Source organism: Micromys minutus, assembly GCF_963924665.1.
Source record: "Micromys minutus genome assembly, chromosome: 1".
Classification (NCBI taxonomy): domain Eukaryota; kingdom Metazoa; phylum Chordata; class Mammalia; order Rodentia; family Muridae; genus Micromys; species Micromys minutus.
The window spans coordinates 77,237,114-77,381,292 of record NC_137969.1 but is presented as its reverse complement, the minus strand read 5'-3'; the positions used below and the strand labels follow the sequence as shown (position 1 = coordinate 77,381,292).

Genomic DNA, 144,179 nt, shown 5'->3' with positions numbered 1-144,179 from the left:
TGATAAAATGTGTGGAATTGTTTCCATATTCTTGTATGTGTTGAGGGCTGTTTTGTGTCTGATTATATGATCAGTTTTGAAGAAGATGCCATGAGGTGTTGTGAAAAAGCTGTGTTCTTTTGTTGTAGGATAAAATGTTCTATAGATATCTATTAAATCCATTTGGTTCATAACTTCTGTTAGTTTCTCTCTGTCTGTTTCTATTTTCATTATCTGCCCATTGATGAGAGTGGGATGTTATTATTGTGTGAGGTGCAATGTACTCTTTGAGCTTTAGTAAAGTTTCTTTTATGAATGTGGGTGCCTTTGCATTTAGAGCATAGATGTTCAAATTGAGAGTTCATTTGGTAGATTTTTCCTTTGATGAGTGAAATAGTTTGCATATGCTTGGCCTAAGGAGTGGCACTATTAGAAGGTGTGGCCTTATTGGAGGAAGTGTGTCACTCTGGGGGTGAGCTTGGAGACCTTCCTCTAACTGCCTAAAGAGGCTTAGTCTGTTCCTGGCTTCCTTTGGATGAAGGTGTAGAACTCTCAGCTCCTCCTGCACCATGCCTGCCTGGATTCTGCCATGTTCTTGCCTTGATGGTAATGGACTGAACCACTGAACCTGTAAGCCAGCCCCAATTAAATGTTGTCATTTATAAGACTTGTCTTGGTCACGGTGTCCACAGCAATAAAACTCAAACTAAGACAATGAGTATGATTTGTCCTTCCTTATATTTTTTGATAACTTTTGGTTAAAAGTCGATTTTATTTGATATTAGAATGAAATCATTTGCTTGGAAATGTTTTTTCAGCCTTCTACTCTGTGGTAGAGTAGGTCTTTGTCACTGAGGTGTATTTTCTGTATGCTTCAAAATGCTGGGTATTGTTTACATATTCAGTATGTTAGTCTGTGTCTTTTTATTGGGTAATTGAGCCCATTAATGTTAAGAGATATTAAGAACCAGTGATTGTTGCTTCCTGTTACTTTTGTTATGAGAGGTGGAATTATTGTTTGGCTATCTTCTTTTGGGTTTTTTTTGAAAGATTACTTTCTTATTTTTTAGGGTGTAGTTTCCCTCCTTCTGTTGGAGTTTTACATCTATTATCATTTGTAGGGCTAGACTAGTAGAAAAAAGTTTGTAAATTTGATTTTGTCATGGAATATCTTGGATTCTCCATCTATAGTAATTGAGAGTTTTGCTGGGTATAGTCACCTGGCCTAGCATTTGTGTTCTGTTAATGTCTGTATGGCATCTGCCCAGGACCTTCTGCCTTTTAGAATTTCTGTTGAGAAGTCTGGTGTACTTTTGATAGGTCTGCCTTCATAGATTACTTGACCTTTTCTCCTTATTGTTTTTAATATTCTTTCTTTGTTTCTGCATTTGGTGTTTTGACTATTATGTGACTGGAAGAATTTTTTTTCTGGTTCAATCTATTTGGAATTCTGTAGGCTTCTTGTATCTTTGTGAGTATCTCTTTCTTTAGGTTAGAGAAGTTCTATATTTTCGTTGAAGATATTTACTGGCACTTTGAGTTGGAAATATTCACTCTTACATATCTATTATCCTTAGGTTTGGTCTTCTCCTTGTGTCCTGGATTTCCTGGATGTTTCAGGTCAGAGGTTTTTACATTTTGCATTTTCTTTGACTTTTCTGTCAATGTTTCTATGGTGTCTTCTGCACCTGAGAATCTCTCTTCTATCTCTTATATTCTGTTGGTTATGCTTGCATCTGTGACTCTTGGTCTCTTTCCTAGGTTTTCTATATCCCGGTTTCTCTCCCTTTGTGATTTTCTTATCGCTTCTATTTCCATTTTTAGACCCTGAATGGTTTTGCTCAAATGCTTCACCTGTTTGGTTATGTTTTCCTATATTTCTTTTAAAAATTTATGTGCTTCCTCTTTAAGGGCTTCTGTTTGTTTTTCCTGTGTTCTCTTGTATTTCTTTAAGGGAGTTATTTATTTTCATACTAACGTTCTTTATCATCATCATGACATGTGGTTTTACATCAGAATCTTGCTTTTCCAGTGTGCTGGGTATCCAGGACTTGCTGTGGTGGGAGAACTGGGTTCTGATAATGCCAAGTAGCCTTGGTTTCTGTTGCTTATGTCGTTGTGCTTGCTTCTCACCAACTGGTTATCTCTAGTTAGCTGGTCTTGCTGCCTCTGACTGGAATTTGTCCCTCCTGTGAGCCCGTGAGCCTGTGATCTTAGGTATGTCAGCATTCCTGGGAAACTATCTCTCTTCTGACTGTATTTGGATCCAGAGCGCTGTGGTACAAGGTTATCTCCAGGGCACAGATGAAATAGAAAGGATCCTGTCTCCTGATGCTTCACGGTTCCCGTGCCCTGTGGGCTCCTTGTGGATTTCTCTTAGGTCAGCTGTTAGAGCAATATTGGTGGTCTCACCTATGACAGTACTCATGGGAGACCAGCTCTCTCCAGACAGGTTTTGGGAATGAAGAGCTGTGACACAGGGTTATCTCTGGGGCACAGATAAAAATCAAAAGGCACAATCAATTTTTTAAAAAATGTTAAATAATGCTATTTACAATAATAGCATCTAGAAACAAAAACTTCTCACAAATAATTGAAAAAATGATATGTAAACCTTCTTCACTACAAAGTATCATGAAAAAAATTGAAATATACCTAAAGAAATGGCACCATCCTGAGCATATCAAAACATTATTTATTATCTTTACCCTGCCATATTGATCATGGCCTAAGACAATCACAAACAAATTATATCAGGAGTGTGAGGATTGGGAAGAATGGTTCACTGGATAAAGTGTAAGGCCTACAAAGTCCAGATCTCAGATACCCAAGATAAATATAAATACAGTGAACATTTCAGTGGCTGGGGAAACTAGGCTAAATCAGAATGCTTGAGGAAGATTCCAAACTTCAGCTTTGACTTCTACACACATGTCTACAAATGAGTACCTGAACTTGCACACACATACCCATTACATGCAAACACACACACATACATGCATGTGTACACCCACACACACCACAAAAACATACATAAACATTAGAGCAAGGCTTCCATGTGCTACTAACATAACTATGCGATATGTAATGTTAAACAGTCTTAAAACTAACAGTCAACAATGTGAGATGATTCACTATGACTACAAACATAATGATAGTGTTTCAGTGACACAGTCAGATAATTTTTATTACTAAGATTATTCAATTTCAAATGAATGTTCGAATATTTAGTCAATGTGTCAAAAATGAACCTGTATCTCTCCATCATACACACACGAAAAGTTAATGCAATACAGATTATAGGCCAGATGGAAAAGCTGAAACCGGAAAGGTTTAAGAGGAAAATATAGGGGAGTGTCTTTGTGATACTTGTAGAAAAATAGTGCTTATTATTAGAGTGGGGGGGGGGGAAATACATAAAAATAAAAAAATCTTGAATTTATCAAATTTGTAAAGCTTTACTTTCAAGAAAGATACTAAGCAAATGAAATTCCAGTCAGTAAATAATAATATCATATGTATATGTATGGGCATATATATATATATATTCAATAAATCACATAATGTACAAAAGGCCACAAATAACTCAATGATAACAATGAGACAAGTCAACACATAATGAACAATAGTTAGCAAACAGAGACATATAAATAGCTCACTAACACTGGCAGTGACCAGGAAAACATACTAAAATTACAATGAATCATGGTTCTCATATAAGAGCTTTTTAAAAAACAAAAACAACATAACCATCAAGGAAAAGGAAGATACTACCTAGATGTCTAGTACATTGTTATTTGGAATACAAAGTTTCTTAAGAATATACTTAGTAATTTCTTAAATGTTAAAAAAAAATGTGTCTATTGTGTAACACATTCATTTATTCTTTGATGTTTAACCAAGAAAAAATGAACATATGTTTCTATAAAAATCCTTACTACCAATTCCATCACTAATAACCATAAGTCGTTATGGTATGTCCAAAAGAATACTATTCAGCATTCTACAGTGATGAGAACAAGGATGGCCAGGGCTAAGTAGAGAGGCCTTATCCCCAGATTTTCAAAATAATTAAAAATAAAAGCAAGAACTGATAATAACCTACAGAACAACAGAACCAATAAAATGTATGTGTAGAGAATCACTCTCACTTGCCCTCTATCTAGCTGGGTATTTAGCTATCTAGTTTTATCTATAATACATATATTTGAAATTCTCAGATATATGCTATCTGTGTATAAATATATTTTCAACATACATGTAGATGTACTATCTAAATACATACATGTGCACACTACATGTATATTGCTTACATACATAAACAAACAGACAGATAGAGATGAGGAGCCCAACAGTCTAGAGATAGGATCTAGCCAAAGATACATGTCTAGTCTGAAGACTGGCAGAATTTCCACTTGCTTAGATTAAACTCAAGATTTATTCTAGTCAGACTTTTCATTGATTGTTGCAGGCACATTATGAAAATCAGTATGTTTTCAGGGTGCACCAATTTAAGTGATAATCTCATCTGAAAGTACCTTGAAGAAAACCCTCAGAATAACATCTTGCCAGCTCTCTGAGCACAGTGGCCAGAGAAGTTTGTGTAAAATGAAGCTCTGCATGATTACAAGAGGAACGGGACCATGCACCATGAATTACTAGGTTGTTCTGGCTACTGCTTGAACACAGACCTGAGTGGCAGATGCAGTTTCAGAGACTCTGATAAGGAAATACTGCATTAACTCAAATGAGCAAGAAAGGGAATGGGGCTGCCCATCAGCGGAGAGGGAGTGGGAAGTCACCAATCTCTAGGTGAATTCCAAAGACAAAGGCTAGGATGACTTGAAAGATTATATGGAAGTATAGAAGGGAAGAGAAGCCTGTGTGTCAAGCTACTGCCAGAGCATAGTTTTCCTCAGCCTGCACGAATAGCTATTGGCAGGACAGGACTTCAAACAAACATGGAGATGTGAGGAACCAAATACACCAGAGGTATTGTGGTCGTTATCTTGATAATTCTAGAGTTCAAAGGAAGAATGTGAGTAAAAACCTAGAAGTTGTCAGCAAATTCAAGGAATTTAATGACCCAAGATGAGGTGAAATTAAAGGACTGACTTTATAGAAAATATCCAATTATCCTGAGCACTCCAAAATTAAGAATTTTCCAGATGTGAGAAACTAGCTTAATGTATTTATTGGGAACTGCGTGTGTGTGTGTGTGTGTGTGTGTGTGTGTGTGTGTACATGCACTGGTGAATGTGTACACGTTTATACATATGCCATGGTATCCATATGGAGGCTGGAAGGTAACCTACAGAAACTATTGGCTCTCTCCTTCCACTGTGTGGGTTTTGCAGAGTCAGCTTGGTAGCAAGCTACTCTATTTTCTGAACCACCTTGCTAGCCTCAAAAATTAAATTTTGAATAAAATGAAAACATACTGGAAATTCATTTTAGTAATATAAGACTTTATGACTATATTAATAGATTAAAAGTTTAATGCTATAGTTACAGAGGGATAACAGTAAATTCTAAAAAAATATTTTATATATATATGTGTGTGTGTGTAGAGAAATAGTTATTGTAGCATACAAATAAAAGTTTATGACAACATATCTATATATAAATGTTTAAGCATATTAGTGTATATGTCAAATTTTTCATGTGATTGATCATTTAAAATAATTTTTATGGCTGATGATATAGCTTAGTTTGGAGGGTGCTTACCTACAGTGCAAGATCCTGAATTGGATCCCTAGCACTACACAAACTAGGCATGGTGATGCATATTTGTAATCCTACCACTTGAGAGGTGACCAAAAGAATCAGATGTTCAAGGTCATCTGTGACTACACTGTTAAGTTCAAAGTCAGCCCCAGCCCCATAAAATTCTATTTCCAAAATCATTTGTAATAATATAACAGCTAAAATATTGATAGTGTTTTCTTTTAATATTGTTGGAAGCAAAGAATTTGAGATTTTATTATATATGCAACAAACATTTTATCCAGTGATTCATCTCCCCAATAGAGTCCGTTGTAGCCCATTGAAATCAAACTCACTATGTAACCGAAAATTACTTTGGCCTCTGTTCCCTTTTCCTAACTCCTAGCATATTGGTAACATAGGTGTATGCTTACCACTTCCAACTTTCATCTCTTACTCTATTAAAAACGTCTGAAGCATACCTTTTCAGTCTGAATTTGAGCTCAGAGCAGACCTTGGGCACTGGTTCCTCACCCATCGCCACAACACCCAGAGGAAGCCCATCACCCAGGTCCTCTAACACACCCAGAATCACAGGTGAGAAGGACACACATGTGTCCCAATACCCAGAGTAACTAGGTCCCCCGGGATCCAGGGACGCAGGAACAAATACCCAGTCAGTGGCACAAGTCACATCTGGTCTGAACTTGAACCCTGAGCAGTTAATGGGAGTTAATACTGCACCCAGCCCCACAACACCTAGAGGAAGCCTGTCACCCAGGTGCTCTAACAGAATCACAGGAACACAGAATCACAGGAACACAGGTGTACTAACAGGCTGAGGATCAGAGAGGAAGCTCCACTCCCAGGAAATCGGACAAACTCGGGAGCACTGGAGCTCTGACACAATCAAGGATATCAGGAACTTGGTCACACTAAGACTCCAGTATCTAAGAGGTAGCTTGACTCCTAGGAGCTCTGACACACTCAGGATCCAAGAATCACAGGATTTCACAGACACCTGAACTCTGAGGAGTTCTGACACAATCAGAATCTCAAGAAGGACAGGCTCCCTTCAGAGAGCTAGGGTAGATAACCAGGTGGTGAGAGGCAAGCACAAGAACATTAGCAACAAAAACCAAGGCTACCCACTGCAGCTAGTCCTAGATAACCCATCACACCTGAAAAGCAAGATCAGATTTAAAATCACATCTCATGATGATAATAGAAGACTTTAGAAAGGACATGAATATTTAAAATATGGAAAATATTGACACGCTTTGGCCTCAGATGCTACCTGTAGCTGGCTGGCAGTTGTACATGCTCCAGAGTCTTTATTACCTGCCGCTGCAGTGTCCTTTGCATGGGTTCCACTAAGCTCTTCTGAGCTGCTTGCTCTCCACACAAGCCATCACCATAATCCACCATCATGGTGAAACTTGCAAGGGCAAGCAAAGTCCAAGAAAATGGCTCTTCCCCCAAAGGAGGTAGAAGAAGATAGTGAGGATGAAGAAATGTCAGAAGGTGAAGATGACAGCAGTGGAGAACAAGAGGTTGTTATCCCTCTGGACAAAAAAAAAAAAAAAAAAGACAAAATGCTACAACTCCAGCAAAGAAGGTGGTTGTCTCACAAACAAAATAGGCTGCAGTTTCTACACCAGCTAAAAGAGCAGCAGTTACCCCAGGCAAATAGGCAGCAGCCACACCAGCCAAGAAAGCTGTGACACCAGCAAAAGTAACTCCAACACCTGATAAGAAGGGAGCCTCACAAGCAAAGGCATTGGTACCAACTCCTGGTAACAAGGAAGTTGTCACTCCAGCCAAGGGGGCTAAGAATGCCAAGAAGGAAGACAGTGATGAGGATGAAGACGAGGAAGATAAAGATGAATTTAGCAGCCCCTGCTGCTCCTGCCTCAGAGGATGAGGATGAGGAAGATGGTGATGATGATGAAGATGATGATGAGGAGGAGGAAAAGGATGATGATTCTGAGGAAGAAGCTATGGAGATCACACCAGCAAATGGAAAGAAAGCTCCTGCAAAAGTTGTGCCTGTGAAAGCCACAAGTATGGCTGAAGAGGATGATGATGGGGGGATGAAGATGATGAAGATGATGATGATGAAGAGGAGGAGGAAGAAGATGAGGAGGAAAAAGAGGAGGAAGAGGAAGAACCTGTTAAAACAGCACGTGGAAATCAGAAGAAAGAGATGACCAAGCAGAAAGAACCAACCACCTTGGATATTCAGAGCTTTTGGGCTAATATCCACTTTTCAGTGAGTGCATACCATGTGTGCTCTTTTTCGATTGGCTTACCTCACACAGGATGCTATTTCTTTTTTCTTTTTCAATTTTATTGTAATTCCTCTGTGTTTACATTTCAAATGTATACCCTCCCCCCTCACCTCTCTCCTCCCCCTCCACTTGCTTCCATGAAGGTGCTCCCTCTCCCAATCAGCCTCTCCACCTCAGTGCCTTGGCTGTTGATGATGTCATTCTTCCCCTGAGGGCACAAATCTTTCAGCTCCTCAGTCCTTTCTCTAGCTCTTTAATTGGGGGTGCTGTGTTCAGTCTGATGGTTAGCTGCAAGCATCCTCATCTGTATTTATATAACTCTGGCAGATCCTCTGAGGAGACATCGTATCTGGTTCCAGCGAGTAAACACTTCTTGGCATCAGCAATAGTGCTTGGGTTTGGTGGCTGCATATGGGGTGGATCCCCAGGTGAGGTGGCTTCTGGGTGATCTTTTCTTCAATCTCTGTACCTCTATTTGACGTTGCATTTTCTCCCATAATATTTTTGTTCTCTTTTCTAAGAAGGACTGAGGCATCCCCATTTTGGCCTTCCTTCTTTTGAGCTTCATAATGTCTATGAATTGTTTTTTGGGTATTGGGTATCCAGAGCTTTTTGGGGCTAGTATCTGCTTATCAGTGAGTGCATACCATGTGTGTTCTTTTGTGAATGAGTTACTTCACTCAGGATGATAGTCTCTAGTTCCATCTATTTGCCTATGAATTTCATGAAGTCATTGTTTCTAATAGCTGAGTAGTACTCCATTGTGTAAACGTATCACACTTTCTGTATCCATTCATCTGTTGATGAACATCTGGGTTCTTTCTAGCTTCTGGCTATTATAAATAAGGCTGCTATGAACATGGTGAAGTATGTGTCCTTATTATATGTTACAGCATCTTTGTGGTATATGCTCAGAAGTGGAATAACTGGGTCGTCAGGTAGTATTATGTCCAGTTTTCTGAGGAACTGCCAGGCTTATTTCCAGAGTGATTTTACCAGTTTACAACCCCACCAACAGTGGAGGATGGTTCCTCTTTCTCCACATCCTCACCAGCATCTGCTGTCATCTGAGTTTTTGATCTTAGACATTCTGAATGGTGTGAGATGGAATGTCAGGGTTGTTTTGATTTGTATTTCCCTGATGACTAAGGTTGTCGAACATTTCTTTAGGTGCTTCTCAGCCATTCTATGTTCCTCAATTAAGAATTCTTTGTTTAGCTCTGTACCTATTTTTAATAAGATTGTTTGAGTCTAACTTTTTGAGTTATTTGTATATATTGGACCTCTATCAGATGTGGGATTGGTATAGATCTTTGGCTGCCATGTTGTTTTCTTGACAGTGTCCTTAGCCTTACAGAAACTTTGCAAGCTTATTAAGTTTCATTTATTGATTCTTGCTCTTAGAGCACAAGCCATTGGTGTTCTGTTCAGGAAATTTTTCACTGTGCCTATGTGTTCTAAGGTTTTCCCCACTTTCTCTTCTAATAGTTTCAGTGTACCTGGTTTAATGTGGAGATCTTTGATTCACATGCACTTGAGCTTTGTACAAGGAGATAAGAAAGGGTCTATTTTCATTCTTCTGCATGCTGAGTGCCAGTTGGACCAACACCATTTGTTGAATAAGCTGTCCTTTATCCATTGGATGTTTACAGCTCCTTTGTCAAAAATCAGGTGACCATCTATGTGAGAGCTAATTTCTGGATTTTCTATTCAATTCCAGTACCAGTACCATGTGGTTTTTAACACAATTGCTTTGTAATATAGCTTGAGGTCAGGGATGGTTATTCCTGCAGAAGTTTTCTTGTTGTTGAGATTTCGATATTCTAGGATTTTATAATCAATTATTTAATAAAAAAGAAAATATATAATCCCAATACCTCAGTTCTGCATAGAAAACAGTATTATTACAATTAAATGTTTGAAAACTGACTTTTTAAATAGTGAATATTTAAGAATGATTATTACAGCTGTAAGTCATAAGTATTTCAAATGTTTTCCAAAGTAGCTGTATTTGGGATATTTCAATATAACATAGTGGTAGTTTTTATTTAAAACAAAGCTCAAATTTAATATATAGATGGCATCCAAAGGCGAGGGAACAAATCAGAAAAAGAAGATTCAAGTGTACTTATTTTTTTTAAAAAGGTGTTTATAAAAAATGAATTGTAAATAACAGTATAAAGCTGCTGAATATTGACACTAGTTTTTGCATTTGTGTCAGAGTTACATAAACAAAAGAAACCACCAGAGGGCTTGAGACATATTAGTCTAGCTAGGGAACAAACATAATTTACACATTATGCATAACAAGGTGCCAAAACAAAGAAAAATTAAAAGCATCAACAATGTTTTCACAATAAGAGCATCAAAGTCACATCTAAAATGAGTTCACTGGGGGAACAAATGTAGAAAAGTGAAGGAAATTTAAAATACACACATTTAGAAATTATTGAGTTACATGGGACTCGTGGTGATACAGTTTTCATGTGCTGAGTTTGGACATTATTCAATAGGCAATGAAAGCTCACCAAGAGATTTAAATAAAGGCATGATGATCAAGTCTCTGTTGTAAAAAGAAGGGTTTGTCAGCATATGGAAGACTAACCATGGACCACGTAGGTGGTGATCATAAATGTTGAAGTTGGCTGTAGTTCACTAGCAGAAACTGTTTCTCTTACATTCTGGTTTCACACCTGCTGTTTCCTGGCATTTTTCATTAATATGGGCTCAGAGTAACCACCACTACCCAGTCAAAGAAATTTTTCTTTTTACTGAACTATAAAATCTTGAGGGTAATTACTAAGACATTTTCATGTGCCTTCAAATTTCTAGTTCTTGAAACATAAAATACTTTCAATGAAGGTTGGCTGGCTGGATGGGTGGATGGATGGGTGGGTGAGTGGATTAACAGATGGGTAGTATTTAAGAGATAGAACCATCTTGATAGATGAATCAATTTTACAAGTCATGTGTCAAAGCAAAAGGAATCAAACATTTTTTTCATGGCTCTGGAGGAGACAAGCAAGCAAGGGCCCCAGAGAACACTTTCAACAAGTTTAAGCAGCACATGATAAGTTCCAATATATGCTTCATTACAAGCAGGAAACAACACATTACAAAGTGTTCAATTAAATATAATCAAATTCAGGAACAGAGATTAAAGAAGTTGTCCTGAGGACAGGTTGGGCTTTGAATTAGCGATGACAGGATGGTTGGGTAGAGGTAGTGGAGAAAATGTGTTCCAAAGGACAGAAAGAGCTTGGGGAGATGAACAAATGTTCTCATATCTCATGGGGGTCTTGGGATCTGAAGAATCTTTAGTGAAGAGTGACTACTTGTGAGATTGACATAGTCACAGGATCAGGGGCACATTCTGGAGTACTGCTTTGTACTTGTCCATCTCCATCCTGAGTCAGCTGTGGAGACTGTGTTAGTCCTACCAGGATGGAACATCTTCTCCATGAATAGCAAGATTTACCAAGTACCCTTAATCCAAAGGACAGACTCCACTGGAATCGGGGTTATATGGGAGAAAACCTCAACAAGAAGAGTATTCTAGCAGTGTTTAGTGAGAGTATCGAGTGTTTGGTTGGTGGGAGTTTTAAGAATACAAAAAGGCAACGTGGTTATGAAGGAATTGGGAGTAAATAATTGGCAAAGGATGACAAGTGTACTAGAACATTCTTTGGATTCACTTTGATGAGACAGGAGAAGGACATATATTGAGGAAAGAATCCAGTGACAATGTAACATATTCATAGTTCCTGAGTTATAATAATTCCTACCCTGATGAGGAAATAAGAAGACCAAAGACTATTGGCTTGCACAGGAAGAAATGGGTAAGATGGTGCATGGAGCAAGCTTTGGGTTTTATGCCTTGAATGATTTCCACACTTTCTTGGGCATATCCTTAGTTATCTGGTGTTTGGCTCTAAATTAGTCGTTTAAGGCAGTAGGAGTAATAGGCTGGTGTACAGAGTTTGATAAGGGAAATGACCAGAACATAAGCTATGAGCAGTTAAGTTTGTTATTAATGATGCTCTCAGGAAGCTGATTGCTACATCTAATCATCAGCTAATTGTGGGGACAAAAGTATTTCAAGATCTCAGAGAACTCAAAGATCGTAATACACAGGAAAAAGGGATAATTGCCATATCACATGCTGTCTATAAGTGTGTATGATAAAAGAATAAGAAAAAGTGGAAGGTTAAGTCAGTCTGATCCAGGTCTTAAACATCTGATTAAGCTGTTTATATTCAATATGTGTGTGTATGTGTATATATATATATATATATATATATATATATATATATATATATATATATATATATAGTGTCTTTAAATAGCTTATATGTGTCTTTATGCATCTGTAGCAATATAAACAGTATAGATAAAGGTACTAGGGTTTTTGCCACATACACCACAACCCTTGCTTTTTCCATCTTATGCTAAAGGCCACAGCACCACCAGGCCAGTTTTGGATGTTATATTACTGGGTGAACTGTAGCTCAAAGTACTACACTTTCAGAAATTTATGAAGTTTTCTAGGCCTAATTATATTACAGTGGATATGGTAATTTACCAATTCATGCTTTCCTCATGGGTTGAAATAATAAATCTGCCTCCAAAGCTGGAGTTATTATATTGAGGTATCAGTTTTCTGACTTTCAGGTTCTGGCCTAGTAACTTAATTTTGAACGTATATTTAAAACAGACACGGTTTTAAATCACATTCCATTAATGGGCTCTGTTTTAAATAAGTTTCTTAATATAAGTAATACTACTTTGTGCTTGATTTGTTCAAAAGCTATTTAAAACCTCTTGAACCTCAAACGTGTGACTGCTTCAATGTCACTCCCATTTATGGCAATATATGTAAAGGGGCTGAAGCATTTCAACTTATTTTTTCCCTTTCCCCCCTTAATTCCCCAAAGAGACGTAATTGTGCTTCTTTAACACAAACTGACAATTTTTTATACAAGATTATTTAACTTTGTTAAAAAGTTACGTAAAGCAATCAAACATGAGCATTAATTAGAATCATATGTGAGGCACGGTGCATTCTAGAAATAAACGCAAAGCAGGACTCCAGTAAATATAAGGCCCTGTTCGCTGGCCTGGTTGTGTGCACATGAAATCAGAGAGCACAGGAGGGTTCCATAGGCATTCATGCCTAGGTGTGTCTGCATGTGAGGTGACAGGGCGGCTTCCACTGTGTTCCCAGCAACCTAGAGAAGCCGTCTCTTGTACACATGCCAGGGTATTAACACTCTACATTTCCAAGAGCCTCTGTTCACACCAGCTCCAGTGTAAACACCATGAAAGGAGACTGGAGACATTTTAAAAAAAAATCACATAAGCAACATGGCAAAAGAGTTCCAAACGCCATCAAAATGGCACGTGTTTCGAAACAACTGCCCATTTGTTCTGAAAGTGTCCACGGAGCAGGAGGGTAAATGAGACTCAGTACCTGTTAGGTTTATAGGCAAATAACCATTATCTACAGTGTGTAGGTGAGTGAAGGGTAATTTTACGCAAACTTCGATAAGTAAACTTGAGGAGTGTAAACTAAGGCTTCACAGTATGAGCAGGAAGTGAGGAAAGAGAGGAAAAAGAGAAAATGGGATTTTCTGGGTGGCATATCACCAGCGTGGGAATCCACTGACCAGAAAAGCCTGGAATGGGATTTTCTAAAGGAAATGGCTTGAAGTAGAATTTCTGAGGCTGTGCAGTGGGTCTGACTCCTGATAACAGCTCTGCTCCCCCAAATGGAATTACTAGTAGGTCATCTATAGGGAAGTATGAAAACGTACATCATAATTTTTACATTCAGATCACAGGCTATAAATTCAATGGGGGTTTTAATGAAGTAAACTTAAGAAAAGAATGAATTCAGCTCAGTTAGTCATAACCAAGAACTTCAACTAAAGCACCTTAGGATTGCTTTAGGAACTTGTGTCTCAGAGAATAGCTAACTCCTAATCGTAAAAGATGTTTCAAAAACAGGTCGTTTGACTTTGACCAAGTTTAAAGTACCTTTAAATCCTAAAGATTATAAATTTGAAAATTAGAACAACATTTTTCAGGTTTAAAATTCAATGTTTTGTTTACATTTTATTTACTTTGGGTGTGTGTGAAGGTATATGCGTGGGTGCACATGCCCTGGCACACATGTGGTGTTCAGATGATAACTCGCAGGAATTTGTTCTCTGCTTCCACCATGGGGAGCCTGGGGGTCAAACTCAGGGCGACAGTCTTGGCAGCAAGCTCCTTTACCTGCTGAGCCATCTTGCCAGCCCTCATATTTTGTTTATTTTTTACCCCATGTGGTTTTCTGAAAGGTATTGAAAGGTGTAAAAGAAAATACTTAAAGAACTACATAAAATGCCTCTATGGTTTTGTTAAATTTAAGGCATCAATTTAATTCTAACAGGAAATATTTTGATGAGGAAGGTGTCACAGAATTTGACATGAGTAGCTTTGGTTTGAAAACCGAATGTACTTGAAAATTAGAAAAGAGTTTTCTTACAGCAGGATAGGATATATTGTAGTGAAATGTGAAGTTGATTTTGCTCTTAATTTTTTTTTTTTTTTTAGTTAAAAGTTTCAGTGACTTTACATTACAGAGTAGAGCACAATATTGATGGGTTTGTAGAGCCTTGAAATCAGAAATGACTAGTGTCTATATGAACTCTGGAGAAGAAGAACTGAAGGAGAAAAAAGAGAGAGTGGACTGAGGGATGGCATAACAGATGTATCTGGGTCAGACATGGCTAGATGCAGCCACACATGTTTGTTTTAGGTACTAGTTAGGAGATCTTGCGAGTCTGTATACACACACGCGCACACACACACACACACACACACATTTAAAGACAAAATTAACTACATGATAAACCCACAGACAATATCATAGTAAATGAGGAAATTCTAAAATTATTTCTGAGGGGAAACCCAAGAATGTCTTCTTTCATCATTTCAATTCGAGATAATAATAGAAGATGTATCCAGGGCAATTCGGTAAGAAAAATAACTAAACTATCCAATCACAAAAGATGTCAAATATATTGTCAAAGTGTTCTTGATTGCAGATTATGATCTTATATGTAGAAAACCCTAAAGACATCACGTAATAAAACAAAAAAATTTAAAAGCTTGTATTAAAATAAAAATTTTAAACCAAGGTTGTCTCATTTAGGGGAAGACATTCTGGTTTGGGGTTCATTCATCAAGAACAGCTGTTTGCTGCCTCAGTTTCCCCAGTCAATTTCTGCTGAATGTTTGTAATTAATGATATTACCTCTGCTGAGTTCTCCCAACCAAGCAACTCGAGAAGTTTCTGCTGAATAGTGTAGCACTGATTTAACGGTATCTGTTCTCTGCTATTTCTACAATCTATTCCTTGCTATTTATTCTTTCACCTCTACTACATATTCGATCAACTGATTCAAACCCAGAAATATGGATATCAAAATTAATCTGCGGAATATATAAAATAAAAATACTTGATAGAATGTGACTGGCCTATGTGATAGGACAAAATCCTTTGACGTGTAACAATGGATCAAATTGGGGGGGTGGTTATTATGTTAAGAAAAATAAAGAACAGAGAAGCAAATGTGTTCGCACTCATTCGTGGAAGCTTAAAGAAAACTTCATCAGTACTGGAAGTAAACTCAAATCCACTGCAGTAAGGAGGGGAGGGGGGAAGAATGGGAAGAATAACAAGAGGGTAGACAGTGGATATTAGATAGAGCTAGACGGAATAGGTTCTAACCTTCCACAGCACCGTGGATACCTGGTGTCTAAAACTATCAATTACATGTTCAAAAATCATTAGAGAGAAAGTATTTGCAAGTTCCCAGTACATGGAACGAAGGCTATCTGACGATATAATCATTGTACACTGCATGTGTGTATTGAGCTACAAAGCTAGAAACTATAAAAGTACAAATGTCATAAAATAAAATTTAAAAACAATCTATTCTAGTACACAAGCGTGACTAAATAAGAGAAAAAATCAAGAGAAAAAAATCATGTAAATGAAAGAAAAAGGTTAAAACATGAAAGGAAAAGTGATAATTAAGGAAGACAAAGTTTACACGTTGGAAACGGTCTTTTCGATCTGCAGTCATTGCTATATGTTCCGCCTATCACAGGAGAGGGGAGTAATTAAAGAGGAGGGGGGGAGAGGAAAGAAAGGAGGAAGGGAGGGAAAGTGGAAATGAGTGGGGGGAAAGAAAGGAAGGGAAAGAAAATAAAGTTAAAGTCTTAAAGTCAAATTATAGATGACAAGGTTTTGGCTCCTTGGTTAAGCTGTGATTATATTACTCAATGGAAAATAATTTATGTCAATCCAGGAAATATAGATTCGTTTTCACCCAACTCCAATGCTATTTCCGACTGCCAGTTAATCCGAACTAACTGGAATGAGTTGACAGTTCTTGCTCTGTACTTAATGACACAGAAGTTATGTCACAAACATTCATGCCATGGCAGTAACTTTTCTACCGGAAGTGATGAGGGAACCTCCTTGGTTACCCTGGACATTTCACGTCGTTCCAGGGGAAGTGTCTGGCAGTTCTCGTGTACTTTCTGCATTAAATTCTTTCGAACCCTGCTACTCAAGCTTCAGAGGAAACACCGGATGCTCATGCGGCCACGGCTTAAATTGTGCCCAGGTGGTCAGATGATCTTGGACTGCTTCTTTACCTATTAGGTTAGCTCTGAAGTGTGCTGGAAATATGAAATGTGCCCTAAAAATATGTCATAAACTTGGAGTCAAATATCTAGCTCAAATTATATTTGTGAGAAATTGTGGAATCAGAAGCCATGGAGTGACAGTGACAGACGGTGTGCCATCTTTCATGAGGATTTCATGATTAATAGGTTTTTAAAATTCAGTAGAATAGTCAAGGGGAAAACCACATGAAACAGTTGTAGATTATGGAAATGATGGTTTATGTAGCAGAACTGCTGAATGCTTGCCCCCTAGCTGTTGAGGTCTCTAATTCTTATATAACCTCAGTTCTTTAGAGAGTGTCCTGTGCCCTCTACAGCCTCTCAAGACCTAAACAATGTTCTCCAAATCCTCCTTAGCTTTTATGGAACTGCATTTTAGTTCCATGTAGAATTTATAGCTATGAATTTTATCCATTTTTTCTTTGTACTTATGCTGCATTTAAATGATCTCTCTCGAGTCAGAAACTATGCCTTTCCATAGGTAGACTTGCCTATACAAGTCTAAAGAAATGCCTGCTTATACATTTTAGAAAAATTAATAAATCAGTTGGTAACAGCCAAAGTTCAGATCCTCTATCCCTTCATTTTTCTAAGTACATTTCTCCAAAAGGATACACATGAGAGTAACCGTATCTATACTCTTATAACTTCTACTTGACCATACAAATCTGCATATATTAAGTTGCAAAGAAAAGTGTCTGTGACTAAATGCATATCATTCATATATATATATATATATATATATATATATATATATACATATATATATATATATATATATATATATATATATATATAAGACATACATTTATCTGTGTATCAAGCATCATACGGTTGGCATAACACATAGCTATTAAATTGTTATTCATTATTCACACTATAAGAGAAAATCACAGATTCAAGATTCGTTATTATGGGCCACTTCTCTCCTTATTCTGACACTTGGAGTCACCCAGTGATGTCATAATTGTTTGCTATGTCATACTGGTTGTCAATAGGGGTTGCCACCATCAAGAATAAGATGCATTTTAAAGACTCCTTTTAACTGAAATCTCCTTTGTATTAAGATGTGTATCATAAGCTCAAATTAATTTGAAAAGTGAGAAGATGACTGCACTAATATCTGGTGGTTGTGGACTCTTTGGACCACAGTGGCCATTTGATGATGTCCCAAAGGCAGTCACAAGGTAAGAAAGAACTATACAAAGATTACTGAAGCAAATCAGGATGGACATTTTAAAATAGTTTATTTGAACTTTTTAAATCTTTAAATTTTTATTTTATTTATTCACTTTACATCTCTATTCCCCCTCAATCCCCATTCCCTTCTCCTCTGAGCAGGTGGGGGCCCCCATGGGTATTTTCCCACCCTGGCACATCAAGTTTTTGTAGGGCTAGGTACATCCTCTTTCACTGAGGCCAAACAAGGCAGCTCAATCGGAAGAACCTATCCCTCAGGCAGACAATAGCTTTTGGAATGGCCCCCACTCCAGTTGTTGGGGCACTTACAGAGATCAAGCTGCACCTCTGCTACTAATGCAGAGGGGACTAGGTCCTGCCCCTGTATGCTTTTTGGTTGGTGGTTCAGTCTAGGAGAGCCTCCAGGGTTAGTTGACTCTGTTGGTCTTTCTGTGGAGTCCCTATGCACTTTACGGCCCCAATCATTTCCCAACCTCTTCCATAGAGCCCCCAAGCTCCATCCACTGTTTGGCTGTGGGTCTCTGCATCTGTCTGAGTCAACTGCTGGGTGGAGTTCTCTCGAAGGACAGCCATGCAGACTCCTGTCTGAAAGCATAACAGAATATCATTAGTAGTGTGAGAGGAGTTCCTACATTTCTTGTAAAAATGCTACATTTTGGGTAGAAAGGTTTGTGGGTAGATTGGAGTCCCTACCTGCTCCACAGGGTTCCTGCCTGGTTTCAGGAGGTGGTCTCTTCAGGTTTCATATACCCAGTGCTGTAAGTCACAGCTAAGGTCAACCTCAGTGATATTTGGGTGCTTCCCTTATCCCAGGCCCCTGGCACATCCATCCCCCACTTTTCACCCCCACCAGTTGCAGATTTCCATTCTTTCTTGTGGCCATCTGGCCATCTCTCCTGTCCCTTTTCACACCTGATCCTGACCCCACCCCTATCTTCCTACCTATCTCCCCTCTCACCCAGTTCCCTCCCTCTGCCTGCCTCCTATAACTATTTCATTCAGCCTTCTAAGTGAGAATCAAGCAATCTGACTTAAGCCATCCTTCTTGTTTAGCTTCTTGGATCTGTGGAGTGTAGCAAGAACATCCTGTTTCTTACAGCTAATATTCACTTATAAGTGAATACATGCCACACATGTCTTTTGGGTTCCAACAATCTGACTGCAAAATTCATGATGTCTTTGTCTTTAATAAATGAATAATATTCCATTATGTAGATGAACCACATTTCTTTATTCATTCTTCAGTTGAGGTTGTTTCCAGTTTCTGACTATTAGTAAAACTGCTGTGAACATAGCTGAGCAAGTGTCTTTGTGGGATGGTGGTGCATATTCCAGGTATATGCCAGGAGTGGTGTAGCTAAGTCTTGAGGTGGAACTATTCCCTGTTATCTAAGAAACTGCCGAATTGATTTCCAACACAGTTGTACAAGTTTGCACTCCCATCAGCAATGGAAGACTGTTTCCCTTGCTCCACATCCTCGACAGCATGTACTATCACTTGGGATTTTTACCATAGCTGTTTCTGACCTGTGTAAGATAGAACTTCAGAGTTTTTCTGATTTGCATCTCCCTGACGACAAAGGACTTAAAACATTTCTTCAAGTGTTTCTCAGCCATTTGAGATTCCTGTTAAGAACTCTATGTTTGCCTCTGTGCCCCATTTTTAATTGGGTTATTTGGTGGTGTCTAACTTCTTGAGTTCTTTATAAATTTTGCATATTAGTCCTCTGTTAGACTGTAGGTAAAGATTCTTTCCCAATAAAAAATAGGCTGCCATTTTGTCCTATTGACAGTGTCCTTTGCCTTACAGAAGACTGAGTTTTATGAGGTCCCATTTATCAGTTGTTGATCTTAGAGTCTGAGCCTTTGGTGTTCTGTTCAGGAACTTATCTTCAGTACCTTGTGAATAAGCTCTAGGCTATTCCCCAGTTGATATTCTATTAGATTTGGTGTATCTGGGTTTATGTTGTGGTCTTTGATACACTTGGACTTGAGTTTTGTGGAGGGTAATAGATATGGATATACTTGTATTCTTCTACATGCAAACATTCAGCTAGACCAACACCATTTGTTGAAGATACTTTCTTTTTTCCATTGTATGGTTTTGTAAAAAGTCAGGTTTCTGTGGGAGTGTGGGTTTATTTTAGGGTCTTTGATTCAATTCCATTGATCAAATGGACTCTTCATACACCCATACCATGCTGTTTTTACTACTATTCCTCTGTAGCGTAGTCTGAGGTCAGGGATGGTGATGGTACTTCCTTTTATTGTTCAGGACTGTTTTAGCTAGCTTGGATATTTTGGGTTTTTTTTTTTTTTATATGAAACTGAGACCTGCTCTGTGTTGGAATTTTAATGGGAATTGCATTGAATCTGAAAACTGCTTTTGGTAAGATGTCCATTTTCACTATGTTAATTCTACTGACCCATGAACACTGGAAATTCTTCCATCTTCTGATATCTTCTTCAATTTCTTTCTTCAGTGACTTGAAGTGCTGATCATAAAGGTCTTTCAATTGCTCAGATAGAATATTCATGTCTATTGTAAAAGGGCTTGTTTCCCCAAATTCTTTCTCAGCTCATTTATCATTTTAAAAGGAGAGCTGCTTGTTTATTTTTAGTTAATTTTGAATCCAGTCACATTGGTGGAGGTGGTTATCAGCTGTAGGAGTTCTCTGGTAAAATTTTGGGCATAACTTGTGTATATTAACATATCATCTGAAAACAACAATACTTTGACATCTTCCTTTAAAATTGTATTTCTTTGATTTCCTCTAGTTGTCTTATTCCTCAGGATGGAACTTCAAGTACTATATTAAATAGATAGGGAGAGAGTGGGAAGCCTTGTCTTGTTCCTGATTTTAGTGGAATTTCTTAAAGTTCTTTCATTTAGCTTTGTATTACCTATTGCTTGCTATATTTATTATTTCACAGTATGTGCCTTGTATTTCTGATCTCTCTAAGACTTTTATCATGAAGGGGTATTAGATTTTGTCAAAGGCTTTTTCAATATCTAATAAGAAGATCATGTGGGTTTTTTTTTTCCAGTTTGTTTATATGGTGGATTACATTGATGGATTTTTATATATTGAACCATCCCTGCATCCCTGGGATAAAGCCTACTTGATCTTGACGGATGATGTCTTTGATATATTTCTAGATTTTGTTTGCAAATATCTTGAGTATTTGTACATCAATGTTCATAAGGGAAATTGGTCTAAAATTCTTTATCCTGGTTGAGTGTTTGTGTGGTTTAGATATGAAGTTGACTGTGGCTTCATTAAACGAGTTTGGCAGTGTTCCTTCTGTTTGTATTTTGTGGAATGGTTTGAGGGTATTAGATCTTTGAAAAGTCTGGTAGAATTCTCTACTAAAACCATCTGGCCCTGGGCTTTTTTTGTTTGTTTGTTTGTTTTGTTTTGTTGTTGGAAAATTTTTAATGACTGCTTCTATTTCTTTGGGAGTTATAGGGCTGCTTAAATAGTTTACTTGATCTCAATTTAAATTTGATAAGTGATATGTGTCTGAAAAAGCATCTACTCTTAAATATTTTTTTCTTTTTCTTTTTTTGTAGAATACAGGCTTTTGATGTAAGACCTAAAGGATTTCTTTAATTCTTTGAATTTCCAAGAAATTCTTTGAATTTCCTCAGTGTCATTCTATCTCCCTTTTCATTTCTGATTTTGAGTACTGTTTATTTGAATACTGTTTCCCCATCTTTTTCATTAGTTTGAGTAAGGGTTGCCTATCAAAGAACCAGCTCTTGGTTTTCTTGATGTCTTGTATTGTTTATTTATAACTGGTTGATTTCAGTTATGGCTGATAATTTCCTGCCTTTTATGCTATTTCAGTGTGCTTGCTTCCTTTTTTTCCCAGAGCTTTCAGGTGTACTTTTAAATTGCTGATATGGAAACTCTCTAATTTATTTATAGAGGCACTTAGTGCTATGAAGGAAGTTTTCTCTTAACACTGCTTTCATTGTGTCCCATGACTTTAGGTATGTCATGCTTTCATTTTCATTGAGTCTTTAAATTTTCTTTTAATTCTTCCATGACCCCAGTGATCACTGATTAAAGAGTTGTTAAATTTCCATGTGTGCATAGGCTTTCTGGTGTTTCTGTTGCTGTGGATGTCCGGCTTTAATCCATGGTGGTCTGAAAAAATACAAGGCATCATTTCAATTTTTGTATATCAGTTGAGGCTCGCTTTGTGACCAATGAGACAATAAATTTTTAGGAAAGCCCCATGAGGTTCTGAGAAGGTATATTCTTTTGTGTTTGTGTGAAATTTTCTATAGATGTCTGCTAGGTCCATTTGACTCATGTCTGTTAGTTTCATTACTTCTCTGTCTAGTTTTTGTCTGGAGGACCTGTCAGTTGGTGAGAGTTGGGTGTTGAAGCCTCCCACTAATAATGTGTGGGGTTTGGTGTGAAATTTAAGTTTTAGAAATGTTTCTTTTCTAATGTGGGTGTTTGGGAACATAGATGTTCAGAATTGAGAGAGATTATCTTAGCTGACTTTTCCTTTTATGACTACTAAGTGTCCTTCCCTATCTCTTTTGATTAATTTTGGTTAAAAATCTATTTTATAGACATTAGATATGGCTTTTCCAGCTTGCTTCTTGGGTTCATTTGCTTGGAAATTTTTTCCCAGCCCTTTACGCTGAGGTAATGCTTGTTATTACTGCTGAGGTGTGTTTCTTGTATCTAACAGAATGTTGAATGCTGCTTTCACATCCATTCTCTTAGCCTGTGCCTTTGTATTGGGGAATTGAGTCCATTGATACTAAGATATTATATTATGACCAGTAATTGTATTTTTAAAGAAATTTTAAGAATGTCGTGAGCTACTTTGTGGTTGCTTGGAATGAGCCATCTCTCCAGCCCTGACCAGTAATTGTTAATTCCTGTTATTTTTATGTTGATAGTGGTGGTGATGGTGGTGGTGGTGGTGGGGTGTGTGTGTGTGTGTGTGTGTGTGTGTGTGTGTGTGTGTGTGTGCTTCTCTTGCTTTTGCTGGTACAGAATTACTTACTTCCTGTTTTCTTGGATGTAGTTATCCTCCTGAATTTGGAGTTTTCCTTCTAGTATTTTCTATAGGGCTGAATTTGTGGATAGATATTGTTTAAACTTAGGTTTGTCTTTAAATATTTTGTTTTATCCATCTATGATTATTTAGAGTTCTGCTGGATATAGTAGTCTAGTCTGGCATCTGTGGTTTTATAGAGATTACAAGATATTTGTCAGGCCCTTCTAGTTTTTAGAGTCTCTGTGGAGAAGTTGGGTGTAATTCTGATAGGTCTGCCTGTATATGTTACATGGCCTTTTTCCCTTGCTGCTTTAATATTCTTTCTTTGTTCTGTAAATTATGTGGTTTGCTTATTTATTATATGGTGGTAATTTTTTTGGTCCAACCTAATTTGTGTTCTATCGGTATCTTATATCTTTATAGGCATCTCTTTCTATAGGTTGGGAGAGTTTTCTTCTATGATTTTGTTGAAAATATTTTTTTGTCTTTGGAGCTGGGACTCTTTATCTTCTTCTATTCCTATTATTCTTAGGTTAAATCTTTTCATGGTATCCCATATTTCCTGGATGTTTTGTGTCAGGAACTTTTTAGATTTAACATTTTCTTTGACTGGTATATCAATTTCTTCTAGCATATCTTCTATACCTGAGGGTCTTTCTTCCAGCTCTTGTTTTCTGTTGCCAATGCTTGTCATTGTGCCCGTTCTCTTCCCGTGGTTTTCCATCTCCAGAATTCCCTGTTTGTGTTTTTGTTTGTTTCATTTTTGTTGTTTTTACTTATTGCTCCTATTTCCATTTTCAGGTCTTGAACAGTTTTACTTGTTTTCTTTATATATTTAATTGTGTTGCCCTGTATTTTTAAAGACATTTATTCATAACCTCTTTAAAGGCCTCTATCATCTTTAAACAATTGGATTTCAGCTCACTTTCTTGTGCTTCAGTTGTTTCAGGATATCCAGGGTTTTCTGTAGTAGGGTTGCTGTGCTCTGAAGATGCCATATTGCCCTGGCTTTTGTTGATTGTGTTCTTTTGAGGGTGTTTGGCCATGTGGATGACTTTGGTCTCTGTATGTTCCTGTTGTAGTAGGTATTGGGAGGATGCTTAACCTGGATGGCCCTGGGGTGGCAGGCCTCTGATGGGTATCTCTTTCTTTAACTTGCCTGGGATTTCTGTCTTTGATCAACTCAGACATGTTTGCTTGTCCTTATTCTGTCCGTTACTTTTTTTTCTAAACATCACATAAAATGCTTAGAGATCCTTGTATGTCGTTCCTTTGTTTTCTTTTTATTGGCTATTTTATTTATTTGCATTTCAAATGTTGTCCCCCTTCCTGGTATCTCTTCTGCAACCCCCCATCCCATGTCCCCCCTTTGCCTCTATAAAGGTGCTTCTCCACCCACCAACCCACTCCTGCCTCACCACTTTAGCATCTTCCATGCTGGGGCGTCAAGCCTCCGTAGGACCAAGGGCCTCCCCTCCCATTGATGCCAGATAAGGCAGTCCTCTGCTACATGTGTAGCTGAAGCCATGTATTCCTCCATATATACTCTTTGTTTGGTAGTTTAGTCTCTGGAAGTTCTGGAGGGTCCGGATATAAATGTATTATAGAGTGTTATGGTAAGCCAAAAAGATGTTCTTATTACTTCCCCAGAAGCTTGTAAATGTGCTACCTTATGAGACAATAACATATTAGGTTTAAATTAAAGACCCTCCTTGACATGGAGAGGTTGTCCTAAAGTTTCCAGATCATCCATATATGATTTTTAAATGTATAACATATTTCCTGGCTATGGGAGATAAATACAATGAAACATGGATCAACAGGAGAGTAAGATGAGAAAGATCTGAGGTAAATCGCCAGCTGTGGAGACAGAAAAGGCCATGATAGAAGAATATAAATGGACTTTTGAAGATAGTAAAGGAGAAGATGTGGGCAGACATGAAGAACAGTCAGAAGTAAATCAGGAACAAGTCTTTTGATCCCATCCTGGCTTTAGCCTAGTAGGACTCATTTGATACTTATGGCCAACAGAACTGTAACCTAATAAATGTGTGTTTCAAACTGCAATGTTCAGAGTGCTTAACTTCTAAACTGTATGGGTATAAACTTGTATCAGTGCAGAGCATATTTTATCATGGGCTGTACTTCCATGACTACGAATGTTGAATCATCATGTGCTAATAGTGTTTTTCATTTGTAAAACAATTTTTTTCTTAAGTTTTATAATTGAGTCCTTTTAAAATTGTAATACAGATAATTGATCTTATTTATTTATGAAAAATTCTTTCCAACATGAAAAACCTTTTCATTTTTAACATATTTTTTCAAAAGAGAGTCAAATTTATACTTTCCTTTTGCAATTAGTTTATTCAGTAGTGACAAGATCTTTCAAAATGCTATGTTGGGGATCATATGGGAAGCAATAATGGGGCATACTGCCCTCAAGGGTATTGAAGGAAAAGAATACAGAATGTTATTCACATCCAAAAATAGACTCAGAATACATTGGATTAGATGACATTTTGGAAATGATTTTGTAAGAATGATGGTACTTTATTTTTATAGTCATGTAAATTACATAACTTATGAATTTAAAAATCTCATAGAACTATAGACCAAGAAGAGTTTATATTATTGCAAGTAAATTATCTGAATTTAAAAAATTTGTCTGTAATTTTTAGCCGTCATTTTGTCTTCACATTCTTGTTGTACAGATAACTCTGGTTAATTAAGTTGTTTGCATTGTCTAAAAGTGCCTCAGGTCCTGTTTTTAAGTTGATTTTTTACAGTTCACAACACATTTGATCATTCTTGAATAATCTTCATTGTATACATTGTATACAAAACTCAGGTTTTCTCTGAGACACAAAACAGAGAGCAGAATAAGTGACAAGTATCTGTTCAACATTAGAGATCATCAGACATGTTAGTCTCACATAATTATTCTACTGTTCAATCAGCTGAAAATGTGGATCAAAAAATCTCTAGGCCTTCTCATCCTCACCAGATAGTTATTTTTGCTCCTTGGCTACTGGGTAAGTGGAAAACCTTTACCTCATTCTTTTCTTCTCCCTCCCTCCTGCCCTCCCTCTTCTTTCTTTACTTTGTATTCCTATTTCCTTCTTTGTCCACTTTCCTGGTAGGTTATACTTTCTTCCTTGAACAGCAGAGGACCAGAGAATAGCCTGAATAGTAGCCATTTCTTAGTTTGTATTTGAGTAAATGGCTTAAGATATTTTGACCCATCTTCTTGATTTCTTTGATGTCTGTTGATATGTAGAAGCTAATTTTTCAATGTTCAAAGCACTTAATTTTTATTTTTAGCTGCTTCACCATTCTGTAATTAAATTGTTTCCGGCACTGGATTTTCACTGGGATATCCGCTGCCCCACTGCTCGATACCAGTATATGAAAAGAACAACAAAAACGCAGTGGCAGGTTTCACTTATTTACATATCCAGTTTCACTAGCTTGTTGCTGTGATGAAACACTGACCAAAGCCAATTGGAAGAGGGAAGGGTTGATTTGGCTCTATAGTTGCCGTTCATTATTAAGGGAAGCCTTGACAGGAACTCAAGAACTAGAACTGAAGCATGGGCTATGGAGGAATACTGCTTATTGTCTTGCTTCCAAGTACATATTCAGCTACCTAACTCTCCCTCCCTCCCTCACTCCCTCTCTGTGTGTGTATATACAGACAAACACATATAGACACACACAATATATGTGTTTGTGTGCGTACATGTGCGTGTGTGTGTGTGTGTGTGTGTGTGTGTGTGTGTTTATGGTGCATTGTTTAGTTAGGTTTCTTTTAAGATAGGTTCCACGGTTTTTTTTAACCCTTGGCTGGTCTGGAACTAGCTATGCAGACTAGGCTAGCCTCAAACTCACAGAGATCCTCCAGCTTCTGCAGGAATATTATGTTCATTTGAATGTGTATTATATTTTGTCCTTTTAATTTTAGGTATATAAAGGCTCTATATTAAAAAGATATTTTTAATTAGTGTGTGTGTGTGTGTGTGTGTGTGTGTGTATGTGTCTGGACACATGTGTAAGTCAGAGGACAATTTTTGCAAATGTAAGTTCCTCTCCTCCCATGGTGTGATGCCATAGAACTTATATTATCAGACCAGGAGGCAGGCTTTGCTACCCAATGAGCCATCTTGCCAGCCTTCACAGTCTTTAAAGCAGTGCTTCTCAACCTTCCTAACACTTTTAATGACCCTTTAATACCTTCCTTATGCCATGGTGACCTCCAACCCTAAAATTATTTCACTGCTACTTCATAACTGTAATCTTGCTACTGTTATGAATCTTGATGAATCTGTGTTTTCTGATGGCTTTAGGAGACCCCCATGAAAGGGTCTTTTAACACACAGAGAGGTCATGACCCTCAACTGAGAACCACTGCTTTAGAGTAGTATGCTGTGCTTTTATTATTGTTACAGATGTTGTAAGCGATAATTCGTACACATTTGCCTTGGTTTAAAAAGAAAAAAATTGAAAAAGAAAGTCAAGTTGGGAAGAAATGCACATGTGAACTGCTTAGACTGATCATCAGCCTGTGGCTGGAGAAAAGTTGAATATCATGACAACCTTACAGATAAGACAGAATTTTGTGACCGTTCATTAAGAAGACTTTGATAAACAAGGAGAACTTAAAGTTTTGCTCCGAATTTCTTTCTTGATAGATTGAAAGAATAGTTGCAACTTTAACAGAAATAAATTTAATTGGTGGGAATGGGTAGGTGCATAAAACATCTTTTTAATGCCTCTCTGCGTGCCATTTTATGGATAAAGATCAATCACTATTAAATCATTTGTAGGAGTGGCTAACAATGTGGTACTAGAAGACAGTGAAGGAGAGGCTGAAGGATTAGCTATCTCAGAGCAGTCTTCTTGCTACTGCTATAAAGAAGCGAGCTCTCTCTTCCTCCCTCTCTCTCTCCCCCTCTCTTCCTCTCCCTCCCTCCCACCCCCAACTTGTGAACAATTACTTGTTTTGAAAGAAACAATCAGGAATCTTAAGTTAAAGTTAATTAATTGACCATTTAAAAGTGCAGAAGTTGGCTTGTTATAATGGAAGGGAGTGTTTTCTATTTTATGATTTTAATTGCCACTTTCCAAGTTTGCTCTAGTCCTGTCCATTCCAAGTCTCACACTACTTCCACCACCTAGAATTCATGGTAACCAATGCAGAACCTTTTTTATGTTCCAAAATAGAAGCTCCACGGTAGAGGTTGTTGTTAAAGGTTAGCCTGATGACATCATTAGTTAGCTAAAGAGTTCACTGGTTACATTGTCTCATTTCAAGCTAAGGACTTTAAATTCCAGGTTTGCACATTGCAATGCTTCTTCCTTTCCCATCCTCCAGGGGGCAGTGACCAGGAATATGCCTCTTAACCACAGGCTCACAGATCAGCACCAAACCCGTTCCTGGGAACGTCAGATTTGTCTCAGTAGCCAGGGCCTCAAACTGAGTCTGCGCAGACTGTAGCTGTCGCGTAAGCGCATGCGCCTTGCGGAGAGTCCGGCCCTGACGGCTCTGGGCGGGTCTTGGGCTGCTCCAGTGCTTTAGGGCCCAGGAGCTGTGGGAGGAGCCAGCGGCCTCACCGTGGTAACCGCTGTGCCGCTGCCGCCGCCCAGCCTTGCAGGCCTCGGGACTGTCACCGCCTCTGCTTTGAGGGTACTTTGGCCCGGTCCCCGGAAGTAGCCCTTCCAGATTCTCAGACACTCCCATTCTCCCCACGCTGCTGCTGCCGCCGCCATGCAAGGCGAGGACGCCAGATACCTCAAAAGGTGACGACCGGGGCTCCGCCCTGAGCAGGTCCTCAGGTGTTTCCCCCTTCTGACCATAGGCTGTCCTGGGGCAAAGCTGGTTGTGAGAAGGGGTGGGGAGCAGGGAAGGCAAGAAAGAGAAGAAAATGCTGGGGTGGAATAAAGGGTGGACTCTGCGGGGGCGCGAGGTCCTTAATTCACTTTGGCTTGGGGGACATCCTGACAGTATCTGATGATGTCCTTGCTACATTCTTCTATAACCGCATTGGGAGGCAGGTTGGGCAAGGCAAATCCCATATTTCCTGGGTTTGGTTTTTTGTTTTGTTTTTGTTTTTGTTTTGTTTTCTTTTATTCCTGCCCCACTCCCCTGGATTTCACAATAGATAAATCCCAGGGGAGTTTGAAAATGAATTGTGTCACATCACCGATTTGTGTTCAGTTTGAGATTCATAAATCATGGCGGGGGGTGGAATAAAGGCAGACGTGGTGGTTTTTGCTTTATGCAGGGCTGGATTGAGATGTTGTGTCAGCTGTTCTTGGCCTATTTCACCCACTTGATGGTCACATCCACTGTATAATTTCTTTAGGAAGTTCATTATTATTAAGACCTTGGCATGGAAAAGCCTATTTAAAAAATACGTATGATATCAGCTACAACAAAGAAAAAGTAAATTTTATGAGATTCCTTAACTTCTATCAAAAACAAGATCACCCATGGTTAAAAAAAAATATCTCTCACTGGACCAAGTATGAGCAAGCAGTGAATAAATGAAAGAAAATGCTAATTTGAAGTCTCTATTTTTGGCTAAAGCTCTGTTGCTAATCCACTGCACAAAGCACATAATTTTTTTTGGAACATAATTACTTCATATGAAAATCAGAGACATTACTTTCAGGGGTTCATAAGGACAAAATATGAAAATACTTTTGAAAGAGAAAACATGCCTGTTAGGTGGTGACATTATTTTAAGTCCTAATAAAATTTGTTGAGAGTATTTTTCCTATACTTGAGAGGGTTCTAGCCATCACAGAAATATCTCACAAGTGTTAGTGGACTCTTAAACATAGTCAAACAATTGTAAGATAAATCAACTATACTGCCTTTACAAGACAAGGGAAGATAGTGCTTTGTCTTTTTCACTTTATATCCTTAATGAAAATGGCAAATGAGAAGACATTCAATAGAGATTTGGAATATGTAATCAAATATACAGTCAGCGCTCATTTCCAGCATCATTTTGTGAACAACATATACACATGTACATTTTTCCCCCACAGACTTTGTTTTGACAAATACAATAAATTTCCTAATTTCAACTTTAAGCCTAAGGTTGTTTTAAAGAAAGTGATGCTATTAATAGCATTTGCTGATTTCCATATAATATGATTGTGTCAGATGTGGTTTTACTTAGGATTATTGGACTAGTGGGCACCCTCTCTCAAAACCACATCATCTAGAAAACAATAAGTACAACTGATCAAGTCACTGTGTTGTCCTAGAATCTGGAAAAAAGGTTGCAAAAACATTGTTCAATTTTGTCTAATTGTGACAAAAGTTTGCGTTGCCTTCACATTATATATATGCATACACACATACATGAGATTTCTATATATGACATACAGATGTAATGGGAAAGGCAGGGATTTGATGGATATGGTATGTGTGATGCTTTGTTCAAATTTTTCACAGTGTATAATTATGTTCCACTTCTGCTGTGCTGTACTATACTATGTTAACACTTTTTCCCTTTTTTTGTAACTGAATAATGTATATTCATTGCACAGATATATTACAAAATGTTCAAGCCCAAGTGTTGATAGATATTCGGGGGGGATTGTGCCTATTGCCCATTAGGAATAATGTTACTGTCATCATGACAAGACTTTGTTGAACACTTCTCTTCAGCCATTAACTGTATACATAAACATGGGATTGCAGGCACATGATGTAATTCCATGTTGGACTCACTAAAGAGCCAGCAAGGGGCTTTCCTCAGGGTCTGTACCTCATGTGCACCCTTGTGTATGAGGGACTTTCCTCAGGGTCTGTGCCTCATGTGCACCCTTGTGTATGAGGGGCTTTCCTCAGGGTCTGTGCCTCATGTGCACCCTTGTGTATGCAGACTCCAGTTCTTCCCACACTTTGCCAATGCCTATTATTTTCTCTTTGTGTTTCATGAGTTTGCTCTGTAATTGTAGCTATTCTAGGGGCTGGAAAGTGCTGTCTTGTTCGGCTTTGATTTTCAGTTCCTAATATTACCAAGAAAATTGAGTTCTTTTATCCTCCTTAGTCATTTGTCTTTTTTTTTAAGGTAAAAGTTGTTATTGAAATATAATATAGTGTGTGTGTGTGTGTGTGTGTGTGTGTGTGTGTGTGTGTGTGTGTGTGTGTCATTATTTATAATGCAATTTTCAAACATTTGTCCCAGTCTTTGGTTGTCTTTTTACTGTGTTGAGTATGTCAGTACTGTCAACAATTTTGATTTGTTGAAATCTAATTTATTAATACTTACTGTGGCTTTTGAAAACATATTTAAGAAACCATTGCTAAATTCAAGGTCATGAAGCTTCCCCTTATGTCTTATAGTTTTAGCTCTTACATGCTGATATTTTCTCCACTGGAGTTAATTATTGTATATGGTGGTTAAGAATATCTAATCTTCTGAGCATCCTTTGTCAGATTGTTTTTCTCTCCATTGTTACCTGGAGCATCCTTGTTGAATTAACTGACTGTAACTATCAGTCTTCCCCCCAACCCCCACCCCTGCACTGTCAGACCTCCTCAACAGATCTATTAATATGCAGATCTTCTTGAGCTAGTAACTTTGTGCTTCCGTAGGGAGTGTTTACATTGAGACATGAGGTGTGAGTCCTACAACATGGCTGCTATTTTTCAAGATTGCCTTTGTTATTTAGGGTCTTCGTTTTCACGTAACATTTAATATCATCTTTAACTTCTCCGGGCTGTCCGGGCTTTGATAGGGGTTCTGCTGACTCATGAGTCATCTGGGGAAAATATTACTATCTGAATACGTTATCCAATCCTTGAGCATAGGATGACTTTCTCTTTTTTAGCTTATATGTAGAAACCAGGTGAAATTTCTGGATGCCCTGTGAGATTTAACCTTTCTGAACATTTCTGCAGGAAAGTTAAAGGGGGGAATATTGATGTGCACCCATCAGAAAAAGCTCTCATTGTTCAGTATGAAGTGGAAGCTACCATTCTGGGAGAAATGGGGGATCCAATGTTGGGAGAGCGAAAAGAATGCCAAAAAATGTAAGTTTCCTTCCTTTTGTATACATTATGGAAATAGTTTTTATATAACCTGTATATAAATGATAAATAGTATTTTAATCTTCATAGATAATAAATGCTTATAAAATCCTTCTGGACTACTTCATCTTATTCAAGGAAAGATTGCATTCAATCATATAAATATGGAATATATTCTAGAGAAAGTAAAGGTTTTATAATGTTAAGTGAAATTAATTACAAAAGATAGGTTTGTGTGGGACTTCTTGCTTAATTTAGAAATTTGGAATCTTGGAAAATCCTGTATTCTTTCTTCCATAGAATTCCTGGGAGTGGTGTAATGTTCAGAAGTTTCCAAAGAGGCACAGATTTTGAATTAGCTCCTGGAAGCTTCCTAGTCCTCTGAATAATGCCAGCATATGACAAGCTCTTTTTTAACTGCTTTTAGATCCAGAGTCCTGCTCACTTCCTTTTATGGTTTTGAGGGAGTCCCTCAGGAACTATTTTTTTTTTCCATTCTTTTGAAGTTTTGTTTATAATTATTCAACCTTCCTTCTGTAACTTTATGCTAGCAGAGAAGATTTGATATCACTTAGTGTTCTCTCTCAACCCTCTTCCAGCACATTTTTACACATGTGAAAGACTGGTTCTTAAACGGTCTGGGAACATTGCTTCCCATAGAGGTATTGTAGGTTGTCATTGTAAGATGGTCCCATAGGCAGTAAGGTGGGATACTAAGCTAGGATGCTGTAGTTGAAAAGCCCTGGCTTGCTGCACCCTATGAAGAGAAAGAAGTTGCTTGGTGGCTCAGTTCATTGTCCTCATTGGTTTTCTGTTGGCATCAGGAGACTTACATTAATGACTCGTATTAAAGATAAATGAGTTCTCCAAACTATACAAGTCTAGAAAACTATGTGCATGCTCACACTGTAGTCCAGCTAGCTCACACTGTTTTTGTTTTGGTTTTTTTTTTTTTTTTTTTATGTTTTCTCTTGTTTGTCATTGATTACCTGAAGTTATATGGATGAAGTGCTAATGAACATCTCTTGAGATTTTATTTTATCTTTAACTTTAGAGTCTCATGACCTACACTTCAGGAAAGGAGTATTTTAGTACTAAGGGATATACTCCCTAGCAAAAGGTGTATCACACTTACTAACAAAAGCTGTTTCATACTCACTAGAAAAACACTCATTAGAAAAAGGTGTATCATTTACTAGCAAAAGTTGTGTCACACTCACTAGCAAAAGGTATGTACCAAAAGACACTACCAAAAGAAAAATGTGTTTTGTTAACTCAAGAGGTTTTGTTGCTGGTGAAGAAGATAAATCTATATAAATTGAGATAGATGTGGCATAAACTGTCAGTCATGACATTGGAGAAGTCAGTGATGTCCTAGAACCAAAAATGTGGCATATCAGCCTTTTGCATTGCTCAGAGAGATGGTATAAGCCATTCTCAAAAGTTCAACTTTATGAAGATTTCATTTTGAGAAGCTGATTGTTATGGTATAGAAATCTTGCAGGTGATAGTTTGTTAGTGTTTAATAGATGTTGAGTGCTTAACAAAAAGTACACATGCTGATTAAAAGCAGTACAGTAGCCACAAATTATTTGAGTTTATATAGACTAAACTGGGTTGCTAATATATAGGGTGATAAAAAGTAGATCTAGAAGAGATTGCAAATCATTCTCATAGCAGCAGATACTGGTAAGATTGTATTGACATGAATTTTTCAGTCATAGCTTGTAATAATAAAATGGATGCCATACCATAAGATAACATACATTTTATATTATCTGAACACAGGCTCATGTAATATCTAGTAACTGTGTTTTTAGATACTTGCATACATAAAAGACTACATGCATATATTTATAGAAACTTTCACCAAAATAGCCAACAATTGAAAGCAACCAAACTATTATTTCATAGTGAGTGGACCAACTGTGACACCTCCATAATTATTAAGTACAAAAAGACCCGGAGGAACCCTACATGCATATTGTTAACCAAAAGAAGTCAATCTGGGAAATATACTTACTCTACATTCCAAATGTCTGACATTATAGAGGAGTTAGATTGCCATGGTCAGGGAGAGGACATTTCAGAGAAATAAGGCGTTTGTGCATGACACTATAAGACATTTCTAAACACTCAGAGACAAAGAGTGAACACTAAATAACTATGGCCCTCAGTTAATAATTGAAGTATGAGTATTAGCTCCTAGCTAATACTAGGGCTCAGTTTTTGTGTTCTGTGAGTTTTGATAAAGATAATAACTATGCCACACAGACACCAAGTGGTAATCATAGAAGTGCACAGTGGAAACTGGGAGAAAGGTGAGCATGTAATCTGTACTTTGTAAAGACCTTTTCTAGGAAACTAATGCACCCCAAAAGCCTAATAGAAATGTAAAGCTATGTTTAGTGAGTTTGCTTTGTTTTGTTGGATAGTCTCATTGCATAGCCCACACTGACCTTGATTTTGAGGTCATGGTTCTGCTTCAGTACCACTTCCAAGTTCTAGAACTGAGTTTTCCTATCATGCCTAGCTATTGATACAGCTCTCCCGTGCATCTTCTTGATTTATTGAGAAAGATGCATTTTCAGGATTCCTTGTTAAAATTAAATATAGAGCTTTTAGGGGTTATTTCAATGGACCATCCTTGCTATATCTGCCTTACAATGTTCAGCTAGAACTGTCCAAAATAAAGTTAGTTATTTTAAACACTTAAAAGTTATCAACAACAAAACCAAGTAGATTTAAGACAAAATAAGATAAAGAATGTCATTCTAGCTAATCTAAACTGGGAAGAATATCTAAGTCTTGCTACTGGACTGAATTCAGAAGTCATCTGTGTCTAAATACTGGCTTCCCAGATGCTGAGTTCAGAGTATTTCTGTAGATTCTCTTCCATGTCTCTCTGTAGTAGCTTGCTATCTTTCTATAAAATAACAAAAATAACTTATCTTCACAAAGAAGTAATTTTATACAGTGAGTCTTTGGTCATTTTCTCCTTCTGAATATAAGTCTTGCATTAAAGGACTTGATGATCCTGATTTTATATTTTCCTAGTTCTCTTCCATGCCATGAATCCCTGAAAACAGGACATTGTGTTTTTCGGCACCATCTTTTTTTCATAGACTCATAGTAACTATCCTGGACCAAGTATCAAAGGAAGCAAGTCCGGAATACCTCAGAGTATGTCTGGCATGTGCCAGGTCCTGGGTTCCAGTCCCAGGACTGCATGTAAAGAAAAACTTGGAAACGCTGTTATATTTAGGCATAAATTATATCATTTGTGGCAGTATGTATTTCATATTCAGTAATAAGATTTTTATGTCAGAAGCACTGCCTCAAACAGGACTTCTAAATAGCATGTCCAGAAAGTCTAAGAGATTTATATTGCTTTCAATTTATATAAGCCTAACTATATATAAATCTTAATTTTAATAAGATTCTTTGGCCAGGTATAGAGTCTGTATATAATTTACAGATCACCTTAGAGCAGTATTATTGAATCTGTCATGTACTTCTATAATTCCGAACTGGAACTTGGTATGTGCTTGCAGCATCCGTCTGAAGAGTCTCAATGCTAACACAGACATAACTTCTCTGGCCCGGAAAGTGGTTGAAGAATGTAAACTCATCCATCCCTCAAAGCTAAATGAGGTAGAACAGCTTTTGTATTATCTACAGAACCGCCGGGACTCATTGTCAGGAAAAGGTAAGGGAAGGAGGCTGGAATTTTAAATGCAATACCAAAGGCAAGTGTTTGTCATTGTCAAAATATTATATTTATTTTATATGTAATACAGCTTAATACAGTACAGTATAGTATGAAAGTACATAGTTATGAAAGCTGTATTCAGTGTGGTGGTGAGTTCTTATCAGTGTTAGGATGAACAGACATATGTATTTGCTTCCCTACATTGGAGGTTTTATGCTTCTGCACACAGTGGTCAGTCTGCTTCACTGGATGTGTTGGAATAAGGGGGTAAATCCACCATAACTACTGTAGATTAATAAAAGGCATATTTAGGGTAGAAAATATCTTCTCTGTTCTAATTAGCCTTATATTTTCTAAATTTTCTATTTATGCATATCTATAATTTGAGTTGAATTATGTATTTTAAGCATTACTATGTACATGATAAATATCACATGCTTTCCATGGCCCTAGGATATTACGCTCACGCCTTTTGCTTAGGGAAGTGTAGCGTTCATCATTATCTTTGTTCTTGTCATTTTCTGTCCTCATTTCTCACAAAAAGAACTGGGTTGTTAATGTTTCACAACTCAGAAAATAAAAAAGATAGTTTCAAATAAAAATGGAAACACATGTGCAAATGGATTATTGAATGCTTAGTGATTAGAATGTACTATATGAAAAATATAAAAACGTACTCATTATATATGGATAAAATAACAAGTCAGTATTATTCCCTTTCTGCACATTAATAGTTGGAGATACATGTTTTACTGTATTATTGAAACTATATCTAAATGATTTAGTTTTTTTGTAACTTTTTATTCTTTATAATTTAGAGGCAGAAGCCTCACCATAAAAACAAGGAAAGAGGACTGTAGCAAATTTTGACACTATTATTCATCCCCTTGAATGATAGTTCTCTTTGCTCATTAAACTACTTTTATAATATATTATCTGAGACAGACAGAATTTATCTGTCACAGACACTGCCTCTTCAAGAATAAGGACTAATCTTGTTTAATTCATTATTTGTTTATATCTCCTTGGGACACCAGGCTTCCCTAACATTTTTATTGTCAAGAGCATGTTTCTCATTTCTTATTGCTCATACTTCATAGCAGTATTTCTTTTTATTAGCATGCAGTAATTGCATGTAGTAGTTGTATGTATTAATTGTGTACAGCCAGGGTTTGTATTAGGACCGTTTGAATGTAACGCTCACTTATCTCTAATATCCTATCATAATCCCTTGCCCATCCCCTTTTCCTTACCAAGCAGTCTCCAGTAAGGATCAAATCTCTTACATGTATATTTATTTGTAACTATCCATCTTTTGATACTTTTCTAATTTATTTATCTTAATGTAGGCATGTTTTTGTTTAGAATATGAAAATATGCCTTTAGCTGAATAGATGAATAACAAATGTAGTACCTCTGAATGCCTCTTTGGGAATGAATGAGGATTAAGTTGATGTAAATATCAAATATTTATCTTTTAATTTATATTCTTTATTTCACTTTTCAGACAAAATCATTCACTCGTATTTATTTCAGCTTATAATTTTGGCTATTTCTTAATATTCGTGGTTAACTTTAGTTTTTATATTATTTGGTTTTTTTTTTAGTCATACCATGTTTTTTAATCTTGCTGATGTATCTGATTGCATCATTAGAACAAATTAGAACAAATAGCTGAATTTTATATGGAAATATTTTATTTTATGCATTGAGAAAAATTTCTTCAAATATGTAGTTTTATATCCCCAGCTTAGGCAGTATTAAACTCAAGTACTTAAAATAAAGAGTCACTCTGAAACCCTTAAAACCTAATTCTCAGGATTTTAAAAATCTTTTTACAGAAAAAAAAGAAAAATCAAGCAAGCCTAAAGACCCACCTCCTTTTGAAGGGATGGAGGTAAGACCTGTGAATTCTCCTCTATTGAATGAAAGACCTTCAGCTTTTACTGTCAGCAATGCATATAGCCTTGTCCTTCACGTGTGGAATTTGAAGTGACTCAGTTTAGAGATACTGAAAAATCAATTCGTAATTGATAAAACAAAAATTGGCAGTAGTGCTTTACAACACATAATTTTAATTTTATTAAAATAAGTGGCAAAGTATTCTGAATATTTTGAAGTAAGTTTCAAAATATTTAATCTTTTATAGTAGGTTCAAATTACATGAAAATACATTGAGAGACAAATTGTAGAGTTTATATATGTTCCATTTTATTTTGCTTATAGTTTTATATCAGCATTCTAGTATACCAAGGCATAAAAATTTTTATTTACATCTCCATCACAGCCCTCTCCCTCCCCTCTTCCCAGTCTCATCCTTACAAACTCTTTCCACTATTGCCCCTTCCTCTTCTTCTCAGAGAAGGCAAGCCCCACATGTGTACCACTCCACCCTGGGGCATTAGTCTCAGCAGGACTAGGCACATCCTCTCCCACTGAGGTCAAGGTATGGAGAAAAGGGGGTCCTAAGACAGGAAACAGAGACCAAGAGAGCCTCCAGGTCCATTCACTTGTTAGGGGACCCACATGAAGACCAAGTTGCATATTTTCTACAAATGTGTAAGGCATCTAGGTCCAGCTCCTGCATGCTCCCTGGTAGGTGGCCCAGGTTCTGTGAGTCCCCAGGGTCCCAGATTACTTAACTCTGGGTCTTTTTGTGGTGTTCTTGACCCCCACAGACTTGCTCACTTCTGTCTCCCACTCTTCCATAAGAGCTCCACCTAGGTCTCTGCATCTGCCTCTATCAGCTGAAACCTCTCAGGAGACAATTAATGCAAAGTTCCTGTCTACAAGCATAGTAGAGTATCATGAACAGTGTCAAGGATTGGCCCTCTCACATGGGATGGGTCTCAAGTTGGGGCAGTCATTGGTTGGCCCTTCCCTCAGTCTGCTCAATCTTAATTTCCCCACATCTTGTAGGCAAGACAATTTTGAAGGTTTTGTGGGGAGATTAATGTCTCCCTAAATTTTCTAGCTACAAAAAGATAGCTATTATCTGTTCTTTGCTTGTTGCTATGATACGTAATATATTGATCACAAAATACCATCCATCCGACAGTGATTCTGTCCGTGAGAGCTGCTGAGTGCTTCCTACCTGTGTTTCAGATTGATGAAGTAGCCAACATTAATGACATGGATGAGTACATTGAGCTCTTGTATGAAGACATTCCAGACAAGGTTCGGGGTTCTGCCTTGATTCTACAGCTTGCTCGAAATCCTGATAACCTGGAAGAGCTGTTATTAAATGGTGATTTCTCTTTCTAAATATTAAAAGTAGAGAGATCATGTAAAACAAACCTACTCTTGAAGTTTGTACTGAGATCTTAAATATTTTATGCGTGCAAATGCACATATATATGTTTTTCATGTCTTAAATATTTAATTTTGCATTTTAATTTTCTCTTTTTATGTATTATGGATGTTTTTAGTCTATTATTTATCTTCCTCTCCTTCTCTCTTTACATGGTAGGTCTATTTTTTCAATCTTTTCTTTTCACCCTGCTTGTGTATTTGAATCATAAGACTCTGTTAGAACTAGCTTATTATGACTGGATCACCATAGGTTCTTTAATCCGTTTCTGTTTGTTGGTGTGTTTAGTCTGTTTAACATTGGTGTAATGCTTATAAGGTAGTCTTTCTCATTTTGTATTTGCTATGAATGACAAAACTTTTAACATGTTTTTGGTTAAGAACTGTTTTATCATAATTGTTAACCATTTTTTACTCTATGTTTTCTTCCATCATCGTTTTCTTTTTCTGTGCTAAGTATTTTCTAGTTTACTATTTGAAGCTAATTTTCTATAAATACGGTTTCCTGAGTTATCTTAGTGATGCCTTGACATTACTTTGACAGTTTCAAACAATCTTGTCCAAATTAATGCCTACCTAATTTTATCAGCAAACAAAAATTTTTTCTAATACACCATTTGGCTCTTTTCCCCTCCTCACTCCTTTGTACTGTAATACCAATGACATTTCTTGCATATGTATAGAGTATGTGCATATCTATGTGTGTGTTCACAAGTGCATGGGCACACATGTTCATAGAAGTATGCATTCTCATATGTGTGTGTAGAGGCCAGTTTTGCGTGGTCAGTGTCTGCCTTATATTTGTCTTTCAGTTGGACCAGAGCTGAAGATAGGATTAGTCCAGCTAGTCCGCTTGTCCCATGACCTACCTTCTAAGCCCTGGAATTATATAGGCAGGTTACTGAGGGAGTCCTTACAGGGGTCTGTGGAGAGGTGAGAGTGAAAACTCTGTTCAGGTTGGTTTCATCAACCTGGATCAAATGTGGGGAATCTGACACTAGGCTGTTTATTGTCAGCATATTAAAAACACAGCACAATTTGGGAAAAAGTTTCCAGGCAACACTCATTCCCATTCGGGGTGCACAGAAAAGCTTAGATGTGACTGCATAGAAACCCTTTACAAAGTACTTGTGAGCATGAGGGCGGGTTCTAGAGCTAGAAGGCCTAGAATCTAGTGTGGTCTCTTGAGTAAAATAGCATAGAGTTCAGCCATATATGTGACACCTCCAAAGGATGGGTCCCATTAGGTGGGAGCTAGAGACTGGTCTAAGAAGGGAATCGTCTGGGATAAGCAAGCATTCTAGGTGAGTCTGTTGCTGCAGAGAGCCAAAAGTCACCAATCGTTAACAATATCCACTGCCAGCTTTCTGGGTGGAAATCCCTTTGAGGAGAGACCTGTGTTTAGCATCCTGGTTCCCTGGTACTCTGTGGGTATAAGGAATTTTGTGCCCCCATCAGATGACAGGAATTCTCTTGCAGTTTCCATGTGTCATTTTTCCATCCTCATGTCTACATGCTTTCTGAGGTGAATCTGCTTATCTTCCTGATGATGCCGTGTGGACACACATCTGTGTTTCTCTTCAGAATTAGTCTGACCATGACCATGGTCAGTTTAAGTGTTGATGTCATTCAGGGGTGTACTTGGAACGTGTTCACTTGATCTTCATCAAGCATGGCATTTTAGCTATTATTTCATTGCACACTTGCATGTTTCTGGGGCTTCAGCATGTATATGCTGGGGTGTTTGTTCTCTAGAGATCTCAGGGTCTGCTCATTTAACTGCCTTCTCCTTTTCCTTCAGACTAATCTAAAACGTTTGTATTAGCTTTTCCTGTGTCATGTCTGCTGCTGAGATTCCCAGTGAATTTGTATTTTAGCTTTTGTACCCTTCATTACAGGATTTCTGCTTGTCTTTTTTTTTTTTTTTTTTTTTTTTTTTTTTTTTTTTTTTGATAATTGCTGTCTCCTTGATAAACTATCATTCTCATTTTCCCGCATACCTGCCTTCAAATAAGTAGAAATGGTTCACTTCAATTTTTACATTCATGGTGTCTGCTTGGGTCTGGGACAGGTTTTCACAACCCAGCTAGATTCCTGCACATCTCAAGGATGCCCCTGTTTTCACCCCTGGGAGCAGGTTAAGGATGTGTGAGGTGCCTGCTGGCATGTTTGGGGGCTGGGATCTGAACTCATGATTTCACAGTAAATGATCCTCACTGCCACCCCACCTCACCAGCCCTTCCTTTAATTTCTAAATGTAATCATAACTGAATTAAATTCCTTGTCTCAGTAGCTCGGTGTCTGTACTTTTCATGGACAGTCTCTATTGATGACTTTATTACCTGAACACGGGCCATTTTCATGGGTATTTCTTCCTAGGATAGTTGTTTCGTTGAAACTTTGGAAGTCATATTCCTGCCACCCTGAGGCTTTTTATTGACGCATTTGTCTGCTGAGTTCTGTGGATTAACTGTGCAGTTGGTATCCCTTCCCCTAGAGAGTCACTGACATATGTGCTCCGTTAGCTCATTTTAGTCAGCAGTGACTAGGCAAAGACTACAAAAGCCCGATGATAGTGTCTCCCTGCCCTTGCTGAAGGCCTCTCTGTGTGTTAGGTGTTGACGCATTTCATACTTCAGACTTTACCCCTAACAATTGTTTCAAATTCAGCCAGAATTGATGGATTAATGGCTTTCTAGGTCTTTTTATAGTAGGCATACAACTGTGTGCCTTTGTGTGGCTTTATAGACTTAAGAAGAATATGTTTGACCCCTTTAAAGCTCCTGAAAATACCTGATTTTTAGCTTTTCTTTTAAAAATGAATAGCCTTTTTGTTAATCATGCTAATAAACTCTTAAGCATCTCTGGCATTATGATGCTACCACAGTGCTTTCCTCCAAATGCCCTGAGTAAAATCAAACTCCAGGACAAGTGATGGTGACTGACATTCTCTGCACCCCATGCCCCCAGCTTTCAGTAAGCAACCTGTGGTGTGGAACCTAGGAGAAGCTTCAGACTGTGTCCTCCTTAGCTCTTGCCTCCTCCTGCACCATGCCTGCCTGCATGCTGCCATGTTCCTGCCTTGATGATAACGGACTGAACCTCTGAACCTGTAAGCCAGCCCCAATGAAATGTTGTACTATGGACATGGTGTCTATTCACAGCAGTAAAACACTAACTAAGACAGAAGTGGGTACAGAGATGTAAATTGAAGTTTCTCCATGTTCTTCAGTCCTTCATTCCCATGTAGTTAGTGATCAGAACCCAGATATCTAATTTGTTATCAGAACCTGACCTTACCTGGGTATCCAAATTTCTCTTGTTACTGTTCCCATGTGCCTGCTATTCCTTCATGGACAGATGCTGTTTCTTCTTCAGGAGACTGTCTCCTGTCCAGGTACACTTCTACACAGTGGTGGGGATGCTGTTTTCTTCTTTTCCATTGCTCTACTTGATGATGCCTGTACCAGTGCAATACTGTTGGTGTCTGTTCTGTAGTTTTATTTGTGCTGTATAGAATTAAATCCAAGGCCAGCACCCATGTGAATACCTGAGGGAGTGTGTATCCCACTTTTCACCCCAGTACAGACATGTAATCCTCGCAGCAAGGTACTGGCGGCGACATTTAGGGACCTCTGAGTTCAGTTGAGACACACTGTGGCAATGAGTAAGGTGGCAAACACTTGAGAAGGACACCTAGAATCCGCTTCTGGCTTCTGTGTGTGTGCACACCCATGTGCAAACATAGGGACCACAGACACATCTTCATTCAAACAATCTTAAAATTTTTGTAACAACTTGTAAAATCTCCAGATATTCACCTTCTAACAAAGATACTCATATACTTACAAAAGCTTATCTTCTGAAATTTCTATTTTTATGTCTTTTGGTATGTAGCATAAAAATATTACTTTTCTTCACATAAATTTATTTACCTTTATAGAGTTAAGTTGGCTAAACTGCTCATTTATATTCTGTGTATATTCTAGTCTTTGTCCTAATAGAGTAACTCAGAGGTTAAAAAAAAAGAAAGCAAAGTAATACAGTAGTAAGATTCCAAGCATAAACAAGTCAGGAAATGGGACAGCCTCAGACGACTTTACTGTCGCATTTATCTGATTCACAGCTGATTTCTTACTGCATACACATGTATGTCAGGTGTTTCGAATTAAAGTTATTCTTCTAAATTAGCTTTCTGTATTGGAAAGAAACATCCGACTTCTGTTCCAGTTCCAGCTTGGCTTTGTTACTTATTCATAAGTAGACATTTAAAACCAACCTCCCTTTATATCAAAGGAGAGATAAATGATCATATCCGTATGTTTCCTTCTCCTTAGAAACTGCCCTGGGTGCGCTAGCGAGAGTCCTGAGAGAAGACTGGAAACAAAGCGTTGAGTTAGCTACAAACATCATTTATATCTTCTTCTGCTTCTCCAGGTAAGTATGGATCCTAAGGACCTCTGTTGCTGTCTGCCCATGTGTGTGTTGGTTCTCTCAGTCTTTGTCTGCGCTCTGCGTCTTATTGCTGGCTTTTTACCCTGTTGTTCTTCCCTGTCCTGCACACACATTCATACACACTCCATTTGGCTTCCGGTTATGTCTCTGGAGGAAGATGATCTCAATTTGAATGTAATGTCTGCTGTTTAGTCGCTGTGTGCTCTTGGTAATTTTACTTAACCTCTCTGGGCCTCAGTTCCTTCCTATATAAAATTGTCATTGTAATAGCCATGTTTTCTTCAGTAGGACATACTTCTGTATTTCAATTTTATCAATTTGGTACCTACTTTGTAGATACAGTGTAATAGTTTGATTAAACATAACAATATATAAATGATTAAATCAAGGTGATTGGCATTTCCAACTCTTTGAACACTTACCATTTCTTTGTATTGTGCATGTTTGAATTCTTCTCTTCCAGCTCTTTCTAAAATATATTAAGTTGTGGACTGTAGTTACCATACTGTGCTATAAAATTAGACCTTATTCTTCCTGTCTTATTGTATGTTCTCTTGGTGCTCACCGTCCGCCATTCCTTTATTCTCCTCACCCTCTACAAGTCTCTAGTCTGCTCTCTGTACATGAAGTCAGCTCTTTCCTTCCAGATATCTGAACAAGGGCGTATGACATTTGCTTTCCTTTATTTGACTTATTTCACTTAACATAATACCCTCTAGTTCTAGTCATGTTTCTAATAAATTATGAAGTTTATTGTCTTAGTGGTTAAATATATTTTATTTACATGTATATGTTCTTTAATAAGGATATTATTGAGATTTTAATGAAATTATTTTAGCTAATTAAATCTGAATAAACCAGCATTAGCAAAGTAATTTTATTAAATAAATACTTGAATAAATTAATTATCTAGCAAACATATATCTAATAAATAAAATGAATGCTTAGTATTATTACAGTATTAGTTTTGTTAGACAATATTCCAAAATGTATTATAAAGCTATTTTAGTTGCTAATGTGGTAATTAATCATAAAAACATGCTTATAATTTTATTTAAAGTAAGGGTAGCATGTTAACACATATTTAAAATAATCTTATAATTTCAAATTTTTATCTAAATTTATTTAAATTTAAATTTTAATTTATTTTAAAAATTATTATACTGTGATTATATTCATCCATTGAAATGTATGTCAGGCTTATGTTTTATATGGTTTATATCAGTTTAGGCCAAAACCATGATTTCTCTTACATGAACAAAATGCACTCTTTTTAATGTATATTAAAATCTCTTCTTTGAAGCTTTTCTCATTTTCATGGGCTCATTACTCACTATAAAATTGGAGCGCTGTGTATGAATATCATTGATCATGAGTTAAAAAGACACGAGCTTTGGCAAGAAGAACTTTCTAAGAAGAAGAAAGCTGATATCCTTTAGGTGCCATTTGACCTAATAATTCCAGTGCTTGGGTGCTTTGGATAGTAGGGTGGGGAATATAGCTCTAGTTGCAGCCAGGCTTGGTAGCACACACTTTTAACCCCAGTACTCCAGTGGCAAAGGTAAGTGGGTCTCTCTGGGTCAGGGCCCAGCTGAGTCTACATAGTAAGGTCCAGGTCACCCAGAGTTACACAGTGAAGCTGTGACTTAATAATGACAACAATTTGCATATAAAACTAATAGCACTGTTCTCAAAGTAGTCTTTGGTAGGTTTTCTTCACTTCAGTTCATGCTGTGATCCTTAACCTGATTTTACTTGATGAAGACCTTGAAAATCAAACCTTGAGAAAGGATTATGACAAAACCTTTAAAAAATACCAGGGACTTGTGGTGAAGCAAGAACAGCTATTGAGAGGTATGGCTCCTGATCACTTCCTGTAACCTGATACTCAGAACTAATGTAAAATTATTTTAGCTTTCAAAATATTTTTTAGTTAATAAAGATCTGTTGAATAATAGTAATAGACTTGCCATCACTTAAGATGCAGAGACTTAAGATTTAATTAGAATGGCATGGATCCTTTCAGTGAGTACTAGAATCCTGGCTTATAGTCACTATGGATTTGGGGTTATTTCATTGCTTATTTGATGACCTTTGTACATGGAAATGTTTACACATGGATATGTTTTTATTCCCTGATAACTCTTAGCTTTTCTAACTACACTGAATTGTTCAAGTTTGCTGTTAGGTTTGGCATTGCTAGGAACCAAAAGTCAAGGACTGCACTGCTAGGCAGGCATCCCACTGCTGAACCCTGTCTCCCAGCCACTTTTAAAGATCTGAAGTTGTATAGCTAAGTTCAGTCTATTGGAAAAGAAGCCAGCTACCTTTTCAATATTTAATGCTTGAAAAGACTAGAATATAGTAACTTTTACCTGGGTTAGCATATAAGCCAAAATACATTAGATCTTTAAAAATAATTGTTTTGTTGGAATTTTCAAACACTAAGGCTTTTTTCACATGTAAACCAGTAAGCTCCATTCCTAACCAGAATGTTTATTTATGCAAATGTTTTAAGTTCTGTTCACCCAGTTTTATTGAGAGATTGGTATATCTTAGTTTATGCGAGTAGTTACTGGACTGTGGCATACTCACGGTAGACGCAGACCGTTCCGTAGCTGCCTTGTATCTTTGTTGTCCTTCGTTTTCTCTTCTCCATCCTTCCCTAGTAATTTACAGGAATAGGTGGAATTATTCAGTAACTTGTTGGTCAGAATAAGGACACATCCATGCTGCTGAATTTATCAGTATTTTTCTTTTCATTATTTGTATCTGGTAACTTTTTGTATTCTCTTCTGGATTCTTTCTAGCTTTTGGCAGTTGCTTTGCTGTGCTGCTTTGAGTATCCATCTGTGGGCTTTGTATGGGCAGATATCATTTCATATTTATATCAGAGATGGCACAGTGAGCAATATTGCTGTATAAAAGACTATCACTACACAGACGTGTTCTCTCTGTAGCCCTCCTATCCAATGCACCCACAGTTAGTGTACAAAAATCCCGTTATTTTACTGAAAAAGATCGATAGGAGCTAGGTGGTGGCACACATCTTTAATCCTAGTACTCAGGAGGCAGTCTCTGAGTTTAAAGCCAGCTAGGTTCTAGGACAGCCAGAGATACACAGAAAAGTCCTGTCTTTTAAACAAAAGAAAGAAAGAAAAGAAAAACGACTGATATGATCAATATTATTAATTTTAGTTAGCTTATAATTTTATATATTTAGGGTTTTGATTTGAACTAGTTGAACCCAGCCCACTAGTTGGGTTGAGAGTCCCTTCATATGTTAATCTGCGTTTCTTTTGTTGAAATCTCCTTTCACATATTTTATTAGAATTATTTTGAGAGTAATAGGAAGTGATTAAAGTGGGCAAGTAGCTAGGTGTCAGGTTTGGGCGGGTTGGCTTCTGAATGCCAGAGGAGTTCACAAGTTAGCCGGCTGCTGAATGCGGGACGAACCGAGCGGTGAACATGGAAATAAGGATATCAGAGGTCTTCAGTGAAAGTCTTGGATTGTATTTTCATTAGTGACAGGAAAAAATGATTACCCTTCAAAGTTTTGACATACTTACTTTGACCACAATCCAAGGCTCAGGAGATGGAATGGAAACAGAGGAGCCCCCTAAGTCTGTTGAAGTCACCCACGGAGTCCAACCCATAAATCAACATGTCCTTTCAAGTCCACGTAAGACAGTCCCCTCAGACAGCCCAGGTGTTATTCAGCGGGGGAAGATTCTTAATGAAAAAACAGAGGAGGTTGAAGCTGTCAGTATATTTGTTCCCAAAGCTGCCATCTCTTGTGACATTCCCACCAAGAACACAAAGGTTTAGTCCCTAGGATATCACAGAGAAGAACTCTACCATCAATCAGAGGTGGTCACAGACCCAAGGACAGAACTCTCAGAGGTAAAGAAAGTTTTGGAAAAACTCAAGAATTCTGAAAGGAGGCTACTTCAGGACAAAGAAGACCTTTCCAATCTGCTCCGAGTACAAACAGATAAATCGTGAGCTAAAAAAGTTGCTGGTGGCTTCTGTTGGGGATGACCCACAGTATCACTTTGAATATCTCCCCCGGGAGAAGAACCAGCTCATCTTAGAAAACAAAGCACTATGTCGGAACACAGCACAACTTTCTAAACAGCTGGAATGGATGTCAATACAGTGCAATGTGTGAAGAAGTAAATTTCTTGCAATCAGGGTAATGGCAGATGAATTAACAAACTTCAGGGTAGTTTTACAGCATCAGAACTGAGATACTCAGAGCGTTATACAGGATCACCTGAGTGAATTAGAACAGTTTCGTCAGGAAATGATCTCTACCCAGAAATTTTTGGAAGAACTCTTGGTCTCCTTACAGTGGGGGAGAGAGCAGACATATTCCCCTAACACAGCCCCACAGCACAGCAGACCTAGCACTCATAAACCACAGGCTGGCAGAAGCAAGACATGCTCATCTGTTGGAAAATGTTGACATTAGCCATCTCCAGCATCAGTAGAATTATACAGTACCCCAGCTGAGAAAATGGCTGAAAAGGTTCTGCGGATCCAGTTGCCTGTTCAGAAAGCTCTCCGGACAACCCATTTGCTGACTCTTCACCAGCCACATTACTCACTACAAAGAAAAATATTGGACGTTTCCATCCCTATACCAGATATGAAAATATAACTTTCAATTGCTGCAATCACTGCCAGGGAGAGCTTATTGCTCTTTAGTGTGTGGTCTATGGGAGGCTTGCTTAGTACCCCACAGTCACTGTTTGGGAGCCTGGATTATTAGGATGCTAGAAATAAAATCAGCTCATCTTTATATAATACATACCCATGAAGCTATTCCATGTACTGGATTCCAGATTATTTTTCTTAACAACTATCTCAGGGTAAGAAAGTGAAGCTATATAGATATACTTAAAGTACAAAATACTTCCCAGTACATAGTATTTATACTAAAATCTAAGAGGATTTTATAGCTTTCTTCTAGGCCCTATATTATTATTGTGTTACATATTTTATTATATAAACTATAAACAGGTTTCATTTTGTTCATAAAAGAGAAAACAGTCAAATTTTAGCCATGCGCTGTAAAGGGATGTGGCCATGTCCACCCCTTTATAGAGCAAGTCTTCTAGTGGAATAGCTGGGGTACAGGAAAAAGGGATTTGCAGTCCCTTTATGGTCACATTGTGGGTAAACAAGAGGCCTTTAGAAACACGGGGATAAAGGGTTAATCTTTCTAAACAAATATATTAGGAAAATAAAAAAGTATTTTGGATCTACAACAAATACTTCAACTAAAGTGTTCCATGCTGTTTGGTTTTTACAAGGCTCCGTCTTCTGCATTGTTGCAGTTGACAAAGGAAACAGTCATAATTACCAACTCATATTGGGTGTTCAGCAAAACAGGAGCACCTAGTTTGCTAATGATGAAAAAAGATCTAGAGAAAAATGTAATCTGTCAGTTTACATGTTATTAAATATATTGTTGAATATTTTATCCATAAGATGCTCATTTATTTGCCTTTAAATATTCATAAAAATCTGTTATCAAAAATATACCTAATTTTACAAATTAGTTGGAGCAGTGCCTATAAGAGAAATCTTCAAAAGACAAATCTTGTCTAACCAAAGTGTACTTCAGTGTCAAAACCTGCTATTTTTGTCTGACTCATCTGAACCATTTTTATAGCTTTAAATGGCAATAAAGATCCTATTTCTTTCTTTAAAAGGATTATTTTGTATGTATACATGTGTATGTATATGTATTATATTTTTGTGTGTGGTATGATTTATATAACCTTTACAAAATACATGACTCATTCACAAAGACTTCCACTCTGGTATATCTTTTCACTCACAACTAATGTCTTTTGAGGATCAGAATTTCTAGTTTTTATGAATTATATTTGGCCTTTTATGGATCATTGTTTTGGCACTGTATCTAAAATATATTCCCTAACTGGAGTTCAGTGAGTTGTGCTGTGTTTTATTCTAAGTTCTGTCATTCCAGGGTTTGTGGTAAAATCAGTGGTATATTTTGAATACAGTTGAATGGGTCAGTTTTTTATTTTTTATATGAATATGTTGCTATTTATGCACCATTTATTTCAAAGACAGAATTAGTTTCTGACTTTGCTAAAAAGTCACTTCTCCATGTATGTGCATGTCTGTTTGGCACTGTCTTTGTCCCCCATTTGTGTATGTTTGCTAATAGACTGTGTTCTGATAATAGAAAAGTTTATATAAATTATTTTAAGTGTAAAAGAGGGGGGAGAGAGACAGAGAGAGAGGCGGGGGGCGTGGCTGACTTAATGTGGTCACATGGGGAAGAGGATCAATCAAACAAATACAGAGAAACCCTCCAGTATGTCTTTGGAATTCTAAAGTGAAATCAAAGTTCAAATAGAGGGTCAAGGAGACGCACATCTAAGTAGTCCTGGCCAAGATATGGTCCCACCCACTGTTGACCCATGTTCAGGTTTCTTTGTCAGAAGCTAGACTTGTGTTGACTCTTAACAGTTTACTTATAAGACTATGAAAACACAACTATCGAGTAATACACAACAGTTAGCTAGAAGGTTTTACAAAAACAGCAATAAAAATAAAACTATTTGGAAAAACAAGTAACTGGCTTGCAAATACCTAATGCTTCTCAATCTTTAAAAGGCTTACATAGTATGAGTTGTCTCATTTTCTCATACAAGACCTCCCTTGTAGTCTCAGAATTAGCTCAGGCTATTTATCCCAGCCCATAGCTACAGGAAGCAGGGCATGTTTTGGCCTGCTGTGCTGCTAGCTCAGGGTAGCTTCTGGCTGGCTAAAGCCAGTGTTAGTCTCTCCTTTAGGCTTAGCTGGTTGCTGCAAATGCGTTGTGCTGAGCAATAGCCGTTGGCTACTTTGCATGTGGGAACTTTACATGCTCTTTATCTGTTAATTTTGTATAGCATGTAAACTTTAGATACACAAGTGGACTTGTTTCCAGTCAGATGCATTGTGCATCAGATACACTAACATCAGTTTAAAATAGTTGCTTTCAGAGCAGTCATTTAAAGCCTGCAACACCAGCTGATCAGTTTTTGAATTTTTATTAGATCTTAATTTGCTCTGTTTGTGGAAGCTGAGGTCATTTGTCCAAGAGTTTGGTTCCCTCTGACTGCAACCCACATATATTCATGTTTTTTATTTATAATTTTATTTAGTTAAGATTAATTTTCATTTCACTTTTTTTAACTTGTAGGTTATTTACACAGCAGTCATTTTGTTCCAGATAAATGGGTTTCCAGAGATTTTAGTGACATTGATATTTCCTCTTGTGTGTCTAATTTCAGATGATTTATGATTTTGTCTTCATGTTCACTAACCTCTTCTCTTAGTTCGGGCAGTGTGTTTATATTCCATTTCATTGCTAAGAACTTTTAGGCTTTTTTATTTTTATTTTTTGTCTCCCACATGTCTCCCCAACTTCTCCCATTTTGGGTTTGTATTTCTTGTGCCTTTAAATGGCCCGATAATCTTTAATTGTCTGCCAGATGGTATGAAGCGTACATCATTCCTTATTCATATAAATGCTCTTTTATTGTGGGATGCTGGAGAGATGGCTCAACAATTTTCAGTGCTTGTTGCTCTTCCAGACGCCTGGGCTTCATTTCCAGCACACATCAGGGAGATCACATCTACCTCTAAGTCCAGTTTTGAGCCATCCAGTGCTCTTTTCTAGCCTCCAGGAGCACTGCATACATGTGAGCATACAGACAAGCAGGCACACACTGAAGCATAAAAACGAGTTGAGTACTCAGTTAATTAATAAATTGATAAATTTAATTAATAATTAAGCTTTCTCATTTTTTTCTTTTCTTTTCTTTTCTTTTTTTTTAATCTCCTGATGCTAACAGTTTATTACAGAATCCTGTGGCTTTTTTCCTTAGAGTGGCAAAGAGTTACAGACAGAATTGCCAAAGATAAATAGAGTTTGGCCTTGCCACTGACTCCATACCTCCCTCTGCCTCCCTCAAAAAGCTAATGTGGTGGCAGGCCCTCAGCAAGTGGTACTGTTAAACTTCTCAGTTCTTCCAGGGACTAACAGAAAATGAATTTGAATATGAGAAATAGATGCTTTTGTGCCTCATATTCAAATTCATATCTCAAATTAGCCCTAGTGATTACCATGTCTCACAGCCGTCACTGGAGACAGAACTTTTGTGTAATGATATCTTTCCTTATTTTTTAATGTGTAAAATTATTTAATCTTTATTGTTTGCTGACTTACATATCACTAAATGTCATTTAACGATTATTATGCTCTAAGCTCATGGAGAATGGGAACCATCATATGTATTTTTTGTGGTCTCGGCTTCATAAGAATATAATGTGACATGGAACACATGTGACATGGAAGCAGAAATGAAGGTTGGGGGAGGAAAGGAACAACCAGGGTTTGGGATGGAGCAGAGGGAAGAGGAACAGCATAGACATGGGACATGTGAAAATGTACAGTGAGGTTTATATATTGTGCACTAACTAAACTATATAACTATAAGCTATAGGTGGAGGAGTAGGATTCTCTCTGTGTGATATATCTGTCTCATTTGATAAAGCTTGAATGTTTTAATTATGTTAAAATTTTTAAATAATATGGAACCTTTTAGAACTGTGTTTATGACCTTGGTACATAGAACCGATCTGTAATCTTTGATTCCATATACCATTCATTGATCTCTGGTGTATTTCCGTTTCCCAGTGGCCCTCTATCTGCTCCTGAATCTTGCGGAGGACACACGCACGGAGCTGAAGATGAGGAACAAGAACATCGTCCACATGCTGGTGAAGGCCCTTGATCGGGACAACTTTGAGCTGCTCATTCTGGTCGTGTCGTTCTTGAAGAAGCTCAGTATTTTTATGGAGAATAAAAATGACATGGTAATGACAAAGCATCTTCAAATAGTCCACATTAGTCATTTTAAAGTTAAGATATTGTGATAAAACCTTTTCTACCCACTATTAAGGTAATTGTGAATACTTTATAACAGTAACAGCTTTATTAGGAATTATATAGCTGATATCATTAGTAGTCTAGATAATTGAAGCATTCTGAGTAAAATTATTTTCTAATATGCTATAGAATATATATATATACATATATATACATATATATATAATATCCTTAAGAAAATAGCTTATATTTTCAGGTTCATTTGGTGTGACTTAAACTATTTTAGCTCTTACATTTCTGACTTTTGTGTATTCACTAAATGCTTATAATTATGATCATCCTGAAGTGGTAAATATGGCAGAATGTTCTAGACATTAATATTACATTTACATTTAACTTCCAGTGATGTCACAGAATTGGAAGATAGAAAACAGTTTATCTCATCCAAGATCACTTTTATTGGGAAAGAAAAAAATGGGGCTCAGCAAAGTTAATTACTCATCCAGAGATATAAGAAGTGTTTAATTTTGTGAGTCGTCAGATCTTCACTTTAGACATATGTGCTTCAAGTTTACATGGGAGAAATGCTATTATAAGTGACAGCATCTTTCGAAATTAGTCCTTTGAGAACTCAGCTAGACTGTACATGCATGACACATTTAATCTATGCTGAGATAGCAAAGGATCACAGACACCAAGTACTGTGCTAAAATGTATCTCTAAACTCAGCTTCATAGGTTTGGGGTTTTTTGCTCCTGAGAAGGAAAACTTAATTTTTATTTTTATTGTTGCTGTTCAGTTGGGAGTCTTTTGAAATGACGTGTCATTTAGTGTAGTCTGTCTTCAACCGTAAGTGGCAATGTTGGTCTTTAGCTACTTATCTTTTGCCTCCATCCCCAAGTGCTAGGATCATAGGTGCAAACCCTTTAACTCTATTTTCTTGTTGCTTTCAAGCAAGACTAACAGAAATTTTTATAATGATTTTATTGATAATTTCATATCTTTATATGGTGTTTTGATCAAATTCAATTCCTGCCCTGCTCTCCGCCATATTCCACTTTCCTTTCTGAATTCATGACCTCTTTTATTTTTTACTTTATGTAACCTAGTGAGTCTCTTTATGCGCCTGTATGTGCATGGCATAGGGTAATTTACTAGAGAATGGGTGAGCTCTCAGGGCTATGTCCCTAAGAAACTGAATCTTTCTCCACAACAGCCTCAATGCCAAAAGACTCTCAGCTAGGAATGGGACATAACATTACTCTCACCTCTTCCATGTATATCTACTTATTATAGAATAGAGATAGAATAATATATATTATATATATTATATATTATATATATATATATATATAATATATATATTATATATATTATATTATATATTAATAGAGATAATATATATTATATTAATAGAGATACATTAACCTGGCATCTCATTTATGTACTATAAGAGTGTGTTATATTAGCATGTGATTTTTAAGAGCAACTGTAAAAAAGATGGACTTTATATGGGCTTGCTTATTTTTTACTAATGACTTAATTTTAATAAATATATTTTTTAGATGCAAAGCTTTTATTAGTTATAGGTTTTCATGTATTTTATTCTTCTCTGTAGCTTGTCTTTTTCATTCTTCCATAAAGAGCTAAGGTTATAATTTGGTGAAGTCCAGCTTATAAAAAAAAAATGCCTTTAGCATGTTGTGGTCTAGTGTCGTATTGAAGCATTCTTCATTTAACTCAAAAAAGCTTCCTTCAAGAAGTTTTGTAGAGTTTCATTGTTGTTTTAGTCTGGTCATTTTATTTTGTGTTAAGTTCGAATATGGTATGAAGTACAGATCAAGTACACATAGAGGGACCCATGGTTTCAGCAACATATGTAGCAGAGGATGGTGTTATCAGGCATCAAGGAGAGGAGAGGTACTTGGCCCTGTGAAGGCTCAATAAGCCAGTGTAGGGGAATGCCAGGGCAGGGAAATGGGAGGGAGTGGGTGGGTGGGGAAACACTCTCATAGAGGCAGAGGGAAGGGGATGGGATGGGGGAATTCCAGAGGAGAAACCAGAAAGGGGATAACATTTGAAATGTAAGTAAAGAAAATATCCAATTAAAAATAAAAACCTCTGACCCAGAATTTTTGTCTAAAAGAACCTCAGGGACAAAAATGGAGAAAAGCCTGAGGAAAAGGAAATCCAGTGACTAACCCAAATTAGGATCCATTTCAAGGGGAGGCTTCAAGGCCTGACAAATTACTGATGCTATGGTGTAATTACACAGAGAAGCCTGTCATGGCTGCCCTCCGAGAGGCACAGCAAGCAGCTGACTGAGCGGATGCAGATACTTACATCCCCAATGGAATAAGCTGGAGACCCCTGTGGTTGAATTACAGAAAGGCTGGAAGAAGTTGTGGAGGAGGGAGACCCCATAGGAAGACCAACATTCTCAACTAATCTGGACCCCAGAGATTTCTCAAACACTGAGCCACCAACCAGGGAACACACACCAGCTGCTATGAGGCCCCAGACACGCATACAGCAAAGGACTGCTCTAGCTTCAGTGAGAAAAGAGGCAACTAAACCTCCAAAGAACTAAGGCCCCAGGGACTGTGGAGGCCTGGCTGGGGTGCGGGGGACAATACATCCTCTCGGAGACAGGAAAGGAAGGGGATGAAGAACTTTTGGAGGAGTGGGAAGGGAATAAGGACTAGACAGCAAAAAAAAAAAAAAAAATTAAACATAAAAAAAAAGAAAGACACGATTCTAAGAATTGTCTTTAAAAGTTTTGATTTTTCATATAAATTTTTGAGTAATAGGTTGAAATGAATATATAAGCTAATGCATATTAATTAAATAGTTACACATTCAAATAGGAACAAGCTATGTTGTAACCTTTTATATCTCATTTATAATCTAATGCAGATTTTCTTTTACTATAGGTAGAGATGGATATTGTTGAAAAACTGGTAAAAATGATACCCTGTGAGCATGAAGACCTCCTGAATATCACCCTCCGGCTCCTCTTAAACCTCTCGTTTGACACAGGCCTGAGGAATAAGATGGTACAAGTTGGACTTCTCCCAAAGCTCACTGCGCTCCTGGGTATGCTTTAACATCGATGATGCTCTTTCTTGACATTTGCCACATCATTGAAAAGTTCAACCCAGTGTAGAAAAGATGTCTATGCAAAAGATCTCCCCTTATCAGGTCTTCTAACTAAAAATTGAAGAGTTAAAATAATAAGCATATTAATAAAATATGACCTGTCCTCAGAATTTTCTAGTTGTAGAATGAACTGGAATAGGACCTTAAACCCATTGACTTCATTATTTCTTTGTATGGTTTGAATGTAAAATGCCTCTCCCAGAGTCATGTGTTTGAATGTTCAGTGCCCTGGCACCACAGGGGAGGCTGCAGAACCCTTAGGAGGTGGAGTCTTGCTGAAGGAAGTTGTCACTGGGCCAGGTCTTCAGGATTTTTAGCCCACTCCACTTTCCACTCACTGTGCTTTCCAACTCCAGTGCATGACCAGCTATCCTGATCCTGCTTCCCTGCCTGGCATTTTCTGCTGAGTCTGTTGCACACTTTTAATTGAGTTATTTTACTAACTCCTACTGAAATTTAGAGTTCCTTCTATGGCCTGGATTTTAACTGTCTACCAAATGGAAGGTTTATAAATGTTTTCTTCCATTCTGTAGATTCTCTATTTACTATCGTCTTTGTTCTGTAGAAGAGTTTGACTTTCATGTATTACTACTCAGTTTGGCTTTGTTCCCTAAGCTTTGAGGATCTTTTCCAAAAGGTTTTATTCCTCTGTGATGTCTTGAAACACTTCTCCTGTAGTTTTGTCGATAGTATAATAGTTATGGGTCTTAACTTAATCTTTAATCCATTTTAAGTTGATTGTGTGTACACGTGTAGGATGTTCTTGCTAAGTGACATTTCCTGGAGAGCTGGTTCTGATGTACTGCATGTGCTCAGCACCTTTCATTAGGAATCATGGTAGATGCAGGGTTTGCTCCTCACTCCTCTATCCAGCACCTATACTATCAAGTTACTGTACCTAGTAGGCTTTGAAAGCAAGTAATGTCTCTTGCTTTTTATTGCCTCAAAATTGCTTTGATTGGCCAGAATGTGTGATTTCATATGAACTTTAGTATTATTTCTATTAGTTCTGTGGAGAATGTCATTGATATCTTGACAAAGATTATAGAGAATCTGTAAATTTGGGTAATATGAATAATTAGCAATATTTATTTTTCCATTTCATGAAAAATGAATGGAACATGACGCAGTGTGTGTTTGTGTGTGTGTGTGTGTGTGTGTGTGTGTGCGCGCGTGTGTGTGTATCCTTCATTTTCATTAATAAATATTTTATAAAATTATGGAGATCTTTTACTTTGGTTAAACTGCATTACCAGGCATGATTTTACCTCTTAAAAATAAGATTGGCTCATTCATGTCTATAATTTTTTATAATTAATTGTTTATTTTGCATATTGAAATTTTGCTGTATTTTTAAAAATTAATTTAAGTAAGGTAGGCTGTTAAAAGCTTTCAACATATGTGATCATAAACTTTGCAAATAATTACAAATTAGAAGGAAACCTAGCTCTTGTCCATTGAGTGTGTTATCTGGGCTTGTATGTGACTTTCATTATCTTTATGTATAGGGCCTCAACATATATTTTCTCAGTTTTCTTCTATGAAGGGATATTTTATTCTATTAAATGTTTTGGGTTTGTTTGGGGTTTGTCTAATGAGATGATGGATTTTTTTTCATTCTGTTTATGTGGCATATCATCTTTATTGATTTGTGTGCATTGATTGAACCATCCTTTCATTTCTGACATGAATATCATGTTATGGTGATGAATGTTTTTTTATATGCTAGTGAATTATTTTTATCTGTGCTAATTAGGATTATTAACCAGTTTGTTGTTGTTATTGTTGTTGTTGTTTTAATATTGTATATATATCAAGTTCTCAACTCACAGCAACATTGAATTTCCATTTCTGTTTTTATTGTTGTTTTGTTTGTTTGTTTTATAGCTTGAAAGGAATTGGTTTGAGTTCTCTAAATGTCTGGTCATGTTCGGCAGTGAAGCCATATGGTTCTGGGCATTGTTGATAGGAGAAAGTATTATTCCTAATTGATTCTCATTATTAGTCTATTTAGATTTTCGGTGTCTTCATAATTTAATATGGATAAGACATAGATGTCCAAGAATTTATCCATTTCTTTTCAGTTACCAAACTTGTTGACATACAGTTTATACAGATACAACAATTTCTTGTATTTCTGTGTTGTAGTTACAATAGTTTCTCTTCTGTCTTTAATTCTGCTTAAACCATTTTTCTCTCTTTTTATTGGTCTAGCTAGAGTGTGTAAATTTTGTTTTTCTTTCCACAAAGCCATTTCATAATTGTGTTGAGTACTTATATTTTTTAATCTATTTTTTCATTTATTTCTGCAGTGATGATCTCTCAATATTGATTTAACTTGTTCTTGTTTTTCTTTCTTAGATGAAATGATAGGTTGTTTGAAATTTACTGATATTTTTGATAGAGATATTGATTGCTATAAAATTCCCTCTTAAAACTGCTTTTATCATATATCTTGGATTTTTGGTATGTTACATGGTTTTGAATCTTATTAAGTTTCAAGGAATTGACCTCACTAAGGCAGAGAGGTGGTGGAAAAAGACATATTTATAAACACAGAAAAGCTGGAATCAGGCCTTCTGTGCAATATCTGGGCAGGGTAAGAGGAACTGGGGCTACAGTGGGCATTTTCTGAACGCACTGTCAACATTCACATTCAAACCACATGAAGACTTTGTCATTCACCAGAGCCTTACTCACCAGTAGAGGGCTTTGCCACCTTTTCATGGGTCTGAGGCTTTGGTTCTAGACATGGCTAGCTCATGTGGACAGCACACATCCACCCAGGACTTCTTCACATGCAGGGCTCTTCCGTGCTCCACACTGCTGTGTTTTCATTTACATTTGGTTGGAGAATCATTTTAAATTTCCCTCTCATTTTCTTCCTTTACTCATCAGTTGGTTGGATGTATATGTTAAATTTCTATATGTTATTGATTTCTAGTTTTGTTACATTGTGGTTAGGTAAATGTAATTCTTTTCTTTTGCCAAGGCTTGTTTTGTGGCCTACCACATGATCTGCTGTGGAGCACTTTGGGCGTCAGTGAAAAGTATGTGTGTTGTGCAGCTCTTGGATGAGCTGTTCTAAATGTGTGTTCTAGGCCTATAGGTTGTTGGTTAGAACTTCGTCTTGTGAGATACGGTGCTCTGCTTCTCTTCGACGTATGTCACCTCTGCGGTTTTGACTGCTGGATGTGTTGAGTTCTTTCAGTTTCTCATAAGGTGAACTTATTGTTATATAATTACTTTCTATGTCCCTTTTTATAGCTTTTGATTAAAATTACTTCTGGGAAGGAGGAGCTAGGAGCAAGACTGTGGGAGGGGGTGGAGAGGAGGAAATGCAGTCAGAATGTAAAGTGAATAAAACGTTACCCCTTCTGCTGTATGTAGATGATAACACCTTTTTAGAATCTATTTGTATGAACTACCCATTTCTTCACATTAGCTTTTAGTATACATGTATTCTTAGAGGTATTCATCACATAATTGAACCTTTTCATTTTTATTACATGTATCTCAGCATGTGTAATGTGTACACACACATGCATATGTGGCAGGATATGCGGGTGCGTTCCACACAGGTGCATACAGTGGTCAGAAGACACTTTCAGGTGGTAGTTCTCTCTCACCATGTAGGACTCAGCAGTTGAACACAGGCTGTTGGGCTTAATGACAAGAGTGTTTACCCACTGAACAATCCTGTGAGCTTAGTGGGACTGTAAAAGTAATCCATTGTCCTGGCTCGAGAGTTGTCAGCAAGTGGCTCACAGCCATCTGGAACTCCTGCCCCAGAGGATCTGGTCCCATGTTCTGACCTTAATATACACATGCAGATAAAACATTGCTGCGCATAAAATAGTTAGTTCCATTGGCACTCTGTCCTTTACTTGGAGAGTTTACTTGGTTTGATTTAGTGTCATTGTTCATATCAGGATGTCCTAGAGCCATTATATAACTTTTAAATTGACTTTGTTCTGTTTCCTTTGTAGTTCCTTTCTTACCTTCAAATACAACAGTGGGCTTATATTCCAACCCTCCCTGCATTTCGAATTTTTTAATATCCCATTTTACCTTTTTTTAGTATTTTCTAGCTTCCAACATGCTTCGTCTGTGAGGCCCTTGCTGTAAGTCCACTCTCAGAGGCTGGGATACCTTTAAATTTTATTTGTTTCTCTTTTTTTTTCCCCTGCTCCTTAAGAATCCTTAACTTTTGAAGCTTGCATATATGTTTTATGTTATAATTTTGTGTATTTGTGAATTTAAAATGTAATTTTTGGCCTTTGTATATGCAGCTATTTGAATTTATTTCTGTGTAGGGTTTTCTGTTACTATCCTTGAATAAACTTCGTACTGCTTTGGCTGCTCACGTCTGTTTGGTCTGATAACTCAACAGAGGTGCAGTAGATCCTCTTCTCAAGCCCTGTTGGCTCCTGTGGCTGTGTTCTCAGGCAGCCTGTCTTTGAACCCTGATGTGCTTTGCTGTGGATACCGTCTGCCACATTTTTCCTGTCCTTTCCAGCTAAGGATTTGTCTAGGGTTTATTACTTTCTTCCTCTTCTTCCTTTGTCTGATAAGTAAGTGCTTATTGACTTTTTCCTGTGTGTTCACGTGAATTTGAGTTCTCAGAGAGTAACAATTTTAAGTTTTCCATGAGTTCATAAACATTGCTCAGTTTCTGGCCCTGTTTTGTGCTTGTGGTGGGATAATAGGTCTGTAAAATTTACTTGTAATCACATGGGTACCTGTGTTCTTCACAATTAGATAAAACCTATTCTCTGTCATTTGTCCATTCTTTTCCAGGACTTCTAAATCAGGATTCTAATTTTCTCAGAGCCTGTGGTCACTGTTGTTGAATCACCACTAGATGGTACCCTAAGTATGAGTTTGTAATGTGTGCCTCCTTGATTTACTTAGCTTCAATGCTTTTGCTGTAAAAGCCCAAAGCTAAGTTGGCCTAAATGTGAACTTGATGTATTGTTTAAGATGGAGTTTATGAATGCCTAAAATGGATACTTTGCCACTTCAAGCTTTTATTGGAGCCAAGAGACACAATGTTCATTTTTATTCATTTCCTGGATTCAGGCTCAAAGGATTTTACTTGGTATTTATCTCACCATGGGAGGATCAGTTATAAAACTCTGAAGTACCTGCTCATTTCTTTTCCCAAGTAGACTTTTGCTCTCTCCTTCATGCAGCCTGAGTTTGGAGAGTGTATGGGGCTGCCGGTATCCTCATCACCTACAGCACACTGCCAGATTGCACCTAGAGCCCAGATCCTTTTGGGTCATGGTATGATTAAGACCCACCAAGACTCCTGCATCCAGCTGCAGGTGATGTTATTGAGGACCCAGTTTTGCTTTGGGTATCAGTGTACCAACAGGCATGTCTAGAGGTTCTGTCTACATACTAGCCTGGGCTCCAGGAACTATTTAGATCTACTGATGCTGAATTTCATTCACTTAGCACTGATCTGTGCTTAATTTGCTCTTCTGCCATCCAGAAAGCAGAGTCTTTCTCTGTGTTCTATTGCACAAAACTGAAGAAAGGGCAGTAGAAGGTAGCACTTGACTGCCCAGGCATACATAGTCTAGAGGGCCAAGGCTGGTCTGGTGACACCCGCCATGGAGCTCTGTTCAGTACTGTTTCGCTGTGGTTCACATGGTGTAGGTACTTGCTTTATGGAGTGAATTACCTTTCTCACCCAAATGGAAATGCTTCCTTGAGTGCTGTGTTGCTTGTGTTTAGATAAACTAAGACACAGGCACTTTCCTTCTTGCTTTCTTCAGTGTATCTTTGCAATTATTATCCTGAAACCAAGTGCTGTGATCTCTTACCTAGTTTCCTTCACACTGGGAAGTGGGTTCTCACATGAGTATGTGCCTGACAGTGTGTGTGTGGGAAGCCTGCCACTGGAGTCTTTGCCCACATTTTGTCCTACAATCTTGTTACTTCTCATAACAGACATAGCGCTCTCTCCTAATGATATATTCACCTCCCAAAAGTCCTAGGCTGACACATCTTCACATTGAAGGTTAGGTTTCAGTGTCTGATTTTTGAGGGGATATAGCCTTTCAGTTTGCAAGATGTCTCTTAAAATCAGTTACAGATGTATTTTCTAAAATATTTTCTGTACTATTAAAGTGGTAGTGATATGATTAAAGCATAAACTAAGGTGACTGCACTTAAGTCTGTTCCTGGAGTTTTAGGGCAAGAGCCCTGACTCTTCCAGATGTAACTGACTGATCTTGGCTACCTGCTATATCAATTAAAGTGAGATAAACGGTGCAAAGCCACAAGAGGAGATGTAATCAATGTTGTAAAAGAGTTCAGTGGCCCCAAGTACTTATTTGGAAAGAGAAAGAATTAGGGACTGGGAAGAGATGTACATAAATAAGCAGTCTAGAACAAGGTATGGCCATTGTTTCATTTCTGGACCCATGAGGTCAGACAAAAAAGTTTTCATGGAAGTAGCATAGTTCCCGTGGGACGGTTTCCTCTGCTCTGGTGGGTGATGGTGGGATTTCTCACTATCATAGGAAATAGTCCTCATTTGGATGGTAGTCTGTTGGCTCCCAGCTATTCAGGGGTGTCTGTGAGATTCTTAACCTATCATAAATTGGTTACTGATTGATAATCTTGTTCCTACAATCCCAAGTAACTGGGATTTTAATCTCACATTTTTAGGACAGTACCTAAATCCCAGGCTTTTACCCAGTTTTTAGTTACCCTGTGGACAGAGTTAGGAGTTGGCGTACTTTAGCTAAAGTGATTCTTCATGCTGGCTCTGCAGTGTGTGCATACGTATCACTGCCTTTCGTTCACGTTTACAACTCTGAGGATAATTTATAGCTGTGTATTTTTCTTTAATGTAGGTTTCTTTCCTTCTGCTAAGCCATCGTTTCTTTTGTACTAGCAGCATGTGGAGAGCAGCAGCTTCCCTCCCCTCTGACAACGTGTTCTTTCCAATCTCCTGAGATTTTCGAAACTGACAACTGTACTTATTTGAATTGTATATTTTTAAAAATTGAATTCCAAATAAATTCCCCAAGGTTTTCATCCTGGTGATAATGTCTTCAGCTTTCTGCACGGGGCTTATAACACTGGTGAATGAACAAACCTGCTTTCTTTGACTGTCCTGCTTTGCTTTGCTCAAAAAAATTGCATTTTGGGTATATTGATTTTCTGGTATTACTTTGTTAGTGTATTGTTATGTGTATAGAAAATTGAGTCTTCAGTTCCTAACATAAGAAGCTAAGCTTCCCAGTGGAGTCTTTCAGTGATCTCTTTAACATGTTTGCTGTTTGGTCTTCAAGTTATGTAAAAAACTGTTACCAGTGCTGTGGACTTGAAAAGCTTAGGGCTCTGACTCATAGTAATACATACTTAATATTGTTGCAACACAATGCTCCCATGAATAGGATATGTATGGGAGGGGCAACTGTATATATCTGCATGTATATATATGATACATAGTTGTTCATTTAGTATGTGTAATGTAACATGTTTATAACAGTTTTTATCTCTTCTATATGTAATGCATGTTTTTCTTATTTTTTACATAATTTTTTGTATTCATTAATTTTATGTCCTCTGATTGATTTAATATTCAGCCCCAAAATATGTTTAACAGAAAATAGTTAGACTTCTTTTCCTCTAGATCTTCAGAAGTATCAGTTTGTGATCTTTTCCTATATTTCTTTTTATTTTTAAATAATTTTAATGTGTTGAACATTTTGTACAATAAGTTATTTTAGGTTATGTTTTGGCATGCTCCAAGGGTGATTTCCATGGAATAGAAATTAAAAGAAAAATGGGAATACCTTGGTTTTGAATACTTTTGTAGAGCCATGCTTGTAGAGCAAGTTTTCAGAGGTGATTTTTATGCTGTTCCAGTGGAAGTGTTATCCATTTTAATTGTACTATCTTTATGTGTTGGCTCTATAGTGAAAATTTCTTGCTATTAATAATAGGTGATTTGACTAAAGTATACTGAATTGTGGATCTTAGAGCTCTGGCACCCTTCTTTGTTTCCTGTGCATAGGACTGCTGCAGAGACCCCTGCTGCCCTGAGATTGACCTTAAAGGCCACACACATTTCAGTGTGGTTGCAAAATGAGCTGAAGTAATACTAACACTTAAAAATGTTGGATAGTCTGAATAATCATTAAAGCAAAGGAAAAGACATCGGTTCTTTTAGCATTTGTGTTAAATGCTGGGGGACCAAAAAATTAAATATAACAAAAATACCTTAATATGATTTTATCATATAAAGTATTTTGTTCAGAAATTTTGAAGTTTGTTTTTTCTCTTTCTTTTCTTTCTAATACCACAGACACATAAAGAAATTGATAATAAGAAATACTAAAAATTATTTAGGGCTTGTGTGTGTGTGTGTGTGTGTGTGTGTGTGTGTGTGTGTGTGTGTGTCTTTACTAAAATTGGTTTGTTTGAATATTTTTGTTCTGTTCCTAATCAAGGAGAAAACAAAAGGCTTTAATTCTTAAATGATTACAAAATTGTATTTGGTTATATGAACAATGTTGCATATAAATAAATATTCCTTTGTCGTTCTTTTGCTTGACTGCTTTCAGACTTACTGAGTGCCTTTTTTCTGTTACTTTCTTAATATTTTGTAAGTGTCCTTTGCTTATTCCTGTTTAACCAAGTCAATTTCTGTCCTGTCTGCACTGTCACCCGGAGCTTCTGTGTCTGGTCACCTGACCATCAGGGAGGTGTGTCACATGCTGCTGTCTATGGCGTGACTGTAGCAGTCCCAGTTAGACAGAAACCTTGGCTAGGCTTTTGGTGGTGCTGACTTTCTAAAAGTGTTTAAAGGTTTTTGGGTTTTGGTTTTTTGTTTTGCTTTGGTTTGGTTTTCTGGCTCATGTAAGATTCAAACTATCAAAAAAAAATAATCTCCTGCCAAAGCTCCTTAAGCCATGTGGCATTGATGTGTCTCAAAAGTGCTTCCTTATGTCAGAATAGTCAAGTTCGGGAGATGACATGGAAATTCCTTGTCACCATGTATTCATTCATCAGCGCCCTAAGGAATGTATGACGATGTTACTGGAAAATAACTTGAAAATATGGTTTACAGTTTACTAATGTACCAGGCACATGTTTTTTGAGATTCTCTGTGGCTTTGCAAAGATGTTTTATAAGTTAAAAACTATATGTCTGAGACTAACATCAGCACAGAAACAAACCTAGATACCCAGCTGAAATGAAAACATTTGAAGAGGCTGGTCAATTGAAGCACTGGTTCCTATGAAATGTGCTGACACCAGGTCCAGCCTCGGCTGTGCTGTAAGAGGTTTGCATTTCATAACTGCAGTAACCACACGCTGAAAGAATTGCTGTACACCAGTTTCTAAAGTTAGAACTTTACTGCTGTGCTTTGGTATACTTTTTTTTATCATTTTTATTAGATATTGTCTGTATTTACATTTCAGATGTTATCCCCTTTCTCTCCCTCTTCCATCCCCCCTCCCCTTGCTTCCATGAAGGTGCTCCCACTCCCAACCACCCACTCCCACCTCATTGCCCTGGCATTCCCCTACACTTGGAAAATGAGCCATCACTAGACCAATGGCCTCTACTCCCATTGATGCCAGACAGTGCCATTCTCTGCTACGTATGCCAACTGGAGCCATGGGTCCCTCCATGTACTTATTGGTTGGTGTTTTAGTCCCTGGGGGCTCTGGGTTGGTTGGCTGATAATGTTGTTCTTCCCATGGAGTTGCAAACCCTTTCAGCTCCTTCAGTCCTTTCTTTAGCTCCTTCATTGAGGTCCCAGTATTCGGTCTGATGGTTAGCTGCAAGCATCCTCCTCTCTATCAGTATAACTCTGACAGAGCCTCTGAGGAGGCATCCATATCTGGCTCTTGCCAGTAAGCACTACTTGACATCAGCAATAGTGCATGTGTTTGGTGACAGCATATGGGATGGATCTTTTCTTGAGTTCCTGCTCCACACTTTGTCCCTGTATTTCCTCCCGAGAGTTTTTGTTCTCCATTCTAAGAAGGACTGAAGCATCCACATATTGGTCTTCCTTTTTCTTGAGTTTAATATGGTCTGAGAATTGTTTCTTGGATATTCTGAGCTTTTGGGCTAGAATCCACTTATCAGTGAGTGCATATCATGTGTGTTCTTTTGTGACTGGGTTACCTCATTCATGATGATATTTTCTAGTTCCATCCATTTGCCTAAGAGTTTCATATAGTCATTGTTTTTAATAGCTGAATAGTACTCCATTGTGTAAATGTACCACGTATCATATTTTCTGTATCCATTCTTCTGTTGAAGGACATTAAATTGAACAATGTTCTGAGTTTTATATCAGCTTTTAAAATGTTACCTTAATTTTAAAGGAAGTTAAATTAAACTAAAAATAAACTTAAATATACATGTCTCATCTTAAATAAGTGCATCTTTGCATTTGTGGAAACAAATAAACCTGCCACGTTTTAGCATAATTTTCACACCCCTCTCCCAAATAGTAAGAAGAATGCCCTGTCCTGCATTTTACATACCTTTTTAGATTCATTCCTCCTCACTAGTCAGAGGCTGGCTCAAATATATCCTTTGAAAATCTTCTCTTGTATCATATGTTATATAAACCAGCTTTACATCTATAAGAAAACGAGAATTTAAAAACTAGAAAGTCCTTTTAAATGAAGTAGGAAAGGACTACACAGAACTCTTATTAAAATGCTGTGATTTTGAGGCCACCTTACTTATGGTTACGTTCACGCTTTGAAACCACTGCATTGGAACACTGCTTTAAAATTGTCACCTCTGACTCAGGCGCCTGATTCTGCAGTAGTAATGCACTAGCTTCAAATCAGTGTGATTTGGGGTGGGGGGATGAGTTTTGTGTATGTGATTTTTCTTACTTAGATTTTGATTTTTTATTACATTTATTTATGTTTTTCTTTAATATCCCATCCATGTTCTTACAAATATTTCTATATTTATATAGCTAATGCCACAAACGCTCTCACTTTTCCCAGACATTTTATTTTCAGATGTTTGTTAGAGCACCTGCCTTGTTCTTTGTCCATGTTTTTCAGGTTATTTGGTGCTATGTGGAATTGAAAGAGGCATCAATGACGGAGGAGTCAGAAGGTCCTAAGTACAGTAGGGTCAGCATCATACGATAAATTCTGATGAGCAACATGCGAGTAGATGAGAATTATGTTCCTCCACTTTGTCTTTAATATCCCATCTTTGGGACAGGACCACAGGCAGGAAGCATGGTCTGGAGAGAGGGCTGGCTCATCCACACACTGTAAAGAAATGCAGCTGCAGAGCAGATGCGGGTGGGAGGGAAGCCATGGAAGCTGCCTTTGTTTTGAACTGCTTCTACCTTGTCAGGAACACAGAGGAAATGAGCTGAGAATGAAGATAAGGACATTATTACCTCATTTCTGCCTGCTTCCCCACGTCTTTCCTCCTCCCTGTTCCTCCCACCCCCTCTCCTCCTTTTTTCTCCCTACCCTTATTGTTCCATATACTTTACCATCTTCACCTCCATCTCTTACCTCTATACAACCACCCCTAAACTAAGAAAAAGGTTTCCGCCACTGCCACCTCCTTGAATTGTTGTCTCCTGTTGTACGGGCTGTGGTGCCTTTAGACTTTCCCTGCCAGCTCTGCTCCCAGTCTTTTTCAGCCTCTGCCTCCACCTCACCTCCCAGGCTACACACATTAGAATGCAGCCCGGTGTTTGTCTTCTAGCTGTACAGCTACTCTAGTGTCTTGTCCATTCTATCTCAATACTCCCTGTAAGGATGACTCCCAAACATAAATAAAATAGTACATGATCCCAGCCTCCTCACTGATGCCTCTACTCCAAACATCATAATTTATAAGTTTTGTTAGCTTTGAAGACTTACTGTGTTCAGAATGAAGCTCCCAGTCTCTACCTGACCTAAGCATAAGCTTAGTATTTCTAGATTTCTCTCTTTTCAATAAATGATAACTTCATCTTTTTAGTTAAACATGCCCCAACTGGGGGATTGTGGCCTTAACTCTTCTTTTTTCTCTGACTCTATATCCAAATGGTCTGCTCTATTTTTAAAATATGACCACTACTACCCTACTCCCAGCCAAAACCCTCTCTTCTGATTAAATTTAGTAGCTTTTTAACTGATTTTGTGTTTACACTCTTTTGCCCTACAGTCTGTTAGCACAGATACAAAACGATTCTATTAACTAAGGTCATTCTCTACTCAAGACCTCCAATGGGGGCTGGGGAGTTGGTTAAGCTGGTACAGCCATTAGTTGCTCTCCAAGGACTGAGGTTCAGTTCTCTGTACCCTCATAGTGGTTTACAACTGTTTATAACTCCAGTTTCAGGGGGTCCAACACATTTTTCTGACCTCCACAATCACCAGACGCATGTGGTACACACACATGAAAACAGCCAGATAAAATAATAAACAAAACAATAAAAAACAAAGAAATTAAACACAAATTTTGAACAAAACCCTCCAGTAACTTTTTACATCTTCCAGTAAGAGAGCCCTTTTGGCGCCCACCAGAGATGCATGTGCTGTGTTTTCTCCCTCCCTTCTCCAGGGGCGACACTGGCTTCCTGGGCTGAACTCAACAGGAAACACTCATTCTTCGGTGGTTCTCATTCCTTTGCCTAAAATGACAATTCCTCCTATTCCGTGTGGCCTAGTGGTCTCCTTACTGCTTCAGTGTCTGCTTAATTTTAATAACGTTTTTAAACTTTGGGTCTTGATGTCCCTTTACTCCAGCTTTGTTTTTCCCTATACTTTGTAATTGTCATATATTTTATATAGTTATCTTGTTTTTCCTCTTGCTTTATTATCAACCTGTGACCTCCTGCCTCTGCCCATCAGTTTTCTAGTACTGTAAGCTTCATGAAAGTAGTTTTATCACCATTCCTTCCTTCTGTGTTCCTAGGACATGGTCAGGCACTTGGTAGGCTGCCAGTGTTCGGTGTGTTAGATGGGTAGGAGGAGAGGAACACTAGAGAGCAGTACACTCCACGTTCCCCAGCCCTCTGTTGGCTCAGTGGCATTAGGTAAGTCAGTTGGTCCTCACTCAGCCTGTCATCCTGTTTAGAAAGGAAGGAAATAAACTAGGACCTATCCCAAGAGATTATTCAGACTATCTGATGTGAGAAGTAGTATGTATTAATTCTGTACTTAGAAAGTCCTACGAATGTTCATTGTGATAAAGATGAGGAAAGGAGAGAGAGGGTAATGGTAGCACAGGGACATGTGGTAGGAACAAGCCCATCTGTGTCATCTATTTCTACCTTCCTCAGCATCACAGCAGTACCTTAATTTCACTAAGTTCACTTCCATTAACATACTGTGTAAGGACAGGAGTCATATTCCAAGTGTGGCCCACTGAACAGTGCTTAGTTTAATCTGTTATTAGTACTTAAATGAATAAGCTCAGAAATTGAAGTAGTTTAAGAGCACTACTCAAATACATATAGGGTTACTCTAGACTTAGCAAAATAAAAGTATTCAAATGTGGGGCTGGAGAGATGGCTCAGTGGTTGAGAGCACTGACTGCTTTTACAAAGAACGCAGGTTCTATTCCTAATACCCATGTCAGGTGGATGACATAGCCAGTGACACCAGCTCCTGGAGAGCTGACGCCTCTGTCTCTAGGTACCTGTTCTCTTGTGCACACAACCCCGTAGACACAGATACACAGTTAAAAATGTAGAAAATACGTACTTAGAAGTTACAACAATTAATTAGTGCCCTAGGATAACTACTTATTTCATTTATAAATGAAATTAGAATGTTTCTCTTAAAATTGAAGAATTGGATTTATATTTTACATAATTTGAGATTAGTATATATTAAGCATTTTAATGTACAACTTATGAACCTATATGTAAATTAACCTAAAAAATTAATTCATGCATTTTCTCCTGTAACCTTCAGAACCACTCTGTCTGATTCAGGCATGGCTCTCAGTACTATTTGCATGAAGCTTTTCTGTACACATATTTTACATACATGTGTACTTCATCTTTTTCTTACTTTTTTTTTTTTCTTTTTAAAGATGTGGTCTTGCTTTCTGCATAGGCTAGCCTCAGATCTCTAAGTGCTAGATCACAGGATCTGCCATTATACCCAGAAAAAGTGACTATTTTGTCTCTTTTTTTTTTTCTCTCCATAATTTAAACCTTGAATCAAACTTCAGTCTACACAAGCCTTAGGGTGTGATCATGTCATTGTTTCTTTGGTTGGCCTGTGCATGAAGTAACCTCACTGTGCTCTCTAGGTTGCAAAGCTTACATCGCACCTGCTGCACGGTCTCAGTGGGAGTGCTGTTAGCACATAGTCTTCAAGGCACATGTGGGACTTCAGGGTTTCTAACTGACACGGTGGTTCTCACTCTAGAAGCAGAACCAGACCTGGCTTTGAGGGTGACAGCAGTCCCTGGTTTATTTTTGCCCATACTGCATCCAGGCAGTCTGTTTCAGGACATTTTACTAAGCTGTAGGAAGATTTTGTCAGCAGGTAGATAGTTAATGTAGTTCAAAAGTTAAGTGACAAATGTTTGATTGTCCTGGTGTAGACAAATCTGATTTTACGTATTGTTGGAGATCACTAGCAGGTGTTGTTGGACTGTAAACTTTATTTATTTCTTATGACTTTACTCTTATTTCTTATGACCATTCTATCATACAGCCTAAAAAAGCTGACACTGTTAGATTCAAACTATCTTTGAAGTTCTCCCACCAGGTTGAATTTGTGTGTGTGTGTGTGTGTGTGTAATTTTCAGTTTACCAACATTATGAATAAATAAAATGTGTGTATTTTGTAAAAGACCAAAAGTGCTTTGGAAGTGGGTTTTTTAGAATTGCTTATTAAAAACTGGAAATGGTCAGATTAATGTTTTTCAACTCAGTTATTTGAAATTAATTTGCTTTTTGAGGGTTTTCTTTATGAAAATAAGTTCATTCTTTAAAAGAGTAGTTGGTTTTGCCTGGCTATTAGCAATGGTTAGGAATTTCACACATCTGTTTCAAAAGGCAGCTTCTCATAGACTACTGCATTGTTGAGTCTGAATAGACCTCATCTATCCTGTAAATAAGCCTACATTTTCTTACCTGATCAATGAGCAAACACCAGGGTCAGATGTGGCAAACACTTTAACAGAAAGCACATGTCTCCGTCAGGCTGAGGCACAACCATATCAAGATGCTTGAAGTTATTAATGGCAGTTAAAATGTATGCTTCCTCCTGTTTTCCCAATTAAATCAAGGAGCCTTTCCCCTAAGATTGTCTGTCACCAGCTGTTTCCAATCCTGTGTGTGAATATTGCCTGGGTGTCTCCTTGCTACATAGTGAAATTTGGCACATTAAGTGGATAGTTTAAACTCTGGGCTAGAAAGTGGCTCTTGTTAAGGGATTTATTTTGGTCTTTATCATTTGTATCTGAAGTCGGCCAAATAGTAAGATTTATTACAAACAACTTCCTACAGTATTCTCTGGACATAATAAAATAATTACAAACAAGGTAGGGAACTAATTGAAGATAGGTTGAAATATTAATTTAACATGTTTAAAGGAATGAGAATTCATGTTCTGAATATTAGAGTAATTTTTAAATATTAGAATCCATGAAATAATTAGTGTATAATTAGCTTAAATTTATGTTTAGCATAATGGTAGATTTACGAATTTTATTTCTTATTTTGATATATTAAACCTGGTTTGTGCTAATCACCATAATCTGTAGATGCCTTGAGTTTTCCCACTTAACTCTTGCTTTAGAAGTGTTGTGTTGATTGGTTCAGTTGCTCATCTAGCTGCTGTCAGTAAGTCAATTATAAAACAAAGACCACCCAGTAGAACTGCAGTCTTAAAATTGGTTTGTCCACATTCCATTGTAAACCAATTAGTAGTAATTCACTTATATTTGCTGTAGTAAACTAAGCATACCATTCATGAAAGTATCTATTAAGGACGTTCTAGGACTGAAGATGTGTCTCATTGATAAGGTGCTTATCAAGCATGCCAAGGCTCTAGTTTCAATCCCTAACACTAGAAAAATAATTTTCAATAATAATCTTTAATTCATTTTAGTACATTTTGATAAGAAGATATTTGTATTCAATAATTGCTGCAGATAACTTTTGAGAGGTTGGTTTAGCTTGTGGCATATTCTTCATACTGTACATTATTAATAGGCATTAGTAGCTCTAATGCTGTATTAGACTTCGATAAGATGGTTGCAGCATGCTGGATTCAAAGTGAGATCTCGGGTGATGTGTCACCTCAGGGCTGCACTGCTCTACTAGAGGTGTGTTTCTGTTTTTCCCTTCTTTAACTAAGAGGACATGGGGTATAGGAGGGAAGGAGAGTCGGGCTAATAATGTGGCTCATTGTGTGGGTTTTCACTGTTCTGTGATGTTGAACTGGGTATGTAACAAGAGCAGAAATTTGATTTTACATTCTAATGTTCAAAATTCACATTTCTGTTGAAGTGATCTGTGAATGGAAAATCCCCAGTGTCTTACAAAATGAGTGGCTAAATGATGTTTCCCCTGATCACTTCAGAGATGAAAGAAATGAGGGCATTTTAAAACTCAGACCTGATCAGCATGTGTTTTGCTTCTTGCTTGGCAGAAAATCGAGTATAAGAGCGGCTCAGAAAACTGATTTTCTTCCTGCTGTAGCTGCTCCAGCTGAACTACAGCTGTAAATTTCTTTAAAAGAAGGAGAGGGTGCAATACTTCATGTAAATTCTTGAATGTACTTTATAAGTGCTATAATTCCCACAAAATCAGTTATTGGAGTTAATGACCAGTTTGTTAAGGTATTAACTGCCCTCAGCTGGGAATGACCAATTTTGGGGAGAATGGCTACACAAATGCTAAGATAATTCAGTAACACATTCAAATAATGATCCAGCTAGTTAACGGTAAATTCCTGTGGAAATCCTATCAAAGTGCTTATTTCTCTGCATTTAATAGCCAGTGGGTTCATTATGATTCATTTTTATTGCCATAAATACCAAAGGAATCATAATGAGTAGGCTGCTTTTTTCAACCCTGCCCTTATTGCTTAAACAGACTTGACTAATTCACATCAGGTATTAAGATGTACTTCTCAAAATAGTCCATCTGTCCACTGCTCTGCCCAAAATGCACAGAGCCCTTACCAATGCCAACATGCCAGTGTCTGGCACTGTTTTTGCTTGGGATGCCATTAGGGAAAGTTGCTATAAATAACTCTTAGAGGAGTGTTTGTTTGGAAGGCCTGCTGTGCATAGAATACAGAGTGCTGTAGTGGGTAAGGTGGAGTTTATGGATCCTGAATTGTGGTGAGAAAATCATACCATCCTGACCTTGATTCCTGTAGAAAATGACTGGAGGAACAAGAAGATGGCAACCATTAGAGTACAGGAATCTCCAAGAGCCAATAGGAAAGGGGGTGTAGTATCTTAAGGAAGGAAGCTAAAACTGGACAAGTATAGTCTACCTAAATATAAAGATAAACCTGCCTTCTTAGAGAACTGAATTGAAAACATTTTTCCTGTCTATACATATAAACCCATGTAAACACATTTTTGTGACAGGTAAACATAATTAAGTGTCAAGATATAAAATATGATAATTAAAATCTAGGAATTGTAGATTGTTCCAATCTTAAAATGTTGGCATAGGGAACACCTACTTTTATTTTAGAATGTCATGTATTTTACACCATACTTTGCTCCAAATAAAATTCATGTCCTCAAATAATAGACAGAACTACTATGTTTTGTACAGCTGTTAGCTTACTGGCCTCCCTCTTAAGATGGCTTACTCTATCATCTCTAACATCATTTCTTACCTTCACACTTAAGATGACGGTCTGCATCTATGCCATTTCCCTCTAAGGTCTCCTGCAGCTTTTCTCATTGTCAAGTAAGAGAGACCTGAAATCTACCATAAAGTAAATCAGACTGACTTGGTGTACTGCCTTTAACCCCAGCACCAGGAGGGATGGGTGGATGCATCTCTATGAGCTCAGCCGGTCTGCAGAGTGAGTTCCAGAATAGCCAGGGCTACAAAAAGACTATCTCAAAACAACAGCAACAACAACAAAGATACAACTTCTCTCCTGTAGTCAGATTTTGACTTGTTATAATATTATTAAGAGAAATAAATATTATTTTAGATGTAAAATATTTCCCCACATATATTCTAGTCTAAGTAATTGAATTAGTAGTCCATAATTTTATTTATAGTAAAAATATTTACTTGTCTTTTCATATGTGAAATATATAATGTATATGAATCTGTTTTGCTTTATTCAGAGGAGTGATTTCTGTTGCTGTTATATGCAGTTTGTCTAGGTAGAAATAAAAGTCGGCCTGGGTTTTGTACACATGCTGAGCAAGCACTTGAACAAGGAGCGAAACTTCCTGTCCTATTTTTCAGCTGTTTGTTTACATTGGGATGGGTTCTTACTAAATTGACTTACTATGTAGACCAGACATTGAATTTGAGAACTTCCTGTCACACCCTGGAATAGCTGGGATTATACCTTGTCAGAATTGCCCAAATCAGCCAATTTTAAAAGCTATGTTACCTCAATTTAAAATAATTTTGCTTGAAAAATGTACTTTATTATCTAATTTTTATTAGATAATTTTATTATCTCATGTTTAAAGTTCTTGTCACCTGATAATAGTATCTTACAAAGCAAAACGTTCCTCCCTGTGACATCAAAATGTTTAAAACCACTATATCTAGGAGGACATTTTAAGAGCAGACAGGCCTGTGTCTAAATATCTGCCCAGCTTTTCCATAGCTATATGACAAGTACCTGCTTTCTCTAAGCTTGGGGTTTCTCGTCTGAAGGACGATAAGATTGATTTGAAGATTATTCTGAAGTCAGTGCTGTGCTGTGTCAGATGTATGGCTCCTTTGCATGGTAGATGCTCAGTGTGTGGTTACTGTTAGTCACTCTTGTCATTAATTGCCTTGTTGTACATACTAGCCTTGGGACCAACCTGAAGCACTTACACATGCTGGACAAGCCATCGACACTGAGTGAAACACCTAACCTTGAGCAACAGTACCTCAGAACTCCAGGGACAATCCCCAGACTACAAAAAAATTTTGGCTTTAGTAGTTTCCGGTGAATTTTTACTTTTTTATGCTCCTGTTGCCATTGTCCTTGTTTAGCAATTCAGTAAAGTCCCAGGTTTCACTGCTTAGAGCTCACATGTGCTTGTTTATGGTGTTTATAACAACTGCAATTCAACAGGGGAGGTTAATGATCTAATCTGCTTAATTATAGGTTACTGAGGACAATACATTTTTAGGAGTTAAATTATTCTTCCAAAAATATATCAATTAGACATCTGTTTGATGCTTTATAGTTAATATACATGTGATTCAATGTTCAGGTTTAAAATAACGAGCTCAACATGTTTTCCTGATTAAGGTATATATATATATATATGACTATATAACTTCACAAATTTGAGCACTATATATATATATATATGTATATATATTGTATGGCATCTATTATTGTCTCTATGATTTGTTTATCTTGTTCTCAGGCAATGAAAACTACAAACAAATAGCAATGTGTGTGCTTTACCATATAAGCATGGATGACCGCTTTAAGTCAATGTTTGCATATACTGACTGCATACCACAGGTAAGAAGAAGTGAGGGAAACATAAATTACATGTCTGTATTGCATCTCTTCTCAAGGCTTATGCATCATATGTAAGAACTGTAATAATCATAAGTCATAGATGGATAGAGGGATACAGACTCCTCCAGACACAGCATGGCACCAGTGAATCAGAGTTACGACAGTATATGCAAGTCCTTGCAGTCTGAAACCAGAGCAAGCATAGCTACGGAGAGGAAGGTAGACATGAAGTCCTGTCCCTGGCCAGGGAGCTCTTAGCAATAGATAGCTGTTAGGAGAGAGTTGGTTTTCTTCAAGAATGACCACACATACACACAGTAGTCCACACATTGAAGAATACATTAGCACCACAATTAGATATGTGAAAATCGAATTGGGTGAAAGCAGTGGTAGGGGAGGGAGTGTGGTCTGGGAAGAGTTGGAGGAAGTGGGTGAATGTGATCAAAACACCTGTGCAGAATCCTCAAAGACCCAGTTTAAAGAATAAAACACTAAATCATTTTTAAAGATCTATCAGTATTTTCACTCTTATCTCTTAGATCTTCTATTTCTTAAACTACTCCTTAATACTAATAATATAATTTTTATTAAAAAAAATTGGATGGGCAGAACTAGGGATGGACATGCGGGATAGTGGCTAGATGTGATCTACCTAAAGTGTTTGATGCCTGTCTCAAAACAAATGCAGAGTCATCAGCCATATTCCAAGGATAGGTAACACCTTGGTACCCTTTTACATTTTATATGTATATGAGGTTTCCCTGACTGCACACTACACATACACAGTACTCACAGAGCCCAGAAGAGGGTTTCCAATCCCTTGGAACTAGAGTTACAGACAGTTGTGAGCCATCATTGAGGTGACAGGAATCAAATACAGGACCTCTGGGTGAGCACCCTGTGCTCTTAACTGCTGAGCCATCCCTTCACCCGCCTTACACATTATGAAAGTAATAATGTATTTGATTACATCACATACAACATCTTCATGTATGATTTCATGAATGGATCATATGTGTACTCTTGCAATTGAATATTCTCCACAAACTATCTCTAATAGTTGTATAATGTGCTTGATAACCACAATTAAATTCTGTTAAATTATGTGCTTAGATTTTTTTGTAGGTTATCACATAAAACATCAACATATATAAGCACACGAATTAGTCATGAATGCTTGTCCACATCTTTGCAGTCCTGAGTGACCATCTACTTCTTTGAGTTTCCTTTAGCTTCAGTTCATAGCTAGATACCTAGATCAAAAAGGAAGAGCCCAGTTAGCTTCTGAAAAGGATGTTTATATTTCTAAGCACCTTTCACCCTTAACAATAATGATTGACACTATTTCTATGAAATGTGCTGCTTCGAAATTTTGATGTATTTGCATTTCCAGAATATTTGTGAAGGTGAACATTTTTCATCTGCTCAGTATCTATTCTAAAATTTTAATTCAACTTTTCTAGTGGCATGTTAATATTATTGATAAATAAGATTGATTTTGTGTTGTCTTAACTGTCATGTATTTTCCATGTTTGTCCCATGCCATTTTATTTGTTTATAGTTGTCAGTTTTAAGTACTGTGCTTTCTTTGATAGCAAAATGCCTCATCTGGATTCTTCTTCTTCTTTTTTTTTTATGGTGCTGTTTGAAAGAATGACTTTCTATGATTCAGCTCTATGATACATTTCATGTGTTAGGTCTGTAAGTCTTAAGGAAATATACTGATTTTAATATATCTTACCTACAGACTAATAAAGCTAGAGGTTTAGTGATTATATTCTCAGGGACATTATATTCATGGATTCTCCATCCATTAGTCACCAGTAAATGAAGCTCTAATAACATGCAACCAGGATGCTTGGAACACTGGTTGGTATTTTACCATATTAGTTTTATAGAAGAGTTTCCTAAAATAACAAAAGAAAATCCAGACAATATACACACATACAATAAACATGAGGCTGTGGAAACACAGAGAACAAGACTGGCTCCCCTTTCAGTAACTCCTGCTGGACCACTTGTCCCGTAAAAAATCGGCTCAGGTTTATTTTTCCACTATTTCTAATTGATGTCCTTCTGTTCGTTCTGGATTAATGAATCAGAAGTAAATTTGTGTTTCCAGAATTTTAACCTTGTCCTTACATGCATTTAAAATTGATGCTATTTCAAAGGACTGTATCTTAGCCTCTGTGTTAGAGAGTAAGCTCATTGAGTGTTTGTAGCAAATAGATGTCCGTCAAATAAGTCATAGTATGTCTTATCAGTAGGACATGTCTTCATAAGGTAACCTGAATCAGCTGGTAACTCATGACAGTGTAATCAAACTGTCCAGCATGTTTACAGGAACCATATTCAATCGAGGTTGCAGGTAATTCACTGCAGCCTGCCTCCAACAGTTACAGAAACTTCTGCTTTGCAGGATCTGAGCTTCATTGGCTACAGGATGTTAGTAAGAAAACGGCCCCAAAAAAATTCTCTCAAAGAATGACTTTTTACCCAGATTTAGGTTTTTGAAAACAATAACATTGAAAGAGAAATAAATAAATCAGGAAGAGGTAGAAATTGGAGTTATCCTACTCTTGTAGAATGTATGTTTTCAGATATAAAAAGAAACTGTGAATGACTACAAAGAAGAGCCTGTTTAGTTTGATTTTCTTAGACATGTTGTGGTTGCGGCTTCAAATTTAGTGTATACGAAGTCTCCATCCTTTTGAAAAATACACTTCCTCTGTATTACTTGACAGTGTTCTGATACCACACATGTTGATGGTGGAATTTTAAAAACATTTATCATGTATTTTTCATAAGCCAAATCTTCTAAAACCCATTTAAGTTTTGACAATTTATAGGTTTTATGATATTTTTTAATTTGTTCTCTTAGTTCTTTTAACTTTATGAAATTTTAATTTTTTGAGAAATTGTAAGATTATGCATGCCAAATTATATTGTGAATATCTTGAAAGTGTTTAGGATGAGGTAATGTTTTAATAAAACCAAGTGATAGTCTATAGATTGTTATTCCTGAGTACTGTTTAGCCTATAACCCTTATCTCACGGTGTCCAATTTTGACCTACCTAGGGAAAAGCTAACATTTTTGTTGCCACCCACTGTTCATTGCAAAATAAAAGGATAATGAAAGGCAAATAAAAAATAAAACGAAGTTAGAGTATTTCCTTGAGAAATTGAAAATGTACTTTTGTCAGGGCAGCATTTATGGCTCCAGTGGGGCTGGAAGCCCACTCCTGACAACACACCCATTGACCTGTGTGTTAAAGAAAGCCCTGTTATGGTGGTAGTGTCTGCAGGCCAGTGTGAGGGGGGTTATTGATATTAATTTTATTTAAAGATTAAAAAGAAAGATCTTCAAGTATTACCTGAGTTTTTCAGAGGCTTGGTAACTGAAGGCAGGACTGCAGTGGCTCAGCAGTGATTCCTGAATGTTTAGTGTGATTATATTCTTTTTATTGGATATTCTCTGTATTTACATTTCAGAAATTATCCCCTTCCACCAATCCCATCCCCCTTCCCCTCCCATTGCCTCTTAATTATGTAATATGACACACACACACACACACACACACACACACACACACACACACACACACACACGTTGTCTAGACTGTAAATAAATAAAAGTATAACTTGTAGTAAAATGTGACACTTTATTTCTACTCATTCACAGTGCAGTGTAAGTGTTTTAAGAATAGCCCTGTAATTAGATTAGAGCTCACTTTCTGAAGATATTAAGTGTCCAGAGAAGGCGATCTTGCATGCAGCATTCTCATAATCTCACTCAGTTTGATTCACTTTGCTTTCTTAGTCCTTTACTGCCTGTAATTATTCAGTGTGTTCTCATCTTCTTCCCCTACATATCATTCCTTACAATCTGAGTTCAGGCCATCGTTTTTTATGATCTTAATGGGCTCAGAGGGTGGATTGTTTCAGGTAAGCACATTTGGATAACCAGGAGTTAATGGTTGTAGTCTAATAATAGTTAAAAGTACACATTAACAGTTCATTGTTATTTAGAACTCTGAGCTGCATGTTTTGTTTAAATAGGTGCAAATTCCATCCAGATGCTTATAAAGTATTTATTGGTAATAGAATGGCCAATCAAAGCACATGGTTAGGCAGTGATGTCATGGTGTTATTTAATATTTTGCCCTAGAACAGCATGCAGGAGTCCTCAGAGTGATCCACATGTTTTCCACCGCAGTTGTCCGGTCTGGCCCTACTTTGATCTACATGCTTCTTTTTAGCTGAATGCTGGTAAACGTCCTTTCTGACAGCCCTCTTTGCTCTTGCTGCCATTATCTGCTGAGTTCAGAAACCAGAGCATCACTTCAAACAGGAGAGCTAGGGAGTAGCCAGTCAGAAGAGATTCCTGCGGCATGCTCGGTTCTGGCATAATCATTCAAAGATGTTTAGGCAGGGGGTGGGGTGGTAGAGGTGTATGAGAATACAGAGAGCTGTGGGGTTGGCCTCTGGTCACTGCTAAATAAGTGAAGTCAGGTGCCAGAGAGTCTAGACACAGTGGTTTCAGTCTTGGGCCTTTGGTATCTGATACTCAATATGGGACTTGTCTGATTGAACACTATTGCTTCTTCATTGCAGAGGCTGAAGACCTTTCAGTGCTTTCCTGTTAGATTAGTAAAAGATGAAAACAGACACTTAGAACAGAACAAATCTAGCTTTAATATTTCCTAGTTGTCAGTAATTACCTTTGTGTTTGAAGTGCCATGGGTAGCAATCAAAGACGACTGCAGCATGGCTCTTAGTTTGAATTAAGCTGGTTTTAAATTGGAGTGTTTTAAAATGGAAGTGTTTTTATTATGAAGAAACAATGATTTTCTATTAGAACACATCTCACTCCTTCTTAAATTTTCTCTCAGTTTTGGAGATGAGGTACAAGTTTCCAAACCATACATTCTTTTAAAACCCTGTTTGTTTCTACAAGAGATTTAGCAAGGAAATTATTTTTTTAATCCATAGCTTCTAAACATATCACATGTAACCTCATTTTTCAAAGGGAATTTTTAAACTTCAAAGGCTAATTTGAAGTAAATATTTGTTACAATATATAGTTTAGTTTACCTTCTTAAAGAATTGCTTCAGTAGGATAAATTTTTATTATAAAAGGTTTCATATTGGTAAAAGTTTTGAAGATAGTAACACATTTTGAATTATAGTATGAAACGTTATATTAATCAATGAATAATAACCCACATATTTGCTAATTTATTTATTTCTTAATTGGCTGACAGCAAATCTGTTAAATGTATAACAAGTAAATTAAGATCATTTTATTTTGCTGTAGAGTCTTTTTATAGTACAACATAACTAAGTGTTAATGATCTTTTACTCAGAGATTCATTAGTGACACATTTGTGGTCTGTGACCTGCCCTCTGGGGAGGACATAGTACATGTCAGTGGTTCTGCATGACAGAGAGTTCCTGCACATGGGTTACTACCATGTTATTAGAACTGCGCATGACAGTTGGAATTGAAATAGTGTTCTTAATTTTGTTTTCAAACTTTTTTGCTAAGAATAAAAACTATTGATTTTTGACCTTGTTGGAGATATCTGAAGCTAACATAGACACTAATTAAAACTGTAGTTTGCAAAATGAGTTCTAAAATAAAAACTTACTTTGATATATACAAAGCAATAGTTAAATAAAAAGAGACTATGAATTTGAAAGAGAGTGTTTGGGAGAAAATACATGAGATTGGAGGGAAGAAAAGAAATGAAAGAAATAATGTAATTATAATCTCAAAAAATAAAAAATAGTTAAAAATAATAAATCTGATTAATAAAAGTGTATGGTTCTAGAAGATTTTATCCTAAAATATAACATGAGAATATTTAGTTATATGTCTTAGAGGATTTTATATAACTTTATTGTATATATTTTTTACATATTTTTGTCTTATCTTTTTCTGTTACAAGCAACTTTTACTTTCCAAAAATATCTTTACTTAATATGCTCTACTTTAACTTGTTGATTTCCCCATAATAGAAGAATGTTTTCTGAATCATACAAATTTGCTCACTTCTTCCATTTTATGGACAATGTCTTTCATAACAAATCTAATTTATGGATACTGGCTTAATGCTGGGGAGATAGTTCAGTCAGTAAAAATGTCTGCCACACAATCACAGAGTCCCAACTTTTGATTTCTAGAACCCATATTATAAAAAAGAAAAGGTGAGGGTGGTGGCGCATGAGTCGGGGTCTGGGCTGCTCCTCAGCCACCCATGTGGGGACTTCCAGGCTCCAGCAAGAGACTGTGTCACACAGCAGGATGCACAGCACCTGAACAAGGATCATTGGCTCCGTGCCTCCTCACACATCCACACACACCCACAGAAGCACATGCATATACACATCATCAACCGATCAGTAAACAAATTGCCATTGGCATATATACCTTAATATATACTTTTTTGACTTGACTTCTCTTTGATACTATCCAAGTCCTCTCTTTCTCTCTCTCTGATTTTCTTTTCTCAGATTATGGCAGCTTTAACTCCAACATAGCAGAGAAAAGTCTTTCTCCTTTTTAGCTTGCAGTCTTCTTCCTAGATGTTGGCAGCAGCGTCCCAGGAGTCATCTTCATCCAGTTATTAAGTCCTACCTTAATTTTCTCCCATGAGTGTATCTGTGCTCACCCCTATATTCAGTACTGTCCCTGTGCACGACAAGCTAACTCAGGTTGCTATCGTTTTAGTTGGACTTCTCCTCTGTGTACATGGAGAAGTACTTTCTACTTATTTTATTTTTGTGTAATCTTTCTGTGTAACTTTAAATAAAATGTGACTAATCTGTACATCACAGAAGATGGTTTGTCCTAACATATACCTTTTCTTATCTGTCACCATTCCTCCTCAGAGACTTTTAGTAGCTTCTGTGTATCCTTAGGATGAAGCCCAGAGTCCTTAGGCTTACAGGCCCTATAGGATCTGGCGTTACTTTCTCAGCCTTTGCTTTCTGCAGCCACATCTGGCTTCTTTCAGTCCTTTAGAACAACTGTGTTCTTGCTGCCCTGTCACGTTTGTATGAGCAGTTTGCTTTGCTTGGACTGCCCAGTTTCCAGGCAATATTTTTAACTCCTTAAACGAGCTGAAGTGTAATTTGGAAATCTGTATTCACTACTTACTATTTAGATATTCACTTCCCATTTGCTCGTTTGGCCTATTTTACAGCTAAGGCCTTAGGGTCTGTTTTAAAGAAGAGATTACTTTATTTCCAGAATATAATTTAAGAGAGTTCCTAATACATTCGGCTTCTGGGCTCTGTTTCGATCTTTTGAATAAAATATGGCCTGTGTTTCTTGCTAGTTAATGAAGATGCTCTTTGAATGTTCAGATGAGCGAATTGACTTGGAGCTGATTTCTTTCTGCATCAATCTTGCTGCTAACAAGAGAAATGTCCAGCTCATCTGTGAAGGTCAGTGCACAGAGCTTAATAGGTAGCGGCTTTAGCAAATGATAATTGGCAAATAATAAGAAATAAAAAATAAAAGTAAGAAAGAATACAATGTAAATATAAATCCTCTTAAATAGCTTCTTTACTATGCTTATAATCCCTATGGGTCTCATAGGATGCCCTTTTCTGGTAGATATACTCCATGCTAATATTTTATACACAAATCGGTTACATTTATTTGAAAGGTAATGAAATACAATACAAGGTTAGTGTTTCTATAGTATCATGAAAAAAAAAAAGCGACTTACCATCTTTTGTGCTCACTGGACAGTTTTAACCTATTTGAGGAGCACATGTTCATTAGGAAAAGTACAGATGAACAAATAAAAAAACTTAAGTCTTTATTCTGACCAATCAAAAATAGATAGAATTTTATAATACTTCTACAAATTTTTGAATAAAAATATTTTTTCTTTGTTCATTATAAAATGGTCTTCTAAAACTAATATTTTGAATATCATTCCAAATGATAAAATACTTTTATTTAAAAGTAGTTTGGCAAGATGGCTTGGGGATAAAGGAGCTTTCCCACAAGCCTTGTGACCTAAGTTTAATCCCCAGAACCATATATAGGGAGAGATCTGACTATTTTCTCTGACCTCTGCATACATGCCATGGTATGCACATACACACAGACATCATGTGCGCACACGTACATACACACACACACACACACACACACACACACACACACACGCACATGCACAAATAATAATAGCAAACATTTTTAAAACAGACTGATTTAAGAATAAAAACATAACCGAGCTATGATTTTGTCATGGCTCTTGCATACTTACCCTGCTGCACTTCTTCTCAAGCACGAATGGTGCTAAATGATCCTGCCTCTCACTCTTCATTTCTAGTTTTGTAGTCTTAAAATAAATTCTTCGAAGTATAATTGTTTCAAAAGAATATTTTCCTTTGTGGAGCATAATTCAAACACAAGAAAACATATACTGTTTAAACCTGTCTCAATAACACTGTAGGTCATAAAGCTCATCTGTGTTTGAAAAGATAAATTGTAGAAGTAGAGCGAGAAAGGGTGAAGGAAAAATGGTTGTTGAGGAAAATAAGATTGACAAGTAAGGCACAAGGGAGCTTCTGGAAGGAAGAAAATATTCTCTGTGTAGTTTATATGGTGTGTGGTTTGGGTTACACAGCACATGTTCATCTGATTCAAGTTGTATACGTGAAGATTCTGCAGTATGCTAGATGCACCACAAGCAACAAGCTGTTTACGCTTACTGTGACTTCCCACTTTTCTGTTTTAGGAAATGGGCTGAAAATGCTCATGAAAAGAGCACTGAAGCTCAAGGACCCACTGCTGATGAAGATGATCAGAAACATCTCCCAGCACGATGGACCCACTAAGAATTTGTTCATTGTGAGTAGCTCCCAGCCTTCTCTTTGTTAAAATAGACCTCAGACCATAGCTTTAAGTTGCTACATTTGGGGAGAAAACTTATTGGGCTCCCTTCAGATGTTTCCCAGAGACGCAAACAGCTCTTGTCTTGTGAGAATCTTCATGTGCTTAGCTTTGCAGCACTGATGAATGAATTTAAACAGATAAGAAGAGTCAGAGCTGGGATCCAATAGAGAGAGCATGTGGTGTCTGTGTGTCTGCCAGGCTAACCTCACTCCACAGTACTTGCAAGAAAAAGAACCCTTCAAAGAGGCTGTTAGAAAAAGGAAGGGGGCAGGGAAAAGGCCTGAGGGTTGTAAATATGTACGTGTGTGATGGTATTATAAGAAAGCCCATTAATTTGAACAATTAATTAACAGTGACTTAACATAATTAGATTACCCACTGCCAACCTGAGTTCAATCCCATATGGTGTAAAGATATGATTCCTTAAGCTGGTCTCAGCCCTCCATGCATATGCAGACTTCTGCAAGCATGCACACACACACATTTCCATATTAATATTTTGTATCAGTTTGGTGCATTTTCTCCTGCAAGTTGTCTTCAACTTCCATCATACTGTTCCATAGCATGCATGCGTGCACACACACAGATACATACACACACGAATGTAATAAATAAACACAAAGAAAACACAGGACAAAAACAAACAAAAGTTCCTAAAAGTTTCAGAAAGTAGTTAGAGCACCTGGTTTGCTCTCCTCTGCTTTTGATGGATGTGCAGAGCAAAAGCCCAGCATGGCAGTCACTGATGTATTACCCAGGATGTGATTCCTGTCACCTGTGTCACCCTTTGTTCCCAGAGTTCTGAAGGACAAAGCTAAAGAGCAGAACAACAAAGCACCCAAGCTCTGACACAGATGCTTGGCCAAGTCATTTAACACCTTGACTCTCACTCACTGTCTCACTGGGGAAATACAGAAAGAGCCCTTTTCTCGGGGTCATAATAATAATGAAGTGTTGAGAAACTCCTGATACCAAGTGAGTGCTGAAACAAATTAGCTGTCATGATTATTCTACTTAAAATTCATTCCAGAGTTAAGGCTGTGCTCATGAGCCTGTTATAGAACTCACATCATCAATTTGTAAATACTTCAAAAAGATGAAACAAACAATGTGAAGACAAAGGAGGTAATTCAGATAACCCTAGTGCTCAAATTCTCTGATCATGAACTGGCCCAAAATAGGGAATTTGGACTCATATTTTTTCAGAAAAATACAGTTTAAACTACAGTAAGAAATTACTGTGTACGTGGCCTACTGCTGAAATTAGTAGGATGGTTTCTGATCATTTATCCCACTGTAACATGAAATTATGAGATTCAGGATTTCTGACGTAATTTAAGACCCAGTAACCCAGACGTAGATGGCAGATAGACCTGTGCGCAGCTATATCTTACTCAACAAAATAGTAATCTATTGGCTTGTACCAGTGAGCCTTTAATTGACTTGATACAGGGAATCAACTGAGCATGCTATTCTCAAAAGCTCCATGAATGATTGCAGTGTACAGCCAGAAAATACATACTGCTCTAAGTAAATGTGAGGCCCAGCATTGTAAGTGTTAGAAAACAAAAACAGGTCATTAGTATCTAGACTGCCTATTGGATGTTCCAGCCCAGTTCACTGCCTTGAAATCATCTTCTCTTTTGACTTGTGAAAAGGCCAAGCTACTTTTCTTTCTATTTTTGGACAGTTGTTCCAACTATTGCTTAAGTGCTGCTTTCTAGAATGAAAATAGAATGCTTTCTATTATCTGTTTCTTCATCTGAAAATTTGTCTAATGTATCTGCATGTCAGGGAATACCCAGTGGGAACCTAATCAACATATCCACATTCCCATATCCCAGGCTTATGGTCAGATCTTATGTGCCTGCTTACTCCAGAATTCTTTCTCCGTTACCTACTGCAGTTTGCCAGGTAACATATCCTATACTCTTTGCTAGTGGGTTATAAAATCACAAAGATGTTGGATCAGCTGGGCACTTCTGTTGGAAACAAATTATTCTGAATGTTCATGCTTCCATCTTTTCAAAAGCCTCAATAGTTTATCCAGTTGCGAAAGTTGTAAACATGACCATCTTGACTTCTCCATCTTCTCCTTGCCATATAACCATAAGATAGCCACCAGATACTGTTAGTAACTGCCGAAAAGCACTCTGAAAGCAGGTTTCATATTTTCCCGAACATTTCTGCCCAGTAACAATGTTATTCACATTTAGCAGGCACTGAATATTTGTTAAGTATATTAGTCATAGACTTGTTATTAAATAAATTCTCTCTGACTTAAAAACCTCATTTCTAGCCCAGATATCCTAGAATTTAATGAAAATGAATGCACAGCATAGTCAAATGTATTGGACACAATAGAAGCAGTGCTAAGAGGAAGTTCATAGCACTAAGTCCCTGCATAAAGAAATTGGAGAGAACTTACACTAGCAACTTAACAGCACACCTGAAAGCTCTAGAAGGAAAAGAAGCTAACACATGCAAGAGGACTAGACAACAAGAAATCAAAGTAATCCACTATGTAAACAAACTGAAAAAATAAAAAATGCATGATCATTTCATTAGATGCAGAAAAGGCATTTGACAAAAATCCAACAACCCTTCATGATAAAAAGTCTTGGAGAGATCAGAAATACACGGAATATACCTAAATATAATAAATGCAATTTATAGCAAGCTAATAGCCAACATCAAATTAAATAAAGAAAACTCTAAGCAATTTTACTAAAATCAGGAACCAGACATGGCTATCCTGTTTAGTTGTATCTATTCAATATAGTACTTCAAGTTCTAGCTAGAGCAATAAGACAATTAAAGGGAGATCAGGGGATACAAATATAAAGGAAGAAGTTAAACTGTTGTTATTTTCAAATAATATAATAGTATACATAAGTGACCCCAAAAATTCTACCAGAGAACTCCTACAGCTGATAAACACCTGCAGCAAAGTGGCTGAATACAAGATTAACTTAAAAAGATCAATGGCCTTCTTTTATACAAGCTATAAATGGGTTGAGAAAGAAGTTAGGAAAACGACATCCTTACAATATCCATGAAAAATATAAAGTATCATGGGGTAACTCTATCCAAGAAAGAAGGTAATTGAAGAAGATATCAGAAGATGGAACTATCTCCCAAGTTTACGAATCAGTAAGATTAACATAGTAAAAATCGCCATCCTCTCAATAGCAATCTACAGATTCAACATACCTATCAAAATTCCAACACAGTTCTTCACAGACCTTGAAAGGACAATATTGAACTTCATATGGAAAAACAAACCCCAAAATACCTAAACAACCCTATCCAATAAAAGAATTTCTGGGGGCGTCATCATCCCTGATCTAAAGCTGTACTACAGAGATGTAGTAATTTAAAAAAACACATAGTATTGACATAAAAACAGATGCATTGCTCAATGGAGTCAGATTGAATACCCAAATGTAAATCCTCACACCTGTGCACACCTGATTTTTGGCAAAGAGGCCAGAAATATACAATGAAAAAAAAAAAAAAAAGCATCATCAACAAATGGTGCCGGTCTAACTGGATGTCTGCATATAGAAGAAAATTTAAAAATCCACATCTATTGATTACTCTGTACAAAACTCAAGTTCTAGTGTATAAAAAAAAAAACTAGAAATCAATAAACTGAATAATCCAATTAAAAAATGTGGTATAGTGCCTAAAAAGAATTCTTGACAGAGTAGTCTCTAATGGCCAAGACGAACCTAAAGAAATGTTCAACATCCTTAGCCATCCAGGAAATGCAAATTAAATTGACTTTGAGACTATCTTACACTAGTCAAAAGGCTAAAACCAAACTCAGGAAACAGCTCATGCTGGTGAAGATGTGGCTCAAGGAGAACACTCCTCTACTGCTAGTGGAAATGCAAACTCATCTATGCTCTTTGCAAGTCAATATGGCAGTTTAACAGAAAATTGGAAACTGATAAACCTCAAGACAGAGCTATTCCACTCCTAGGCATATGGCCAAAGGATATTCCATCCTATCACACGGACACTTGCTCAACTATGTTCATTGCAGCTTTATTTATAATAGCCAGGAACTTGAAACATTGTAGTTGTCCCTCAACTGAAGAATGGATTTTTAAAAAAGTGGTACATATACATAATGGAATACTACTCAGCTCTTAAAAACAAGTTCATCATGAAATATGTAGGCAAATGGATGGAACTAGAAAATATCATCCTGAGTGAGGTAACCCAGACTCAAAAAGACAAACATTGTATGTACTCACTTATAAATGGGTATTAGCTGTAAAGTAAAAGACAATCATGCAACAATCCACCAACCCTAAGAGGCTAAGTTAACAAGGAGGGGACTTAAAGAGGGGACACAAGAATCTTTAGGGGAAGGGGAAATGGGATAGATTTTGCAAGTGGGCTGGAACAGTTTGATTTGGGAACAGGAGGGATCAGATTCATGGGGAGAGGGGAAGAAAATACTGGAAGACAAAGCTAGAATTGGAAGCCATTTGTGGGGCAAGGTGAAAATCGAGTGCAATGGAGACTCTAGAGTAACCCTATCCAAGACCCTAGTAATAGGGGACACAGGGCCTGAAGCAGTCATCTGCCTTAACTAGGCAAGGCCTCACTCAAGTGGAGGGATTGGGACCCCAGCCCAGCCACAAAAACTTCAACCTACAACTTGTCCTGCCTGCAGAGTGCACTAAGACAATTGCCTAGCACAATCATTATAAAGAGACCAGAGGGACTTCATCGAGCAACTGAGGGGAGCGCATACAGAGTGAGGCTGAGGTCAGGGAGTCCTGCCTTGGATGGGGATGGAGTGATTGGAGGAGCCAGAGGAGTCAGGAACAGACTAGGAGAACCTGACCCACAGAATCAACTGACTGGGACTCAGGGGACTTGCAGAGTCCATGGAGCCTGTAGGGGTCTGACACAGGTCCTCTGTGTGTTATGGCTCAGTAGCTTGCTGTTCTTGTGGGAATCTTAACACGGAAATGGGGGCTGTCCCTGGGTCTCTTGCCAGCTCCTGGGATCCATTTTTTCCTACTGAGCTGCTTAACCTTGATGTGTTGGTAGGTACTTGGTCATATTGTAGCTTTTATGCTGTGTTTGGTTGATATCCTTGGGAAGCCTGCTCTTTTCTGAGTGGAGGTGGATTGGGAGAAAAGTAAGGGGAGAGGTGGAAGGAGGGGAGGAAGAGGAAACTGCAGTCAGGATGTAGTATGAAAGAAGAATACAAATTAAGTAAAACAAATAGATTTATTTTCAAGTAAAAACAATAATAGCTCTAATATGTGTAAAGTGGTTACTGTATAGATGATAGCTCCATTGTGCATCCTTTTAAGTTATATTCTTAAAGTCAGCAGCCTGTTTTCAGAAATTGAAATATCCTTAAGGGTCACAGCCAGTACATGATGGAGCTATGATTTAAGAGCAAGTCTTCCTGCACCTGGGTTCTAAAGCTTTGACCACAGAGGAGAAAATAGCCCATCTCTCTTTATCTAGGCACCTTTGTACACAATTACCACTATCATTTATTTCAACATGTTAGAAGGGAAGGAGGGAGGGAATTCTCTCTGGAGCTGATCATCAGACCTTAGCAAGTTAACTCAACTACATGAAGAACTATGTTTCTGTTTACTTTCCTTTTTGTTATTAATCAGAGAGTTGAATTATGAGTTTGGATCCTCTCCTAGATTCTAAGTCCGTTGAAATTCTTTTGTCCTCAGGATTATGTTGGGGACCTTGCAGCCCAGATTTCCAGTGATGAAGAGGAGGAGTTTGTAATCGAGTGTTTAGGAACGTTGGCAAATCTGACAATCCCAGATCTCGACTGGGAACTGGTTCTGAAGGAGTACAAACTTGTTCCATTCCTCAAAGATAAACTAAAGCCAGGTCTGTGTTCACTGTGGAGCTCTGCATAAGCTCTGGGTTTCAGATAGGGCTGAGGCTGCTGTTACAGGCAGCATACGCTTCTGACAGCTTTGTTTTGAGAAGAACTGTTTGCAAACTCCTATTTTCTCTAAATTCTTACTTGTCCTAACAGTTATTTTCTAACATTAGTTCTCTCCTGTTTATTTTCCTCTTTCTACTGTATTTTTATTAGCAAGTGCCCCCCACACTACATAAAGATGTGATAGCGCAAACACAAGGCTCTCTGAGACATTGACTAAAGCCTTTATTGTCTGCTTCCCTTATCTTCCAGTTGTATTTTCAAATATATATTCACACCTTTGTATTGTCTCACCAGTTCCATAGGCCATCATGGATAAAAGCAAATGGAAAATTTTAAAAAGACAAGGTTATAAGCATGCCAAAGATTCATAGATCCACGGGGATAGATTTTTCTGTGCACGCATGTTTGGCAGAACAATGGGTTTGCTCGGGGCACTTCAACAACCTTCTATGCCTTGATTTTGCCAGGTGCCGCAGAAGATGACCTTGTGTTGGAAGTGGTCATAATGATTGGGACAGTGTCTATGGATGACTCGTGCGCTGCTCTACTAGCTAAGTCTGGGATAATCCCAGCACTCATCGAGCTGCTGAATGGTAACTCATTTTCATGCCAGTGCACAAGGATACTTAGTATCTTAAGTTTTAACATGTAAAATACAATCTGCAATGTTATATAATATTTTTCTTTCATTAGTCATAGATTAACTAAATTATGTAATTACAAAAATAATCTAAAATAATCTGCTGAGTTCAAGTGGATAGAATAATATGAAAGGACTTCGGGTTGCTGTTAGGAAAGTTACTATGAAGCACTTCTGGACTAATTTCATGTACCCTCCCTCCTTTACCCAACTCCGACTCGTAATACTGAGTCGCTTCTTTCTGTCCATCTTTATCTTAGTTTGAGTTAGCTGTTCTCTGTTGTGCAATCCTTGCTTCTTAGATCTTCACTTTTAGGTAAGAATGTTAACTTGAAAACTGATTCTAAACGTCATATTCTCTGCTAGATGTACATGATATTGTCCTGTGAACTTCCCAGTCATATGTCTGCCCTGCCCAACTTGTGTGACCATTGAACACTTGAAATGTGGTTCTCAGGACTAAGAACCTGAATTTTCAATTTAATTTTAATTTTAACTGCAGCAGTATGTGTCTACAATATTCCTGGATTCCACTTGTGGTCCATGTTACACACAAGAGTTCAAGCTAGGATCCTTATCAGAGAAAACATATTTATCATTTTAGTATTGAATTGTATCACTGATAAGTTGGCTTTGCTTGGGTTTAACTGTGTAAGTGAAATCTGGCTGATTTTTATCCTATGACATATTTATGAGCTTCATCTATGTTACATATAGGACTTGCTTTTTTACATCATTGCATATAGTAATATAAATATATCTCTATCCTCTGTACCATTAATGGGTTTTGTACTATGGAGCATTGGGAATGCTGGTTATTATAAATAATATTTTTGAAACCTTTTTTTTAGTCATTAGCATAGGTGCTTATGTGCATTAGGAGTGCACCTTAGAACTGCTGAGTCAGGGAGTTGGCGTTGTTTCTGTAAATAGTGCTGGTCTGTCTCCTAGTGCACTTGTGCAGTTTTTAGGCCAGTCACCAGTGCAAGTAAAGAAGAGCTGCTTCTGTTGCCAGCACTCTGGGCGTGCTGAGCCCACTAATTGCAGCTTTTCTACCGGTATCTCCTTGTGGTGGTAATTTAAATTTCCCCAATAATTAATAAAATTGAAATCTAGTTTGTGGTTATTGGCCATTTAAGTCAGTCATGGCCAATAAAATAAATGACCTGTGTAAGTTTTTTGCATATTTTCTTGTTTGAGATTTTTAAGGTCTGCTTTGTAATTTAATATTTTTAAAAGACCTCCTAACAATGTAGTCATATTTTAAAGTATTCCATCTCAGAGGGGTAGTAGGTATGTATTTGCTTTCAAGTACCCTTCTCACTGCCAGAAACTTTCAGAGTAGAATTAATTAAAAGAAACTAGGTAGATGGGGGATGGTGAAAAGGAAGGCAGTGTAGTGGACAGAAGATGGTGATCTTGTGAAGCTGCAGGAAGTTACTAGGAAGTTAGAAAATGGCCCAAGTCCTAGAATGTTGTGCTGTAATTTGACTGAGAGAACTGAGATATTTAAAGAAATATTTAACAGCCAGGTCAGAGTTTTACTGTGTTTACTCTCTCTGTATGTGTATGGTTGTTTTAAGAACTATATAAGAAAAAAAGAATTACATACATTTTCAATGTTTAACCCTCTTAGAGCAAACTGTGTATGGAAAGAGAATGAGCAGTAGCCTGGATAGTTTAGGAAATTAGTGATGGAAATCACTTAAAGGCAGACTGAACTTCGAGTCCCACAGTTTAGTTCACATTGCTAGTTAGATGCTATGTTAACTAGGAGCTATGTTTTTAATATATCATTGAACTGTTGCCAAGAGTGGATAGCAAAATTATATCAATAAATCCCATTTTAATTAGGTTTCTATAAGTAACTATATTAAGTTACAAGCTTATGATAAGTATTATTAGTCACAATTATTAATATAAAATATATCTATAGTTAGCATTTATAATAGCATTTTATTATAAAAATTAGATTGAAGGTAAAATACCTCTTTTATGCCAATATATTTAAATTTAAACATTGTGAATATTATTCAACAAACTATCTTTTTATACTAGTCCACTTTCTCTTCCTGTCCTTCTGGGGATTAAACCCAGGTTGTCATGCATTCTAGGTGAGTCCTTTAGCACTGGTGTCTAATAAAGATTTAGGCCTTTAGAAGGTGCTGTTTTTCCATGTGAAATCAATATGGGGTGGGTAAACCAATACTGTTGTCTATTACCTGTCACCATCACTGCATTGTTCCCACTTGCTTTCAGTTCACTGTGTAAACAGGCAACTCTGTCATGCAAGCTTCTCTTCCTTTCAGCTCAGCAAGAAGATGATGAATTTGTGTGTCAGATAATTTATGTCTTCTACCAGATGGTTTTTCATCAGGCCACAAGAGATGTCATAATCAAGGAAACACGTATCCTTTCAATGTTTAAAATATATAATGACAATTTACAATGTAGAAACACTCTTTCATGTATTGAAATCCTGTAGCAAACAGCAAAGACTGAAGTGAAGTTAGATGATGAGCTTATTTCAGTGGGAATTAACTGGAATTAGCATGGGGTTAAAATAACATCTGCGATCTGTAGTACTTGAGAATCAGAACCTTGTGAAAACCAGCATGCTGCCAGTGTAAACTCACTTCACCTATGGACCATAGACAAAACTTAGACACACTAAAAAGACTGTGCATGGGAGTTATATGTACATATGGGAGACATGGACCCGTAGCATTACTGGCATCTCCACCACCCTAAGGGTCTCCATTTCAACTTCACACTCAGGTTCTTCTGTGAGCCTCATAAGGACTTGCAACACATGGACTCAGTGCCTGTCCTCGAAGACTTTCTCTGTAACCTCGGTGCAATTCTCCACAAGCTCCTTTCTTATTGTTTTATTGTCTTGCTGAAGATTACTTCACTTTTTTTATGGTGTTAATCTCTTTAACAGCTACAGCCTTTATATCTTAAGCTTTAACTGCACTTTCTGGCCAAACACATGGTTTTTACATCTTTTCATTTAGTTTCAAAAAACCCAGTTTAAAAAATCTAGCAGAAAGATTTCTCAGCCTAAATATCATGCTGTCTTGAAATCTTCATCAAATGTATTAGTCCATTAATAAATTAAAATTAATCCATTTTGAATTTGACCTCACTCTGATTTTCAGGACACAGATAAAGCATTAAAAATTCTTAAAGTTTTGGTAATGACCCTTAGCCTTTAAAGACAGAGGTGTCCCTTTAGCCTATCAAAAATTCATAAAAAGTCATTACATAATGACTAACAAAAAGAATAACAGTGTTTAATTACTAGTGGGTCTTCATTTCTTTTTTAAAAGGCAACCCATTTCATCTTGAGGATTGTTTTGTGGGTACTAAAGCGGTATTTCACTTATAGGGGATAAGAGTAACATTTACCTGTGTGAATAATTTGGCTACTTAGAAGGCAGTTTGGTGCTACCGAAATTTTGCTACCCAACAGTAGTCAGTTTTCCACAGGGCCTATAACCCTTACAGTCCAAGAAGAGAGTATTGGTTACCCCCATAACAGTCATGCCACAGTTGCACAAATGCACATATCTTGTCTGGCAGGTTGGTATTGTAGCTGATAGGGTTGAGCTCAGTTTTCTCTCCCAACAGCCATCTTGTAACCTTCTGGCACTTTTAAGGCTAACCGAGATGATTCTCAGTTCAATTGCCACTTAACTTCTCTGTATCTTGCAACTAAAGTCTGTTTTGTCTTCAGCAATAAGGTCTTATAATCTGATTCTTGTGGACAATCAACAGTAATGACAAGAGCATACATTGCTTTGGAGGCCTCTATGGTCTTTCTTCCTGATTAATAACAAATGAGGATTTTGGCACTGGGGATTTTGTTTAGTAACTCACTGCTACTAGGAGCAACAAAGTATCTCCCTTCAAATTCTCTCTCTCTCTCTCTCTCTCTCTCTCTCTCCTTCCCTCCCTCCCTCTCTCTCTCTCTGTATATTACAAAATAACAGATTTTAATGCAACTTAACATTTTAATTATTGCCTTTTAAAAACCAGTGCTTACCTGCAATTTATATATTGTTCACTTTCCTTGGCTTCTATCTTTGCTTGAATTCTTCTTTGCTATTCTTTTGAAATAACTTCCATTCATATTGAAACATTTTTATATACACTAATACTATATGTAAACAAAAAAGTTAGAAATTTGAAAACATCATAGGAATAGGCAAGGGTCAGGATGACAGCTCACAGTAGAGTGGTAAACTTGAGAACCTAAGTTCATGGCCTTGAATCCACATTAGAAAGTGGGTGTGATGGTGCTGAGCTTTAATCTCAGGACCTCGGAAGAGGAGAGAGCACTCAGGTATCAGTGGCAGTGTATGAGTGTTGCAGTTTTTCTCTTAGCCTGGCTAGCTAGCAAATAATTGAGACTGGACTATTAGATTTATTTCACAGCTTTAAGGCACAGCAGCTGAGCAGTATTAATCTGTTTAATCCTCTAAACTAATCTGGCTAACTTCCAGCCAAAATCCCTGAGATACTTGCATGTTATAGCTTTCTCTGCCCCAGGTATTTTTCCATGGTGTCTCCTGTACCCTCTACCTATAGTGAATACTTCCTTTCTTTCTCCCAGCTCCTGCCCAACCCCCTGCTGGGAGGAAGGACTACCCTATTCTCTCCTCAGCTCAGCCATTAGCTCATCAGCTTCTTTATTGAGCAAACAGGGAATAATTGGGGAGCAATGTTTACACAACATTGACATGGGATTTTCAGAATAAGGATTGAAGCAGATCTGGGGACACAGAACTCTGCCTTTGAATATTACAAGGGTAACTGACACAGTACACAACATTATGCCTACAGCGGGCACTTAGTAGCTAGCTAGCCTGCCTAACCCACACTGATGAGAGGCATCATAGATAAAAGTTGTCTTACTCTCTGCCTTGTACTTCTCTGAGGAGTCTGTTGTATTTATTGTATGTTCAGTTTTCACTTTTGTGTTCTTTATTGGACTGTTTTGTTTCTGTTTTTTTATTATTATTATTATTATTATTATTATTATTATTATTCAATCTTTTTATACAGTCCAGACTTTATCCCCTCCTGAGCTTCTGACTGTTCCACATCCCATACCTCCTCTCCCCACTGCCCATTTCTCCCAGAGCATGTCTCCACCCCACCAAACGTCCCCACTCCATGGGGCCCAAAGTCTCTCAAGGGTTAGGTGCATCTTCTCCTGCTGAATCAAGACCCAGCATTCCTCTGCTGTATATGTGTTGGGGGCCTCTTATCAGCTGGTGTTGCTACCTGGTTGGTTCCTTAGTGTCTGAGAGATCAGATCCTGGGGGTCCAGGTTAGTTGAGACTGCTGGTACTCCTATAGGGTCACCCTTCTCCTCAGCTTCTTCCAGCTTTTCCTTAATTCAACCACAGGGGTCACCAGCTTCTGTCCATTGGTTGGATATAAATATCTACATCTGACTCTGACTCTTTTAGCTGCTTGTTGGGACTTTCAGAGGGCAGTCATAATAGTTCCCTGTTTATAAGCACAGGATAGCATCAGTAATAGTGTCAGGCCTTGGGGCCTCCCCCTGAGCTGGGTCTCAATTTGAGCCTGTCCTTGACCTCCTTTTTCTCCATTTTTGTTGCTGCAGTTCTTTGAGACAGGAACAATACTGGATCAGAGCTTTTGACTGTGGGATGGCAACCCCATCCCTCCACTTGATGCCCTGTCTTTCTACTGGAGGTGGACTCTAAGAGTTCCTTCTCCCCACTGTTGGGCATTTCATCTAAGGTCCCTCCCTTTGAGTCCTGAGAGTCTCTCACCTCCCAGGTCTCTGGTACATTCTAGAGGATAATTCTGAATTATATATGCATATATGTTTTATTGTTTCTTTAAATTCTAAGATGCTTTTTAGAATTTGTTATTTTAAATGATGTATTATGTCTCTGGTTTCTCTTCTTACTATAGCAACTATATGAGATTTGACTGATTCATTATTTCCTCATATTCATTGTCATGAAATAAGTTACCGTGAATATCATGGACATAAAAGATGGAGAAAGCAATTTTAGCTCTTTCTGACACCCTCTCCCCACCTCCCCACAAGTATGTGTGTGAGCACACGTGTGTGTCATATGCTGCTATGTGTAATTTCTAAGTGACTAAAGAGCTACGATCTCAATTCATTTTGCATCTTTAACCACTTTTCTTCAGAAGCTCCAGCATATCTCATAGACCTGATGCATGATAAAAATAATGAAATCCGGAAAGTCTGTGATAACACATTAGATATCATCGCAGTGAGTACTTTCTCTACAAAGCCTATACTGATTTTATTCTGTGAAAGAGAAGACATTGTAAACCTAATTTGAACTATTGATGTTAATACAACTTTGGTTTTTGTTAAGATCCATAAAATTCTTTTGGTCATTTGACTTTCAGCTTTTAACCATAGGCTCTTTAAAGAGGTTCATACATAATTACAATATACAGTCTGATCTCTGCACCATCCTACAATCATTTATTTTCAGGAACATGTATAGAAGGGAGATTGATAGCAATGTCTGTAAAATGAATCAGATTTTCTTTAAACTATCTTCTCAGGTATTTGATCATTTTGTTATATACCTAGACTAGTATTATAAGGTACTTGGGAATAATAGAAAATAAAGTTTTCATGTTATCGTTGATACTGGGGCATTTGAAAATATACACGAGTAGAGGGATGAGCTATGTCTTGGGTTAGAAACTGGCTGAACTTAGATTTTTCTCCAAAACTTAAGATCTCACTGTACAGCTCTTGTTGGACTTGAGCTGTAGGCTAGGGGGGTGTGCTGTGATCCGAATGCCTTAAACTTTTGCTGTATACCGATGACACAGCACTCTTGCCTGCTTCTTTGAACTGCAGTTCTGCCATGTTCTAAGGTTTCTTGACGACAGCCTATTCAGTAGTTTTAGTAGCTTCACAACCTCTATAAACAAATTGGTAAACATATTTTGAAAACTGATTACCTAGCCCACTGAAAATAAACTGAGTCTAAGTTTCTGTTAGTGATTTCTACAGAGTGGAAAATTGATGACAGAAACTCTCTTATTGATTTCTCTGCCTGATTTTATTTTAGAAATTCATCTTATTTGATGTCATCTGTTTTTTAAACTGGCCTAAGTACCTCATAGTGGTTTCTAATTAAATTGATTAAATGCTGTTTTAGCTTTGATCTAAGCCAGAATAAGGATTATATGTATTAAAAGATCTTTACAGATATATCATAGCTTGGTATAACTGGCCATGGCGGTTTAAAATATAAAATATTTAATACTCTTACGGAACAATTTAGTAGCATATGTACCATTTCCAAATACATCACCATGTCACTGCATATAAAATATGTACTATAAGAATAAAGGACAGCTTAGAGTTCCACATGTATGAATCTCTAAAATCGGGGAGGACAGCAGTCCGCTTTCAGTGTAGTGTTCAGTTGTGCTCCAGTTCCCTACTGAGAAATGCAAGGGATGGTTGGACCGGCATGGCAGGGTTTTACTTCAGAATCTAAATAGATGACATGTGTTGCAGGAGAATGTATTTTATTACAGTTATCCATACAATCCGAGTTCACCTTGCCTGTCTTTCACTTAGAGCTGCTGCCTCCAGCTCATGCACAGTTCCTTCCTAGACACTGCGGCCTCCCTTCTCTGCACCACAGTTTTCTACTAACCTTATATTAAGGTCTATATTTTACCTTTTCCCCTCATTTCCTTTAATATCCTTGAATTTAATCTTGACTTCTGTTTCTGCTACTGTATTAAAATGATACTCATTGATAACTTGGTCAAGGAAAAAATAAAAAAAAATTAAAGACTTTTAGAATTTAATGAAAATGAAGGCACAACATACCCAAACTTCTGTGACACAATGAAAGCAGTGCTAAGAGGAAAACTGATAGCTCTGAGTGCCTCCAAAAAGAAACTGGAGAGAGCATACACTAGCAGCATGACAGCACACCTGAAAGCTCTAGAACAAAAAGAAGCAGATACACTAGGAGCAGATGGCAGGGAACAATCAAACTCAGGGCTGAAGTCAACCAAGTAAAAATAAAAAGAACTGCACAAAGAATCAACAAAACCAGGAGCTGGTTCTTTGAGAAAATCAACAAAGATATACAAACCTTTAGGCAGACTAACCAGAGAGCACAGAGACAGCATCAAAATTAACAAAATCAAAACTGAAAAGGGAGACATCACAACAGAAACTGAGGAAATTTATGGAGTCATCAGATCCTACTACAAAAGCCTGTACTCAACAAAACTGGAAAATCTTAGTGATGGACAATTTTCTAGAAAGATACCAGATACCAAAGTTAAATCAGGATCAGATGAACCATCTAAACAGCCCAATAACCCCTAAAGAAATAGAAGTGGTCATTAAAAGTCTCCAAACAAACAGCAAGCCGTCTTAATGCAGTGTTCTGCCTACGCAAAAGCTAGCATTCTTCCATTCTTCCAGACACTATTATTGATCACAATAGATGATACAAGTTTCCATCCCAAATCTATTTCCGGAATAAAAGGCCTTTGGTATTATTTAAAGCAAGAGAAACATTGAGTGTGAACAGCAAAGTGGAAAAGCACTAAATAAAGACATCAAGGGACAGTGTAACATTGTTGGCCATTCTAAGTAACAATGGCTAAATAGTTCATTCTGTAAGGCCTTTGTTAGAAACTCATTTGTGATAGGAGTGGATGACCTTTTAAGATGCTTTTCACTGTTAGATTTTGGTTTCCTACAATAACTATTATATCATAATTTGAAAATTAACAATATAGATAAGACCTTTATGAAGGTCATTTGTATTTTTTAAAAAAGTATTTGCCACTCAAGACAGATAATGCGTAATAATGGTAATAAAAACTAAGGAAGAATGCCTTAGAAAACTGTGTCATCTTCAGTAAAGTATTTGATCCCCCAATTCTGCAAATGCTTTTACCATGATTTCATTAATATAGTTGGGCCAGAGGCCTAATGTCACCAGCTGAAACAGATGTGTTTCTTTTGGTTCTTGGAGAACCCAAGAGGGTTGAATGTATTGCACACTACAGTCTCACTGGGTCACCAGTAACTTGTTTCTGTGGGACTGAGGTTGCTTGTGGCTTAGGAAGGCATGGAATGGTACCAGTGCAGGGAAGATCAGGGACACCTTATGAGAAAACTGGCTGCCTGAACTTCTGAGATTTTGATTCAGTGAAGCATGGCCTTTTCTCCCTGGGCCTTGAAAATCCTGAAGGGAAGAGAACTTACACATCTGTCTACAGAGCTTCTAAAACCCAGTTACACTTGTGCTGTGTTGTTATTCACCTAAAGCATGCTATCGGTGCACATAGCATGTGAGAGACACTGAGATAACTATGGAGCTCAGTAGCACAAGACCATGGAATATCAACATTTACAGTCTAGACTCTGCAGAACCCTGGGATCTGCAATCTAAACACATGAGCTAGTCCTCCCACAACAGTAATGTGACGTGGCCCTGAGCAGATGTTCTTTGCCAACTACATAGTGCTTACAAAATAAGGGATAATTAGGTTCTCTGGTACAGTCCATATTGTTTGTCTTTCTAACTACCAGTGTCCTGGCATGTGCTTGCATATTAACACATTTGGGTGACTGGAATTTTGAATGGTAGTTCTTTCTTTTTCAGTAACTAATTATGATCATAGATAATGAATGTGTTCAATAATCAAATTAATTTTAGTATTAGTGTTTTAACTTGGAAAATAAGTTATTATCTTATAAGTATAGAAAATTTTATATTAAATAGGGCTGGCCTATTTAAATGAAATAAACTAATAACAGTATAAATGCCATCTTTTAGTACATTGTTAACCTTCCTTACAAAGATTTCCAAGAAAACCTTGATCAGACAGAGAAGCTGGTTTGTTTAATAATCCTGCTATGAAGGAGAACACTTTCAATGTATCTGATAATAAAGTTACAGAGAAAAGTGTATTAGGTTACAATTAGAAATCAAGCTTTCAAAAAGCAGAAAATGCTTAAAAAATGGTGGGGTAGGAGAGTGTGGGTAGGTGGGGAGCACTCTCATGCAGGCAAAGGGGAGGGTGAAGGGTAGATGTGGAATGGGGAGCTGGTGGAGGGGTAATGGGAAAGCGGGTTACCATTTGAGATGTAAATGAATAGAATGATTAATTTTTAAAAATTAAATAAAATGGGTATCACCTTTTAAAAATCTCTTTCCCTTTACTTCCCAATAATATGTATGTGTGTGTATGTGTGTATATGTGTATATGTGTATGTGTGTGAGTTGGGGTACCTGTGTTGGTTAGAGTGTAACCAAAGTTGTTGGTCCTCACTTTTCTCCTTACTTGAGACAGGATGTTTTTGTTCACTGTACTACATACACCCTAGCTAGCCCTTGATTCTGGATATTGTCCTGTGTCCCACTGCCTTTCTGTGGGAGCATGGGAGTGCAGAGGCATGCAGTGGCAGCCAGCTTTACATTGGGTCTGCAAGTCTGAAATTGGGTTCTCATATTGGAGGAGCGAGCCCTTTACCCACCAAGGCATCCCTCCAGCCTCGCTCTCACTTTCAATTGTGGGTGTAGACACAGCACAGAGATTTTTCAAATGACCTGTTGATAGAACTTGTAAAATCATCTTGCCAAACAGCTAGAGCTGGCTCCTGTTTATAGATATAATAAAATTTATTTTATCAGTGTAAGTACATATAAAATTTTTTCCTTAATTCTATAAAATGAAATTATACTTAATGCCAGGTTTGTTTGGCCCTCTTTTGTCGTTCATTTTTATATCACATAGGATTTAGAATATTTTTCCAGTGTGTTAGAAATTAAACAAAAGAAAATATACATTCATGAATCTTTTGTATATTTTCTTTACTGATTCTTACATGTCTTGCTTTACGTAGATTAAATGACCACATTTGGACTTGAAACCCAAACAAAGCATAAAAATGAAAATCTATGATTAGTTCATTAAATAAACTTTATCTAATTATATATTTTACTATAGGGTCTAAAATGGCATATTTAAAATGCTATTTGTACAAGTTAGTCCCCTCATTACTTTTTTTAAAAAGTTTGTCTGAGGAGATAATCATACCTAAAGGTCTGCTTTAAAAACTGCCTCAGCTGAGACTGTAAAGATCCACACTAGGAGCAGTCATGTTGAGAAGGAGGTAGTATATACATAAAAGCCAACAACTTTAGTAAATGTATTTTATTACTCCCCATCTCTGCTCCTGCTGCTTGCACCCACATTAGAAAAACAGAAATATAAATATAAATATATCTGTATTTTCGAGAAGACATTTTTAAGCTATTAAAAAGTCTCCCCTTTATTGGAACTTTTTAGCCTTTAAAAAATGGACTATTTCAGACTTGTTTTAATTTAGTATAAAATTTTTTATTAAATAAACCATATTACAGTCTCAATTAGAGGTCTGCCAGATTAAAGAAGGGGAAAAATCTGTTTTCCATCAATTGCTCCAAGACACAAAGCAGATCTGTGTGTAGCTCTGTGTTATCCTAGAGTGTGTTAATCAGATACAAGGTGTGACGGAAGCCAATGACAAGAGTTTCCCTGATAATGCCCAGACGCTGATAATGGCTGGGTGAGTCTTCAGAATGTTTCAGTGGGTAAGCAGTAAACAAAGTGATGTAGAACTTCAAAAAGGATGGCACATTCCATGTAAAACCAAACCATAAGTCTTTTGTGACACATCAGAGTTTATAGAACCTGGATGCCTAAGATCATAATGTAAGAAGCTGAGAAGAGGGAAAAATAAAAGACAAAACATGTTTTCCTTTAAATACAGAATAGAATCAAAACTTAAAGACAGAGAGCCCAGTGATACCTGCCTCATGAAAAGAGAGTTCAGCAGTGAGGAGAAGGGTTTCCCTGGAGCCTTCCTCCAAAGGCTTATGGAGTTGGATGTGTCCTAGCTGTGGTTGAACTGCTTAAATTCTCACAGCTGGTTCCTGGTATAGAATGGAAACTGGGCATGTGAGAGCATTAGGAACCCCAGAGGCTGCCATAGGGAATTGATACTAATATATTGAGTTTATTAATTTTTCACTCTATACATTTTGGGATGCTAGGGTGTGTACTTCCAGCACTCTTAGTTGTTTGGGATCATTTTATAACACCTACCAAAGTAAAAATATTTATGGTAGGGTTTTATTTACAGAATGTTAGATGTTGCCTAACTTTTAAATTTTTTACAAGTGAAAAACCTGAGACTAAGCATGATTAAAATGTCTTTAGCAAGATATATACTTCAGTTAGCTACAGAAATATAATTGGGATTAGGTCTCACGACTGCCAGTTGAGTATCTTTTATATCATATCTTATCACATTATTAACTCAGCCTCTAAGATACAGAGAAAGGATAATTTTGCAATGGCTATTAAAGTATGTTCTTGGGAAGTCCTGAACAGTTGTCTAGCAGTAATAGTGATAACCTGTTGGGATATAAGGCATTTCACTGCTTTTCAGTGAAATAGAAGAAGGACTGTACAAAGAAGATACCTGTGTTTGAGGGGACAGGGAACAAGACTGATACTGTTCCCGCTGTGTGGGGGAGTTGGGCTATAAAGATCCCCATGTCTTCAAGATTATCACAGTTTTAGTTAGTGGATGTTAGTTGATTTGGTTTGAATTTAATTGTCTAAAATTATGGTCTCCCACACTCCCACAAAATAAAACCCGGGGCCACTGCTTAGCTTGCTAAGTACACTCTTGACAGATTTAAGTTAAATCTTAGACTTTCGCCAACTCCAATAAAACTTTTCAGACACAAAAAGTTGGTCATTAGAATCTTCGGCAAAACAAGTCCTTACTTTTTTTCTAGATAATATTTATTACCCAGGAACAAAATTAGAATATTTAAGTAAATAGCATGCTATAAGTTAGATGTTTCATTCTAAGATGCTTTTGGTAAATGTTTGAAAGCTTGAGTTAGGTCGTCTGTCACTAGAAGGAACTGTAGCACAAGTCAGTGAAGCGTGCTGTACTCAGTCTCTCAGTTAAAGTGATGACAGTTTCCTACATTAGCTACGAATGACAAATGGCTCACACATAAATGCACTTGCCACCAAGCCTAATGGCCTGAGTTCTGTCCACAGGACCCACATGCTGGAGGGAGAGGCAGAAGCAGGCCTGCTCCCCATGGCACTCATGAACCCCCACCACAGTAAATAAATAAGTGGATAAACTTGAAATTTAGAAACTCATTAAAAATCACACACACACACACACACACACACACACACACACACACACCAGGATTTAGATATTTTGAGTAATTTTGAAGTTCAGGCTTCAACAAAAAAAAAATTATTTTTATAATTATGAGATCAATTTTTTTTCTTTTTTCATTTATGTATTTATTTACACTCCAGATTTTATTCTCTTCCTGGTCCACCCTCTGACTGTTCCACATCTCATACCTCCTTCCTGCCCCCCTGTCTCCACAATAATGTCTCTATTCCCCAAATCCCCAACCTCACCAGACCTCTAAACTCCCTGGGGCCTCCAGTCTCTTGAGGGTTAGGTGCATCTTCTCTGACTAAACCCGACCCAAGAGTCCTCTGCTATATATGTGTTGGGGCCTCATATCAGCTGATGTATGCTGCCTGGTTAGTGGTCCAGTGTCTGAGAGATCTCAGGGGTCCAGGATAATTGAGACTGCTTGTCCTCCTACAGGGCTGCCCTCCTCAGCTTCTAATTCAACCACAGGGTAGCTTCTGTTGATTGGTTGGGAGCAAATAACTGCATCTGACTCTCTGCTGCTTGTTGGGTCTTTCAGAGGCAGTCAGGATAGGTCCCTTTTTGTGAGCACTCCGTAGCCTCAGTAATAGTGTCAGGCTTTGGGTCCTCCCCCTGAGCTGGATACCACTTTGGGCCTATCACTGGACCTTCGTTTCCTCCGGCTCTTCTCCATTTTCATCCCTGCAGTTCTTTCAGACAGGAACAATTATGGATCAGAGCTTTGACTGTGAGATGGCAACCCTATCCCTCACTTGATGCCCTGTCTTTCTGCTGGAGGTGAACTCTACAAATCCATTCTCCCCACTGTAGGGCATTTCATCTAAGGTCCCTCCATTTGAGTCCTGAGAGTCTCTCACCTCCTAGGTGTCTGGTACATTCTGGAGGGTACCCCCCAATCTCCTACCTCCTGAGGTTGCCTGTTTTCATTCTTTCTTCAGGTCCTCAGGGCTTCAGTCCTTTTCCCCAACCCAGTCCCAGATCATGTTTCCCTCTCCCTCCCCACCCCCATCCTCTTTCCCTTCCAGGTCCCTCCCTCCCTCCCACCTTGTGTTGCATTTTTCTCCCTCCTAAGTGAGACTAAGGTGTCCTCACTTGGGCCCTTCAGCTTGTTGAACTTTTTGAGTTCTGTGGACTGTATCTTGGATATTCTGTACTACTTTCTTTGACTAATATTCACCTATTAATGAGTACATACCATGCATGTCCTTTTGGGTCAAAATATTTTCACAAAACAATGTTCCAACTTGTTTAGATTTAAAAGAATCAATTTGATTAAGATTTCCTGCCATTTAATTCATGGTGTTCTAACAGAGAAACGTAACTGTAAATCTCAGTGGTCACCTTTCATGCCAATGCCGCCGAGCATGGCAGTGTGGTTTTGGTAGCAGAAGTCTGTAAATATTGCTGAAGCTTTTGAAAAGTGTAATTTAGTTTCCTGTCCAGCAGCCTCCCTCCTCACACCTTCTCATTTTCCCCAGAGTGCTTTTAGCAGCAATCCTCCTCTCAGCCCTCCTGTCGGTCACTGGACAGTTGTACAATCCGACTGTTGTAAATGCAGTACTGACTTTCAAAGCTCAGTTTAGTTGCTAACAAATAGTCTTGAAATTGAAGATGCTTATTTTACTTTTATTTATTTTGCATATATATCACTCACTGTTTTCCCCCTCATGTACCTTATTTTATTTCACGAAGTATATTTCTTTCCTTTTTTTTAGATATTCTCTGTATTTACATTTTAAATGTTATCCCCTTTCCTCCCACTCCTTTCCCCCATTCCCCTCTCCTTGCTTCTATGAAGGTGCTCCCTCTCCCAACCACCCTGTCCCACCTCAGCACCTTGTCATTCCTCTACACTGGGAAAATGAGCCTTCACTGGACCAAAGGTCTCCTCCCACTGATGTCAGACAATGCCATCCTCTGCTGCATGTGCATCTGGAGCCATGGGTCTCTCCATGTGTGCTCATTGGTTGGTGTTTTAGTCCCTGGGGGTTCGGGATTGATTGGTTGATAATGTTGTTCTTCCCATGGGGTGGCCAACCCTTTCAGCTCCTTCAGTCCTTTCTCTAGCTCCTTCATTGGGGTCCCCGTGTTCAGTCTGATGGTTAGCTACAAGCATCCTCATCTGTATCAGTATGGCTCTGACTCAGCCTCTGAGGAGGCATCCATATCAGGTTCCTACCAGTAAGCACTTCTTGGCATCAGCAATAGTTTCCGGGTTTGATGATTGAATATGGTATGGATCCCCTAGTGAGGCAGTCTCCAGATGATCTTTTCTTCAATCTCTGCTTCTCTATTTGTCCCTGTATTTACTCCCCTGAGCATTATTTTTCTCCCTTCTAAGAATGACTGAGGCATCCCCCTTCTAGCCTTTCTTGTTTTTGAGCTTCATAAGCTCTGAGAATTGTTTCTTGGGTATTCTGAGCTTTTTGGGCTCGTATCCACTTATCAGTGAGTGCATACCATGTGTGTTCTTTTGTGACTGGGTTATCTCACTCAGGATGATAGCTTCTAGTTCCATCCATTCGCCTAGGACTTACAAAGGTTAGCAAATTATATTATACCTATTGGATCAGAGTAGTTTGGTGTGTTCATTGATGTGACTACTTAATTGAGTTCAAAGGGTGTAGTGGTGGAATTTGTAAAGCCTGCCACAGAGTTGGGATGTGTGTGTCTAAGGCTTGGCAACAACACACCAAGGGGAACTGAATGAAAACAACACGCTGGCACAGAAACAGCAGAGGTGCTAGAGTGAACCAAGCCAGAGTTCATAGAGGCAGCCTGGAACACCAAGTTAGAGATCTCAGCAGTGCCAGTTGGCCCCGCGGGAGCTGGCAAAGCTCGGGATAAAAAGTTAAGCAATCATTTAATATTTACTACAACAATTTCTCAGAAACTTATAGTCAAAACCAGATGAATGTTAAGGAATTAAAACTAATTTCATGGTTAGAATGAAATTAAATTCAACTGTGCTACATATATTTTTTGAAGTAAACCTTGGTCATCAGTTAAAAATGGTATTTTAGAGGTATTTTCCTCCCCTTAATATCTGAACAAAGTGATCATGCTAATCACCTATCATAATGGCTATAGACCTCACTGGAGGCAGAGTCATATTCTTCACCTAAGTTCTGACAACAGAACCCATTTAAATGTGAGTTTGTGACGTTTAGACTTGTAGCTCCTCCCTAGGCCATTTGTGGTTAGCATCTATTCAGCCCCTTGTTTGGCATATAGTCCATGTTCTCTATGGCTGAGACACACTTCTGAACAGGACGTTTAAGAGTTCCCTCTGAGCCTAGAGAAGGCCCTCAAGATTCTCTCCTCATGGCAAAGTATCACTGAGCACCCAGCAAGTGAATGTACCAAGTGGCACTCGCTGTTTGTTTGTCATAGGAGTATGATGAAGAGTGGGCAAAGAAAATTCAGAGTGAGAAGTTTCGCTGGCATAACTCTCAGTGGTTGGAGATGGTGGAGAGTCGTCAGCTGGATGAGAGTGAGCAGTACTTATATGGAGATGATCGGATTGAGCCATACATCCATGAAGGGGACATTCTCGAAAGGCCTGACCTCTTCTACAACTCAGGTAAGCTGATGACCAAAGCAAACACATATGTTCCTTTAGTGCGCTATAAAAAATAGAGTTCATCTCCTAGTCATGCACACTCCCAAACCGTAGGCACACTTTTAGCATCTAAGTGGTCTTCTGTTAATAATTTCAGATAATAGCAACTGTACACACCAAACAAAACTAGTAACTTTTTTTAAGCTAGTCTTTGGTGTGATCTCCATTTAAGGTATATGTAGCCGGGACACTCAATGGCTGCAAATGCTTTCTACTGTGTAAGTTAAACAACTGTCTTCAGGACTTCTGAATTCTAGTCAACAATGTGACACTCGCTGTTCTGTCTTCCACATCCACTACCTACATAACTTTTAAATTTCATTTTTTTCTTTTTCTTATTTAAAAGTACCATGGTTTTTGTTTAATTAACTATTAAACTTGTTGGGAAGGGTTAGAGCTTCCCTTCTAAGAGTATAATCAATGTTATTCAAATGTGATATTTATTATATCATTGTAGAGCATGGCTGATCCCAAGGAGGAGTTAGCCACAGTGGCAAAATTTCACATGCTTTACTTTTACCATTTTTGTACTGTTATCAATATTAGCAATAGTGAGTTGAAATCATTTATAATTGAGGAGACAAAACAGAGGATTTCTTGTGAAGTCTTGTGGAAGACTCAAATAAAAGTAATATGCTGAAGGATATCTTGGGGGTAGAGAGCTTTCCTAACATACACAGGGTGTGGGTTCAATCCTGTTACCAAAGGAAAAAGGAAAAAATTAAAGTTATTATAACTAAATTAATGACAATTTGTGGTATGTGTTCAATACTTGGATGATATAATTTGGCATTATATCTGATCACTGATAACATATTAATCAGTAATACTGTTCCCATACTTTATTTATGTATCTCACAAATATATACTGTACAAATTTCACACATGTATTATTTATCATTTTATATTTAATATAGGCATCTAAATTCCAAACAGAGTAGTTTCCTTCCTAACCAATTCTACAGCAGTTATGAGGTACTACTACTTTCCAGCCAGATGGTATAAGACATTAGTTTCAGCCCACTAGAGTTTCTGACTTTAATAGCATGTGACTTTTCCTTCCATATTCAGAATTCATGAAGGAAAGTACTGCAAAATATATGATACTTTTGTTCTCAGGAATCATAATATTCTTAGAATCAAGTTTCTTGCTTTGAAGATTGGTAGCTGCTTTGCCAGCATCAATCAAGTCCAAGTATCTGCAAGACAACCACTATTCACAGGATCTTCAACTTTGGTTTTTTAACACAGTTAACACTTCAGAACATATCTATAAATTATACCACATTTCTAAAATTATTTAAAGCTGTGTCTTGGAATGTGAATTGTAAATATTTCCTATGAGACACTATAAATTAACCATAATACCATTGGTTTCTTATATATAATATATGAAAAGAATAAAAGAATATGTCTGTATGTATGTATCCTATAAACTAGAATTTAGAAACAATGATCACTGATGAAAACATGACTAACTTTTAAATACATGAAGAGTGGGTGTCATCACTAGACATCCTTTTGGTTTTGCATACCCACATCATACCCACATCCTGACAGTAGATGATGAGCCTTTAACAGTGCAGACTTTGTGCTGTGAATCTGGAGATATTGGTTCCTACAGGCAAGTTCTTAATACTTTTAATTTCATGGATGTTTACCATTTCCTTCCATGAAGTCAAAGAATTAGATGAACCTCTGTGCCATTTCATGATGTATCTCACAATAATATCAGCCCCTTTTATTATGTGCAGTTACGTTTCAGAAACATCAAGGAATGTGGGGGTTGTCTTAAATATGTGATTAATACCACTTTGGTATTATACTTTATAGTTGATAGGTTTCTCAAACTCATCCTGAGTTATTTGGCTTTAATTTTGCAGAATTTCTGAGTGTTTTAATTTAACCTTGTTAACATTATCCAGATTTTGACAAAATACTAAATACAAAATTTAGTTTATATTTATTTTCTTAGCTTCTTTCCTGTCCTCCTATTGTGTCTTGGAATTCCTCATGATTCCATTTTGTATCCTCTCTGTTTATCTGGTATTGGATTTATAGAATATTTGATTTCTAGCAGACATAAAATCAGAAACAAATATTACTTTGACTTTTTAGATTTTAGTTGAAGTTCAACTATTTTAAACTTAGTAAAATAATATTAGTGCCAGTTGCATACACTAACAATTCAGCAATCAAATTATAGCCCAAGACATTAGTATATGGTTTATACCAAGTGACTAGTATGGAAATTTTATGAAAATACAAAGTACTGTGCTTACACTTTTGCTAACTTTACTAATTAGATTTACCATTTAAGCAATTTTGAATATACTTTTATTTCAAACAACTTTCATACATACATTTATATATTTGTATGTAATGGCATGTGTCTAGATGCTAAAGAACAAGCTACCTGAGTTGGCTCTTTCACCACGTGCATTCCTTATATCAAACTCAGGTCATGAGGCTTGGCAACAATGCCTTTACCTGTGTGGCCATCTATGTTGTCATTTAAGTCCTGCTGATATTTGAAGATGCAAAACAGTTACACCTTTGATACCTACCGCCTCTCTCCAAGTAGGATACTCTGACCCCTATTAATATAGTTCCTCTATATCTTACAGTGTTAATACTCCCCTATTACATATATCTACTATTGTGTAGTATTTGTAAATAAAGTATTTTGTTGTATCCAGAGAGAAATTCTTTCAAAATGAATAATGTGTATTGTGTAACTTTTGAATCACACTATTATGCAGGTGTTACGTATAAAATAATCATTTGGTAACTAAATGCCAGTTGTCTTATTTTTAGCAGTCTGGTCAGCATTACTGGCCAGTATTTATGTCTAGATTCAGTAATCCAGCATAGGAAACCCAGACTCCTCAAATTCGTGCAAATAGTTAATCAGAAGGCATATTCTACAGGGTTTGTTTTAGACTTAGGGAATCCCTGAAACCACAATACAAATCTCTTAGTGTCCAGTAATTGTGATTCCTCTACATCACCCTACAAATAGCAGCCGTTTAGAGTCTTGGGACAACTGAGAGAAAGTAATACAACTCTTAAATCATTTTTTAAGAATGGACAAAGAGATAAATACTTAAAGCAAAAAGGAAGCTATCAAACCACATAGCAGCGTGGAGCTCTTTGGGGGACACGTGCATGTGACAACATGATGTATAGCTATATCGACAATAATAGCTAATGGAGTTCAAGTTCTCAAAAAATATTCCATCTGCATAGCTCACATATTTAAGACCACAGGATATATAAGCTGTTTTATATAAAAAATTGATAACAAGTTTGTGTTTTAATGTTTGCCATTTAAATTGACAGTGGTTTTTATTAACAAACTAATTTTTATATATTCCCAATTGTTATGTATAAATGAAACTATCTGAATATAAAATGAGAAACATGCTGAACGGAGTATTGCTCTTCATGGTGTTCCGTGCCTCTTTTGCCTTTATTAATAACCTTTGAGTCTGTCTTGTTTCTTTTTTTTTTTTTTTTACATAAAACTATGTGAATATATTTTTTAGTCAGTACTTGATTTTTTCAAGGGCTTGACAATATGCATTAAAAACCTAATAGTTTCCATGAGCGTAAAGTACATGCAAAACAAAACGCAACATGGAAATAGTCAAAGTCTTCTTGTTTTGTAAATATTTTTTTTTTTTTTTGTTTTCTTTATTTCTTGGACTTCATACAGTCTGTGAGTTGTTTCTTGGGGAGTGCAAGCCTCTGGGGTTAGCATCCCAATATCAGTGACTGCATATTATATCTGTTCTTTTGTGACTGGGTTATCTCACTCAGAATGATATTCTCTAGATGCAGCCATTTTCTTAAGAATTTGGTCAAGTCATTGTTTCTGGTGGCTGAGTAGTATTCCATTGTGTAAATGTACCACAATTTTTGTATCCATTCATCTTCTGAAGGACATCTGGGTTCTTTCCAGCTTCTGGCTATTATAAATAGAGCTGCAATGAACATTGTGGTGCATATATCTTTGTTGTGTATTGAAGTGTCTCTGGGGTATATGCCCAGAAGTGGAATAGCTGGGTCTTCAGGTATTACTATATCCAATTTACTGAGGTATCGCCAGACTGATTTCCAGAGTGGTTGTATTAGTTTGCAACCCCACCAACAGTGGAGAAGGGTTCCTCTTTCTCCGCAGCCTCGCCAGCATCTGCTGTCATCTGATTTTTGGATCTTGGCCAATCTGACTGGTGTGAGGTGGAATCTCAGGGTTGTTGTTTCTGATTGCACTCGGTGACTGTTGTATTGTTGTGATAACTCTCACTGACCACTTCCGTATGCATGGCCTCCAATGCATACTCCAGGGATAACTGCATGACCTTCTGACATTTTTCTTTCCTAACTAAGCAGGTTTCTTATGTGTTGTTCAATGAGGTAATTTTTATTTTCTTCCCTGTAAATGTGCTTCACTGACCGCGGCTTTGACTCTCTGTAGATGGACTGATTACCTCTGAAGGAGCAATAAGTCCAGACTTCTTCAATGATTTTCACCTCCAGAATGGAGATGTGGTTGGGCAGCACGCGTTTCCTGGCGGGTAAGCAATGTTCCAAGAAAGAACTCAGGAGTGACATCGCCTTTGTTTTTTAAAAGCTGGAATTTTCTTTGGTTTGCCATTTATCTGCCTTTGTTATGACAAAGAGGGTAAAAACCTTTTATCTCTTCAGGAAAATGCTTATTTTTTACTGAATTTATTAAAAAGTAATTCTTCGTTGATTTAAAAAATGTTATTTGAAAAAGACAATAGTTTCCAATTTAATGAACACAGAGTATCCTAAACAATAAAATACAAGAGCACATGGCCTATGGTTTAACAACATTTATATACCGCCTTGTTGAGAAGTTGCTATTTTGATTAGTAGGAGACTTTTATAGTTTTAGGATTCACAATAAGCAAAACTTATAAGGAAAATAATATCTCGTAAGCTAGAATTGTTTGATAGTTTTAAGAAGGTTGACTATAGCAGCATCCAACTTTATTACTAATGTTCTTACAGATTTTTTTAAACTGATGCCATTGCTGGAGGTGTGGTGCATTCATCCCGGTGACAGTGGGAATTTCACACTGAGCTATCAACTGAATAAGTACAATCTTAGTTTACCTGAAGTGTTTTTTATTTATTGTTTTAGCTTCTATTTTTAAAACCCTACTTTTAATAACATAGGTTATATTTATTTATCTGTAAAATATTTTATACAATATATTATGATCATATTGTCTATACCAACTTCATGTTTTCTCATTCACTCTAAAACAATAAATAAATAAAAGTCAAAAGAAAAAAGAAAAAACTCAGTAAGACAAGAGAAAATAACAAAATGAAACAAAGCACACATGCATACACATACACACACACACACACACACACACACACAAAATATGAGTGTTCCATGTAGGCCACCTATCCCTGAGTATGGGGACCTGCGTAGAGTTTGGCTGATATATCTATTGACACTGCATTAGAGAAACTACCTTTTTCTCTCCCAGCAGGTATTCCTTGCAAATAGCTTCTTGGTTAAGGGTAGGACTTTGTATCCACTTCCCTTCTCCATGCTGGGTTTGTCTGGTATAAACCTGTGCAGGTCTTGAATGTGCTATGAGTTCATATATGCATCAGCCCTGCCGTCTTTGTACAGTCCTGGTTCTGTGGTGCTGTCTATTACCTCTGACTCTTACACCCTTTCTGCCTTCTTCAAGAAGATCCCGAACTCGAGAGGACTTTGATAAGCACTTGCCATTGAGGGTAAATTGCTCTGTACATTGTCCAGTTGTGAGTTTCTGTGTTAATTACTATCTATTGCCAAAATGATTTTATTTCAAAGGGTTGAGTGGTGTACTAATCTGTATCTTCAGGGGCCATTTTATTGCTATATTTCTTTAGCATAATAATAGTGGTAGGTTTTCTCCTAGGGACCATGAACTATCTATTCTCAGGCTCTTGGCCACTTTACAGTGTCAAGTATGGCTCCAGCTCATGGATGGTTTTGAATCTAATTTTAAAAACATGTCTGTTAATCCTATAACTCTTGTGCCTACACCAGTATGCCTTGCAGGAAGTTTGCTATTGAAGGTTGCAGTGCTCATAGTTAAGTAACATTGAAGATTACTTTTCCCTCCAAGTCGTTTGCAAAGTATTTTCCAGCACCATGGATGCTGGGTCAGTAGGGGTGAAGTCTCTAGTGGGACATCAACTCAGTTCTTCATGTTCAATGACATAGTGGTGTCTTGTGAAGCACCATCATACTCTGGGGTGTAGAGTATAACCAATAACAAAGTCTAAAATCTATTTAAGTGATGCATTCACTGCCTTTTTCTGACCAAGTGATCAATTGAAATTAACTTGATACAACTATAATTATGATAGTTGATGTAAATATTATTGATCATCTATTAATATAGTCTATTTTTTAAATATCCGTATTTTTAAAATTGCAGTCTATAAATTTTTATTTTTTTCTTTTTAATTTTTTATTGGATATGTATGTATTTACAGTTTAGATGTTATCCTCTTCCCCCCTCTCTCATGTTATCTCACACCTCCCCTTGCTTCCATGAAGATGCTCCCACTCCTAACCACCCACTCCCACCTCATCACCCTGGCATTCCCCTACATTGGGGAAACAAGCCTTCACAGGACCAGGGCTTCTCTCATATTGATGCCAGACAATGCCATTCTCTGCTACATATGCGGCTGGAGCCATGGGTCCCTCCATGTGTACTCAGTTGTTGGTGTTTTAGTCCCTGGGAGCTCTGGGGAATTTGATTAGTTGACATTGTTCTTCTTATAGGGTTGCACCCCCTTCAGCTCCTTCAGTCCTTTCTCTAGCTCCTTTATTGTGGTCCCCGTGCTCAGTCTGATGGTTAGCTACAAACATCCTCATCTGTATCAGTAAGACTCTGGCTGAGTCTCTAAGGAGACATCCATATCAGGCTCCTGTCAGCAAGCACCTCTTGGCATCAGCAATAGTGACTGGGTTTGGTGGCTGCATATGGGATGGATCCCCAGATGGGACAGTCTCTGGATGATCTTTTCTTCAGTCCCTACTCCACTCTTTGCTGCTGTATTTCCTCCTGTGAATATTTTGTTCTCCCTTCTAAGAAGGACTGAAGCATCTACATATTGGTTCTTCTTTTTGAGTTTCATATGATCTGTGAATTGTTTCACGGGCATTCCGAGCTTTGGGGCTAGTATCCACTTATCAGTGAGTGCATACCATGTGTGTTCTTTTGTGACTGGGTTACCTCACAAGAAATAATTATATCTGTTGTACAGATAAAGAAACCACAGCTACTTGAAGTATCTATTGAGGTGACCTAATATGCATGGGCACACTGCATGGAAATACTACCTCCACACAGAAATGCAAAACAAAGCTTTCTTTAAATTATGCTTATACTTATTGCCTCTTATCAAAGTAATGTATTCATAGAATGTAAAGCTTGGTATTCTAAACTGGCCTCTCAATAACAAATAACATAAATAATTTCATCAATATACTGGGTTGGCATACTAAGAAATTCTTTACCTCAAAACATAAAAGCTAACCATCATAAATACAAAAAAAAAGACTTTTAATTATTTCTGAAGTATCTGGCATTCCAGCTATAAATATTTAATAGAATCTGTATAATTATATATAACTAATGTGACAATTCACAGTACAAATGTTTTCTGTAAAGTTAAAAATGAGAGTTGACTTGGGCATATCATCTTATAACAGAAAATGCTGAATAATCTATAAACCTAATTGTTCTGCCATTGCATTTATTCTTTTCCTTCTGGTTCACAATAAGTTTCGTCCTATAGATAGTCCCAATCTAAATAAAGCAGAATGCTATAGATCTCGCTTTATTCCTTAATAAGACCTGCTTTCATTTTTATGTAATTCAATGACTTCAAATAAATTAACATTTTAATTAATATTGAACATGTAGTCAGAGTGTGAGACATTTGTATGACCCCAGCCTTCAGGAACCTAAGACAGGAAGGTCCAAGGTCAGCCAGGGTCGTGAAACTCCATCTCAGAGTTCTCCAATATGAGAGCAATTGACTATGTAAGTCAGCAAATCCTGAGACTGACAAAGTTTATCATTTGTAATTAAAGTTTTATAAAACAGCATAGCTTCATTGATAGATATATTTAGTGATAATATTTTATATATTTTTATTTATATTTTATATATAATATAGCGTTTAATATTTTAAATTTTCAATATTTTACTTTTTGTTTTTGTTAAATTTTAGTGACTGGGAAAATCTATATAGAACTTTGTTATTGAAAACTACTGTGATATATTTTTTATGAAGTAAAGAAGCTTCTTAAATATTTTTACCCTTGAAAATGAACTAAAGGCTCCTTTAAAAATAAAAGAGTATTATGCTTACTGTGATTATTTTGATGAGAATTACTTATATGTTAACAAAACTTTCCCTGAAATAATATTATCTTTAATAACTTTATAAGTGTTAAATCCTATAAGCAGCATATTGCTTTTTTTTATATTTGTAGAAGCATAATTTACTGTTAATTTCCTTGAACTTTTTGTAGCTAATAAGTTAAATGGAAAAGGATGCTCAAATGTGTCGTAGAGATGTGATTCTCAGCAGAGTAGAGGACTTCTAACAGGCCTGTGCACCTCCTGTTGCAATTATTATTCTCGAATAATTCTTAGTTGAATGTATTGTTCATAATTTATTTTGCTTATTCAGATATTTTTAGTTATGTAAGGTTCTCCTTTTTTAAATGATGGTTTTTATTTATTCTTTGAAAATCTCATACATACATACATAAACTGTGTTTTGATTGTACTTACCTTCCATTTCCTTCCTATAAGTCCTCCCAGATAAAATTCTCCTTTGAATGTAGAAAACCATGGATCTTCAGTTAGGAATATTTATTTTATTTCTAGAAATACAAAATCATATTAAATTGTTATAATTATTCACATATTTTGTTATGATGATTTGGCTGTTTAATGTTCCCAATCTAAAATCTTGAACCAGGCTACCTCTCAGTTTCTGACGTCTAGGAGGTAAACTTTAAAACTCATTAAATAACATCAACTCAAAATGCTGATTGTGAAAACTTCCATTCTATTAACGAACTTCAAATAAATCTAAGATTATATTTTTATAAATGTTCTGTTCACTAGCCTGGAACTGTTTGAGTGATGGGTGGTGACATGTGTGATGGAGCATGAGACAGGTGACAGCAGTGGGAAGTGCTACTGACACTCAGCCTCCCTGGCTTTCAGGCTTTATTATGGAGACATTTCAGTTTGCGTAGATTCCTGTAAAGTAGTGGATCCCAGGTAAAATGGGTAAAATTGCTGGGGAAAAATAAATTATAATTTGTATGACATCTTTTTTTTTTTTTTTTAGTGGTTCAGATTTTTTTCTCAAATGATGTATAATAATTAAAAGATATATGAATTAAAATCTGAGAAACTAAGCCAAATTGAAAGAAGTGTTAAGACCTAGTCTATATTGTTGCTTTTCCTAAAGCCCAAGTCAAAGGTGCTTCATCGTCAGAGGGTCTGTGTTTCTGTAATATGGTGAGTCAGTTTAATTGGAAACAGTGAAAGCTGTTAAACTCATCTATCTCGTGCTACAGGAGAGACCAGACATTTGATAAAATAGATACTGGCAGTTGGACAGCAAATCCTTGGCTTTAGACACGTGTCACTATTGGTTTGAACCTCTTGGCGCCAGGATTTCCCGACATTTAGAGCTAATGCAAAATGCATTACAGCTCCAAGGCATTAGCTATGAGGTTGCCAATCACAGTGTCAAATGTAAATCTCCCAGCTCTGAACTGGGGTTGGGGGGAAAGTGGAACTTGGTATTGAAGCTAATTAAAAATAATGGGAGCAAGGCAAGGTTTTTTTTTTTTTTTTTATGTTATGTACTATGTATTCAAGCCATATTTTTGGACCTTTTTTTATTATAACTCTTACTTTTCAAGACTAACAAGAACCTCATGTTAAGAGTATTCTTAAACTGCTTCCAGCTTTTACAAATCAGTTTTTGTTGCAGTAAAAATGGTCCATTTTCCTTTTATAGGAATCCAATTTTCATAAACTGGAAAAAAACGCAGTCTACTTCAGTTTCCTTGGGGCTTTGAATAATATTTTTCAGAGAGCCCGGTGCTCTTTGTGGTTGGTAGAATGATGTCATCACTGACCGTCTCAGTGAGGTCCAAGTGAACTGGACCTGTTTTCTGCCTCATCTGCCTTCATTTTCTGTGTTAGTTACAGCCTTTTTTTTTCTTTCCTGGAGTGTTTTACCATTATTTGTTTTGTGCTTAAACTTATGTATTATGCGTGTGCCTTTCATTGTAGCCTCTTTATCTTGTGACCTATTAAATAACAGCTGAAATGTTAGCTGCAAGATCATAGTGAAGTAACAAATTAGTTCTCTAAATGAAAGAGTACTTTATACTAATTTTAACTACAAATTACACTTCCATATTGATTGTACCTGCTGTGGCGTGCGTGCATGTGGAGATCAGAGAGAAAACTGCAGGAATCAGTTCTTTGCTTTCATCATGGACTCCCAAGTGTTAAAGGCAGGTTGTCAGCCCTGCTAGGAAGCTTCCTTATGCTAAGTTGCCTTACCAACCTCTTAATTTTTCAAGTATTGTTTTTCCTAACACTAGGAGTCTACGTATACAAATTAGATCTACTTCTTTCACTCTAACGCTACTCTTCCACCAAAACCCTAGCTTACTGGGTTTAAGACATGGCCATTGTCAAACAATATATCATCTTAAAAAGCTAAAATAACTCATTTAGTGCCCCGTATATTTAATGCACTGCTAAACTTGTTATATACACTGAGTTCTTGACATGTTATATGTGTAGGTCCCCAAAAACTCTTTATTGTGCAGGGATGTTTAAAGGGACTGCTTGTAGGTTTAAATGGGGTTTTTTAAGCCTTGATTAAAAGCAATATAGAAGAAAGGCTGGAGAAATGGCTCAGCAGTTAAGAGCATCAGCCACTTGTTTAGACCTGAGATTCAATTCCCAGCACCCACATGTTGCCTTACAAACATCTGTAACTCCAGTTCCAAGGGACTTGGTTGTCTTTCTGACCCCATGAGCATGAGGCACACACATAGTATGCACAGACCTAGGTAAAACATTCATATATACAAATGAGGAAGTAAATTTTTAAAAAGCAGTTTCTTTATAAATACATAGTAAGTATATCAAGACTATACCAGCAAGGGTGAGGAGTAGGATAGCATCCCCTCTACTTTACAACTGCTTTGCTTTAGGCATGATGTTTCTACCTGAAAATAGACAGATCTATGCAAGCTTTTATGACATATTAAAAATTAATTATGACTATTCAGTTATCCAAAGGATTTTTTAGCATATGTAAAAACATCTGACACCCAGTAGTAAATGCTGTGCAGGCCTAAAGCAGAGGGATAACTTTAAGCTGTTTCTACTTTTGTGAGTATTGATGGAGTAGAAATATATCACGTAATTCCTGAAATTAATAAAATTATTTATAAGCTATATAGCAAAGGAAATTATGCCTCAGGAAGTGAAGTGATCATTATACTTGTAAAGTTGTAGGATGCTAAAACTGCTGAGCATGAATGGCAGTGACTACCAGACTTCAGCGTTGTGTAAACTAATGTACATTATGAGACATTATATGAAATAATCCTTATGAGAAATTTTATTTTTCTTTCTGGATATTACCAATTGCATTTTTAAGGTAAAATATTCCTAGGAATCTTTAAATTTTTCCAAGAATAAAATGTTTAAGACTGTTAAAAATCTAAATCTAAGTGCACCAAGCCTGATAACTCAAATGTCTCCAACCTTCATAGTGGTACGCGTCACATTTGATCAAAATCACGGGTGTGAAGTGGATCTGGTGAAGAGTGAAATAGAAACTAAGGGTCAGAGATTGTTAGGGAACCAACTGGAACTGGGCGGAAATAAACGCTGACGCCCTTGAGCTCAGTACGAGGCCGCAGCCTTTGTTCCACATGGTCCCTGTATCCAGATGACATGGAGGTACATTAATCCTGGTGACCTCTGTTTGGGAAAGTTGAGAGAAAAATTTTTAAAGAGGAGATGTAGCATTCACTTCGAAGCAGGACAAATCATAAGCCTATTTTGCCTTAGTACATTTGGACGTGCTTTCTCTCAAGTTGGTATTTCACATTTACTTGAAGGCAAGCTGCAAAGAGTTTATTAACGTATTAAGTAATTAGTTCATTACTTTAACTTCTCTCTACAGAGTAAACCCAGTTGTGTTAAGATAAGAGTGAAAGAATGAGGTTGTCTCAGTTGGAGAGTGAATGCCTTGTGCAAGTCACTTCTTCAGCTAGTGCAGCTCTCTAATGCCTGTCAGTTATATCCCTGTGAGTGGGCTGTATGGTTTTACTTGTTTTTATTTAGACTTTAGAGAGACGACGACTTCTTTCTAGCAGTGAAAAGGCCTCCCTCCACTGTTTGGACACTAATTATTTTCATTTCCCGTTGAAAATTGAATTAGATTTTATTAGTAAATTGGGCCTGTAACTTTTAAGGCTAGATTTTATTAGATTCTTAAGGCTAGATTTATTAGATCAGCATTATCAAACTGTAAACTTTACTAAAAAATAGAAATACAAGCCAAAAAATCACTGGAACCTTGGGAAGATGTCTTACCCTAGAGAAGCCGCAGTGCTTGCTTGGGAAGGTGTTTTCAGTTAGTTACTTTCCTTTATGAATTTAGAAGAGAGAGTTTGGCAGTGGACCTGTCCTCACTGGGGCAATGCTGTTTCTCTCTGGGGGGAATGTGTACTAGCTGTGTGTAGAGCCCAAAGATTTTCTCAAAGGAAACCTCATTATTGAAGCTTTATTAAGACTTTCGTCTAGGAGGAAAACATACTGCTGTAACTGAATCTACAAGTAAAAAGATAGAACTGAATCCTGTAAAAATGTTAGCACACTGACTGTGTGTGACATGGCATGGTTGTTAGCCCTGGCTTGGCTGGGAAATTGAACATATCACTATCATTTAAGAATGATTATCTAGTAGTAAAGCTCAGATGGTTTCCCAAGTGTACTGCTTACACTTTGTTGAATATATACATATTTATAAATGAGAATGAATTTAGTCTTGTATATTGGTGCATATCTGTATGCCCAGAATTCAGGACACTGAGGCAGGAGAATATCAAGGCAGGCCAGCCTAACTAATCTTAATACCCTGTTTCAAAATAAAACAATTGCAAATATAAATTAAAAGAAAATCTGAAGTGTTTAAGCATAGGTGAGTGCTTGTAGGAAATGTTTGCCTGCATAATGCTATCAGTAAAAGTAGGTTTTTTACTACAACGCAGATTACCATCTCAAATGCTTCTATTTTCAATATCTTAACGAGCACTATTCTCTTTAAAATGAGAGAGATAGAGCAATCCATTTAGATCTGAGTCCATAGTGTTAGGCTTAGTCCTTAACTGGAGAGGACTGTGTAATTCAAGGTTGAGGTTTTCTTTCTAGTTCTGTCTGTTTTAATGTGGCCTAGCTGCTGTGAATAGTCAGTACGTTTTCTTATATTAAAAACATTAAGCAGAACACTTTACAATACTGAGCTGTAGGCCTTTAAATGTAATATTAATTGATAGCCTTAATTTCCATGTTGCCCTTAGTCACTTGTGATGTCCTTGTACAAATCACTTACTAATCAGATAAAAGCCATGTAGGCTATAGAGCTAATTTGCATTTAGTTTGACTAGGAATTGTACAGGTTGTATGTAAGTCATAAAAGTAAATCCATATTCCCAAGTTTAAGAGTGAAACACTAAGTTATAATGAATGGGGAAGGAATGTACCAGTGAAGGCCTGCTTTAATGAGCTTAGTGACTACTCTCAGTTTTAACTACAAGAAATTTCTTGTTGTGTTGGAGTGGGGCGTTAGTCTATAAACCTTTCTGTAGAAGTATCTAAGACAAAAACAAGGAAATATAATGTTCTAAACTCAGCCAGCCCAAACCACTTGAGCTGCTATGACAGCTCATAAAACCGAGAGTAGTTTTTAACTGGGCTCTGTTTTACATTGCCAAAGTGAATTTTCCTTGCAGGAAGTAGCCAGAGGGTTTATTTAGTTTCCAGCCATGGCTTTGATCTTGCTGTACTGTCCCATCTCGGGTTACATAGCCCTTTTTCACCGCAGTAAATCTGCAGCAGTTAATGAGAATAAAATCCCCTCCTTCTTACTGATCGCAGGCTGCTAAATGCCAAACCACCGCCAACTGCCTGTGTACAGCTTCAGCGAGGGTGTGTGAAGACAGCGTGAGCAGTTTAATCTTGTTGTCCTTGTAATTCATTTTATTGGCTTTTCCTCCTTTTCAAGTGACCTAGTTTTTACCAAGTCACATGGTTGCAAGACTAAAACTGAAAGAAAATTTTAGAAAGTGAGTAATACTCAGGAGGTGTTCCTGGGGTAGGGCAGAGGGGTGGGTGGTGGTGGACTTGGTACATTAAGATGAAATAGGTCACTAAAAGGCTTTAAACAACCAAACCGTTCTCACACCTTTGATTCAGTTATATACTTAGTGTGAGCATAAACTTATACTTAAGTAGCTTAATGAGTAAGAAGATTCCTTTTTACTTCAGGTACAGAAATAATCCCATCTCACCAAGGCAATTTTGAGGCTTTCAGAAATCTTCATTTCTACATTATAAGAGCTACTCTTCAAACAAAATTAACATCATTAAACCCACTTAGCCATTTTATTAATTTTTATCTCTATACATATAGAGTAAATATTACAGTTATTCAGTAAATTTATTAAATTTATTATTTACTTCTTTTTTAGCTTTTCTATTGCCTCATTATGATTGGCAGTTAGAATTTATCAAGTTGTCTGAAATTTACCTAGATGACAATTTTGAGTGATAGCCAAAATAAATACATTTTATTGTGTATTCTTATGGACCATATATAAAACTATGGATATTATTAAGTAAAATAAAAAAGTTAAATCAGTTGTGTCATTTCTCACCACTTAGGTCACAGTTACTGTTACAACAATCATGTTCTATAGAATGAACCTTTCTCATAAAAATCAGAGCATTGGAACGAGGCAGTGCGGGATGCCCATTCACTGAGTGTGGAATGCCCATTCACTAACTCAGCTGATGGTAAAAGAAAGCACTGCTTTAAAGTAGATGGAAAACTGAGGAGAACATTTCTGAATTAGAGACCATCCAATCAGGTCTCTTGGAATAGAGGGTCCACTTTTTAGAAAATGCTAATTGTTGGTTGCTGCATTTTAAAAAGAGGGTGGCTAGCAAAGTGGCTCGGTAGATAAATGCAGCTGCCAAGCCTCAGAACCAAGCCTGATCTCTGAAAACTACATGGTAACACGGGAGAACTCCCCCAATGTCCTCTGACCTCTACATTCATGCCATGGCATATGCACACACATTTACACACACAAACACACACTTGTTAAAAGAAGACTACCGAGGAAAAGTGATGGAAGTTTAAAACAAAAAGTATAGTAATTACTGTCTGTGACCTCTTCAGAAGGTTCTAAGTACAATATAGAGATGTTGAACTTTAGGCTAGGGCTTATCATCTTCTAATTATTGCTTTTAAACATGCCTAAGATCTTCTTAAGCTATTCTAGAATTTATGTTGATATTTGTCTTTTTGCAACCTTAGTCTACCCAAACTTCTGGTTGTAAAAGTCCACAGAACATTTCAACACAAAGTAAACATTTTAAATATATATTTGTACTCTTTAATAAAGAAAAATGCATCTTAATGAAATGAAACTGTTCAAAAGAGCTCATGTCTGTGTCACTTGAATAGGCCAGTGCAGGTTCAATGGCATGGCTGCAAAGCACTAGAAACCACACTGGTATCGATGCGTGGCCGTTCCAATCTGTGTTACCTGACACCCTCATCAGTAATGATGAGCATTTACTAACATACATGCAGTGAAGGCTTAGGAAGCAGAGTGCTAATGTCTATTGATTAATCTGCCCTTATTAATTTACTGTTCACAACTAAAAAGAGCCACTATGTTTTAAATGCATACAGAATTAAAGCTGGTTACCCAATCCAGCCTGCCCATAGACTCCCACTTTCATTCATCTTTGTTTCTTTTCCCTTGTTACAATGATGGAGGTGACCTTTGAAGCCTCTGGACCCTGCCCTCTGCCCTCCTGAACTCTTTGTTCCCACCCTTTTCCCTCTACTGGCTCATGCTGTCACCATAGAAACTCCATTGGCCTCATGTTACATTCCAACCATTGCTCATCCTCACTTCTCAGACACAGAAATCTTCAGTTCTGAGGCTAGAGAGGTGGATCAGCGGTTAAGAGCACTTGTTGCTCTTGCAGAAGACCTGGTCTTAGCCCAACACTCATGTAATGGGCCACAACTATCAGAAACTGCAGTTCCAGGAGGTTGGACAACCTCTTTGACCACACTTCATGCATATGCATGCATTCAGATAAACATCTGAGAGCATCTTTTCATTCCCACTGCGCACAGGACCATCCTGTTAGTCTTCAATCATATCTGTCATCTTATATTATCTACCAGAGATTGATTTGAACACAATTCTTTTTCCTATTTTACATAGCTAATAATAATTAGTAACAAATGCTTGTAGTATTATCAAACTGCTGCATTTATATAAACATTTTTGCATCTTAACAAATGGTGCAACCATCCACCAAGTAGTCGTCAGAAGCCTTGGGGTCTTCCTTGGTCTCCCCCTCCTATTTGGACATCTCTTGCCATTTATATTGTTAGCATTCTAATGCAAGCTTTTGCTGCCAGCTTCACTCAGCTCCTGGCAGCCTCCTAAGTAGTTGCCATGGTGCAGCAGCGGCCCCTCCCCATGGTCCTCTTGTTCCACTTAACTGTTTCCCCCAGTGTTCTTCAGTCAAACCCCAGCTCCATGCACCTTTAAGAGAAAGCAAATTCCTCAGCATGCTCTCCATAACTGCATTATCTGACACTTCTGCTTCCCCAGCCTCATCTACAAGTGTGCCATTGTGTCTCTTCCTCCCTGAAGAAGTGCTTCCCACTCTTACCACCTTCCTGCCTAGCTTGAGTAGTCACTAGACTAAATAACTAGCTTTTGTCTTTAGTCTCAACTCCAACATCCTTTCCTCATAAAAGCACCTTCTTCAGCCCATCTGCTCTAATCGGTCATTTCCTTTTTAATCTGTCTCTTTCCTCAGCAATGCACACTCTAAAGGAAAAGACCTTTCACAGACTTATTCAAAACTGTATCTCTAGCACTTGACACACACCAGAGTCTCCAGCAGGGCCTGTGTTTAAACACAGATGAACGCATTCCACTTCCCATGTTGTGTCTGATTTTCAGTGTGATCTGACTTTTCACAGCTTTTTACTTCTTCACTAACCCTTTACCATTTCTGTGTCATCCTTTCAAGTAAATAACGCAAAGCATATATTAGATATATGTTGCCATGATATATTGTCTTATATTAAATTGTTGACAGATAACTTTGTATATGGAAAAATATTTTTATAATCCAGATAAGGTATAGCTCTTGAGTTATTTTATTCATATAGGTTGATACTAGCCTCGAAGGTTAAGACCTACTTAACATTCTTTCTATGCTTGTATCTCCATCTCTAGTAAACTAAATATTCTAATCCCTCGCCTGTAATAAATGTAAGGGTAATATCCTAAGAATCACCAACCAAGAGCACACATAGGCCAGTCCACAGCCCCTGACACACATGTATCAGAGGTCTGCTTGTCCGACCTTAGTGGGAAAGGATGCACTTAATCCTCATGAGACTTGCCCCAGGGAATGGGGAGGCCTAGGGAGTAGGGGAAGCACCCTCTCAGAGGCAAGGGGAGGAGGAATGGGATGAGTTACTATGGGAGGGGGATGGAGAGGGGAGACAATGATGGGAATGTAAATAAATAAAATAACAAAAACTGAAAAACAAAATAAAATAAATTTTATAATAATAAAATCAAAACAAAAATAGTATATTAAAAACTACTTGCTATTAAGGCAACATTAATGTAAATACAGCATAATATTTTAGATGTCTTGAAATTCTGTTGCTACTTTAACAAAATTTTATTAAAGTTTCTTAGAGAATAAAAAAAATTCAGAATCTCCAAATTATAAGCATAGTCTATAAAAGCCTATCAGTAGTCCATCTGGTCTCATCTGCCCTAAAGAAACCTTACAGCTTCACTGTAACAAGGGAGAGTATACTCAGCATTACAAGTATTATTAATTATAATGATGTTTTAGAATTGCTGGGGTGCCAAGGCTGTAGCTCACTTGGCAGTGTTGGTAAGATGCCCAGGGTTTGATCTCCTCTACTTACTTAGGAGGTAAGAAGCAGGATAATCAGGACTTCAAGGTCATCCTGGACTACTAGTGAGTTTAAGCTATATGAAATTCTGCCTGAAATATATACATTTTTTTCTGGAGATAGCATTTATTTGGAAGATAATTTTTCATGCAGAAAGATAAATACAGTATGTTTAGACCTCACATAAATTGAATCTGTAGTCATATCTTAGGGTGCTTACCCTGAAGATCTGTTCATGCTGAAACAGCAGTGTGTATTTAAAGTTGTATCTCTAGGAAATGGTGGCATAGTCAAGGATGTTATAAATGCATGCATTAGCTTCCAGGGTCAAAGCATTCTACAGTGACCAGTTCAGCTCCGTCTCCCTTCATCCCGTCCGGTCCTCTATCAACCAGTAGTTGATTAGAACATTGGAAAACTCACATGAGCCTACAGATCCCTCTTGTCATTGGTTTTATGATTTCTAAAGTGTTTTTAACTTAGTTTCTGCAATGTCATTCAAAGTTAGAAGAATACAATGTAAATATATAATCAAAGTGAAGATATGCATTCAACGTTTTATCATTTAAACTTTTATTTGTGGTCTGTTTAATTGGTAAGCATTTGGATAGGACCTTGAAGGGCAGATATCACTATAATACAAGATTTATAATGTGTTTATGTACCCTGATTGTTATTCTTTACTTCTTTCTTATTGTATTATCAGGCCTAAAAAAAAAAAAAAAAAAAAAATCCTGAAGCAACAACCACAGAGCCTGCATGGGGCTGCCTTAGGTCCTCTGCAAACCTGCTGTGGCTGTGTTGCTTGAGGCTTTATTAGCCTCCTAACAGTGGGGGTGAAACTCTCTGACTCCTTTGCCTAGCCAAGGGGCTCTTTGTCTCTTACTGGGTTGCCTCGTCCAGCTTTGCTGTAAGGGATTGCGGCTAGTCTCATTGCATCTTACTGTTTACTGTGTTCAGTTGTTATCTTGGGAGGCCTGCTCTTTTTTGGAAGGGAATTGGAAGAGCAATGGATCTGAGGGAAAGGAAAGGTAGGGAGGGGACTGAGAGGAGTGGGGAAGGGTAAACTGTGGTCAGGATGTGTTGTATGTGAAAATTAAAAAAAAAGATGAATGGAATCAAATAGAAGAGAACAGAATGTCTTAGTGAAATTTGGAAAAGTATGAGGTTTGGGGGAAGCTATTGTATGTAGGGAAAAAAATGATGTAAAAATTGATTTTAATGTCTCCCATCTTGTGGGCAAAGATTTAGTCAGTAGAAGCTTACTTTTCATTTTAGATAGGTAGACACACACACACACACACACACACACACGAACACACACACACAATTTCTTTGTTGGGTTTTAAATCATATATATGGTTTCATTTCAGACTATAAAGGTATAACAAATGCTTTCTTGCTCTTTGAGCTCTTAGTTTAAGTTTTCAATACTCTTTAATAGGAACATATCTATAATTATTAAATATAACATAATTATATAGAAAATACTACATAATACATAGTATTCTGTCTCAAATAATGAAGGGTAATCCCACACACACATAATTTCTTTGTTTAGCCTTGGAAGAACTTGTATCTAAAATTGGTATATCCCACTTTTTGAGGAATTCTTTCCACTTTAGTGTTTATTTGGATGGTTAACAGGAAAATATATGTTTGTGTGTGTGTGTTTATGTATGTGCATGTATTTTTTCCCTGGGATCAGGGATTTCATAGATAGAATGCAATTTTCTATTTACCTCATTCTCTGTATGGAGAGAAAAAACTATCACTGTTTGCCTTTTCCTCCAACACTTGGGAAAATGAAATGTTATTTATCATCAAGGGTAATGGACTCACTGTGTCTCTGGCCCTAAGACTTGGAGCAACTGATGTCCACGTCTATGCTTGACTTACAGACTATCCAGCATGTTTCTGTCACCCTGAAAATTCTCATATTTCCCCAACTTACATAGCAGTGCTAGATTCTCAGGCTTTTCTACAGCATCGAAAACAGTAGACACCACAGAATAAAAACACCCTAAGTGCTTTCATGCCCTGTGCTCCTGATTAAAGAAACTATCATTATCAGACTCCTAAGCACAGGTAGGTAGGTATACAGAGTGAAAAATAGAATGCTTAATAGACTAAAAGTCCTACCTTGGTTTACTCCTTTAATATGAGCCGGCCCACAGGATATAAAGTAAGACACTGCCCTCACTGTTCCTAAAGGTGCTCTACATTTGCATTATCATGACGTAGAATCTGAGTGTGTGATTGAATTTTCCAGTTTACATAAGCAGTCCACTCTCACTGTGGCAGGAGGAAGGGCTGATTGGCTGTGGCATTGTTTAACTGCTGTAGTAATTAGTGTGTCTCTGCATAGGCATAAATCTCCATGACTTATGCAGAGCCCTGTAAAGACCGACAGAAAGCATGTCCAAGAGGTGTGCAGCATGCACATGCTGCTACATCGTGAGTAGGATGCATCGCTATCATCCCATATGAGGTGACAGTTATAATCCAGATATAAACAGTACCAAATATTTACCTAAGGGTGGGTTACACATGGGAGACACTTGAGACTGGACTCATCTGAATAAAAGAGATAGTCTGTGCTCCCTGAAGTCAGGAGTCAGGCTTGCAGTAAGGCAGCAGTAGTCCTACCCACACGCCTTAGATGTCACTACCCTCCTAGCTTTAATAAAGCTGAGGGACTGTCAGTCCGTTTTCACGTTAGCTTTGCTGAATTCAGCAAATTCAGTTACAGGTCCCTCAAGTAGAGGGAAATGCCATGTGCGTGTGCATCACCAGTGGCGAGGTCTGTGGTATCTCCATAGCCCTCTGAGAACAACTCAGGTACAGTCACGGATGTCCATGAGAGATCTGCTTCCACATTCTTGTCTGTACTCCATCTGCCTGGAGTTGGGACAGTGCTTTCTTAGCCCTGTGCTTTGAGGACAGTATAATCGTGTCCTATTTTATTTTCAGAAGACTTCTAGCCAAACAATCCATAGTTAACCTTAAACTTGGGTGGAAAGTGGATTGAGCTGTACTGTTATAAAGTGACTCTCGTGAACTAAGCAGGTCTCTGGAGTAAATGCAGAGATTGCTTTGATGCTGGCTAAAGTCCTCTATCTGACAGATACCTGTACTCACTGCTGCAGTGGCTGAATTAGCAACTTCAGAGTAGCAATCCTACTGCCCAACACAAATCTTAAAGATAGCTTAAGGAGGCAAAAATGCTTTTCACTTTGTTACAGCCTACAATATACTTATAGTCAAATTTTCAGATGATCTTGCTTAGCTCTTCAAACATAGTTTTTAATGAGTTTAGCTATAGTTTTTGTAATCTACACCTTTCTGTTCGTAAGTTTCGAGAACTATTAGTCTTTTCTGACAAACCAGTATATGAGTTTTATAACTGACATGATTGTCTGTTATTCAGCAAAATATAGGAAAGAAATTGGTGAATAGTCTCAGTTAGGTTGGAAGTATTATGTTAAACATCTTATTTTTATGACAGCTTAGTTTTTTAAAGATCCATATCTATGTCTTCTATGAGATATAATCAGAAAGTTTCAAAACTGTATTAAAATTTCCCAAACTATGTTTATTATTTTAAGAAGTTTTAATGAGTTTTTACAGAAAATTAACAATGTTTTTATTTAAGAGAGACTAGTATTATATCATGAGGTATAACATCCATGTTAGGTGGCTGTATTGCCTCTGTCATTTTTCAGACATGAAATCTCTATTTTATAAAGAAGAGGGAGAAGTTGATATACCCTGTTATCTTGTGTTAATCACGGTGATTTGAGATTCTTTTCCATGTCTAGGACTTACTCATTCAATAATGCAGTCTAACTGGAATTCTACTTGGTGCTTAAATTACAGTAATTGAGTATGGTATTTACATCTTACCCAGTCAGTCGGCTAGAGCATCTCATTGCTTGTGTGCTGTTTAAAGTATTCGACTTTACAGCATGTTTAGTTTCCTTTCGTTTCTTATTAGTACTTTTTAGTACCTGATAGTCTCCCCCACCTCCAGCAGGAACCTTCCTCTCTGTTCGACATCACAAACATTTTCCTTTTGCCATGTGCTCTCTAGCTCCCCAAGCAGTGTAAGCAAATTGGAAAGTTCAGCTGTCATTCTTGGAAGGTCATAGATCACACTAGCAGCCCAAGTAATCCAAGAGGTCTTAAGTATCACAGCGTTTAGTTTAAAGTGGAATTTGCTCTGACAGGGCTGGCAGGCCAATAGGAAAAAGAAATATTTGTGCTTGGAGAAGTGCATGTGTAGAGGAAAGAGCATAACTGATGGCTGGAAGCGATTCCAGTCTAAAAACAAATCATTAAGAGAGTGCAAGGGGTAAAACACACAGTTCATATTTTAAAGAGTCAAAATGAACCAGCAACTAAGGTTAGCATTACACACTAATTAGTTCGGTGTTCACATTTAACTCACTCAGTACCAGACGGCATGGTTAATCTGTCGCTGAGAAAGCATTGCTACCAAGGGGATGTTCTCTACTTGAAGCCTCTAGCAGTCATTTTTGTGTCTTAAGAAGAGCAAAGACATTATGACAGATTATATAAATGTGGAGCCAGGAACATACAAACAGTCATTTTAAAAGAGGTGGGAATGACTCACTGTATGGATGCAGAAGTGACTTAAGCCACTCTGTAAGTGCCGGAACGCGAGCCCTCGCTTGATAGTGTAGAACCCACCAGTAGTTTCAGGAAGTTCTCATGTACAACTGAAGACATGTAGTCAAAGAGAGCTAGATGCCATGCCCTAACTAAAAGACTTCTCTAGAAGCCATTACAGGCTTAGGTGGTGCCTCACTTCAGCTTGATAATCATATCTGACAAGCTGTGTTAGGCACCAACACTACAAACAAGAAAAGGGAAAGTACTGGTTAACAGCTGCATTTCCTTCTCAAGCTGTTGTTCTCTTCAGAAACCACTCTCATGATGGAAGTGCTTATGACTTGCTTCATGATTGACAGACAAGTGTTAGCTGTTCCTCGGATAGTAAAATAAAACATCTAATTCTCTCTCAATTGATGATGAGAAGACAAGTCGCTACGTTCCTTCATTTCTGCCTTCCTGCACCATGTGCTGTGCAGGCAGGACTCCCTGGAGTGGGTATGTTCCTATTTGGTCAGCAATGTCCGTTGTTTTCCTCATGAATCTGATCAGAAGGCCACCGAGGAAAGAGGAGCTTTAGAGTGGATGGAGACAAGTATTAATTGAGATTAGAGGAAACTCAGAAGTGGAATTTCATTACCGATTGGAGTAAATGAAAGACACTCCATTGAATTTGTTTTTACCTGAAGCGTCAGCGTAGTCACTAACTGAATGAATCTGTGCCCACGTGTTTCCCTACAACTGACAAATGTCACTAACAAACCTTTTCATGAATCCCAGGTGAATGAATTAATACAGCTTCCCAATACTTACATAATTTGCCCTCTTTTTTTTTAAAAAAATGAGATTTCATTTAAAGATATTATTTATAGGGCTAGAAAGCAGGCTAAGTAATTAAGAGAAGTTTCTACTCCTTCAAAGGTCCTGAGCCGGTCTGCAGCTCACAGCGCATCTAACTCTAGCTGTGGGGAAGGCGACACTTTATTCTGGTCTCTGAAGGCACTGCACACACATGCATACACAGATATACACACAACGGAAACAAAGGAACCTCCCAAGTATTAGTTCTGTTTTACTTTATTAATAATAAAAGGCAAAATATAATTATCTGTATATAACACATAAAAGTAAATGTAAAATCACAACTAAACTGTGTGTGTGTCTGTGTGTGTACATATGCCAGACTCATTTAATGACTGCATAATTATACTCTTGCATTGTATTTTCTCAATGATACAATGATTCAATTTCAAAACAAAATTAATGCATTGGAGAAATCTAAAAGGTATGTGTATTACAGTTAAACGTATAAAAAATATGTTTTTGATGTTGGTTCCATGACAGTTTTCAAACTATGCTGTAAAAATAGTACATTAATGTGCAGGCTAAATTTTCAGTTGCAAGCAAGCTAGGCATAGTGGCTCACACTTTTAATTCCAGAACTTGGGAGGCTCCGAGGTAGATGGATCTCTACGAGTTCAAAGCTAGCCTAATCTACATAGTGAGTTTTAGGTCAGCTAGAGCTACATAGTGACTGATAGACTGTCACAAAAAAATAAAAAGTCAGTGCAGAAGACAATCACTTAAACCCCACAGTCACAGATTTTACATTTACGGACAGGTGTTTCCTATTTTGTGTGAACTAGATTATTTCACACTTACAAAATTGAAAACATTAGTTATCTGAGAGAGCAAAATCGCACTCCATCAGTGTTAAATACAGTTTAAATTCAGTTAGCTCTGTTTTAAAATATGGTGGCACATTCTGAGTATAGTGGTAAGACAAGCTCGCCATCTAGTGGCTAGTCTGTAAATTACATTTGGATGCCAGTTCTATGATTGTTAGGTATTGTTTACTTATGTGGCATTTCTCTTCCTACAGCAGGGATTTCAAAAACATGACATTGTCCTGCTATTAAAATAACTAGCTTCCTAACCTGCCTGACATAGTCCCATGGAATACCTCCACCATTAGCCATTTCATCAAGTACTTTCTATACTCATGAGGAAGGTTCTCTCATTTAGATTATTTGTAGTTATTAAAACTTTCAGCCAGTTTAAAAAAAATCCTAGTCTTAGCTCTCAGTTCTAATCTAATGAAGTTTTGTAACTAAAATTTCATTTCAAAAGCTAGAAAAGATAGGCCAACAGGATGCCCCCATGGCTACCAGGACTTGCTGGCAAGCCTGACAAGCTCAGCTCAGTCTCAGGACCACAGATGGAAAGACAGACGTACATCATTCCCACAAGTCGTTTTCTGACCTCTGCAGGTGTGCACACACTGCACATGCACACAACCTCTGTCATGGACAGTGTCAATTTGTTGGCTGTTGTTTACAGGACTCCATGTATAAAGGCTCTTACTTCTTCATGCTGGGCAGATCAATTCCCTGCTAAATGTTTTCCATGTGTTTGAGTTCACCCAACAACCTTTTCTAATGCAGATAACTTTCTAAAACACAGAGTAGTTTTTTTTTTTTTTTTTGTTTTTTGTTTTGTTTTGTTTTTGGTTTTGTTTTGTTTTGTTTTTGTTTTTTTGAACTATTGAGTTCTCCAAATTCGGGCAGTTTTTAGTTTTACATCTGGTTCACATGTCACTTTAGACCTGAAGTCCTGCTGCTTTCGTATCACACACTTGAGAGTTTAACCAGAACACACGGCATGCTGCTCTCTGGCTGCTCCTGAGGCTCAGGCCTCTCTGTGTCTTTAACCCGTGCAACCCTACCTGTCTCTCCACATCAGAAAAATACTTCAGCATCTTCACTTTAAGGAAATAATGAAAATGAAAGTTATTTCAGAAAACATATGAAGCAGAGATTGGAGATCATGTCCTGATGGCTGGATTAACAGGGCAGTGACTAGAAGACTTAGACTTCGTGTGTGATTGCAAAGAGTCATTCAACGGTTTCTCAGATAGGGTTTCAGAAGAATGTAATGAAGAATTTCCCGGCCATCTGACATATTCATACATGTAAACTGCTTTCTTGGAGTCCCAACCACCTCATGTCTAGGAGTTCAGACCAGGTCGGAATGAGCTCTGCCAACAGTGTTGTGAGTTAAAGTACAAACAAGCTTGTTTCAAAATATCTTCAGATCTTAGAGCCTATGAGCTTATGAAAAAGATGGGTCAAACGTATTCTATCATGCTAATGACCACTAATCAATGTATTATGTGTTCGTACTTGTATTGATGACTTCGTAGTTTAAAAGAACAGACGTGGTTGCTCTGATCTAATAGTAAGATAACGATGATGCTTTTCACTCATGCAGCACTGTCCACCCAAGGATTTCAAAGTGCTTTGCAAATATGCACTAAGTAAGCCTCAGACAGCCGAGGTAGGTGCCTCTCTTCCCTTCTCCAGGAATGTCACCTGTGGCACAGAACCTGAGTGTGCCAAGGCTTCCTGCTGGCTGCCATTCCCCTGCACTGGGCTGCATGTTCGGCGCCACCTGTCCTTCCCAGACTGTTTTCCCCAAATCATTGCAAGTTTAGAATCTTAGTGAATGTTGCCTGAGGACTTGTTCCAGATCCTAGAAATATGGACAGAATTCAATCTTCTGCTTTCTCTGTGTCAATGGAGTCTGTAGATCTAAAAACCCAAGTTCTAAATGTGCTTAGTATTATATTATTATTGAATTATAAGTATCATTTTCATGTTAAGGAATTTTTTTCCATTTTCTTCTCCAGGTTCCCCTAAAGTCATTGTTCTTGTATATAGATCTTAAGAGAGACTGATGTGTTGACATTACCATCACTTGTTATCCTTTTATTAGAGCCTTTGTCCTTGGACTAGATTTGATATTGTCGAGAAAATATACTGGGTTATGGTAATTAAACAATTTAAAATGCTTTATCTGAACACTAAAGACAAAGTTAAATATCACCAAACAGTCACAAGAAGACAAAGCAGTATAGTGGCTGCATCTGCTGATACAGAAGGATTTACAGGCTTTCTCTGTAGTTTCAGAGCAGCAGAAAGAGAATTTGCACATACGGAGACGCACTAAGCAAATGACAATTCATAACATATGTATAGCCACATGCTACAAACTATTATCTAAATCAGTGCTCACACAAAGCTCAGATGTGACACATTACAGCACAGTTTCCTGGGGGTCCTAGGTGCCTGGTCGGGGCACACAAGTGTCTCTGATACTGCTAATGCCAAGTCAAGTCCTCCAGAGTCAGAAAGCACAAGTTTTCTGCATCACTGCACCCTTGTATTTGTTTTCCTGTCCCTTCCAGAAGAACTTACCTCAAACACTGTCTCCTTCCATTTAAAATATTTAGACTTTCGTAGTTTTAAGCCAGAATCCACAATTATAATGCTGTATCCTCTTATCAAGAAAGGAAGTAAAATTAATGTCCATGTGATCCAAAAGAATATCTGTCTACAAGTTCTACCACCATGGACAGCCCTATTCTCCACTACTTCAGAATAAACCCAAATAAGGGATTCAAGAAGACAACTGTAGTTTCACAACTAGCTTAATTTAAAAGACAGCCATAACCACAAAAGGGTCCACAGCATCACAGTCCTTTCCAAGCTGGCTAAATATTTCAAATATTCTTTAAGTGCTTCATCTGTGATACATGAAGGATGAATCATAAAGAGCCACTTTGTGTATGTATGTATCAAAAAATCCTGGGTGCTGTCCTACACATTGTAGCATACACTCAAGTGACATGAACTCGGCCACAGACACAGAACCTGCCACAGCGACCTAAACACAGGCATACTAAAAGGTTCCATGCCTAAGGGCGGGTTTTACCTTCAGTTTCCTGGGGATGTAGACTCTTGTTAGCAATGTAATTGGTGTATTCATAAGAGGGTGATGGATTTGGCAATTATAGTGAAAAGCGTAGTATGTAGACATATCTAAATGTATTTATTCATTTCACAAGCCACATAGGAAAGCAGTGATGAAGAGTTTGCCTATCCACCATAGAAATGTGGGAAAGAAGTCACTCAACTTGACTGTGGAGCAGTGTCAGTCCCTTTCTCAGTAGGAGCACTGGCCTGCAAAGGTCCGATGGTCCAGGGTGACAGCAAAGGAAATGTGTTAGCCTCTGCTGTCTTACTGTGCTGGCATGACAGACTGCCTGCCAGTCATCATCCTTCATGTAGAGTGTCCCACAGTCCTCTCCAGAGACAGTCAACTTCAAAAGTGCTTTCTTTGCTCAATGATTTACTACAAGCCTCTGATTTCCAAATCTCAAAACAAGGTTTGAGACTGAGAAATGGCAACAAATTAATGTGACCTGGTATGTCCCCAGCTGTCAGCCTCTTAAGAGGTGCTAAGGAGTGTCTGAAGTGCCAAGAAGAAAGATGGGGAAGGAGTAAGTTCAAGTCCATCAGCTAGAATCACCCCTAACGTGTTAGGGAATTATGAAAAGGCATGAATGTGCTGTCTAAGTACTTAGGAGTGGTCATCAGCCAGCTGCTCCTCTAATTTTGAATACATGTACCCTGTGGATAAATAGAAGTTTGTCGAATCCACTGATTTCTGGGATAATTTATAATTACTTATAATTATATTACTCTTTGACAAGTTTCATACATGCATATAATACATTCTGATTACTCTAAACCCCCTACCCTTTCTGAAGCTACCTTTAGAATAATATTTTCCCCTAACCTCAAAGTTTAATCTCTTTAATGGGGCAAAGTGCAAAGTGGTATTTATAGTTTTATGATTTCAAAATAAGATGCAGACTTATTCTTTAGATATAGTCTGATACATATACAAACACTTGAACATATGTGCCATTAGCATCTCAATACTTACTAGTATACTTCAACATAATCTTACATATAAATGTGAATATATTTTTAATCAGATTGACATTTTCTTGGTGAAATTATCTTTCTACTTAGTAAAATCTCACATAATCTTAGTTCATTTAAATGTGCTTTATGTTTTCAAAGCTTAATTTCTGCATTATAAGTGATTTCCTTTGCTTTTAAACTGAGCTCAACTAGCATTCGCTGCATGAGCTGTGTGTGCATGAGCATGTTGAAGCTGCCATATTTGCCTGGCAAATGAACATTTTGTCTCTTTTCAGCATTGGGTAATTCTTTGCTAAAGTGCTGTTGTAGAACAGATTTTCTTCTAACAGTTTATTCACAGACAAAACAAACATTGTGAATTCAGAGTAAATTGTGTGTGCTGCAGGCTGTCTTTGTGACTGTAGGGCTTCAGTTTGCATAGAGTAAAGCAGAGCATGCGGTTGTGTTGCTCTTACTAAAAAGGAAAAGATACACAATTTGGCTTTCAGAGTTTACAGATCAGCTCTGGCTGGTTTGCGGGCTGTGTAGAGTGCTCTCTTGTTCTTTCAAACTCATTTAGCTTAGATGTGTTGGGAGCTCGCTGCTAATCCTTAGACTGCGTGTCCTATTAATTGGGGTTTAGTCTCTGTTCAACAAGACAGAGACCTTGCAATGGTCAGCAAACTCTTGCCACTGGTATCATTTCCCGTGGACCAATGCTGCTCATTGCCTGAATGTGATTTTTCTTATTCTTTCATAAGAGCCATGTGTGTGGATAATTTGTTCATTCAAATTGTTTTCAATTGAGTCTTCTGCTTTATTTGGAACAGACCCTCCAGACAGGTTATTTGGACATATATTGTCAGAGGTATATATTTTATTATGTTCATTGTAATGTAAAAAGTTAATATCTCTGAAAATTATGTAGCTGTCAGGGAATCTTTGAAGTGTGCTTCTGGGGCCCTGACGATGACCTGCTGTGGTTAAAATCAGAACAGCTTCTAACCTGCCTTTCTCTTTCCAGCCTAGGAATGGATGGCTTTGGTCAGCCAGTGGGAATCCTTGGACGCCCTGCCACCGCATATGGATTCCGCCCTGACGAGCCTTACTACTACAGCTTTGGGTCTCGATAAAATCACCCCTCCCATGCATACACTCAGCTTAGGAGAAATCTGTGTGCTGTGGGTTAACCTTGAACCTTGACTTAATAATGCATGTTGTACTCCTGTGGGCTGTGTTGCTTATTTCTCCACGTTGTTAGCTTCGGGGTAACTAACCCTCAGTCTTCGTCAATACACTTGATGCTCCACTGTTCACTCATCCAGCCACATCCTGAGGTGAATCACATTTCCCATGAGACTGTTGCAAAACCACTATCCTGGAAAAACAAACACTACATTATGTACATTAAGTGACTGATTTCTATTAAAGAAAAGTGGCGTACACACAGAGGAGTGAGCCAAAGCCATGTGCTCATACTTACCGTGTTTCATAAGAACCACTCATGTTCATGGCATACACACACTTATTTTTGCTTTCTCTCTCTACTTAGAATTTCCTGTGAGCCATGCTACCTTTAAATTTTATTTTAAATGAACCTCATCCTTTTTATCCCATGCTGTCTAGAAGTTTCTTTCACTAAGTTATTAACTATGTGAGTGTTTAACTAACAGTGAGCATATGCTATAAGTAAGTTATGCATCAGTATAGACCACTGAGTGATCCAGAGTCACATGTTCCCTGCAGCAATACTGGGGAGCAGAATCCTCTGTCGGTAGAGCAGGAGCAGCCCTGCGCTTCTAAGTCTGTTCTCCCCGAAGTGCACAGTATAAGATGGGAAGATGCTAATTATTTTTGCCTTACCTAAGAAAATTAAGGAAAGGACTGTTTGTTCAGTTAGGTTGGGAGTGGGTAGTGGGGATGCAAAGAGACATGATGATTAATAATGAGCTTTGAAAATAATTCATTGATTGTAAAATATTGAAAACTTTGAGAAACCAAGCAAATGAATTCAGCATGAGCGAAGATTCTTGCTTGATCGTCTCCTACTGAGGGAAACATAAGCTTCAGAACAGTGCAGATCAAGGGGAAGATTTCTGCTTTTAACTTTAAAATCCCACTGGTCTGCGTGAACTACTCACCTTATTTCACACGTTTAACACAGAGCTGGAGCTGGGGAGGTTCTTTGGACAGTTCAGTCAGTCTGCTTGAGAAATGTAAATCTAACCAACAGGTCTGTTCTTGCCTGACACACAAAGGTAGCGTGTGATCTGGGACGTTGTTTATGTTTGTGAGTTCAGTTTGGAAAGCATGCAGTTATTGTCTTTGTTTCTCTTTTACCCACAAAATATTAAAGTCAGAAAGGTTTGAATCAGCGCTGCCCAACTCTCATTTTTACAATTTAAAAAAAAAAGAAAACCTATGGTGAGAGCTGGTGAGATGATGAGGTAAGTAACGTCACTTGCCACCAAGCCTGAAGACCTGAGTTCAAGTCCCAGGACCTACGTGGTCGAAGGAGCAAACTGATTGCTGCACATTGTCCTCTCTTTCGCCTACACACTGTGATGTATATACACCCCTACACAAAGACAACTAAGTGTAAAATATCTATTTCTTTTAAAATTGAGATGCAATGTTAAGTGACTTACCCGTGTTCCTGTATTTAGTCAGTGGTATTACCTGTGTCTTTGATTTCAGTATGGCAGCTCGTGTGCAGATGCTTCCCTTCTCTCTATCACATACAAAGTCTGTGTGTACAAAAGTGATGCTAATAGAAAAATAAACACATTACACACTGGCTTAGAATACTAATAATTCATAACATTTCTAATATAGGACTTTACAGATTTAGAAACTATAATCTTTCAACTCGGACATGGATAGTTTAGCATTCTCTTGTTTATGAAAGTTTGCCAAAGAGATTAATAAAGAATCTAAATCCTTGTGTATCGGAGATCATAAAGCACTTGGCACTTCTAGAAATTCCATTTGTAATGTAAATCATATCCTGATCTCACTAAATTTTGGTTACAAATTAAGGTCACACCTAATTTAATGACGTATACTAGAAATTTTCTTGGAGTATAAAAACTAAAATCTCCACAAGCATCTTAAACTTGTAGCTCAGTGGCTCAGAATCTGCTTAGCATGTATTCCACCTGGATTTCATCCCCAGCACCTCAGATAAAATGGTGTAATCTTCAAAATAGCTTGAGAAGAAACACACACGATGCTTCAAAGAGCAGACTGCCTTCAATCTTTAGATATTGCATAGCTAACAAGCAGGGTGTGTAGTAGAGACTTGCTTATTTTTATTGAGAGATAGATGGATTCAGAACTCAAAAGCACTTCACTTGAATAATTTTTTAGTGGTTTTTAAAAAGGCAGCTTCATCTATTTGTGTGTGTGTGTGGTGTGTGTGTGTGTGTGTGTGTGTGTGTGTGTGTGTGTGTGTGTGTGTAGTACTAGGGATTTAACCTGGGTCCCTTACACATAGTAGTTAAAGACATTACCCCTGACTTGTGGATCTTAAGAATGGGAAGTAGACCCTATCCACTGCCCTCCCCACACGCATCTTTATTGAAAATAGATTCCTTTCTCATTTAATATATTCTGATTACAATTTCTCCTCCTACACCTTCCAGTTCCTCCCACTTCCCCTCTCATCTGGATCCACTACCTTTCTTTCTCTGATTTAAACAAAACAGGCTTGCAAGAGATAAATAATACCAAATATGACAAAATAAAAGATAAAATAAATCAAAACCTAGCAATCAAGACTGGACAAGGCAACCCGACAGAAGAAAGAGTTCCAAGAGCCGGCATGAGAATCAGAGACACTCACTCACACACTGGGCTGTAGGCTATAATAGAATCAGAGACACTCACACTCCGGGCTGTAAGCTATAGTTCATACAGAGATACAGACCCACGTCGGCTCTGCGCTTGCTCTTCAGTCTGAGTTCACGAGTCCTGCTTGGCTGATTCAGAGGCCCTTTTTCTGGTGTCCTCCATCCTTTCTGGCTCCTCCAGTCTTTCCACCTCCTCTTGTATGGGGTTTCCTGAACTAGGGAAGGGATTAGGTGGAGATATCCCATATAGGCTTTCTTCATGAAATATATAGCTGTGGGTGTCTGTATCTATTTCTGTCCACTGCAGGAGGATGCCCCTATAATGACGCCTGGATAGGCCATTGATCAGTTCCTCTGACTGGCCCCATTCACTTTTCATAACAAAAGTGTCACTTTAAAAACAAATCAAAAGTTAGCTTTAGGAAGAAGAAGCCACAAAAGTGACTGGACAGACTTTGAAAGTTGCTTAGCAGATAGAAATATTAACTACGATGCCAAATGGAGATTAACATTTTCATCCTGAGAACTGCATGGGAAATTAACTCAGTGATGTGTGACATAGTTTTTACAACTCAAGAAGTAATCAAAGGGACACAACATTTTAGTCATCTATTCAGTCTGGGCTTTTAGTAAAACATGCACACACCTCCCTTAGGAAGTCAGACACAATACTGAATATTCTTTTATGTATAAATCTCTAAATGTAGAGTTCAGATATACACTGTACAGAACCTAGTCTCTTCAGGTATACTTTTTGGGCCATTGCTTTTTTGCATGCAGCCTCATGCTTTTATCCTAGTATTATGTGTTGTGTGGTCCCTGTTTCTTTGTAGATGTGCCCAGAGAAAACTCTCTGTTCTCAAACTCCCCCCACTCTCCCAGCTTTGAAAATCAGGGCTAACTCACCTCAATTCCACCACGCTAGCTACAGTAAGATTATTCACAGTCTCAGCTTCTTTACAGCTGAAGTGGCTAACGAAACCTGGACCGGGTTTAATATGTCTTCACGTCTATCAGGAGCTGCATTGCTGTGATGACAGGCATCACATTTCTGAGACTTGCCAGATTGGAGAGGCCCAGCAGATAGACTGAGGTAGCTTCTGTGCCCTATGGAATCCCTTCCATCAAAATCCCACAACTGGCTGCTGCAACTTTCCTTACCTGACAGGCGTCACAACTGTAAGACCCAAACTCCATTGTGACATGCCATTTTAAAAGATTCTGTGGTAATGGGATTAGCTTCTTCTCAATCCATTTTGTATCAGTCAGAATTGTAACAAAAATTGAGCCACAATATATGGAGTTTGTGATAGGAGCTTGGAAACTAGTAAAGAGTCTACAAAGCTGTTCTGTTGTTTGTTTTATCCTTTATCTGAAGTTGCTATAGGCCAGCTTGGGTAACAATTGGAAATAGAGTAAGAAACCATTCCCTTCCATGGAACCAAAATGGACTCTGACTAAGGAACTCAGCCTGACATCAGAGAGAAGAGAGTGAGTTAGATGTGTTGTCTGGAATAGGTTTCACCCGTGCATATTAAACAGGGGTGGGAGGTAAGAGCACATGATTTCTTGAAACTGTGAGGTGCTTTGATCCAGAGAGCCACACTAGAAGAGACCCTGCCAAAACAGCCTCACCATACCTGAGGATGATGTTTATGGCAAAATTGTGCACTACAGCCAGGCTCCTTTGCCTTAATGCACTGGCCTTTCAGAGGAGGGGGCAGGTCATTCTTAGGTGTGCACATAATGTGCACATTATGACAGAAGGGTGTGAAATTGTTCTCGTAGTTCATTCATTTTGCATGAAGACTGCATGAAGACCTTATCACTTCCTACCGTGGAGTAAATTCTACCATATATATGTACCATACTTTTTTCATATGTCTGGCTTCTTTTTAGGCAGCCCTAAAAGTTCTCAAAATTAAGACAGCACACTATCAGCCTCCAGACTGCAGGTCAACCTGGTTCCAAGTGCCCTTATCTACATAGAGAAGTAGGTGACACTGCATTTGGCACCAGAGGGAGCAGGGGAGCCCCCAGTGAGACCAGCTCCCTTCTGAAGTGTAACTAAATTTATCCCTCAAACATGGTGTGCTCTTTCTCTTCAGTGGCTTCTTCTAAAAACACTCATTGCTACGATCAAGTTTTCATGTCATTTCTAGTAACTTTCAACCTAAATAAAAAGCAATGAAATAATGCTTATGTGGAACTAGCACATTTCAAGAGGAATGTGCACATCAGAGTAAACTGTGGATATATTCAATGTGATGGAGCAAGGGAACATTTCCAAAGACAAGGAAGAGAAGGATCATGGTCTATACTTAGGAACAAGGATAAATAAACTATGGATCCCAAGGCTGAAGGGCCATTTGCTGGGCAAATGTCCTTGTAGACATATTTTTATATAGGATTTAAGTGGCCTCTGGGAGCTTGTGATAGAATTTTTGATAGTTTCTATCAGGCATTCACTTAAGAACCCTTCTTTCCAAACCTCTCAGTGTTTATGTTTGTTTTATGTTTTCTTGGATTTTAAGACAAGGTCTTGCTCTGTCCTGCAGAGGACCTCAAATGTGCAGTGAATCCCTGGCCCAGCCTCTGAGTGCCGGAGCTACAGCCACCACACCAAGCTTGCAATTTCGTTAAAGCTCCTGCTTCTGCCCAGTGTCGTCTGACTGACTATTGCCAAAGCCTGTGTGTACGCGTGTGCATGTGTGTGTGTGTGTGTGTGTGTGTGTGTGTGTGTGTGTGTGTGTGTGTGTGTTTGCATGTGCTTTATATATGGGCACTGTGTTCTGAGCACATTCACACTGGATTCCTGTAGATGGTTTTGCTTTTCTGTTTCTTGGAGGAAGCAAGCAGAAGCTTCTGCTGCCTTTCTTTCTGACCAGAATCTAAGGAGCAGCCATTGTGCCATGTGGTTTGTCTTTCTGATACCAGCAGCTATTGTCATTTGGATATACCTTCGTTCACCAGTTCCCTGGATTGGTGAATTCTTTACACAGTGGCCTTGGTTCCATACAGGTAGAGAAGGTAGCAACATTGGGGAAAAGAAGCATGACTGCCGAAAATGAGAGCAAAGTCTAAAAACCTCCTAAAATCTTTGGAACCGATGTTCTTGTTTTGACATGTTTGTTGACCATTGCTGGGTCAGTACCCTGAGGTCAGGGTATCCGTAACCATCAAAGCGATTGGTTATGCCTGGATCGTATCTGTATCTGTTAACCCTAAAGTTATCCTCGGCCCCTAAAAGTGAACATGAACCATAATAAGTAGGAATTCCTGTGTTTGGTTCATATCTATGATGCTGTCAGCCATAAGCAACATCAGTACAGTTGCAAACACTAAGAAGAAGAAAAAAGACATTAACATTGAAATTAAGAGATGCTATTTATGGTAAAACGCTCCCAAATCTTAGGAACATTAGGAAAACCTGTAGTTTTTATGCTTCATAAAACATAGGTGATAGCATTCTGGAGCAGTAGAAACATGCAAAAGTAAACGGGTTTGGAAGCTTTGGCAATTGAATTGGCAAAGAGGAAAGCCTGTGGTACTAGAAAGCACAGGCCTTCCTGAGCAGAGTAATCTGTGCAGGTATGTGGGAAGAGGGCATGAGTGTTAGCCAAAGAACTATCAAAGGCTCAGGGTTGGCAGGCCGAAGGAAGAGCTAGAACAGAAGTCCTAAGATAAGTGGATGTCCATCTGAGTCGGAGGGATGTCAAGGAGGCTGATGTGAGTGGACAGATTGTGTGAGCAAAAGCCTGGAAGGAGATAAAGTTGAAAGAGGAAGTGCTAAATCAAACGTGTGCTGTTGCTCTTGGAGGCCAGAAGAGGGCATCGGATCCCCTGGGGCTGGAGTTACAGGTGAGCTAACTGATGAGGGAA

At 37.7% G+C, this 144,179-nt stretch overlaps 1 protein-coding gene and 1 pseudogene across 3 annotated transcripts; both read left to right on the top strand.

Moving 5' to 3' along the window:
* The first annotated feature begins 28,558 nt into the window (after positions 1–28,558).
* Positions 28,559–138,938, top strand: KIFAP3 (kinesin associated protein 3). 2 transcript variants are annotated; one of them, XM_080932882.1, is made up of 21 exons: positions 28,559–28,745; positions 31,870–32,001; positions 35,553–35,707; positions 37,552–37,607; positions 38,816–38,957; positions 43,357–43,456; positions 44,778–44,902; positions 45,230–45,328; positions 52,203–52,381; positions 55,328–55,490; positions 75,123–75,223; positions 82,568–82,676; positions 83,987–84,099; positions 89,871–90,036; positions 90,565–90,690; positions 93,047–93,145; positions 96,939–97,024; positions 107,425–107,614; positions 112,134–112,233; positions 133,946–134,011; positions 137,471–138,938. In XM_080932882.1, the coding sequence occupies exons 1-20, from the start codon at positions 28,714–28,716 to the stop codon at positions 133,989–133,991; spliced, it is 2,319 nt and encodes a 772-aa protein (XP_080789008.1). In that variant the 5' UTR covers positions 28,559–28,713; the 3' UTR covers positions 133,992–134,011; positions 137,471–138,938. The 2 variants fall into 2 exon arrangements, with proteins under 2 accessions (XP_080789008.1, XP_080789007.1); XM_080932881.1 differs by lacking the exon at positions 133,946–134,011.
* Positions 47,072–48,497, top strand: LOC308436417 (golgin-45-like; annotated as a pseudogene). The gene has a single exon. The product of its transcript is annotated as a golgin-45-like (transcript).
* Positions 138,939–144,179: the final 5,241 nt, after the last annotated feature.

Coding starts and splice junctions, on each gene's coding strand:
- KIFAP3 (XM_080932881.1), top strand. CDS start 28,714: ATGCAAGGCGAGGACGCCAGATACCTCAAAAG. Junction 32,002..35,552: donor CGAAAAGAATGCCAAAAAAT/GTAAGTTTCCTT, acceptor ATGTGCTTGCAG/CATCCGTCTGAAGAGTCTCA. Junction 38,958..43,356: donor GGAAGAGCTGTTATTAAATG/GTGATTTCTCTT, acceptor CCTTCTCCTTAG/AAACTGCCCTGGGTGCGCTA.